We start from the raw sequence: 144,179 nt of genomic DNA on the forward strand, positions 1-144,179 counted from the left end.
CATATTCCAAGGGCAGATGAGCTCATAGATAAACTGGCTTCTGCTAAGTTTTTGAGCACATTTGATTTGACAGCTGGCTATTGGCAAATCAGGTTAGCTGAGGAGTCCAAGGCCAAAACAGCATTTTCAACCCCAGGAGGGCACTACCAATTTTTGGTGATGCCCTTTGGTCTGAAGAATGCACCTGCCACCTTCCAAAGGTTGGTGAATCAAGTCCTTACTGGGTTGGATGACTTTTGTGCAGCATATCTTGATGACATTGCTGTCTTTAGCTCCACCTGGGAGGATCACCTGATCCACCTGAAGAAGGTACTTGAGGCTCTGCAAAAGGCAGGCCTCACTATCAAGGCTACTAAGTGCCAGATAGGGCAGAGTAAGGTTGTGTACTTGGGCCACCTTGTAGGTGGAGGCCAAGTTCAACCACTGGAGAGTAAGATACAATCCATCAAGGACTGGTCTCCTCCAACCACCCAGACTCAGGTCCGAGCTTTCTTGGGCTTGACTGGGTACTACAGGAAGTTTGTTAAGAACTATGGGTCCATTGTGACTCCTCTTAATGATCTGACATCCAAAAAGATGCCCAAAAAGGTTCAGTGGACAGTAAGCTGTCAAAAGGCATTTGATGACCTGAAGAAGGCCATGTGCTCTGCACCTATCCTGAAAAGTCCTGACTACTCCAAAGAGTTTATTGTCCAAACAAATGCTTCTGAGTTGGGTGTGGGAGCTGTGCTGTCACAACTTAATGTAGATGGTCAAGACCAACCCATTGCTTTTATTAGAAGAAGGTTGACCCCCAGAGAGAAGAATTGGTCAGCTATTGAGAGGGAGGCCTTTGCTGTGGTGTGGGCCCTGAAGAAGCTGAGGCCATACTTGTTTGGCACCCACTTCAAGATTCAGACCGACCATAAGCCCCTCTTGTGGCTAAATCAGATGAAGAGTGAAAACCCCAAACTGCTTAGGTGGTCCATTTCCCTACAGGGGATGGACTTTACAGTGGAGCACCGGCCAGGTACAGACCATGGGAATGCAGATGGTCTCTCCAGGTACTTCCACTTAGGACATGAAGACGAGACTGGTCAAGGCTAGTTTAATGTCCCTGCGTTTGGGGGGGGGGGTTGTGTAGGAGAGTAGGGTCTGCTATCCTGTGGTCAACCCAAATTTTTGCTTTTTGCTTCACTGGTTTTTGACACACTGAGGCTGTGGGCCTGCTAATCAGACCCCAGCCTGCTGTTCTCTCTACTAAATTGACACTATGCACTTTAGGTGCATAACCAATTGGAACTAGGTCACCCTGTGAGCCCCTGTACCAGTGTACACTAGGTACCCAGGGCATTGGTGTATCTAAGGCCTACCAGGGGCTGAAGCATGTATTGTGCCACCCCTGGCCTGGCCTAACAATGTGACACAACTGGCTGATCACTCAGCTGGGGTAAGTTGGTGTATCCACCTCTTACTTAGGTGTAGTATACCTATACCTAACCTTAAATGGGACACATGTTAACCTATAAGTCACTCCTATGGCAGGCCTTAACAATCCTAAAGGCAGAGTGCTTGGTTTCATGTGAGATGGTGCTCTGGCATGAGCTGAGCCTGTCTGCAGTAGTCGGAACAACTTCCTTCTACCGTTTCCAGATATCACCATACCATATACTCTTAAGTGCATTATGAACCTCGCGGTTAAATGCTATTTTTGGTTTGGCTTTATCAAAACATGTCGAGTAAGGTGTCATACGAATTGGAATACTAACCCCTCACCAATTCTGGCGACGGGGTTAGCATTCCACCCTTTTAGAGGGACACGACATGTACAGATCCTGAAACCCGGGTAAAATCAGACATAGCCTCAGCTCCACAAAATGGACGCTGCCACCACAGACACAAGTCTGCCCTCCTGCTGCTGGGAGTCCTTCCAGCTTGGGAGACGTGGACAAAGGGTGTCCTGCCAGGGGAGGTGCGAGCACCACCCCAGACAGGATTTTGTGTATTGGTCAGGGAGGGCTTGAATAGAATCAGACATGCCTGAGGCTCACAAGGAGCCTCGGTGCATATGCCAGTTCAAACCGGTCCTGGGGCACACCAGCCCCAGACCTGGGGCGAGCTGGACAAAGGATTGGGGGTGTAACCACCCCCCTTCCTGGTCCCACCCTTAGGGAGGGACCTAGCAGGTAGTCCGGCCCCTAGAATCCGCTTAAAGGTAGAAGCTGTGTCCTAAGACTTCAGACATCCTGGAATCAACTTGAAACTAAGAAGAAGACGGGAACTTCGACGTTCTGCTGCACAGAAGACTGAAGGAAATCTCCCCTATGGTCAGGGAGTGACCATCTTGCTAACGCAAGCACCATCCAGCAAATCGACGTCTGCTTTGCCGCCGCCTCCTGCCGGAGCCCGAGCCCAGAGACCGACAAGAACTGGACCTCCAGACCTCTCACCGCCCGATCCACAGTCCCTGCAAAGAGGGAACCCGTGGAGGCACCGAGACACGTGGAGCCAGCCATCTTGGAAGACACTCGACAAGCTGCAAGCGCAACAACAGAGGCTCCCTCCGAGTTGTGCTTTGGGTCCTGAGAAGCCCAACATCCGAGCAGCATCTGCACCAAAGGTGAGCCCTCCAGCATCTCCACAATCTGTGTGGGGCCCCTTAGCACTTTGCGACTCGACGCGCCTACCCGGTCCCTGGCCCGTTGGCTAGTGGCCATCTTGGCGACCATCTTGAAAAACTACGATGCTGGTCTGGTTGCTCCAGACTGGCCCCTGCTCCCCTCCAAAGGAGCAGCCCCTCTGATCTTGCTGGTCAGAGCTAACAGCTTTCTTTGATTCCTGCCACTCCTGCTTTTGCCAAGGCTTGTTTGCTTCTTCTGAGTCGCCGACACCGCCGATAGCGAGAGCCTGCGTGGGACAGCTCGGGAACCGACTCTTGGACATCGTCGACCTTCAGGGACCACGTGGCTGCAGAGACAAGCTACACCTCTTCACCTGTTTGCACCCGACATCCCCTGGTACCTACCTGGTGCCACGCTGGTCACTGGCTAATGACTGTGAACACTGTCCCCTCTGCTTACAGGTCTTCTACACTTCCGATCCACCCTTGGATCCACCTCATCTCTTCTGGACCGACCGCCTGCAGCATCTTTGTCGTCAGGCTCCATTGAACAGATAGACGAAACCCGACGCACTTCGAGACCTATGCACCCTCTTCCTGTGGGTGAGGTAAAGCTGGCACTCCGGTGCACAAGTGTAGAGTAACATCTCTAATGTCTAGGTTTGAAGTCTTGATTTCGTAGTCCAACCAGAAGACCCTTCTAGCAGTAACTTTTGAACTTTTACGCACCCGTTGAAAACCTATGGGAGCCCGCGTGTAACTTTCCTCACTGCACACACGACCCGTGGACCTCCTGGTCACTAACTAAAGTTAGCTCCTTGTAGGCCCAGCGATTCTAGAGGCCCTAGGCCTTTTCCCTTTCCTGTTCGTGGTACTTATACCACTATTTTAGTATATGGTTTGAGCGGCCACCAGGGCCTATCCATATAAAGTGCAACTTCTGTATATTGTGATACTTTCTTGTTTAACGATTTGTGCTCCTGTGCTCATAAAGAGTCTAGGGGATACTTTGAGTAATAAATATATATATATTTTGAATATATATCTGTGTGGTGTCCTTTCATTGGTATAAAGGGGGGTTACATATGGTAAAACAGCTTGCTTTACATGCCTAAACGAGTTTAGCCTCAAAGACTGCTCAGCCTACGCTACCACTAGGGCAGCTGGTCCGAAAAGGTTGACTTACAACCACACCATAAGGGTTGCTTGGCATGGTACAAGGTGGTCACTTTAATTAGTGAACATCATATACCAGGCCAACTTCTCACAGAGGGGATTCGGAAGCTCCGATCTGCACCAGTTTCTTGGTAGCAGAATGATGGTTAACTATTGTCTTGATCTGGCGAATTTGCGTGTATATAAGCTTGTTGATTATTGATTGATATTGATGTTTGTACTAACACTGTATGTTGAAGTCGTATTGAGTTTTGTGTAGTGTGTACAGCTTCTGGGACGTAGGAAGTCGGTGACAGTCCCGTAGTAGGGCAGAGGGAGTGCTGCTCTCGGAAAAAGGCGGGATTGTTGGCCCTGTATGTAGACAGGGGAAAACGTGTGACAATTGAAGTTGCGCGTCGCATTGTCTGGGTTCGATGAGGTAGCATCGTCGTGTGTTACCATTAGAAAAGTATTTCCTGTGTGAGTGAAGTGTATATGATAGCGAAGGTTATCTCTGAAGTTCTGTTCTTAGGTATCAGGGATCCTTATGGTATTCCGTTAACGCTTATCACTAGAAAGGTAATAGGTATTCTCTGAGCTTGTTAGAAGGACAGAGCAGAGGTAAGCGCTGCTTTGTTAACGTGTGATATAATGCTGTAGTAGGACAGACTGTTCGCTGTTTTCGGGAAAGACAGAATTCTGTGTGAATGTACTACATTTTCTGGTGTGAAAGTGCGTGAATGAGGAGGCATTCTGGTTAATTGTGAAACTCTTAGGAGCATTCCGGAGAAAACAGTTAATTGGTGCTTGTTAGAAGGGTAGAGTAGAGGGATGTGCTACTTTATCAACGGAAGTAACGATTCTGTAGTAGGGCAGAGGTAAGCGCTGCTCTTGGGAAAGGCAGAATTCTCGTGGGAAAGGTCTTTTGCTGTTCTGTGGCTAGCGAAGCAGACAATGGAGATGTTTGTATGTTATAACTAACAGACTCGTAGAAGTTGAACAAAGTCTACCGAGTAGTGTTGTAAAGGAGGGGTAGACGAGAGAGACAGGAGACAGGAGCAGAAGCTGCTGCAGCGACTGCTGACGTCAGGAAGACCGCGCTGTGATTGGACAGTGGGTTAGAACGGTGGAAGCACTGTGATTGGTGTGCTGGTGTACGCCGCGCAAGGATTGGGAGACATACAGGGTGACGTAGATGCTCCAGGATTGGTGCGTTGGTGTGAGTCGCGCTGGGATTCGTGGACTGAGTTAGTGACGTAGACGCTCCAGGATTGGTGCGTTAGTGTGAGTCGCGCTGCAATTGGACAGGAGATCGTACAGTTGTAGAAGGACGAAAGGGTTGAGGAAAATAAGAAAATGTATTACCACGCTGAGGAAAAGAAAAAAAAATCCTTGTTTAGTAAGGTTAAGAACTGGTTTGACAAGGATAAGGATATTGTGACCAGGGAAGGACAGTTACTTCCTCCGATAAGAACCCCGCATCCTTCATGGTTGCGAAATATGGGTATCATACCTGTATTTGGTTAGAAAACTGGGTAAAGTATACCAAAGACGATGGAGTTTTAGCGTTCCCGGAACATGGCTCATTTAATCTGGCCATAATGAGGAACTTGCGGGAGAGGATGATGGGCCTAGAACCTCAGCCTAGGCCAACGCAATTCGAGGCATTGACTGAGTGGGAAGATGAAGTGCATGAGCGAGAAAAGCAGAGGAGTGGAGGGAATTACCGGTATATGTTTGGGCGAAAGTATGATCGCGAAACCCATCATGACCGGATGAGAAGATGGCGAGATGCCAGTATGACAGAGGGATTATATCCTATGAGAACAGCAGAAGAGACAGAAGGGAGAAACTGTACAGAGAAAGAACATAATGTAGAAACAAGGAGGTATGGGGCGAATGAGTCTGATGATGATGTCCTAGAGGACATGCTCTATAAAAGACCACCCCCGTATAGACGAGAACCAGAGGTAGGAACAACAGTGACCCCAATGAGAGACACCCTGCGGATTATTAAGACAGAGGGTACCACCCCTGGGTTGAAAAGTAGTTGTTCTCTGGCAGAAAGAGAAAGAGAGAGAGAAAGAGAGAGAGAGAGAAAGAGAGAGAGAAAAAGAGAGAGAAAGAGAGAGAGAAAGAGAGAGAGAAGGGGAGAATGAAGTTGAGGATGAAAAGACCAGAGAACTAGCAAGGACTACCTTTGAATTGACAGAAAAAATCAGGGAACTGACTAAAAATCTTGAGGCAGTTACGGTGCCTGTGACAATAGGTCCGGTTATGCCGATTTTCGACAAGCAGAGGACGGGCGAAAGTGGTTTGACAGTTCCATATGTGGGCAATAGATTGATTGTTCCTCCAGAGCAGGCAGAAATGAGAGCAGGAGAAACACAGTGGAGAACGGGAGAAAATCAGTGGAGACATACCATATGTGGAGGAGAATTGAGTGTGCAGACTAACTCAAGTTTGAACTCTGGATGTGTGGAAGGGAGCAGAGGATCAATCCTAGAACCACAAAGAGTGTCAGAACCAGGGGGTGCAGAAAAATCTGTGGGAATAACTGCTGAGGATTTGAATGATTGGCTGAAGGCCTTGCAGAGGAAAGAAAAAGAATCCCAGGGAATTGATGTAGCAAGGCTACGTATGGAGATGGAGGAGCTGATTGTAGGAACAATCCCTACAGAAACGCTGAAAAATTATCAGGAAGGGGAGATTCTATTTCTTTGTAAAAGTATCACATGGAGAGCAAAGAACATACATGACAGGTTGAAAGGAATAGCCAGTGAAATGGGGGTTGACATGGATAAGGTAAAAGCTTTACAAAAGCCTTACCGAGTGGATTTCACAGATAAGGACATTGAGAATCTGAACCATGCAGGCCGGGCAGGACAGATTAAGGAGATGATTGCTTTGCTGAGAAAATGGGGAGATGTGGAGAGATGGAAAGACAGATGGTATAGAAAACGAGAGGATGCGGCAGACAGAACTTACTCAACATTCCCCTGAAAGAAAAGGAGAAAGCAGTGACAGCTTACCCCATGAGGGAGATTCCAGGAGGTGGGTACGTACATGTCCCATGTCCCATGGACCAGACAGGATATTTTGTCATTTACTAATGATTTCCCTTGACTAAGGGAGAAGCCCGTTAAGTGGTATAGACAGATCGACAGATTTGTGAAGTTATCAGAAGTGCTGTGGATCGACCTGAATAGTCTGTTTGACATTACTGTACCAGCAGACCCGTGGGCTGAATGTAAAATAGTCATAGACTGGCCCACTAAAGAATATCCAAGAGATCCAAAGACAGGAGCTCCAGACCCGGAGGTTATGAAAAAGTATGAACAGGTTATGGCGTTCTTGAAAAATAAGATACCCCCCAAGGAAACAGACTGGGTTAAAATAGATCGAACACATCAGGAAGTGAAAGAATCAGTCCATGCTTACTATGAAAGGCTAATATTGGCTTTCAAACAGTTCAGTGGAGAGGAACATATGGGTGACAAGGATCTGAGCCATTTTGTATATAGATTTGTGTATGGCTTGCGACCTGAAATCAGTGAAATGATAAGGCAGCATACCGTAGACTGGCAGAGCAAAAAGATTGATGAGATCCTGAGACATGCAAAATACGTCAGTGATGAAATTGAGGCAAAGCAAAGGAAACTGAAGGAAAAGGCAATGTGGGCACAAGTGAAAGTTGCAAAAAGACAGGAAGTTCAGTTGGTTGAACAAGCGAATAACCCAGGAAATAAACCCACGTTTGGTCCAGGAAGAGGGAAAGGAAATATTGAGGAAGCAAAGAAGAAATTCCCTTGCCACAACTGTGGAAAATTAGGGCACTGGAAATCCGAGTGTAAGAATCCACCGTCTACTAATGATGACAATCCATCATTGAATTCACAGGTGCAGAGTGAGGGGTGTGGTCAGCATCAGCAACAGCAGAAGGCTGTTAAGCAGCAGAATCAGGTGCCGAAACCACCCTTGCCACAGAGTAGAGGATCCCAGAAGTACAGTCAAGAGTCGGGGTTCTACGATGAAGAGCAGGTAATCAAGCCAAAACGCGCAAGCGCTGTATCTCAATATTGGCTGAAAAATGAGGGAAGTGATTCCGAGGGAGACTTTTGACGGTGCCGAAGAGAGGAGGAGGAGTGCGTACTTGGCGCAACTCTAGAAATAGACCAGGCAGGACCTTTTGTAGATGGGAAAATAAATGGTGAAAGTGTTACTTTTCTAGTTGACACCGGAGCCACGAGATCAACTGTCAGGTTAGATGATATAAAAAATCTTCCTCTCTCGGATGAAGCCATCCAAGTAGTTGGTGTGTCTAACACACAGATTAAAACTCTTCTTACTGAACCAGTAAGGGTTAAAATTGGAAAATTCTCAGACATGCACCGATTTGTGGTGTGTGACACTAGTCCTGTGAACTTGCTAGGCAGGGACCTGCTGTGCAAGATGAATTGCACTATTTTCTGTACTCCAGATGGAATAACCTTTGAAACACCAGATGAGGATGTCCTATACAGAATGACCATGGATAACAGGGAATGTGAGGCTTTGGGAACATATGCTGTGTTTAATCCAGATGCATTACCCCCAGAATTGAAACAGACAGTGAAAGCAGCAGTTTGGGATTTTACTGGAGAAGATGTGGGCCTGATGAGAAATGTAGATCCAGTAAAAATTACTGTAAAAGAGGGAGTGGTTTACCCAAACATTCCACAATACAGACTGACACCTGAAATAATTGAAGGAATAACACCCATAATTGAGAAAATGATTCAGCAGGAGGTGTTAAGAGAAACATTGAGCAGCCCATGTAATTCACCAATAATGGGACTGAAGAAACCTAATGGAAAGTTCATATTAGTACAGGATTTGAGAAAGATTAACAAGATTGTTGTGTCATGCTGTCCCATTGTGCCAAATCCATCAGTAATTTTGTATCAGATTCCCCATGATGCAGAATGGTATACTGTAATTGATTTGTGTCATGCTTTCTTTTCAATTCCGTTGCATCATGACAGCCAGCCAATATTTTCTTTTAGATTTGGAGAGCGGATTTTGGCATGGTGCCGAATTCCACAAGGGTATACAGAGAGCCCTTCGATATTTATCAATTGCTGAAGAAATCTCTGGAAAGTCTAACAATGCCTGAAAATTCAGTTTTGGTCCAATATATTGATGACCTGCTTGTGGCATCAAAAACACGTGAAGCCTGTGAAGTAGACACCATTGCTTTACTGAATCACTTGGCAGATGGAGGATTAAAAGTATCTCCAGCCAAATTGCAATTCTGCAAGAAAGAAGTCCAGTATCTGGGATATAACATTGAGAGAGGCCTGAGAAAAGTGACCATTGACAGAATTAAAATCATTAGAGGAATGAGAGCCCCAATGACACAAAGAGAAGTGAGAATGTTCCTGGGAATGGTTGGTTACTGTCGTCAGTGGATAAGTAACTTTTCCCTGATTGCCAAGCCATTGATTAAATTGACCAAAAGTGAGGTGAAAGACCCATTGGAATTAAACCCAGAGGAAATGGCAGCATTTAAAGAGTTGAAGAACAGACTATGTGAAGCTCCTGCCTTAGGAATGCCAGATTACGAAAAAGAATTTGAGTTGTACTGTAGTGAGAGAAATGGATGTGCACTTTCAGTGTTAATCCAGAAACATGGACGTCTGAGAAGGCCAATTGCCTACTTCTCATCAACACTTGACCCAGTAGCTGTGGGTTTACCAGGTTGCCTAAAAGCAGTAGCTGCGACCTGTAGAAGTCTGGAACAAAGTGAGGGAATCATAATGGGATATCCTGTACGGGTATTCGTACCTCATGATGTGGCAATCCTTTTAACAAGGAGCCGGACACAGTTCATGTCTCATAGTCGGCTGACTAAATATGAGAAAGTCATTCTTGGTGCAACCAATGTGAGCTTGGAGAGGTGTGTGACTGTGAATCCAGCGACACTGTTGCCTGATGCTGAATGTGTGGGAGTGAGGAATGAAGTTGATCATGACTGTCTGGATGTGCTTGATTATTGTACAAAACCAAGGCCGGACATAAGAGATTTGCCACTGCCTGAGAGTGATCATGTGTTGTTTGTGGATGGATCTTGTTTGAGAACGGATGAAGGAACACTGAGTGCTGCATATGCTGTGTGTACAGTTTCAGGAGTTGTAGAAGCATCACCTTTGAAAGGAGTTAAATCCGCTCAGGTGGCAGAATTGTTGGCATTAACAAAAGCCTGCAAGATTGGGAGAAATGTGAGAGTGACTGTGATGACTGACAGCCAGTATGGCTTCGGGGCTGTCCATGATTTTGGCCAGCTGTGACTACAAAGAGGTTTCCTGACCTCAAGTGGAACTCCCATAAAGAATGCTGAAGTGGTTGGAAAGTTGCTAGAGGCGATACAGCTGCCTAAAGAACTAGCAGTTGTAAAATGTGCTGCTCATGGTCAAGGTGATGATTTTGTCACCGTTGAGAACAAATTTGCCAATGACATAGCACAATACTGTGCAAGGAATAATCATTCCATTAATCGGAGTAAAGAAAGAGAAATGTCTTCTTGTTCCTTAATGTTTACTAATGAGGTGGGAACCTGGGAAGAAGTGAAACAGCTGCAGGATGAGGCAGGAGATGAGGAAATGAAAGATTGGGTGAAAGCTGGTTGTGCACCAAGGGAAAAAGATCATGTGTGGGTCTATAGGGATGGAAGACCAGTCATGCCAAATAGCATGCTATCAACAATGGCAAGGATGTATCATGGCCAAGGACACCTGGGAAGGGATGCTATGATAAGGGCCTTTAAGCAGACCTGGTACAGTCCAAAATTCAGGCTGATAGCAGAGAGTCTCTGTCAGAGATGTCTGATATGTCAGCAATTCAATCCTGGAAGGAAACAGTGGTGAGCCTAGGAACAATAGGCAGGGAGGGAGGACCCTTCACAAGAATGCAGATAGACTTCATTGAAATGCCCCAAGTCAACAGATTGAGGTATGTCCTGGTGGTGGTCTGTTTGTTCTCCAGGTGGGTGGAGGCATATCCAACCAGAAGAAATGATGGGATAACAGTGGCTAAGCTATTGTTAAGAGAATTCATCCCAAGGTATGGGTTCCCAGTGACCATTGAATCAGACAGAGGAGGACATTTTTATAATGAAATCGTGGGTCTGATCTGTGAAGCATTGAGTGTACAGCAGAAGCTACATTGTGCTTACCGACCAGAGGCTTCTGGTGTGGTTGAACAAATGAATGGTACTATCAAAAACAGAATTGGCGGGGAGGAGCCTAGCGCGCATCCAAGATGGCCGCGTAGGCTTACGGCTCTCGAGGGCCTCCGCAACCTCCCACGTCTATCCTGACTTAATCCTGATTTATTTGACGGGCTTTTGCTGATGAACTTGCGCTGAGGTGCCACCCGTTTTCCGAATTCGGATCAGACGCCGGGAACCGGAATGGTCGCGCTCCGAAGTTTGCGGCCTGCTCTTGCCTTGGTCCCGATCTCGAGTTGGTGAGGTGCCCGGGTACGAAGTGAACAACAGCGGCATGCTGGGCTCGACCTGCCACGTACCCCACACTTTCACTTTCGTTTTCAAGCTTCTATTCTGATATCGGCTGAGGGACTTTGGTGCTTCAGAGGGGCGTGGATGGCGGAGTATCTGGCCTGCCTCTCAGACTATACTCGGGCTTCCTGTCTGTGACGGCTGTGTTCAACTGAAGTAGCTACCTGGTCCTTGTTCCTGGTGCTGGCGGGTGCCAACTTTGGTGGACTCCGGACGATGGCGGCGAGACTAGACGGAGACAAGTCGACACCCAAGTCAACCCGGAGGGGAGCCTATACCCAGGTCAATAACATGGATCGTTATGCGCAGACAAAGGGATCCCCTAGTGGCTCGCATAAATCGCCTGAGAGGTCCAAGGAGGTCTCGGGCCCTTCGTCGGAATTGACCTTGCTGGATGTTATGGGCGCCATTGAGGAGATGAAGGCTGCTGTGGGTCAGCAGTTTGATACCCTGGCTCATAAATTGGACGCGGTCCTGATCGATGTGAATTTGGTCAGGGCAGACCTGTCCAAAACTAACGAGCGGGTCGACTCTTTGGCGCAAGCTGCGTCGAGCCTAACTGTGGACGTGGCTGCCCTGCAGACGGAGGTCCGTAGGTTGCGGGTTGCCAGTGACCAGACGGACCGTCGACTTGAAGACTCCGAAAGCAGGGCTAGACGGAACAATGTTCGTATCATCGGAGTGCCGGAAAGATCGGAGGACTCTGCTACCGACCTTTTTGTGGAGGATCTGGTGATCAATCGTCTCGCGCCCAAGGGACTGAGCAAGTTCTTCGCGGTGGAGCGGGCCCACAGGATTCCGGGTGGTGCGCCCAAAGTGGGTGCTCCCCCGCGGCCTATAATCGCCCGACTCTTTAACTTTCGGGATAGGGATGCTATCCTTCAGGCGTCGAGGGTGGCCGGGCCGCTGAAGTTTGAGAACTCTAATGTCAGTTTTTACCCGGACTTCACGCAAGCGGTCCAAAAACAACGGCTGGGATTTTTGGGCGTCAAACGGCGCTTGAGGGACATGGAGCTGAAATATGCGATGTTATTCCCGGCCAGGCTGCGGGTTGAGTTCCGGGGTCGCTCACACTTCTTCGACCGGCCGGAGGCGGTTGGAGACTGGTTGGATGCCCTGCCTCGGGGACAGGATCGGGATGGTCAGATGGCGTAGAGCGTAGAGGGTTTGGTGCAGCAGGACTAGAACTTGGTTCCTGGAGATGGACTGGACTGGTGACGTCTTGTACCTTGGCTCAACTGGACTCTAGTTTGGGACACTATGCCCTTCAAATGCTGGAGGTTGTGGGGAGCTTATTGGGGCCTTTTCCTCCTTTTTGTGGTATATGTTAGGGCGACAGGCACACTGCGAGTTGGGGGGGCTGTTTGGGCTCATGCAGGGGTGCAGGGAGGGGGGAGTTGTGGTTGGGGGATTGTGGGGGAGGGGGGGTGTTGGGGACTGTTCGTTTGATTCGCAAGGCAATGTGAAGTTCTCTGCTGATTTGTCCGGGTTGTGCTCTCCGGGATGTGGGTATCATGCACGGGAGTGGGATGGGGGTAGGGGATTGGGAATCCTTTCGTGGAATGTGAATGGATTGGGGGACAGAATCAAGCGCGGGGTAGTGTTGCAGTTTTTGAAACGGATTTCGCCCGACATTGTTTTCCTGCAGGAGACACATCTGATTGGGAACTCCTTCCATGCCCTAAATAGGAGGGGCTATCGCCTTGCCGCTCACTCTGGTTTCACTTCTGGCTCAAGGGGAGTGGGTATTTTGGTTCGGACCTCTCTCCCATTGGAGGTGGATGAGGTGCTTCACGATGATAGGGGGCGCTATGTGGCATTGGTGGGGAGATGGGAGGGTAGGACTGTTTCGCTCGTTGCTGTTTATGTGCCTCCGGGGTTACAGACGGCTACATTTGCTGATTTGGGACGTCTGGTCCTGGGACTCCCTGGGGGGGTTCTGGTGTTGGGGGGTGACTTTAACGCTGTTGTATCCGGGTTGGAGGACCGTCGCCCCCCCAGGGATCTCCCTAGGGCCCAGGCCTGGTTGGGTGGCTTACTGGACACTTTGGGACTTGTAGATTTCTGGAGGTTGATGCACCCGGGACAGGCGCAATACACCTTTCACTCGGGGGCCCATGGAAGTCTCTCAAGACTTGATTATATGCTTATGCCGGCGGTCCATGCTGGGATGATTGGGGAGGTGCGTCATTTGGCCCGAGGTATTTCTGACCATTCCCCTATATGGTTGCAACTGAAGGTTGTCCCCGGGGCAGAGGGGAGAGTAGCGCCCATTAACCCCTGGTATTTACGTAACTCTAAGATCCACGCGGAACTGGTCAAATCCACCGATCACTACTTCAATGATAATGTGGGGTCGGTGTCGTCGGCTGTCTCCCTATGGGAGGGTTACAAAGTGGTGATCAGGGGGCAGGCCTTGTCACTTATCTCCCATGCTAAGAGGTGCGGGAGAGCAGAGGTGGTTCGCCTGGAAACTGAAATAGCTGAAATGGAGGAGGACTTGGAGCGGGGTGTTACTGATGAGAAATTGCACGTTCTCGGCCTCAAACAATCAGATTATAGAGCGCTAGTCACGGATGCCGCTAAAGAGATGAGTAGAGAGCAGCAAGGACGTTTGTATGATGTGGGGGATAAGGCCGGAAAGTTGATTGCTTGGTTGGATAAGAAGGAGAGAGCGAGCAGGGTGGTACCCGTTGTGGAGAGAATGGATGGAGTGCGTGTGACTGACCCTGTGGAGATTGTTGACTGCTTCGCGGATTATTTCCGCGGGGTATACTCTCCGGTTTCTGTGCGTCCGGAGGAGGATTCTCAGCGGTTGCTTAGAGACATTGCGTTGCCAACCCTATCGGAGGCTGATGCAATATTGATGGAGGCGAAGTTGTCGTCAGATGAGATCGCTTTGGCCACTCGCTCGATCGCGTCTGGTAAGGCTGTGGGTCCTAATGGTCTTCCCATTGAACTATATAAGTTGCGTCCCGATAAGATGGCGCCGTATCTTCGGGACATGTTTTTCGCGGCACGTGCGGCGGGCTTCCTCCCCCCTGACCAACGTCTCGCCACCATAGTTGTGATACATAAAGAGGGGAAGCCACGAGATCGCTGCGCCTCCTATAGGCCCATTTCGCTGTTGAATGCAGAACCCAAAATTCTTGCCAAGGTATTGGCTAATCGGCTGGCCCGGGTCGTGGGCGACTTGATACATCAGGATCAGTCCGGTTTTATACCCCATCGGAATACCGCCCTGAATTTGAGGCGGTTGCACGGCGTGCTTGCTAGAGCGGAGTTCATACGTGAGCCGGCCATCTTGGCATCTTTAGACGCTACTTAGGCGTTTCACACTTTGGAGTGGCCGTATATTTGGGCCGTGTTGGCGAAATTCGGGTTCGGCCCTGAGTTTATCGGTTGGGTAAAATTACTATATGCTGACCCACTGGCTCAGGTTGTGGTGAATGGTAGGGTGTCGGCTCCCCTCGCACTGGGGAGAGGTACGCGGCAGGGTTGTCCATTATCACCCCTTCTCTTTGCACTTTCTTTGGAGCCTCTCGCCGCCTGGTTGCGTTGGGAGCCGTCGCTGCGGGGCATTAGATGGACGCCGGAGTTTGAGGACCGTGTCTCCCTTTACGCGGATGATATCCTTCTGTATCTTACCTCTCCCCGACAGTCACTAATTGTATTGGTGGACGTATTGAATTCCTTTGGTCGCAACTCTGGCCTGGTTATTAATTTGGCCAAGTCATGTGTTTACGTCCTCGCGGGTGAGGCCCCCCTTCTGCCGCGGGATTGCCCTATCCAGATTGCTACACTGGGGTTCAAATATTTGGGAATCTTTATCTCTCTGGATCCCGCGGTCCGCTATGAGCGGAACCTTCTCCCTCCCCTCCAGCGATTGAAGGCCGACGTCGCGAGGTGGCGACGACTTCCGCTCTCGCCGCTCGGACGGGCGGCATTGTTTAAAATGATGTCGCTACCTCGCTTCTTGTACGCTTTGCAAAATACTTTAGACGTCGTGCCAGCCCGTTATTTCCGTGAGGTGGAGGGTCTTCAGCGCCAACTGTTTTGGGACGGGCGGCCGCGGATCGCTCTCGCCAAGTTGACACTCCCTTGGTATGATGGGGGGGTCGCCCTTCCCGATATTAAAAGATACTATTGGGCGTCTCAATTGGCGGCGGTGAACCACGGGATATACGGTCCCGCCTTGAATCCGGCCTTCGAGATGGATAAATTACTACTCCCGGGTGGGGATTATAATAGGGCGCTGTATTTGGTGACCCCGGATGCACGGTTGACAGGACCCACGCAGGTTGCGGTGCGTGTGTGGCATGCGGCGAGTGCTGCGATGGGGTGGAGGGGTCGCTTGACTCGGGCGACGCCGTTTTATGCCTCCGAGCGGCTGGGTTGTTTGTGGAAAACGAAAGGCTTTGAGAAATGGGATATGATTGGTATATGTAAGGTGGGTGACCTTTGGGCGAAGGGGTCTTTTAAAACGTTTGAAATGCTTAAAACTGAATATAAATTAAATGATAGAGAGTACTTCCGGTATGCACAAGTCTACCATGCGCTGTGTTCGGTCTTTCCGGACGTTGCTGCTATCCCCGAATATTCCCCGCTGGAGGATAGAGTGTTAGATGGCTATGTGCCCGACAGCACTATTTCTCTGATCTACAAAAAACGTATTAATGATCGCGCGGACTTGCTAATCCGTCTGCGGGAGGCATGGACGGGCGACGGCTTGGAACTGGACGATGAGGACTGGGTAACGGCGGTGGCCTCCCCGAAAGAGGTGGCGATCCCAGCCCGCTTACGATTCGTACAGCTGAAGATCCTCCACAGAGTGTATGTCACGGGGCCCGGTTTGCTACGTATGGGTTACTCGATGGATGGAATGTGTAAGCGTGGATGTGGCCTGTCGGGTACCTATCTTCATATCCTATGGGAATGTCTGGAGATTGTGCGATTTCGGAACGGTATCCACGCTGTAATGGAGGAGGTCACGCACGTTGCTCTGTTGCCAGAGGCTAGAAGGTGTTTATTGAATGTCTGGGAACCGAATGACTATAATGTGGCACAGGCGCAGTGGGTGACCTTGGGGTACATGGTGGCTAAGCATAACATTGCACAGCTGTGGGGTTCCCCGAGGCCGCCCACGGTCGCGGTATGGAAGGAGAATATGGACTGGTGTATGTTTAGGGAAAAGACGGTGTATGTGGCGAGAGGCAAGCCTGGGAAATGGACTAAGGTTTGGGGTCCATGGAATTTATATCGTGGACATATCTGCACCCCGCCTCTGCCGTTAGAGGTCGATATTGCTTTGTCCCCCTAGCCACACATTCTGCGGGATTGTGTGAGGTGTGTTCCATGCTTTGTCTCCCCGTTGCCCCCCGCTGCCACTTCCTGTCAAGAACTGCTTTAGACACTGTTCGTTGTCCCCTGTCCTGGGTAGCACACGTTGTTATTTCGGACTCTCATTGCCTTGAGTGTGTTTTGTATTTAACAAAAAATGAAACTGTTTTTTTTTTATTGCTCTCGGCCTATAGCCACGGCCTGTTGCATGTGCTCTCGGACTGCCGGGAGCTTTGCCTCTGGTTCATTTGAATGTGTGGCGTTGCACTGCGGGCCTTCGGGCTCTGTAGCGGCCGGCCTTGGTGGTTGTAGGCCCTTGTATGTATTTTATTGTATAATAAAGGTTTCTTTAAAAAAAAAAACAGAATTGGCAAAATGTGCCTAGCCACAGGAATGAAATGGCCCGATGTCTTGCCTCTAGTCCTGATGACCATTAGGTCTACTCCAGACAGAACAACAGGTTTGAGTCCACATGAATTTATCATGGGACGTGCTATGAGACATGCATTTGTACCAGTCAACAAGCTGATGACTATAACTGATGACATGATTTTGGATTACTGTAAAGGCCTGGCTGACGCAGTTCATTCTGTGTTTCACCAGGTTGGAGAAAACGTCACCACACTTGAAAAGAAACCAGCCCATGGTCTGAGCCCAGGGGACTGGGTAAGGATACAAGTCCACAGAAGAAGGAATTGCCTAGTTCCAAGGTGGGGAAGGCCAAGACAAGTCATTCTGGCCACAACGACTGCTGTGAAGTGTGCTGGAGTGAAAAATTGGATACATGCAAGTCACACACTGAGAGTTCCAAATCCAAGAGACGGCACTGGAAAAGAATACTTTGAAGAATCAGATTCCAGCGATGATGCAGACAGTGAAGCAGTAAAGAGAAAAAAAATCCTGAAAGTGGGGAAAGTGAGTCAAGAGAAATTATCATCCCACCAGAAGAGGTTCTGAAAAGAACAGTGCAAACCGCAGAGGCGAGTTCAGATTCTGAGGAAGTACCTGAGGTTTCAACTAACAGTGAACAACACAAAAAGAAAGAAAGAAAAGAAAAGAACATTCCAACAGAAGTGACACCAGAATCAAATGAGGAAATTGAACAAGTTCCACCAGAGATAATTCCTGAAGAAGAAGGGACAGGAAAAGACAGAGAGGGACAGATTGCGGAAAACCCCCGAGGAGGTGTAGGGAACATCAACAACAAGCTAGGTGAAGGGACAAGTAGACAGCAAGAAGATTGCGTGTCGGAGACCTGAGGGGGGACAGAAGTAGGGAAATCTCAAGTGGGGGAAAAAGAGACTGTTGGAGAAAAGGAAGCTGTTGGAGAAAAGAAAACTGTTGATGAACAAGAGGCAACTGAGACAGAATCTGATGAAAGTGACAATGAGATACATGGAGGACGAGTTCTGAGAAAGAGAACTTGGCTTGGAGAAAGAAACGATAAAGAAGGAAGACAAAAGAGAAATGCTAAAGGAGATCTTTGGTCCAATAAGATAAAGAGACTGAGGTATCGACTGACACGAGTTAACTCTTCGAAAGCTGAACAAGTGAACGAAGTGTCAAGTCAAAATCCAACTAAAGAAGAAGAAACAAAGATACCTGAGAGAACTAAAAGAATAAGAAAACCAAACCAGAGGTATAAGTCACCAGAATGGACGTATGTGGCACTGCCTGAACAAGGAGAAGAGGCAGACAGTCAAGGAAGTCCAGAGGAGGCTTTACTGAAAGTGGTTGCTGAAGAAGAAGCTGTGGGAATCCTGAGAGTTATCTTGTCCGACATTGGGGAAGAAACAGATGTTCAGGATATAATACAGTTTGATGATGATGAAGAAACAGTGAAAAGTGATGAAAATCCAAATTGAATAAATCCAAAGAAATCATTTGGAGAAGAAAGGAAAAAGATGTAAAATTAAAACTAGTAGATTGTAATAATCTGTTGGGTACTTGCTGCCCTAAAGTTCAGTAGTGGAGTAGAAGAGGCTGAGTCAAAAGACACGGTCAAATTAGCAAAATGGCTGACACTAACAATAATAAAAGTAGATGTACTTTCCTGAAAAGATGGTGCAAGATGTGCTGCTGCTGTACAGGATTATTAATGCTGCTTTGGAGCGTGCTTGCTCTACTGATCTCTTTTAGAGTAACAATAGACACTTTAGAAGGACATACGGAGAACAGGACTAATATAGGGAAAAGTTCACAAAAGATAGTACCAACTAGAACTAGCAATGTACATATACATAAGGATAGGTCAATTAATGATTTTTCTAGCAATGTATTTTCAAAATTGTTGTATGAATACGTAAAGACAATGGAAGTAAGGGATTGCTACGTTTGCATGCAATTACCTGCCTCTGTTTCGGAAGGAGTGACTTATCATCATCTTCCGGCTACGTATGGAATTTCATGTAGTGTGTTGATTAGTATATTTTATCAATTAGAGAAATTAGATTATAATATGTCAAATGTAGATAAAATTCTTGGTCAATTGCCTATGAATAAAGAACTGAATCCTGCAAAAGAAGCTAACACTTTAGGTGAGATTTTTTTAGAAACTAGAGAATTAACCTTAGAATATGTTTTTAGAAACAATTTAACTTGCAGTTTGAAAGGAGAAGAGAAGAATTTTCTACACATGGTTGAGAGAAGAAGGTTGAACATGCACAAGAAAGCAGAAGGGCATAACATGAGTGAAACAATGTGGGATATTGAGAAAGAAAAAGAATTGAAAAATGGAGCCAGTCCAACTATGGCTATAGATGCACCACAGAAGGGAAAATTATGCATTACCAGGAAGAGATCTCAGTATGATTATTATTTCATAGGGACTAGTGAGTGCCATGATACGTACTTTATTGCAACCGGATGGGGATTTAGAGGAGGAGAAGATCCAGTTTTCCCGGGAGTGTATTATATTTGTGGGAACAAGGCTTATTACCGTTTGCCTGACCATTGGTTTGGCACATGTTATGTTGGCCTGGTCTTTCCAAAGATTTTTCACATGGATAGAGTAGACAATGCTGAACAAACTAATCCATTAACACGCTATAGAAGAGAAACATGGACAGAAATTGTAGGAGATATTTTTGGAGCTTTGATACCAGCAGTGGGAATTTCTTTGAATGCCTTTGGCATTCGGAAGCTGTCAACAGTGGTGGATCGCTTGTCAACAAGCACCGCTGGAGGCTTTCTTTTGGTAAATACTGAAATGGTTGCTTTGCGCGCTATGGCGATGCAAAATCGACTTGCCCTTGACATTCTATTGGCAAAAGAGGGTGGAGTCTGTGGAATGCTGAAAGTTCAACATTGTTGCACTTACATTCCTGGCGAAAGCAAAGATCTAAAAGTTTATATCAAAAATATTACTGATTTGCATGAAGAATTAGTACCACTGGAAGCTGAAAGTATCTGGACTAAAATGGCTATTAAGAATTTTGTAGCTAAAATAGGTAGTACCATTTTTGGTAAGATATTATTTCCATTAAAATGTGTGATCGTTGCATTATTGATTCTTAGGTTAGGATGTATGTGTTGTAGATATAGAAGAAATAAAAAGAAAATTACAAAGGAAAATGTTAAAAAGAGACAAAAGAAACCAGAAAGAGATCAACAAGAAATAGAATTAGAAGAGCTAAGAGAAAGCATATATATAGAAACTAAGAAAGAAGATGAGATGGAAACAAGGGTTTAAAGATAAACAAGAAGACATTTTGAATTCTACAAAAAGGGGAATTAAATTGATTTTTTTTTTTTTTTTTTTTTGTGGTGATAAGATATCACCAAAGGGGGGATTGATGGAGCAGGGTTTTTACTTTAAAACCCAATTACCTGTTTCATTTTCGTATGTTATAATTAAAAGTACTACTGATTAATTAATAACTACTAAAGATGTGTCGAGTCTAGTCTAATCAACTTTATTAACAGAAGAATTACACGTGGGAATGCTGTTGCATGGCTAAAATAATAAGTGAACTAAGTTGGTGAGCAAACTGACAGTAATAGATGTTGCTTATGTGATGATATTATGTTTTGCGCTTATAATTAATACGCATTAATGGCTTTTGATGTCGCAGATGGCTAGATAAATACATACACATAAGGGTATTAGCAGGGGAATAACACTGTATAATCATTTTCGTGCAGTAATTTTGTTTTGTGTTTCATTTTACTTAAGTTGACCAATGTGGCCTACTAAAACATGGCTACCACCTGCAGCCTGCATTCGAGTTGATGGAAAATTTTGCATGGAAGCTTCGCGCTGCCTGTGACCTTGCCTTCTTGACGAACTGAAAAGCCATGACCATGACGACAAATCCAGGATGGATGCCAAAAGCCCCTGAACCTGAAAGTTGTTGCAAAACAAATCACTGACTTTATGAACTTGTAATGATCCCACGAATGGGATACAAATTATCCAAAAAAAAGACATCCGTAGAAGTAACGAATTAGTTATGGACTCTTTATTTCTATTCATTATTTAAGACGATCAATGTGTGTGAAAATTTTCTAATGTAGCCCAGTGTACCAAGACAACATTATCTCCGCCATTCATCCGTTTTGTACGATATGATTGCAACATTTTGGAATGTAATTTTCGTATAAATATTAGTAGACTAGAGAGGTCTAGTGCCACTTCTTCCCGAACTGATGATCAGAGGTCCCGATGCTGACGGAGAGAGGACGGTGACTCTACATGACGGCTAGAAACTTTGATTCTGTTGCTGAGGACTGGTTCTGACTTAGGATCTGACTTTTAGCCAGAATAGGTAAATATAAGAGAAATGAGTTTGTATTTAATTGGCTTTTCATACAATTTTAGATAAACGAATATTCTGTTTGAATCACTGTGTCGGGTGGTTATTTTATTGTCATGTTATTGAATTTATTTGCATGTCTAAAATGTTGTCACCAGATCTATAGAAACTAGTTGATGCCATTGACCTCAAGGTATATGCAGATTGGTTAGATACTGAAAGTGTTTCCCCTTATACATGGTACGGATAGAGTGGTAGGATGAATGTTGGTGTAATGGGCCCCACCAGCGTGTGATGTGTGTGTGCGCGTGTGACTGTGATATCACTCCGTCCGTGGAAGTAGAGGGGATTCGGACGCTCCGATCTGCACCAGTACATCTGTGATACTCCTTCGTGACACTCCCGCGCCTTTCGAGAGCTCCCGCCTAAGGTTACCAGATGACACCATGTCATCCGTGAGGCAGCCTTCCAGCCCTGGACATTCCCTCGACCACGAAAGCCTCCTGGAAGTTGCACTCCCTGTTCAATTGTACTGAACTAGCTAATAAAAGGAAAGCCCGGGCCTGGATCAAGGCGTCTCTGACGACATGGAGTCGCCTGGTGACTTCACCCCACCACATCCTGTGCACATCCTTGGAGACCTACTACATTAACCAGCTACACACCCCACCCCTGAGACCTTTTTCATCACCCCAGATACTTCTTCTGTGACGCCGTCTCAAAGACTCGGTAAGGAGCCCGTCAGATCTCTCTCAATAGACCCACTGCCTAGCACCCCAGATCTTTCCTATCCACCCTGAACGTTTCATTTGATCCTAAGTGCCCAGGAAATCTCATGTGACACGTCCCTTGCCAGAACAATTACAATATCCGTCAGATCTCCCTCGCCAGACCCATCACACAGCCTGTCTGATCTCCCTCGCCAGACCCATCACACAGCCTGTCAGATCTCCCACAACAGACCATCACACAGCCTGTCCAATCTCCCTTCACCAGACCCATCAAACAGCCTGTCAGATCTCCCACAATAGACCCATCACACAGCCTGTCCGATCAGCCTTTACCAGACCCATCACACAGCCGGTCGGATCTCCCTCACCAGACCCATCACACAGCCTGTCAGATTTCCCTCAGTAGACCCATTACTCAGCCTGTCAAATTTCCCTCTCAATGCCCATCACTCAGCCTGTCAGATTTCCCTCTCAATGCCCATTACACAGCCTGTCAGATTTCTCTCAGTAGATCCATTAACCAGCCTGTCAAATCTCCCTCGCCAGATCCACTGCATAGCCCGTAAGATCCTCACTGCACCCGTGCATCTTATTGAAGGCACCCTGACCTCTCCTGCACATCTCCATGTGACCTCCCTTTCAACATTCTTCGCACACCCGAGATCTCCCTTCAATTATGTCCATCAGTAACCTGACGTACAATTTCTGTGGGAGCACACTTCCCAAATCCCAGATATGTCACCAGATCGTGTACGTGTCGTGAGATCTCATCTCACACAATGCACTCTCTACACCACCATACATTTCTCTGGGAAAAAGGGATGGTTAACATGGCTTTTCTGTATTCTTTGTTAATTTATTTCATTGCTATAAACTAATCTTTTAACTTCAACAAGGGCGCAACCCCTTAAAAGAACAATCATTTGCAATGCAATAGGTCGCACATTTGCGTGAGTTTGAGCTATTAGCATTGTAAATGAAAATGCCTTTTATTTATGTGTTGTCATTTACAATGCCAATAGCTTGAAGTCTCGCAAATGCGAGACCTATTGCATTGCAAATGCTTGTTTTATAAGCAGTTTTGCAGCAAAGTATTCTACTGTTTTTGTGTCTTTCTAACATCTAGACATTATTCTCTGTCTTGAAGATGTGGTGGAGTAATACGTGCGTGTTGCAATGATGGTTCAATGAACACCCATTCCAAGGATCTGTGTTTGACCCCTCTTGATCACAGGTTCAAATCCACAAATCCATGTGGGTCCACATAGCCTTTCATTCTTCCCAGGCCAATAAAATAAGTACAACTGAGTAAAGTAACAATTTACACTCATTATCTTTCAACAGAACAAATAGACTCCAGGGGGCAGATTCACAGAACTAATCTAAGATAAAATCCTAAACTTACTACTTTTGGTATTCACAGAAGGCATTTAGTAGTAGTAAAGTTAGGACTCCTAACTTTACTACTACATTAGTTCTGTGAATCGGCAGCTAGGGGTTGAACTTGCACTCTACATAAATGCACGCTTGGTTTATTCTAACAGAATAGAAAAACTCCCAGAAATGTTGAAAAACAATCTTCCGCTTCAAAGAGTGGCACTGTGTTCCTCTACACAGGCAGAACAAACACAAGAAGGAGTACAATCTCAGGAAACACATTGCTGTACCTATAACCAGTCCACTTGGAGGCACCAGAGACCTGAAGCCCCATCACAGGCCTTGCAGCTCTAAACTGACTTTTGACAGATGGCACGACTGGCTCTGAGATCCAGAGAGACCGAACAGCTCTGAACTGCTTGCTGGCAGCAGACATGGCGACCGTCTGACAACCAGCACCCCCTCCAATCAGACTGATCACATTTCCGGAACTGTGGAGTGTGTCAAGTATTACAAACATTGGCAGCCAAACATTCACTCCCAGAAGCCTTTGAAGAAATAAATGAGAAAATTACCCAGAATTGCAGGAATATTGTGTCCTGGTCCTTGGAGAAGCACTGTAAGGTGACTGTGGTAATTTTAGGAGGCCATGTGGTGTGGAACAGAATAGAGTTAGATGAGAGGAGAAGAGTGAGAGAAGAAGAGAAGGGGTTGGCTGGTGTGGAGGATGGGGCAAGTGTTAAAGGTGGAAGGATGGAAGGGGAAAGGTTGAGGAGAGGTGGATGATAGCAGGTGAAGAACCAAGGGAGAAAAGGGGCTGACAGCATGCTTCCTTTAAGGGGCTCAAATGTTTTTAGCAGCCTGCTGTGGTGTTGACAGGAATGGCATACACCAATACTGACCCTACCTTCCACCTCTTTCTTCCACCACTCTGCACTCCTTACGTAACTCGCACTGGCAGGTTCTTGTTCACCCTTGCTTTCTCCATTTGATACTGTTATCCTATCTTTCCCTCGCTCTATCTCCCTTTTTGTGTTTCTTTCTCTGGGTCAAAGTCTGATGATGAAAAATAAGTCTTGGTTCAAACAACTGAGTGACCGTGCCCACCATCTGCATCCACAGGCACAAACTAAGCACTGGTTGCATGTAAGGGAAAGGACTGAGGAAATAATAGGAGGGTAATTGCCAAGGGAGGTGGATAAGGGATGAGGAATGCTATGTAGGTGTAGATGTAGGATGAGGGAACTGAGGAGGAACTACTTAATGTTGTAGCATAGAAGGTGTTGCACTGTGTGATTGACAGGTGGGGGAGATGCCAAGAGGGGGTAAGGAAGGGATGCGTGTTAAGAGGATAGGGGGGATGAAGGAGAGAAAGAGAGAGAGAGAGACATACAAATACCTTGTTATATCAATACTGATAGTGAGAGAAACCAATATTGCTTTAAAATATACATAACACAGAATGCCAATGCAGAGGGACTTTGGTTGATGGCTGTTGCTGCCCTAAACTATTATGTTACTAATTTGTACAATTCTTTAATTGACCCTAAGTTGACCTCAAAGCTCTCTCAACAGGAGGACGGGAAAGAGAGGCTGAAAAGAGGAACTAGGAGATTGGAAAGGAGGAGAAACACTAAAGAAAATGAGAAAGGAGACTTGCAGATGGAGTGGTCTTGCAGGACATCACCACTTAGCATAGGAATCATACTGAAAGACACTTACTGTGCCATCGGGGAGAGCATTTGTAAAACTTCCACAGACTTAATGTGTTCTTCATGCACCCCTGGCTTACATTTTCACAAACGTATTACTATTTTCCATTTTTCTCCCACTAGTATTCATGGTTATGTTGCAAGTTTGGACATCTGGTCTTTGTTGTGGCAGCACCAGAGATACTTATACTTTGGGCTAATATTTTGTGCGTTGTGTTATTGTACAGCCAACATCTTTTCAAATGTGAGCACTGCTTCATTCAGACTATGGGAGTGCCTGGACATATTAAAACCAAGAATATTTAGTAGGAGCTAGAACTTGGGGGTGCCATGCATTAAAAAAGGATTGCAGATTCAACATCCTATGTGCTAATGGTGCCTGGATTCGGGGCACCATGCCCACGACCCCAAGAGAGTTGTCTTTGATAGTAACATCCTATCTTGCAAATATGATATTGTATGCTGCTAAATGCAGTATGGCCAGAACTATTGCTAAACAGTACCGTATTATGCTGAAACCAATTCAACAGGGCCTAGCGTGTTTTAGACTATTCCATTTGTTATTGATTGTCCCAATGAATATAACACGAAATTCTATATCCTGCCAGATCTAATGCTCTACTTCGTATTAAAATGCAACATTTAACACTGTGAAATTACTCTGCCTCAAGAGTAATTTTGATATGAGGTCTGAAGATGGCTTTGCCACCCGTCAAAATCTTAACCCCCACCCCACCAAAGTTTGGGACTGGTTGTGCCCGGCTAGAGAGTAATGAGACTCAGTGCTTAGCAGTGTGTTGGGTGATGAAGCATGAGAGACAGGCACACAGTTTTAGGGTTTGGGGTATGCTGGTCGCTTCGAATAGCTCTGCAGGTTCCTTTATGTTATTCCACGTGATATAATCTCTTTAGTTGTGCCCTGGGTTGTCTAATCTGGTATTTTGTGTATACCTGTGGTCCTGAGCTTACATGTTTGGAGGGAGAGAGACCTGGAGAGATCCGTGGGGATGGGTATATATCTAACCAAGACACAAGATTGCAGGAGTCTCCGGCACAGGTAAGAGCGGTGGGCGGGGCGGTGGGGTGGGAGTCGACAGACGACGGGATAGGTAAAATTAAATAAATAAATAAAACTACTTGGCTTGCGCTCAACGCATCACCAAGTCGGTGATGCGGCGAACGCACTTTTTAATTTTTTTATTTCATTTTACCTATCCCGTTGTCTGTCGACTATCTTCCAACCCCACCGCCCCACCCCACTGTTCTTACCTGTGCTGGCCACGCCTGCAAGATTGCGAAGCTGGGATACAAATAAGAAGCAGGGAAATGAAAGTGACAGGGAATCCCGCCAGTGGTAAACAATGGGCGGACTCTGAGCTCCTATTGGTTCTTGGTGCGCCCTCCAAGGCCCTTCGCAAACCTGTACTGTTCAACCTCAACAATCACCTACTGTTCACCAGTAATATTGAAACCTGCCAACGTTATGTTTTCAATTCTTGAACGATTATCACACTTGTCATGCTTTTTCCTAAAACCTAAAGGCAAAAAATGCTAAGAGTATCACTGCAGGACGTAGCCAAATAAAGAGTTTCCTCATGACCACAACTGCCGGCTCCTGGCTAGCCTCATTGTAGAGTCACTCAACATGAGCATATCTCTGCAGGAGACCTTGAGGGCGAGAGAGGAGAAATCTAAGACAACTAAAGAGATTATATCACGTGGAATAACATAAAGGAACCTGCAGAGCTATTCGAAGCGACCAGCATACCCCAAACCCTAAAACTGTGTGCCTGTCTCTCATGCTTCATCACCCAACACACTGCTAAGCACTGAGTCTCATTACTCTCTAGCCGGGCACAACCAGTCCCAAACTTTGGTGGGGTGGGGGTTAAGATTTTGACGGGTGGCAAAGCCATCTTCAGACCTCATATCAAAATTACTCTTGAGGCAGAGTAATTTCACAGTGTTAAATGTTGCATTTTAATACGAAGTAGAGCATTAGATCTGGCAGGATATAGAATTTCGTGTTATATTCATTGGGACAATCAATAACAAATGGAATAGTCTAAAACACGCTAGGCCCTGTTGAATTGGTTTCAGCATAATACGGTACTGTTTAGCAATAGTTCTGACAAGGAGCATTGTAGCAGGAGCTTTACGGCGCTGCTGCGCAATTTTTAAATATTTTACCTGTATTTCTTTTCTTTAGGTTTTCGGCATCGCGCTGCATCTCCCCCTCACACGCACTATAATTTGGGTCCCTCACCGCCGTTTGGCGGGTTGGTTCCGGGCTCCGGGGTGGCAGACATCTTGGGTTGGGGGCGAGGAGCAGGATTACAGCGCTTACTGCGCATGCGCCAGATGGGAAGCGGGCATTTAAGGCGAGTCCCCGCCTCCCTTCGCCCTGACAAGGAGCATTGTAGCAGGAGCTTTACGGCGCTGCTGCGCAATTTTTAAATATTTTACCTGTATTTCTTTTCTTTAGGTTTTCGGCATCGCGCTGCATCTCCCCCTCACACGCACTATAATTTGGGTCCCTCACCGCCGTTTGGCGGGTTGGTTCCGGGCTCCGGGGTGGCAGACATCTTGGGTTGGGGGCGAGGAGCAGGATTACAGCGCTTACTGCGCATGCGCCAGATGGGAAGCGGGCATTTAACGCTCCTCCCCTAGCGCAGCGGGATCGCGCAGCGGGCGTGTCCTCGCGTGGCCGGAGTCGTGCCAGAGTCCTGCCCGTCCGCGCTAAGGACGCGCTGGACGTCGCGGCACTCTGTGTAAGGACCGCTGTTCCATCTTTGGTTCGGTCATGCTAACGTACACGCGGGATCACCTGTTTGCCATCGGTAAGGTAAGCCGCTGTTGCACCCTTCCACCGGTACACCCACTGCGTGGCCCATATCATTGCCCCTGCAATGAGTGGACTCTCGATTGTCCGCATCCTCTCCCGGGGTTTATTCCCCCGGAGACCCGCCGTGCCACAGGTGCTCCTACCACTCTGAAGATCTTGAATTTAAACGTCAGGTCTGCGTTGAAACACTATCAGCAGATTTGTGACCTCATTGAGGAGGAAGCTCCAGACGTATTTGCCATGACGGAAACATGGCTACAGGACGCTGATACCGCTATTACTAATCTAGCTTGCCCACCCGGCTATTCTATGTACACTCTGAATAGGCTGTCTAGGGGTGGAGGTATCGCGTTAGTGGTAAAATCTATCTACCCGTGCGTCTGGGGTGCCTTAAACATCTCTGGGTGTGAAAGTGCCATGTTCAAGGTCTCTGTCAGCCCCGAGTTTACCCTGTCCGGGATGGTCGTCTATCGCCCACCCGGCAGTGATGTAGCGTTTAGAAGTGCTTTCCCCGACACTGTTGGCCCTCTGGTCGCCGACTGTGCCAACTTTTCCATCTTGGGTGACCTAAACCTACATTTTGACACTCTCTCTGGCCTGACAGTGCGTTCCATCTCTGCTGACCTGGAGGCCTTTCAACTTCCCCAGGTGGTGTCCCAGCCTACTCATCTGGGGGGACATACTTTGGATCCCCTGTTTTCTAATCTGGTGGGGATTCAAATTAAGTCTGTCTCTCCGGTGGAATGGACGGATCACTTCTTGGTGTCCGTCCTTTGCCCGGTCTCGGCCACTCCTTTCATCTCTTCGGCTAGAAGGGTTCTGAAGAGGGCATGGAAAAAGCTTCGGTTAGAGGACTTACATCGTCTTCTATTAGAGGAGCCGCTGGGCCCTTTGACGGATGTGGAAAGGGGGTATGACCTCTTCTGTTCTTGGATAACTAGGGCCTTGGACTCTCTGGTACCTATTGTGTCAACTAAAGTCAATTCCAGAGAGTCGAGTCCCTGGTACGATGACACTCTCTGGGCTCTAAAGGGAGCCTGTAGACGAGCAGAAAGGGCTTGGAGGAAAACCTATGGGGCTGAGCTAAAAGCTGCATATGCCAAGTCCGTCAAGCTCTACCATCGAGCTATCTGCCGAGCCCGTGCGGCTTTTTATGCCATCGAATTCCGGAACAGTCCGAATCCGTCCAAAGCTATCTTTAAGGCCGTAAAAGATCTTACAGCAAAGCGGACTACCTCTACGACCGTAAGCTCCCTTTCCCATTGTGAATCCCTTGCATTTTACTTCTTGGGGAAGGTCCAAGCTATATATAGGACATTCCCTAGCATGGGGTCCACTGAGGAAAGTATAATCGGGGTTCATCACCAGACTACCTTGCTTGTTTTTCCCCCCCTTACCTTGGATGGTTTTGATAAACTTGCGTTGCAAGTCAAATCTGGGTCCCCATCTGATCCAGTAAGGCCTACTCTCTTCCGAGATCAGGCTTTCATGGGGCGTACAGCCGTATGCTCCTTGGTCAACCTTTCCTTGGAAACGGGAACTGTTCCATCTAAGTGGAAACAAGCTGTGGTGTCCCCGATTATTAAAAAGCCCACCCTGGACCCTTCTAAGCCTGAAAGTTATCGCCCCATTTCGTTGTTGCCCTGGCCAGCCAAGATCACGGAGGCCCATGTGAACCTGGCCCTGTCTGAACATTTGACTCGGACCAATGCCCTCGACCCCTCACAAAACGGATTCCGTGCTGGGCACAGTACGGAAACTGCGTTACTTGTGATGGTGGAACATCTCCGGGCAATGTTGGATGCTGGTCAAACGGCGGCGCTTATTTTGTTAGATCTTAGCGCCGCCTTTGATACGGTAGATCACAGCATCCTCCTGCGTCGGCTCGAGGAGACTGGCATTGGCGGTCGGGTGTTGCAATGGTTCCGCTCCTTTTTAGAGGACCGTTCCTTCTGTGTTGCCATCCCTCCCTTCAAGTCCAACTACCAACCACTGGCCATGGGGGTTCCGCAAGGGTCCTCGCTGAGTCCCACGTTGTTCAATCTTTACGTGAGACCGCTGGCGGATGTCGCTAGGCAGTGGGGCCTTACTTTAGTCTCATATGCTGACGACACTCAGCTGGCGGTTACTCTCAGCGGGGATGCGGAGATTGAGGCCCCCAGGTTTCAGTCTGGACTGAAGGCGGTGGCTAGCTGGCTGACAGGCAACTGCCTTCAGCTTAATGCTAGTAAAACAGAGGTGATGGTCGTCGGGAAGGGTGTGGAGCTGTGGGGCGACCACTGGTGGCCTCCAGAGTTGGGACCTACTCCGATCCCGGTATCGGAAGTGAAAAATCTGGGGGTATGGCTGGATGCGGGCCTCTCCTTTGTTGGCCACACTAAAAAAACCGCGGCCTGTTGTTTCGGTCTTCTGAGGGGTTTGAGACCTGTTCTCAAGTTCTTTGATGCCCCGACCAGGCAACTGGTGATCCAGGCTACCATCATCTCTCGCCTGGATTACGCCAGTTCTCTCCTGGCTGGGGCTAATCAGTCTGAACTGACCCGTCTACAACGGGTTCAGAATGCTGCGGCAAGGGCGATCGTGGGCCTGCCCAGATTCTGCTCGGTGACAGGTGTCCTTCGCTCCCTACACTGGCTTCCGGTCAGGAAACGCATCCTCTTCAAGGTACTGTGTCTTGCTTTTAAAATCTTGCGAGGCACAGGTCCGGAGATCTTGTCGAGTTGTCTGTCGTTTTATGTTCCTACCCGCAGCCTTCGCTCTCAGGGTCTGGCCCTTGCGGTGGTTCCCAGATTTAGGCTTAGCCGCATGGGAGGCCGCTCGTTTAGGGTCATGGCTGCGTCAGCATGGAACTCCCTGCCTGTTGAGATCCGCATGTTGGAGGACCTTTTGACCTTTCGGAGGGCTATAAAAACCTTCTTGTTTTAGCCCTCTTTTAGTATTTATTTTTAGCTTGTGGTTATGTTACGTGCTTCCTTGTCTCTGCGCCAGGACGCTCCTTGGCTGGAGTATCTGTGCGCATAATAAATAACCGTAACATAACATAACATAACATAACATAACATATGAAATATCGATTTGCTTCATCATGGCATCTTGGTGTTGTGGAATATTTGTGCAGGTTTGAGACAAGCCTGTTCATGGGCATTGGCTGAACGTCAATAGGATGAATCTTTATGCCAATCTAGGCAAATCGTATATGTTCATCAGTCTGGCAAGGGAAAGTGCATACCAAAAACAAATCCATATCCCTCGACATTAATGTGAAACAGAGATGCTTGGACAATATTTTCCTCATCTGGACCAAAGAGGAGAGAGGCCTGAACAAAGTCTTGAGTTTGTTTAATAACCAAAGTCTACACTTGAAGTTCACTATTACTAGTGTAAGACATCAGCTCTCACGTATAGCTGACCTTGTCTATGTCAAAGAACATGCATGGTTTGGCAGCAAGATGTTTGAAATGAAAGCACACAGGAGCTCCCCTCTGCTCTGGGACAGTTGCAACCCTGAGACTCTGGAGGATAGCCTGGCCTTTGGGCAGTTTCCCAACTTTAGGAGGAATAGTTTAGACAGCATAGTGCTTAACGTTTAGGCAAAATAACTCACCTGCAGACCTTAAGCCATGACGCACCCCCCAAAATCACCCAAGGAGCAAAGAAGTGTGCTGAAAATGCCTCTTGGGGTGCAATCTTGGAGAAAAAATGACCAAGCAATATTCGAATCACCTCTATTGGTTCTTTCACTCCATTGTTAAATAACAGAGAGAACATTGAGCCTTACTTAGAGTTTGGCGGCCAGGATACTCCCTCAAAACAAGACGGATATCCCATCAACCTTATTACAAAATTCTATAGGTTATAATACACTTGTAATACGTCAGACGGGACATTCAGCACATTTGTGACAGAGTATCCCGTCAGCTAAACTCCATATAAGGCTCATTATCTCAAAACACTGGAGTCGTTAAAGATTGGGGATAATAGGCAGGAGAATCCGTCTACACCAGGGGACCTGTCAGCTATGGAAGGGCCCTACTGAGGTGGCCAGTGCAATGCCTGTGCATTTATGTTAATACTTACTTGGAACGCCTAGGAGTATATCTCTTATCTGGCTCCCAAACATTGGAAGGAGCTCCTTGAACATATCCGTGCTTGCCCAAACTTTCCACAATTCAAAAAGTTGCTTAAGACCTGGCTATTCTAATGAATGAATATTGTATTTTTTCTTTACATTTGCCTCCTTCTCGGGCGCCGAGAGATCCCCCTGGGGATGATTTGTGCACCTTATAAATGAGTCAAATAAATAAATAAAAATAAATATATGGTGTGTCATTATAAGCTATTTGCCTTAAACAGCCTTGGGTCTAAGGACCCCATGTATGCAATTGAGGAATACCAATTGCAATAAAGGCATGTGGTATACTTGCTATATGTAAGTACTATCCAAGAGTAAAAGGCATAGGCACTTGCATTCAGACATGAATCCCAAACCTCCCTGATGACTTAACCGTAGACAACAAGGAATGGATTCTATGGAGCGCATTGCATATGGAAGAGAGAGAGAGAAGGCAGGCAAACCTAGAAGCATTACAAATTGCAGGAGTTCATTCGGGCATAACGAGGATGGTAGCAGCATGGTTTAACTCAGGTACTAACTGTTGGTGCCGGCAAAGGTAAACCTATGCAAGGAAAATAACTTCTATGCCATACCATATGCACCTAAACTCTTGAAGTACAAAACATAAATGATGTTACAGATGCCTCCCGGACTCTACAAATTCAGTGACAATGGCAAACCCTAAAATAACTGGGGAGAGATGCCTACAGACACAATGAATACGTAAAATATCGATAAAAAACAAGGAGGAGGAAAATAGAGGACGATATGTGAGGGACCAAGAGGGAAAATAAAACAAACGTCACAGGCAGGGTGTGAACTGGAGAGAAAAGCGGGAACGTTACAGCTACAATGTGGCCGGCACTGCTCCTTCATGCTGACTTTTCTTATATTGATCTGGATTTGGTAGCGCAAACCTTGTATCCATCAGGCCGGTCTTGCACGGTCAGGGCAATATTTGCAATGCCCAAGTCCATAAAACGCTATCCTCAAGCCAGTATGCACAATGGCCCAGTATTGAGTGCTATACACTCATTTATGCAAGGTCCACTCTATTCCTGAAAGTGCTACACATTCTGCAGGTGGGTGTCTTCAATGTCCAAGTACATATAGCACCGAACTCAGGCCAGTATCAAAAACACACCCACCCTACACTCTGAAAATGGTACCCAGGATCCTGAAGGGGGTCACTTTGTGACTCTTCCGAAGCACTATATAAACGCTATAATTCAGTCCTCCTTGCTTAGGAGACATACATTCTGGTAGAACAGCAGTGGAATTGGTTGAATCAGATTCCCCTGTCAGCCTGGTACCCTCAGCAATGGTCAAAGGAACAGTTGCATCACGATTACCACTAGGCCTGGGCGAATTTGTTTACGCTGCATAAATTAGAGTAATTACTGTAATTACACATTGCTTTTGAGATGCAAATTACTGAAATTACATGATGACACAAGCTTGAGTAATTAAGAGTAATTTGGGGCAAAAATCGTACCGCAGGAGCAGTGGAAAAATGAACTAAGAGGCTGTTGGCTACTGCTGTTTGTGTCCTGTAGGATTCAGTGCTATTTTCGTAGTGCAAAATGCTTCCTCAGTCTTTATTTTGGATGCAACTGTGCATTGTGTCGTACAAAAATAGTGCTGAATGCTGGATTATGCTTCTCACACAATTTTGCATAATTGCAAGAAATGTTGCAGCGATTACCAGTAATTACGCAGAAAAGAATTATGCCAGTTAAACCCACCCCTAGTAATAACATTTTAACTCTATCTCACTCAAATCCTGTGGACTAAACAGATCACCATTACTAGCTGATCACTTGCCACTCTTCATCACCAGATCTACCTTCCAACACGCGGCGGTTTGAACCTGAGGATTTGACTGACCTACTCTAACAATTGCTTTATAGCCAATGTATTATAATAAATAATGCTGTAAAAGGCCATTTTTGCCCCATTTGGGAGGAGACACCCTCATAGAAAACGTTGGGCTCGCTTGCTTTGCTCGCTTCCTCAAAGTAATTCTGGACTAGTGCAAACAAACATTCTAGGGCTGTTTTGCATTCCCAGTCCATCCTGATTCTGACTCCTAATCTAGCCCAGAACCTTCCCCTTGCAGTGGAGCTTTCCTTTACCCTAACATTAATCTAACCGTAACATTGGCCCTTACTAGAAGCCTTTCTTTGAGCGGTCCACAGCCCTTATTGCGACTCTGCTCCCCACCTATTACACTAATTTTCATACTTGTATTACTCTAATTTTATTTTTTATTCAAAACATTTTTCAGTCTGAAGTTTTTGTCAGATCCTGTTTCATAAATGTACAAAGGTACATTTACAGTATTCTGGAAAAGTGCAATTTATAGGGTAATTAAAGGACATCTATGGTGCTTGTAGTAAGCAAAACAGAAATGATTTGTATAAGAAACTGAAGGAGAATTACTGAAAGAATAAACAAAATATCAGCTGCAGCATGTGCAGGTAAGAGCAGCGGTGGGGCCGGGTGGGGGAAATTTCGACAGACAACGACAAGGGAAAATTAATTATTTATTTAATTTTCTCTCGTGGTTGTCTGTTGAATCCCCCCCCCCACCAACCCGGCCCCACCACTCTTACTTGTACAGGCCGCGGCTGCAAAATGTTGGATTCTCCGGTGGAATATATAGCTTGTGTTGATTCTAAATAATTTATATTAGAGCATTGAAATGTTGGAAGCTCCATTGAAAAGAATGGAGTAGCTCCGGGCTAATAATGGCTGGTATAAGCCCGGAGCTCCAACATTCCAATGCTTCTTTGTTCACAGCTGTGGCTGTGAACAAAGGCTTCAGGAAACCTGAGGGGATTTCAATCCACTTGATCTCCCTGCCCTCTAGTGGCAGAATGTTCTAATAGCCTTATACCTCTTCGTAGCTGGGCTATACCGGCTACTAAAGACCCTCTCCCTTGTTAAAGTCCCTCGCCTTCGGCTCGGGCCTTTAACGCTGGAGCGAGCCTTTAATAGCCGGTATAGCCCGCTATGGCGGGGTATAAGGCTATATTGTGTAACTCAGAACGGATGTTTATACCCCAAAGTAAATGGCTATATGCAATACTCAATATTTAAACCTACAGAGACTCCTCAGGAAGGTTATTAGTGTATGAATTGTCTGAGCTTTCTTGGATCACTGATACAATGCGTATGGGGATTCCCAAAGCTGTGACACACAACAAGCACTGGACATTCAACCCGTAATTGAATGTATCACAACTAGGGCTCCCGGTTTAAGGTTATTTATTTATTTACCATTTCAATCTCTATTTATTCATACTCTGACGCCTGTCATGCTTTAGCAAATTAAGCAGCCAAATCTACCATAACAATAATCTCAGAGGTAAATATTGGTATTATAATACAAATGGATGTTGACATATGTTGTTATTTAATGAAACCGCATCCTATTTTTTAACTCCCCATGACATCGATTAATGAGCGACAGTATGGAAAGGCACTCAAAAGAAGCCCAATTGTCTGTATTTTTCCTTGTTTTAAAAAATAAATACAGACAGAAAACACATTGATTTCTATCTATATTTATCTGTAAAAATCAGTAAAAAGAGAAAACTGGGAGTCCTAATTACAACGTAAATTAGGCTAAGGAGAAAACATACCTTCTAAAATAGACTGGTTTGAAAAACCACTTTTCACAAACAAAAATCTTGGTTTCACACTTGCAAATGGATAAACTGACACAAACATTTCCATGACAGTAAATAAATATACTCCCGTGGGGTGAGGGGTGACTGCTCCAGGACGAGAATGTTATTGACGTTTGTTGGGGGGTGAGAACTTCACAAACTATTTTGTACCCACCCTGGGAAAGTCAGAGATATGTTCCCGTCAGAGGCAGGAGTAAATCCCTTTACAGGGCAGAAAAAAAGAAAGCTATCCTCCATCCTCCCACCCGAATATTGGTGGGGGTTCAGGGCTTCTCCATGGAAAAACATGTTTTGCACTTGTAGAAAAAAAAGGCTAGCAAGTCCATTTGTACTGCTGATTTTCTCATTACTTGAAGAATGGGGCCAAATATGCTTTCATCAATCGGTAATATTGTGCAAAAAGTAATTCTGGTATTATAGACCCATTCCACTTACCTAAGCAAGGGGACACTCTCTCTCTCTCTCTCTCTCTCTCTCTCTCTCTCTCCCCTCTCCTCTCTCTCTCCCCTCTCTGTCATCTCTCTATCTCTCTCTCTCTCTCCTCTCTCCCCTCTCCCCTCTCTCTCTCTCTCTCTCCTCTCTACCCCTCTCTCTCTCTCTCTCTCTCTCTCTTTCTACTCTCCCCTCTATCTCTTCTCTCTCCTCTCTCCCCTCTCTCTCCTCTCTCTCTCTCTCTCTCGCTCCTCTCTCCCTCTCTCCCCTTTCTATCTCTCTCCCCTCTCTCTCCCCTCTCCACTCTCTCTCCTCTCTCTCTCTCTCTCTCGCTCCTCTCTCCCTCTCTCCCCTTTCTATCTCTCTCCCCTCTCTCTCCCCTCTCCACTCTCTCTCCTCTCTCTCCTCTCTCCCCTCTCCCCTCTCTCTCTTCCCTCTCCTCTCTCCTCCCTCCCCTCTCTCTCCTCTCTCTCTCTCCCTCTCTCTCTCTCTCTCTTTCTTCTCTCCCCTCTCTCTCTCTCTTCTCTCTCCTCCCTCCCCTCCTCCCCTCTCTCTCCTCTCTTTTGATACGCCCACTCCCTGCCAAAGGATTACATACTTGAATGTAACATGCAAAGCAGTTCCTTTTGTTCTGCCTAATTGTTTTTTAATGATAGGGTGTGCATGCGGTACGGCAGCCTTGTACGTGCCATGCTTTGCTTTCATTATGATAATTACTTAATGTAAATAAATTGAGGCACTCATTGACAAAATATTAGTACAGGAACTTAAGTATAGTGCTTCATGCCAGCCAAGTGTAGCAGCATTTGCTGTAAGATGTAAAGTTAAGACAGGTGTTTGCAAGCGCTAAGGTATATACAATTCTAACACACACAGGCACTGGTGAAACAGGACCTCTACAGCGGTCGCAATGCCTATCCTTTGCATTGCGGCGGGTGCTGCTGGCTGCGGCACCCACCGCAATTCAAAAAGGGGACACCTGACATATCCCTGCACTACGTGCAGGCACCATGGGGTGCGTACCACATGGTACAGAGATATGAACCCCCCAAAAACCCACAGCTTAGAGCCACGGGGTAAGAGGGGCCCACTACGGGCCCCCAAATTCCCTTTCCGCCTACTTTTTCATGGCGGGTTACCCGCCATGAAAACGCAAGCGAAAAGAGACATCATGATCCCTACAGTGGTAGGCACCGCCACCGTTGTAGGGATATGATTCCCCTCCAACGCACTGGCGGGTTCAAGGAGCCCGTCGGATGAGTGGCGGTCCATCTTTCCGACCGCCAACGATCTCTGCCCGCCATGGTAATATGGCGGGCTGATAACATGGTCCCGATGGCGGTGAGACTCCCACAACGGGCTGACGGTGGCGGTCCCACTGTCGTCATAATCGGCCCCTTGGTGTTTTAAATACCTCACCCCTCCTTAAATTTCAACAGGTCAAGACTGTTGAAATTAATCAAGGGAAAAGTGTGCTGTATTTACTGTACCATACAGATTTTGATGCATTAAGCATAGATATCCAGATTTAAGTCACCAAAAACTCGGAATAGGTGCTATATATCACACCCGATAAATACCATTCCTGGGGGTTTATTATTTATGAGGTGTGATAAATAACGCCTTGATTCCGATGAATTCGGAACCGGGCCATTGTGTATTATGGTCTTGCCATGCAATTGAATGTTTCTGGACAGGTAATAATCCACAATGTAAAAGAACCAGTGGTCTGTGAAGATCACCAGAATCTCACCATAGCAACAGTAATCCATAGGCTGCAGATTACCTCTCGAGTATTTTCCACATAACATCTAAAATGATTTCTAGGTTTGCGATTGGTTGAAACCTGGAATCCCAACAATACTTGAGAGAGTCAGTAGGTTTATACATTTTTTTACAAGAGCAATGAGGTGTCATAATTGCCATGCAATTTGAAAGCATAGACACTCTTCCTCACCCATATATCTGACAATCGTCAATAGTAAAGTTATGTACAGAGGTAACATAACTTTCTCCGCCACAAGTGCGGTGAAATCTGCAGTAGTAAATTCTACTGAAAGGGTGAGAAGAGGGCATTCCAAAACGTGGTTTGCCTTTGATGTTTGGGAATGTCCACAAACATGTATATTGGTCAGCATTCCCAAACTCCTCACCAAGCCCTGTCCACCCTGTGATTGATTCCAGGATGGAAAAGGGAATAGTTCAGCCCTAGACTTGCCGGGGGTGTAGGGGCAGGACTTTATCTATGTGAATTAATATTTCCCGCAAAGTAAAAAAGTGTACATTTGCACAGGAGGCTCCATTCCTGTGTTCAGGGTCCTCCGCAGGTTTCCAGGAGTACTTCTGAGCATGGCATGTGACCTTTCCTAGAGGCTCTTTCCCTCCCGTATGTGAAAAAGTAATTACTGTCTATATCATGGGACCATTTTATAACAAATACATCATAATTACCCATTTAAAGTGTCGGTTATGCACATGCAGGGATATACCATTACAAAGTGTGGACCCTACTGGGGGACTTAGGTGCTTATAGAAGAACCAACTAGCACACCCAGTAGAGGTACAGTCTTTGGAGTTTATCAACAAGGTTGTGTGCATCCCAAATGATTACGCTGACATGTTTCGACCCTCAATAGCATGGGCCAGATGTACGACACTTTTTAGCGTGCGCAAATGGGTCTTAGACCCGTTTGCGCACACTAAAAAGCATGGGCCCATGTCAAAATACTGTTTTGTGACCGGCTATTAGGAATTGGCGTTCCCTTCCTAATAGAGACCGCAAAGCTATGTACCAATGTTTTGTAATCGCAGCTGCGGTCGCAAAACACTCACAAATTACCACCTATTTCAAGTAGGTGGTAATGCATTTGCAAATGGGAAGCAAATGCATGCAATATTATTTTTTAAGGGCAGGCAGTGGTACGAGGGACCAGGCACAGGGACCACTGCCTGGCCTTAAAAAATGAAACAAAAACGTTTCGTTTTTTCTTTCTTAAATGCTTCCCATTTCCCTTTAAGAAAAACGGGCTGCATTTTTTAAAAAAATCTGCTTTATTTAAAAGCAGTCCCAGACATGGTGGTATGCTGAGCCCAGCAGCCCACCATCCCTGGGCGGGCATGTCATTCCTAATGGGCTCGCAAATTGCGAGAGGCTCATTAATATTCATGAGCCTCGCAATTTGCGACCTCATTGGGATTCGCAAACAGTGTTAAACACACAGTTTTACATGCCAAATAACACCTCACTAATTGCGAGTAGCAAATGTGATGCAATATGCGAGGCGCTATTTGGCAGGTCGTACATCTGGCCCACTGTAATCACAAAGGGTCTTCCTCAGCACTGACTGGGGTTTCCTAAAGTGGCAAAATCATAGTTTCAATTTTGTATGTGAGGGAAGCACCAGGAGAAACACTTATAATAGAGTTGCCTGATTTGCGTCCTACCTTAGAAAACATCTTCTTAAAATACAATTTCTGTATTTCATAGATCCACAGTATACTGAGGCCCGTGTGCCAAATGTTGTTGCCCATCATGGCCCAGATCTGTGCCTTGATGCCGAGCAGTGCCACACCGGCTGTAGTGAGTCCTGCTCTCCATCTCCCTCTGCTCATGTCCTGTCTCACAGCAAAGGAGAACACTGGGAAGAGGGATGAGTGGTCGAAGGTAGCACAGATTTAAATGTGAAAACTACACCTTCTGTGGCACCATCCTGTCATCTCGCTTTCCAGCTTTAAAGCCCCAGGATGAAATACATGGTGCTGGGAGGATCAATTATTGTGGCCCACTCCACCTTTTTGCCATCTTAACTGAGACACCAAGAGGGTGAAGAAGGCCATAGTGGCAGATCCCTCCCCCACCAGGTACAAATACTAGTCGCATCACATTTGTCAGGCATGATCCGACCACGTGCCTGGACTTCACCCACTTCTTCCCACGTAGATCATACTACAACCCCACACCTCTCTACCAAACATACAGGTCAGTCTGTAATCACTCTGGATAGTCAGAGTGCCACAATGTCGCACCAAAGGCAGTTGTGTGCTTTAAGAGTGCCGATGGCATGTTATAACACAGCATTACATACGATAACATGAAGTGACATGTCATGCCGCACCTCTATCCCCTGCAGGATATGCAATACATTTTGTTCGACCCAGTGCAGATCAATTCTGTACATTCAAGCTTATAATGGAGGCCAAAAATGTGAACTGACAATTACACTCATAGAGAACTAGTCCATAAAAGAATAGAGACCGCACTGAAGAAGCCCTGTACTGTATCCCAGTTGCCTTTGTGACCCAAGCTTCCTAAATGACATATTTTCAGCTGAATTCCTTGGTAGTCAAATCACAACAATTAAGGTGATATAAAGCTATTGTAAACCATGGATTACAAGGCCAAGCGGCGATGTGAGCTTGTGTTGATGCGGTCCAGACCTCGGCATTGGGCTCCAGGACATCCATGGCAGCAAGATGACATTTCACCTTGCAAGAATGGGGAAACGATGCCAGCTGGGGGCACTAGCATTCACACTTTCCTTAACTGGCATGAAGGTGTTCTAGGATCAATTTAAGAAAAATACCAACTTGGTATTTAAAGAGCAAACACACAGAGGGATGTGGAAGGGGATTCTCATCCTCACTGAAGAAGATGCAGCCTTTCTTTTCAAAGCCCTTTCAGATGTCACCCAGAGTGCAAATGTTCAACAGTGTGTCAACTCAATACCCATCCAAGGAGTCAACTGTGCCCACAAAGTCACACCTAACCTGTTTATGGCAGACATGGTTAGGACTAGGCAAAGGAGGGTGCCTGCAGTCCTTTGGAGAAGCATTGTAGGGATCCTTCTCTGGTTCTTGTAGACTCTAAGTGGTAAAGAAAGCCTGGAGAATCGAGTTACATCTACACTCCCAGAGGAAGAAGCCATGCGGACTCTAGTCTTTTAATTTAGCCAGGTGAAATACTCCTAAGGAAGTACATGGTCTCTTCTGGCGATGGCTACATGACTGCCAAATACCTAGTCTAACGTAAGATGGCGTATTGTGTGCTACAACCTCTTTTTGGTGTCATAGGTCACAGGGTGCCTTCAATTGTATTAAATGTGATGAGCGTGAATGCCAGTGTCGAAATGATCCATTTTAGGATGAAACTACTACAGATGATCATTTCATTGACACCCCATGAGGATTTAATAATAAAGTGACTTATATTGCACATGGTTACTCTGCCTAGAGTGTCCTAGCACTACGGTTTCACTCCCAAAGACCAGATCAGATGAATCCTCAGGTACTATACAGATCTAAAAAGCCAGGTTTTTAGCTTCTTTCGGAAAGCTGGCCCTGTTTTTTTCTGCCTAAGCGAGAGAGGAAGAGAGTTCACATCTTGGCGGCCAGAAAGCCAAAGCCACCTCCTTCAATGTGCGCTCTTTTAATGCTGGGAATACAGGCCAGCAAGGCCTCGTCAGATCTCAATTCTCTTCTTGGGGTATAAGATGTAACTAAAGGATGCAGATACCTACGGCCTTTGCCATTGAGGATTCTATGACTGGAGCACATGGCTTTGAAGGATACCCTTTATTTCAAGGGAAGCCAGTGCAACTTTGCAAGAGGGGGGCTGTAGGGAAGCGTCAGGGCAGGTTTTGCAGCAGCCGTGCTGCGCCTTCTGCACACGTTGAAGTCTCATAAGTTGTGGCTGAGCGACCCCCAGATATAGAACATTACAGTAATCCAGTCTGGACATGATCAGAGACCGGACCACTGGTTTCCTGGCTGCCTCTGGCAGAAAATAAAGGTTTGTTTTCAAGGTTTTAAGGATCCTGAAAGCATAGTCCCGCTAGGCTAGTGGTTTGCCTGTCAAATGGTAATGTTGAGTCGAACCAGATACCTAGATTTTTAACTTTAGATTTGGGCACAGGTAGAGGGCCATGGGAATCAGGCCACCAGGCTGATGACCAAATCGTCGGTTGCTTGCCAATGATGAGGACTTCAGTCTTCCCAGCAATTAGCTTGCGACAGCCGAGGCTCATCCACTCAGCCACCTCCATCAGGTAGGATTTAAGCAGAACAGCAGGATTGGCTGCGTCCTGAGAAAGAATGATTATCATCTGCGTATCATCGGTGTGTTCATGGTTTTTTTTGACTCTGGCAGACACCTACCAGTGCATACCAAAACATACCACATTTTGAATCACCCACTGCAATTTAGTGTGCAAGAAGATCAATGCAACGACATCCTTGTGCAGTTTGGTTTGAAGACTGCAGTCTAGATATCCACGGTGGTGATACTGCCCATCGTCACCCTGTTTCACCAGAGGGGCATGTCGATAAACATAGCTTGAAGGCTACCTACTCTGCCCACCACCAGCTTTCAACAGGAATGATGAGGTCAGGATAGACTACAGCACCTTTAGTCGTTCATGGTTCTTGATCAACTTGATCAAGTCGCTCTCGTCTGCAGCCAGCAGCCTGATATTCATTGGTTCTTCTTTTCCAGTAAAGTGCGATAAGGTAACTTGCCTCACACCCTTTGGTTGAACGCCCCAGCTCCCCCCCTGAAGGACCACCATTAAAGCTGGAAAACTGTTGTGCTATTGACCAGTTCTCGGCAATAGACAGTCAGACTTTTTAGATCTTCTGTCCAAAGGTAAATCGGGGTCACCTGCCGGTAGCTGCCCGCCCCATATCTTAAAAGAAGTCTTTACCACCTTCCCCAGACCCGGACTGGCCTTTTTAAACAACTCACTTTCTCAGGGCTGTGTACCGAGAGCTTTTAAAGAAGTGATTGTCGTCCCCCTCATAAAAAAGTCAGGGTTGTATCCTAAGACTTTGACCAACTAATTGCCTATTTCCCTGCTCCCCTACTTGGCCAAGGTACTAGAATCTCATGTGGCCAAATGCCTTTGCGCCTTTATTGAGCAGTCTGACTACCTCGACCCCAATCAAGCAGGGTTTCGCCCAGCCCACTCAACTGAGGCTGTGATGCCGACTGTGCTGGACACACTTCGGAAGGAAGCCGACAAGGGAGCAGCCTCTGGCTGGATTAAGTAATTCCTAGAAGATCGCACCCAGTCAGTCCGCTTATCTAATTTCTCTGCACCTAAAATGAAAACAACATGTTGAGTACCTCAGGGATCCTCATTATCCCTCACTTGGTCAATCTATACCTTCTTCTGGTACTTCGGTCCCTGAAAGACAGGAAGGTGTGCACATACAACTACGCAGATGGCCTGCAATTAATGTTCAATATCAATAACACACCTAACTCGGTGTCCGAATTTCAAGCCACTAAGCTGCACATAAGTGACTGGATGAACAGCACTCACTTAAAACTTAACCCAGACAAGACCGAACTCATATTGATAAGGGGCGCTCTGAACCCTTGGAACTCACATTTTTGGCCATGCGAGCTGGGCTCTGCCCCCACTCCTTCCCCCTCAGCCAAGAGTCTTGGGGTTATTATCAATAGCAACCTCACCATGTAATCCCAGATCGGATCAGTAATGTCCACCTGTTTCTTGTAGCTAAGAAAGATAAGCAAGATCAGTAGACTACTCACTCTGGAAGCACTGGTCCAGGTTGTCGTAGCCTTAGTCATATCACATATAGACTATGCCAATTCTTTGTATTTTGGCATTCCTCTATATCTTACTAAAAGACTGCAACTGGTGCAGAACCAGGCAGCCAGGCTGATCTTTCAGCAACCCAGATGGGAACATGTCTCTTCCCCCTAATGGAAAAACTACATTGGCTTCCTATCCCACAAAGATACACATTTAAAGTTGGCTGCCTTATCTTTAAGTCCTTGCATGGCGCAAAACCAAAATTAATCTCCAGCCTTGTTCAAAAGTATACACCTTCCTGAAGCCTGCGCTCAGCACATAAGAAGCTCTTGGCCATTCCTCCCTACAAACGGAAATGACTAGGTGGATGCCGGTTTGCAGTACTGGCTCCTAGATTCTGGAACACCCTTTTGCTGGATATCAGAACCTGCACGGATTTCCCAAGATTCAGAAGGCTTCTTAAGAACTGGCTATTTATCCAAGCATACCTCTAAAACCTAAGCAAACGACCAAACATATAGGGCTCTGGCAAAATCCTAGGGACAGCGCCAAGAAACCAATCGGTGTGCTTGCACGCTCTAAGAAATTTTTAACATAAGCCACATGGCATCAGCGGTGCTTGTGGTGTCATGAGTCAAGTTACATCTGTCCTGTTGCTCTTTATCTAGAAAGGCATTCGGCTGCAGTTTTATAACCATTTGAGTCTGACCGAAGTTGGGGAGGCTCTGCTCTGGTCTTTTGTGTGATTCCTACTATTTTACAGTTTTTGCAGTATAGCATCTCCTTGGTTTTGGCATGGTCAATATTTAATGCTTAATAAATGGTCTTTGATCTGGGTTTATAAACATCGCAATGGGGTAACTGATTGCGGAGATCCTAGCAGTCAGACTTCTACGGAGTTTGTCTTTGGCTCCTTCCCCCAGAGGGCAGCTGTCTCCAGGTTAGAATCTTCTCCTGGTACTGAAAGCCCTAGAGGGTCATCCCTTGAAGCCAGATCTAGCCATATCACATCCTCATCCATGAAAAACGTATTTTAGTGTCTTTCATCTAAACCCATTGGCTGCAGTGGGAGCTCTGCTGCGTAAGGGTCCATTGCTGGTGATAAAGACCGAGGCATTGGTGTTGCCTAACGTCTCAAGTTATGACATTTAATAACTCCCTGGAGGTTGTCCGGGTGGCTTTGAGGGCAGGAGACCCAGGACAGGAATCAGGCGTTCCTTCAGTACGTTGATGCGAAGCACAGTCTTTATCTGGAAGGAACGAGAAAGTTTGTGAAGTCCAATATCCTTTGGGGTGTCTGATCTAGGAAGGAAGGCCTCCACAGCAGCACTATGGAGATGGGTGGGCTCCACTGTTGATCTATAAGCTGATGTCCCTCCACGCATTGGGGTGTGGGGATGTCCTCCACAGGCCACTGCACACTTCTCTAAACGGGTGGTGTAGAAAATAGTTTTTTTTAAATACTTCCTGCCCTTTTTTTCCGCTAAACAATTCTGGTATTTTTACTATGACATTGAGGAACCACTAGTTTCTCAGTGTTTCTACTTCCTGTGTGGTGTATAATTTGAATTCTATCAGTTTTTCACCTCCAGGCGCTGATTCTCTTGAAAGGACCTCACGGCGATCCGTAGTCCTGAGGAGAAGAGGGGTGACATCACCTTTCCATGAGAAGCAGACTGAAGATAGCAGTGCGATGTGCATGGCCACGGCTGGCTCAATCAAGCCATCAACGATCTAGTAAAGCTATTCTACTAGAATATGGAGATGTCTGTTTTCAGCCTGTTCTCCATTGAAGCCCGAGTTCAGAGGTCATCCCATCAGCTTCAGTGAGACCAGCCTTGTGTTTATTTTTTCCAATGGAGTGAATCAAGGTATATGAGCTAAGCAAGGGCAGCCCAGTTTTTGAACGCTGCTAATGTAAATCTTTTGAATGCTTTGAACTACCACCCAGCAGAGTTTCCACCATAAATCAGAGACTTTCGTAAATTGTGGGTAGGGAGAATTAGTTTAAGGACGGCCCCCGCACCCAAACCTCACACCTCTGCTAGGGGCTACATGTGATACTGTTTCAAGAGAAGCATCGGATTGAGACCGGCGTTCTCACCTGCCTGACCCCAGCAAAGCTGGAGCAAAGGCCCCTTGAGGCGGCGGTGAAGAAGTGATGCTATTTGTGTGTGTCAAGTGCAGTTAGTGTGTGCAAGCTGCTAGTACAGAGGCGTGCTGTTCGCCTTATCATCGGCAGTTATCAGAGAACACTGCTATATATATCAGACTTACTAACGTGTTTCCTCCAATGTCTGTTTTGCATCTAGCGTTATATAAGTGCTAATTTTGCATTTAAAAGCAGTTTGCATTACATGAACAACAAGAATGTCTGTTTGCCCAAGCTGTTGTGCACAGCAGTAAGGTCATGTTCTCTGAAATAATACAATATATTTACTTTGGCAACGCCTGTCTAGCTCACCGTGCCAAATAAGTTAACTATAGTTTGCAAATCCAGCAGAGGGCGATGTTTGCTCATTACGCACAAGCTCTTCATGTGTGACTAGCGATCCATTTGTGAGGTGCGAAAGCACACCGCGCGCCTATGGATAGCACGTTCTCATCGCGTGACTACCAGTCCCACGGTGAGCCCAGCATGAGCGACAGGTTCTTATCGTGCCCGTGGAAATGTCAGGCTTCTGTGAAAGAGGCCGGAATGTCGTGTCTTAAAAGGCGCCTGTTGGAAACAGCCCACTCCCACTCCGCAGGGTGGTGGTGGACCTTCCCGACACAACGGGGTAGCTTGGCTCGAGTGGTCAGGAAACAGGCGCAGTGCTAAGCATACAACATACCCATACAATAACCATGCGTGCATCCGTTCCAAAAACGACTCTACACCGTAAAAATTATGAAAATATGCTTTCTTTATCTTTCTTCTCTTAGTTGCTGATTGGGAAAATAAATAACAATCACAGTATATACATTTTAAATAGAGCAGGTCAAATAAATATTTGCTGTTTGCTGAAATAAATAGGGGTGATCATAAATAACAGGGCATAAATACAAGTGCAATATATACAGACAATTAAATACTTTGAGGTAATAAATACTGTACCAATAAATACTGTCCCAATAAATACTGTACACCAACAAGTCCTGTGGACCTATAAATACAGTGCAGCATTAAATAGATAAGAACTTAATAAATACAGTTTCCTCAATAAATAATTGGAAGTATACAGTAACACTCATGAATCAGATGACACTCCAATACTTAAGGGCTGATTTGGCCCAGGTACAGCTTGTAGGGTGTGGAAGGCTTGAGGGGGGCTACTCCCTGGCTGAGGCAAAGGCTGAGGCCTAAACTGAGGTAGATCAAAGGGGGGAATTCCAATGCCCTGGCTTTCCTCTCCACACAACCTCTCTAGGTTAGTCCCAGTTCACCCCAGGCACAGTCAGGTGGGTTTCAGCACCTCCCTAGCCCCTCAGAGTAGTCTCTCAGGTCTCCACAGGGCCTTAGGCGCCCTCTACTCCACTTACTGCCCTTTTTCTGCTGTTCCGACGCCGCTGGAGTCGTGGTGACGCCGTGAGGCGGTTCCGGATCGGTCTCGGCGGCCTCGGCACAGTGTCAGTTCTTTGACGACGCCGGTAGGCGGTTCCGGTCCGATGTCGGTGGCCTCGGTTCGACCTCTACCTTCGATTCGACGGCGTCGGGCAGTCTCCTCACGATGTCGACTTCGGGCGGCTCCGGTCCGATGGCGCACTCGGCTCCGATGACGTCGGCCGGCCTGGCCTCGCTGTCGACTTCCGGCGACTCCGGGGTGCGATCCTCACCCCCGACCTCCGGTGTTCCTCCTTACAGGTTCCGGGCGACTCCGGAGTGCGATCCTCACTCCCGACCTCCGGTGCTCCTCTACCTCGGTCTCCGACGACTCCGGAGGGCGGACTTCACCCTTCCGATGACGCCGCTCACTCGACCTCGGTTTCACCTCCTTCTCGACCCTTGGTATTCCTCTCGACCTCCGCCGGCGCCCTCTTACGACCTCAGGCGGCTCCGGGTACGACGTCTGCTACCTCAGTCAGCGCCGCTTCTCCACCTCGGGCTCCAGGTCTTCGGCTACTCGACGCCAGGCTCCAGGGAAACCAGTTCTCAGGTCAGAATCTTGCTGCTTTCTTGGTTCTAAGGCCTGTTCCTGCTGTCCAGGTCCTTAGGATGGTTTTCTTCTGTCTTCTTCCCACACAGGGCTATAGGCTGGGATCCATCAGTAGGGACAAGTATCAAGGGTGGGTTTATGGACCCCACTCCAGGCACAAGTTTCCACCCCTGCTGCTTCACTCCTTCCTCCTTCACTGCTGTGCTCCTCTCTCTTCACCAGTCAGGTGCCAACTGCCAGCTCCAACTGCCAACTGCCTCTCTTATCCTCCCAACATTCTAAACCGTTTCCAACTGTCACACAGTTCTGGAATCTCCTGGAAGGTTCTGGAAGGTGCTGGTAGGTTCCAGTGGATGCTGGTGATGTCACAGGAGGCCACCATTTTGTGCTTCAGGCCCTCAGACAGAAGTTTCAGGGGTAGCTAAAATGGCTCCCTGAATCTGTAGCAACACGAAAAAGTCTGGTGGTTCCCAATAAGGAAAAATTCAAACAGGGTTTGAGGCAAAAGTGGGACAAAATAAATAATGATGAGGAGGGACCACCCAAAGGGCTGACAGGTCTAACACGCGTCCCCCCCAGCTGAAAGTGGGGAGAGCTACCCAACCCCTTGGGAGTTCTCATCACTAAGGCGGAAATACCTTGAGAGACCGTCTGCATTGGCGTGGTCCACTCCAGGCCGATGTTCCACCTGAAAGTCCATCCCCTGTAGGGAAATAGACCACCTCAACAACTTGGGATTCTCCCCCTTCATTTGCATCAGCCAACGAAGGGGTCTGTGGTCGGTCTGAACTAGGAAGTGCGAGCCAAACAGGTATGGCCGCAACTTCTTCAGAGCCCATACCACTGCAAAGGCTTCACGCTCTATTGCACTCCACTTCTGTTCCCTGGGAAGTAGTCTCCTGGATAGGAAGACCACGGGTTGATCCAGACCCTCTTCGTTGAGTTGCGATAACACTGCCCCAATGCCATGTTCTGATGCATCTGTCTGGACAATGAACTTCTTGGAAAAGTCTGGGGCCCTTAAGACCGGGGCCTCGCACATGGCTTTCTTCAATTTCTCAAAGGCTTGCTGACAAGCCTCCGTCCAGACTACCCGTCGAGGTTGTTTCTTGGACGTGAGCTCCGTGAGAGGGGCTACGATGGTACCGTACCCCTTCACGAAGCGGCGATAGTATCCCGTGAGGCCCAAAAATGCTCGGACCTCAGTCTGTGTCTTGGGGGGTTCCCAGGCCATGATGGCCTCGATCTTCGCCTGGAGGGGTTGCACCGTTCCCCTACCCACCAAGTGTCCAAGGTACACTACCGACCCCTGCCCGATCTGGCACTTGCTGGCCTTGATCGTCAATCCAGCTTGTCTCAGGGCCTGGAGAACGGCTTGCAGGTGATGCAAGTGATCCTCCCAGCTGTTACTGAAGACGGCTATGTCATCCAGATAAGCAGCAGAGAAACTCTCCATTCCGGTGAGGATCTGGTTTACCAGGCGCTGAAACGTGGCAGGTGCGTTCTTGAGCCCAAAGGGCATCACACAGAACTGGTAGTGGCCATTGGGCGTGGAGAAGGCTGACCTTTCCCTTGCTCCATCAGTCAAAGAGATCTGCCAGTACCCAGAAGTAAGGTCAAAGGTACTTAGATATTGGGCAGCTCCCAGCCGGTCAATCAATTCATCCGCCCTAGGGATCGGATGAGCATCAGTCTTTGTCACTGAATTCAGTCCCCGGTAGTCCACACAGAACCTCAGTTCTGGTTGGGCACCCGGTGGTGCAGCTTTTGGTACTAACACCACCGGACTGGACCAGGGGCTGCTAGAAGGTTCAACCACTCCTAGCTCCAGCATCTTAGTGACTTCACTATGAATGCTGGCCTTCACCTTGTCTGACATCCGGTAGATCTTGGACTTCACAGGTGGGCTGTCTCCTGTGTCCACGTCATGGTCGCACAGGTGAGTCCTACCCGGGACAAGGGAGAACAACGAGGAGTACTGCCCCAGGACCTGGCGACAGTCCTCCTGCTGTTCAGGAGTTAGAGATGGGGAGAGAATCACTCCCTCCACCGACCCATCCTTTTCTTGAGACGCAAACAGATCAGGGAGAGGCTCGCTTTCCACGTCCTCTCCTCCGTCAGTCACCATCATCAAGATGACTTCGGGCCTCTCGTGGTGGGGTTTGAGGCGGTTGGCATGCAGCACCCGCAGGGGCTGACGAGGGGTCTTCAGGTCCACCAAGTAGGTAGCCTTACCCTTCTTCTCCAACACCTCAAAGGGTCCTGACCAGCGATCCTGGAGGGCACTAAGCTCTCCCGGTTCGATCACCCACACCTTCTGGCCAGGCTCCAACTCCACCGGGTGAGCGTTGTGGTCATACCACGCCTTCATTACTGCTTGGCTGGCTTCCAAGTTGTCAGAAGCTTGCTTCCACAACTTAGCCATTTGGCTCCGGAAGGCCAGCATGTAGCTCACCACATCCTGGGGGAGCTTTCTGGGAGTTCTTTCCCATCCGTCTCTCACCAGGTTAAGAGGTCCACGTACAGGGTGCCCATACAGAAGCTCGAAGGGGCTGAAGCCCACTCCCTTCTGTGGCACTTCCCTGTAAGAAAAAAGTAAACAGGGTAGGAGGACGTCCCATTTCCTCCGCAGGCTTTCAGGCAGACTTCTGATCATGCCCTTCAAGGTTTTGTTAAACCTCTCCACCAGACCATTGGTCTGGGGGTGGTAAGGAGTTGTGAACCGGTAGGTCACTCCACACTCCTTCCACATTGCCCGCATATATGCCGACATGAAGTTGGTCCCCCTGTCGGACACAACTTCCTTGGGAAAACCCACTCGGGTAAAGATTCCCATCAGGGCCCTAGCCAGAACAGGTGCTGTTATGGTCCTCAGAGGTATTGCCTCTGGGTACCGTGTGGCATGATCCACCAGAACCAGGATAAACCTGTGACCAGCTAATGTTGGCGGATCTAACGGACCCACAATGTCGATGCCCACCCTTTCAAAGGGGGTGCTAACGACAGGAAGTGGTTCCAGGGGAGCTTTCAGCTTCACCCCTGTTTTCCCACTGGCTTGGCAAGACACACATGTCCGGCAGTAGGTATCGGACGACACTTTCATCTGAGGCCAATAAAAGTGTGGGACAAGACGGGCGAAGGTCTTGTCTTGCCCCAGGTGTCCTGCCAATGGTATCTCGTGAGCCAACTCTAAAAGGAAGGCTCGATAACGTTGAGGGACTACCAAGGCTCGTGACGATCCATGTAGGGGTGCCTTGGGTTCACTGTAGAGGAGGCCATCCTCCCAGTAAACACTGTAGTTCCCTTCAACGTTCCCTGCTGCCTGGGCTTCGGCCTGTCGCCTCAGCCCCTCAAGGGTAGGGCACTCCCTCTGGCCCTGGCAGAATTCCTCCCTGGACGGGCCTCCCTCCACGTGCCACTCGGCCGGGATGGGTAGGTCCTCCAGGTTGGTAACGTCCCCCTCCGCAGACTCCTGGTCCACCACCTCCGGTGGCCTATCCGTCCTACGGGGTGGAGACGCCGAGGCAGGCTCCTCCTGTCCTCGGTTCTTCCCTTGACTGGCAGCTGGCTGGGCCTTTGTTCCAGGCTCCAGCCGGAATGAACTCCCTCTTCGGGTAGTCACGGACCTTGTGCTAACACAGGCCCAGTCAGGTGTACCCAGCATCTCGGTATGAGTCCGGTATTCCACCTCCTTCCAAGCGTTGTGCTCCATGTCATTGCCCAGCAGACAATCGACTGGCACGGCAGGGCTTACGGCAACTCGAAGTGAACCTGCAACCCCCCCCCATTCAAAGGGAACCTCAGCCACGGGATAGTGGCCGGTTCTGCCGTCAGCCATCGCGGCTGGGTGGAGTACATCGGGAATGACTTGCTCTGGAGACACCAGTTGGCTACGTACCATAGTCATACTGGCTCCTGTGTCTCTCAGAGCCTCCCCTCTTTGGCCATTGATGGTGATCCACTGCCCATACTTTGCAGTATTTGCGGGCACCTGGATCTTAGGAACCATCTCCCGTTCTCCCAGGGACACTAAAGTGACACCCGCCCACTCCCTTCCCTTAGTTAAGGGCATCTCCTCCCCGAGCACTACACTAGCTACTCCGGGGGGCTTTCCTCCAGTGGGAGGGGGTGAGCGTTTCTGACACTTCGGATCTCCTTTATAGTGTCCAACGCCACCGCACTCGTAGCAATGGACAACCCTTGGCTGCTGACTCTGGCCAGGATTAGGGTTTCTGGGAGGGTTAGCCTTAGAGGTGAATCCTGTTCCCTTCCCTTGGAAGTTATTTTGGGGGCCTTTGGAGAACTCCTTTTTCTTTTCCCCTCCTTCTTTCTTCTGGGGGGCGCCCTGTCCGGTCTTTTGAGCATCCCCTCCAGTCCCCCTTGTGGACACCCGGGTACTAGCCCAAATGTCCGCCTCCTCAGCAAGCTTCCGGGGACTGGTCAGCTTGCTATCCACCAGGTGTTGCCGCAGTTCAGGGAAACATTTCTCGAGTAGGTGTTCCTTCAACACTAGGTCAAACAGCTCCTCGTAGTTCCTTACTTCACTGCCCTGAATCCAACCTTCCAGTGCCTTCTTTGCATAGTCCAGGAAGTCCACCCAATTCTGTGTGCCCAGTTTGTGACTACCCCTGAACTTCTGTCTGTACTTTTCCGGAGTAAGTCCAAACTTCCTGATGAGCGCCAGTTTCATGGTGGGGTAGTGGGTTTGCTCATCCTCTTCGAGGGCCAATAAAGCATCCCTACCAGCTGGAGGCATGTACTTATACAGTCCCCCTCCCCAATACTTCGCTGGAACCCCATGGGCCCTCAATGAGACCTCATAGGCTGCTAGCCACTTGGCGATGTCGTCACCTGCCCCATAGCTCGCTACAATGTCCTTTGGCAGGTAAGGTTTGGGTTCCCTGGTGGACTCTTGGTTTTGGCTGCCACCATTGGGAACAGGTTGTGCCCCGATTCGCAAAATCTGAAGATCTATTTCTTTCAGGCGCAATTCATGGGCCATCCTCTGCTCCTCCTTTTCCTTCTCCAGCTTTGCTAAGTCCCATGTGAGCTGTCTTTTCTCCCTCCGGTCTGCTAACTCCACTTCAGACAAGCCCCCGCTAGAGGCACGGCTGCCCCCCCTAGAAAGTGTCCTGGGCCCTGCGGACAGGTTCCCCACCTCAGGTTGGTACATCTCAGCCCCCTCGGGGTCAGGCTCTCCATCCCTGTCTTCTTCCTCAGCCTTGCTTTCCCTGCGTGCCTCCCCCCAAGCCCTTAAGCTGGTTTGAAGTGCACCCTTCTTTGCTCCTGGGGGACAGTACACCCCCTCTCGCTGGCAAAACTCCCTGAGTTGGGCCACAGTGTACGTGTCTAGATTTTCAAGAACAAACTCCATCTTGCCCACTCAGGTTAGAGGACAGGTTTTGTGCAGTAACAATGCAGGGGGGTACCTTTAGTAATACCTCCTCCCACCACCAGAGTAAATTTGGAAAAAACAAAAACCCACAATTAGGAAGGCCGCTGTGAGAAAACTCCCGGTGTAGGCCTATGGACTACCCACAGTTATTGTTGAGTATATGTAGGCACAGCTCTATCCCACCACTGAACACCAATTTATGTTGGAAACAGCCCACTCCCACTCCGCAGGGTGGTGGTGGACCTTCCCGACACAACGGGGTAGCTTGGCTCGAGTGGTCAGGAAACAGGCGCAGTGCTAAGCATACAACATACCCATACAATAACCATGCGTGCATCCGTTCCAAAAACGACTCTACACCGTAAAAATTATGGAAATATGCTTTCTTTATCTTTCTTCTCTTAGTTGCTGATTGGGAAAATAAATAACAATCACAGTATATACATTTTAAATAGAGCAGGTCAAATAAATATTTGCTGTTTGCTGAAATAAATAGGGGTGATCATAAATAACAGGGCATAAATACAAGTGCAATATATACAGACAATTAAATACTTTGAGGTAATAAATACTGTACCAATAAATACTGTCCCAATAAATACTGTACACCAACAAGTCCTGTGGACCTATAAATACAGTGCAGCATTAAATAGATAAGAACTTAATAAATACAGTTTCCTCAATAAATAATTGGAAGTATACAGTAACACTCATGAATCAGATGACACTCCAATACTTAAGGGCTGATTTGGCCCAGGTACAGCTTGTAGGGTGTGGAAGGCTTGAGGGGGGCTACTCCCTGGCTGAGGCAAAGGCTGAGGCCTAAACTGAGGTAGATCAAAGGGGGGAATTCCAATGCCCTGGCTTTCCTCTCCACACAACCTCTCTAGGTTAGTCCCAGTTCACCCCAGGCACAGTCAGGTGGGTTTCAGCACCTCCCTAGCCCCTCAGAGTAGTCTCTCAGGTCTCCACAGGGCCTTAGGCGCCCTCTACTCCACTTACTGCCCTTTTTCTGCTGTTCCGACGCCGCTGGAGTCGTGGTGACGCCGTGAGGCGGTTCCGGATCGGTCTCGGCGGCCTCGGCACAGTGTCAGTTCTTTGACGACGCCGGTAGGCGGTTCCGGTCCGATGTCGGTGGCCTCGGTTCGACCTCTACCTTCGATTCGACGGCGTCGGGCAGTCTCCTCACGATGTCGACTTCGGGCGGCTCCGGTCCGATGGCGCACTCGGCTCCGATGACGTCGGCCGGCCTGGCCTCGCTGTCGACTTCCGGCGACTCCGGGGTGCGATCCTCACCCCCGACCTCCGGTGTTCCTCCTTACAGGTTCCGGGCGACTCCGGAGTGCGATCCTCACTCCCGACCTCCGGTGCTCCTCTACCTCGGTCTCCGACGACTCCGGAGGGCGGACTTCACCCTTCCGATGACGCCGCTCACTCGACCTCGGTTTCACCTCCTTCTCGACCCTTGGTATTCCTCTCGACCTCCGCCGGCGCCCTCTTACGACCTCAGGCGGCTCCGGGTACGACGTCTGCTACCTCAGTCAGCGCCGCTTCTCCACCTCGGGCTCCAGGTCTTCGGCTACTCGACGCCAGGCTCCAGGGAAACCAGTTCTCAGGTCAGAATCTTGCTGCTTTCTTGGTTCTAAGGCCTGTTCCTGCTGTCCAGGTCCTTAGGATGGTTTTCTTCTGTCTTCTTCCCACACAGGGCTATAGGCTGGGATCCATCAGTAGGGACAAGTATCAAGGGTGGGTTTATGGACCCCACTCCAGGCACAAGTTTCCACCCCTGCTGCTTCACTCCTTCCTCCTTCACTGCTGTGCTCCTCTCTCTTCACCAGTCAGGTGCCAACTGCCAGCTCCAACTGCCAACTGCCTCTCTTATCCTCCCAACATTCTAAACCGTTTCCAACTGTCACACAGTTCTGGAATCTCCTGGAAGGTTCTGGAAGGTGCTGGTAGGTTCCAGTGGATGCTGGTGATGTCACAGGAGGCCACCATTTTGTGCTTCAGGCCCTCAGACAGAAGTTTCAGGGGTAGCTAAAATGGCTCCCTGAATCTGTAGCAACACGAAAAAGTCTGGTGGTTCCCAATAAGGAAAAATTCAAACAGGGTTTGAGGCAAAAGTGGGACAAAATAAATAATGATGAGGAGGGACCACCCAAAGGGCTGACAGGTCTAACAGCGCCAGATAATGTTAAAGGGCTGAGGTTTCCTTTGATATGCACTGACTAAATGAGACATAATCAGTTCCTCAGTCTCTGCTAACCACCAGCAGCGGAGCAACGATGCCCAGCGGCGTAGCAAGGGCGCCATGGGTCACAAGTGTTGTAGCGCTGCCGGTGGTATTGCGGGCCTAGCTGCGCACGCAATAAAATACGCCACGCTGCTGGTCTGGGTCTCGGCGCGAACTGCCTTGTCAGGCCGCGCCCCTTTATTTTTATACAAGCGCGTACGCCACGTTCGTGGCGTACGCATCGCGTATCAGTCCCCGGCGCTCTAGCGTCTAACGCTAGAGCGCTAACTGCAACATCCCTCCCCAACTTGGATAACAAAAATAACTAGAGTCCATGACAGTCACTCACTTGCTTGGCAGGCAAAGTCTCTGAGGCGGCTGCTTGGCGGGGGGTTCTCTCTCAGACCATACCTTGCGGTGGCACGAGTGCCGGAGCTGGCTGGGTGGCTGTTCACCGCTTCGCCTCCCTCAGGGGAAGGATGGCTCTGCTCTGGGGCGATACTGGCTCCGCTGGGTGTTGGTCCAGGTCCCAGCTCGGGGGTTGAGATCTCTTCCTCCACCTCCTTCAGCCCCCCCGGGTCGCGCTCAGTGGCCTCAGGAATGCGTTTGAACCACGAGATGTTCCTGGTGGTCGACTCCGCCCCTCTTTCGGCTGTGATCATGGTACCCCGTCGCTGTGCAACTGTCTAACGTCCTGGTTCATACCGGGGTTTGAACTTTCCTCCCGGCCTTCGATCCTTTACGAGGACGCTGTCCCCTGGCCTGATGTCACGGTCCCGACTGCCTCTGGCCCGGCTCCCCTGCCGGTTTCGGTGTGCCCGTCGTTGAAGGGCCTGCTCCGCTTCGAACGGTGGGGGCGTCCACCCAGGGGCCGTGGGTAGCCCATCGCGGCGCGTACCTTTAAGCATGAGAGTCCACGGGGCTTGCTTGGTGGAGCAGTGGGGCGTGCTCCTGTACTCCCCCAGGAATCGCTGAATCTCCCTTTCGGGGTCTAGATGCTCCACGCCGGCTATCCGTATCACTTTATTCAAAGTCCGCATGAAACGCTCTACCTCTCCGTTGGCCTGCGGCCATTGAGGGGTGATTCGCCGATGCTTTATCCCCTGGTGCTAGAGGAACTCCCTGAACTCGTGACCGTGGAAGGGTGGTCCGTTGTCGCTTTTTAGCTCAGAAGGGCGCCCAAACATGGTGAATATTTTTTCCAGTGCTGGTCCCACAAACGTGAACGCTGTGGATGGTAGGACTTCCACCACGGGATATTTAGAGAAGTTGTCGATGATGACTAGCGACGCTTTCCCGTTTGGGAGGCTTCCAAAATCTATGCTGACTTTGTCCCACGGATGTCTTCCCGGTTCTTCTGTCACAATGGGGGCTGGAGGCTCAGGGCCACTCGTCACCTGGCACGCGAAGCAACTCCTTACTACGCTTTCCACCATGCCATCCAGCCCCGGGAACCATATTTTCGCCCTCATTCGGGCCTTCATTTTCTCTGTCCCTTGATGGCCGTTGTGAGCAATGAGCGTGGCTTGATGGCGCAGTGCGGCCGGCATGACGATCTTGGACCCCCGCAAGATGACTCCATCTCGGGTCACACTTAGTTCATTCCGCACTCGCCAGATCTGCTGCAAGTCCTTCTTCTCCTCTTCTGTCCACGAGTTGGCGGACTGTAGGAAATCAGCCCATGACCCTTTCTGGAGAGCTCCTCGTGTCCTTGCCATCACGGCATCGTGCTCCCCAGCTTGTAGGATCTCCCGGATCGTTAGTACTCGAGGGCAGGTCAGGGCGGCCAGAAGGTCGATGTGTGCTTCGGTCTCATCCTCTTCTTCCTTCCCCATCGGGGACGTCTCCTCACTCTCCGGGTGTCTCGGCAGAAAGTCCGCCGGGTTCTTTGCACCTGGCCGATAGATCACATCCATCTGGTATTGTTGTAGCCCGATGGCCCACCTTTCGATCCTCGGAGGGGGGTGGGGCGCTGTCCCTTTGAACAGGGGCACCAATGGTTGGTGGTCTGTCACCACCGTGAAGGGGTGCCCGCAGACGTACAGGTGGAAGTGTCGGCAGCCCCACCGGATGGCCAGTGCTTCACGCTCAATTTGAGAGTACCTCTGCTCAGTTGCTGTAAGTGCCTTGCTGGCGTAGGCCAGGGTTGCCCATCTCCCCGGTTCTTGTTCTTGTGTGAGAACTGCGCCCAGCCCCACCGGGCTGGCGTCGACGAGCAGCTCAGTCTTCCTGGTCGGATCGAAATAGACCAGTGTGGCCTGATCCAGAAGCGTGGTCTTGATGGCGTGGAATGCTTCCTCTTCCTCCTGCCCCCAGTGCCACAGGGTGTCATTCTTTGTGAGGCATCTGAGAGGCTCAGCCGTGGTAGCCAAATTCGGGATGAACCGCCCGCAGTACGTGGCCATCCCGAGGAAGCTACGGACTTCGGACGCGGATGTCGGTGCTGGGGCGTTCCTGATAGCCTGGGACTTAAGGCGTCTGTACCTTCGCAGCCCCAGGTGTGTGCTGAAGGTAGTTATGTATCTGCTCTCTTCAGCCAAAGTTAGTTGGTGGTACCCCGCATTGAGGTCCAGTTTGGAGAACCACCGGGCCCCATTGAGGTCTGCGATTATGTCATCCATCGTGGGCGTGATGTGTCTCTCCCTTTTGATGGCCTTGTTGGGCAGCCTCATATCGATACACACTCGGATCTTGCCTGGTTGGCGGGGCTTCTCTGCTATCACCATGGGGGATACCCATGGAGTGGGTCCTGTTATTGTCTCGATGACGCCTTGCTCTTCCAGTTTCCTCAACTCCTCCTCCACTAGTGGGCGTAAGTGGAAGGGAATCCTCCTGTGTTTTAGCGCTGTAGGTGTGACAGAGCGGTCAATGTGGAGCTTGACCAGCGGTGGTCGGATGTTCCCCAGGCCAGTAAACAGCTCCGGAAACTGGTCCAGCAGGGTGGCCGTTTGGGATTCTTGTACCTTCCGGAGGAATGCTATCAGCCCCAGGTCTTCGGCTGCATGCCCACTTAGGAGGGTGTCTGCTTCCTGATTGATCACGTGTATATCAATCGTTATCTCTGTATCATCTGTCCTCACTGGCACCGTCATCTTTCCTGCAAGGGGCAGCGGCACGTCGCTTCCGTAGGCATAAATTTGGGCCTTCGATCGTCTGAGCTCGGTCTTGGGCCGGAGGCGATTGTATTGTTGCACCCCCATCACGGTGACTGACGCCCCAGTGTCGATCACGGCGTTTATTCGGGATCCGGCGACTAGAACGTCGCACCTCGGCTGCGGTCTTCTCGAGCTCTTGAGGGCTCTGGTGAATGAGACCAGGTACGTCTCCCCCTCGTCATCATCGGACTCAGAGACCTCATCTCGCAGGGCTTGTGCTTGCTTGCGGCCTGCGTTGGTGTGGGAAGACAACGATAGCTGGGACAGCTGTCTCACCATGTTCTTCGCTGGCCTCTTCCCCCTTCAGTCCCGTTGCGTGGAGCGTTTGCGGCAAACAGACGCAAAATGGTTCATTACACCGCAGTTGTCACACGCTTTCCCTTTTGCGGGGCACGTCCTGCCCGGGTGTTCGTCATACCCGCAGTATCCACACAAGGCCGCAGGCTTCTTGGCCGCGGGTTGGCGGGGCGCTTCACGCGTCTGTACCGCGTCGGCCCGCTCCGTCTTGACCATCACTCCTGACCCGGCTCCTCGTGTGAGCGCCATCTCCTCCGCTCGGGCGTCGGACAGATCGTGGGACCGTGCTAGCACCAGGATGTCCGCCATCGGGATGTTCGGTTGGCGAAGGATGAGGGTCCGTAGCTTTTTGCTTCGTATGCCGCAGATTATCGGTGCTCTGATCTCCTCCTTGGCTCTATCACCGACGAGGTGAGTGTCTGCCAACACCCTCAGTCGAGCGTGGAATGCATCCACTGACTCCCCTTCCCTTTGCCTCGCCTGGCGTAGCTTAAAGTGTTCAAAGTCCGGGTTCAGTTGGGGGTCGAAATGTGCATTGAGGGCCGCCACGGCCGCATCGTAATCGTCCGCGTTTCATGTGAGCCTTACATTCATTTACTTATTTTTGTGATTTTATGTAGCACGGACATGGCCCATAGGCATCAGCGCGCTTTTACAATAAAGCAGAACAAATCAATAACAAATAAAAAATGTACATGTATTTCAAAGGTGGAAAGACTACCAGGTTAGCCTCCCTGTAAGGTAGAGCGCTTCACGCATGTTGACTGTAAAACATAGCAGTGACAGGCAGGTGGTGCAGTAGCACGAGCTGGACAACAACTGTTCATGCTGGTTGAGGTTAGTCGCAAAAACAAAAGATGATGGACAGAATGCAGAACAATGTCATACATTCACCCCAGTACAGAGATCTGGGCCTAAATCCATCGTTTTTTTGCTCACCATGCCATTCCAGTTTGAACCCAGCCATATGCAAATCCGTCTTGACCCTGTGCCTCATGGGAACAGTCCAGCCCAACTGCCAAGCCAGGTCCTCCCTGGACTGGAAACAAGCATCCTAGGACTGGTTTCGGGGTTTCGCCCCTCTTCAGCCAGGATAGCTTGATTCCAGGGGCATGGAGAGCATGTCACCCACGTCTGGGCTTACCCTTCCCACTCGGGGTGACAAATGCAAAAACAACAGTTGATGGACAGAATGCAGAACAATGTCATACATTCACCCCAGTACAGAGATCTGGGCCTAAATCCATCGTTTTTTTGCTCACCATTCCAGTTTGGACCCAGCCATATGCAAATCAGTCTTGACCCTGTGCCTCATGGGAACAGTCCAGCCCGAACTGCCAAGCCAGGTCCTCCCTGGACTGGAACCAAGCATCCTAGGACCGGTTTCGGGGTTTCACCCCTCTTCTGCCAGGATAGCTTGATTCCAGTGGCTTGGAGAGCACGGGACTCACATCTGAGCCTACCCGTCCCACTCGGGGTGACAAATGCAAAAACAACAGTTGATGGACAGAATGCAGAACAATGTCATACGTTGAGGTTAGTCTGCACTTGAGAGAGTGAGGGGTGGGGCGGATTAGGCCAGGTGTCGTTCAAAGAGAAGAGCTTCCAGGTATTTTTTTAAAGGTGACATGACGTGGTCAGGCATTGGCTCGACGGAGAGTTCCATAATCTCATGGTGTTTCCGTAGAAGGATTGGCTTATGTATCGCTCACAAAATCTATCCTTAATAGGGGTGCAGTGTCCCTCCTCAGACTTGTGGGAACGGTGTCACTGCATCTGCTGCACCATTGATAGCCACGTCTCTGAAGCTGATGATTTTTACTTCCTTTGAACAAAACCAGACTCACCAGGATCAAACTGGCCTATAGAGCAATCAGGCAGTACCCGATGGGCTGGTCTGACAGGTCAGTGTGTGCGCCGTCTTGTTTTTGGGCCGTTTGTGGGCATGGTTTATGGTCCGCTGAGCGGGTTTTTTAGTGTTGATTTCCCTGATAGTAGAACAAATATTGCCAGCAGCAAGCTCGAATCCAGGCAGTCTCCCATACCTTGCAAAACACATACTGTGTCTTTACAAGTTCAAAACTGCCCCAATTTGCAGACAGGGGCCACGTTTTAACTTTTCCAATTCACTAATGGGAGCCACCTTCCTTTTGGGCCTATTTTCTGTCCCAGAGCGACCATGAGACTCACCGAGTTGAATTGAACAACCTTTCTGCTCAGAAGCACTATCCTCATGTGGATGATTCCTGAGGGCTCAGCACCAAATGCACCCTGAGGACGGCAGCTGTTTGTGTTCCATCAAGCAGGCACCAGCACAGTGCCACAGGATGTTTCATCATGGGACCCAGTGCCTAGGAATCAGCAAGGCTAGCCTGTGACACTGCTTCCAGCCTTAAAGTGAGCGCCTTGAAACACACAACCTACAGTGCCATCTGTGTGGGTAAGAGCTTCAGCACCCCACACATGGCTGATAAAGGCTGCATAAATGCTGCAGTATAGCATAATACAGGGCACACATATGCTTGCCTCTTTGGTCAGTATTACCGCATAAGAGCAGGCATTGCTGTGTTTACAAGGCTGGTTACCAGTGCATGTCTAGTAAGATGCTGAGCTAGACACATAAAGGACCAGAGTCTAACTTACAAACAGAAACATAATATATCTGCCAAATCAGAGGAAAATTAAAAATCAGATTATCGAAATAGCTATAAACAGTTCCTTATTTATATTCATCGTATGGCTTGGACTGAGTCATTATATGATAAAGGGTGGAGTGTCTGTCAGAAATGGGTGATCCTTTGAATTCACCAAACCTGCCAACTCACATGGAGCCGTCTGTGTCACACAACACCGTCTCTCTTCACGCGGTGACCTGGCGAAGAGCCTCTATCACACAGTGAACGGCAATCTGAGCTGGAAACCTCCCCCCAGAGTGGGCTCCCAGCTCTTGAGTGGACACTCTGCACAGCTGACATCCTTCACAGATTTTCCAACCTCGCCAGGCCACTGCTGACTGCTTTGAAAAGCTTTTGTTTGTGTTTTTTGGGGATCATAGTAGCAGCCCGTAGGCAGTGCTCATCAGAAAGTCCTGCCCCTCGAATACCCGCTTATGGCTGGTCAGCTGGCCCTTCTCCAGACTCTACCCTATCCAAGGCCTCGCTACCTCTCTGATATGGTGGAAACATGTTCAGAGTTGGCAGGTCTTATTGCGGTGTGTGCAATGAGGAACCTTTTCTTCCTTGTAGTCTGCACCTGGGGTGGCTCTTCTGTAGGAAAGTACTTAGGGGAATTTAGCTCTCTTAGAGGTGAGAGCTTGGTGGTCTTCTCCCCTGGGGATCTTGCCATCAGACAGAGTGGTGTGGCAGGAGTTCAGAATATGTTCTGCATGAATGTGCAAGCAGTGTGAATGATGGATCAGAAACTGGTCTACTTGCATGTCTGAAGATTATGCCTTTCTCTTTCAAACTGAGACAGGTTCCTCTTCCTCCAATTTCCCTTTATAAGCTCTTGGTGGTGGAGCAGCTCTCACCTCCAGGCTAAAGTACTTCAACCACATCAAAACAAACTTCCCCAACTTTCTGGACCAATGCCTGCACAGTATAAAATGAGGTGAACTGGCTTATAACTGGCTTAGGAAGGAATTACCATATAGAGTCATTTAGGGTTTGGCAGAGGAGGCCCACTGCAAATTAGCAGGTTAGCCGCTGCCAAATACAGGGCTCCCCAGCCTCATTTGGAGGTGCGGGATACCAGTGTTTCCAATGGTAGCGCCTCCGCTGATCCAGCCATTGAAAACCTTTGACCGATGGCATATGAGCCATGGAGCTGCTGTTTTAAACTTAACCGGAAGCGGTTCACGTTGAATCAGACGACCGCAGAGACTTTCAAATACTGCAAGCGTACTCGTTTACAGGAAAGGATAAGTTTAAAACGGGTCACAGAGGAGCGTTTCACACCGGACATAACGGCAGTCGGGTGACGCGCAAATATATATACAGGTTTTGATACAGGAAGATTGGCTTAACCCCTAATTAGGAAGGACTTATGTTGATTTGACCAGCAGGGTCGGAAGTAGAACTGGCGGAGAGGAAAAGAGTATAGGAGACGGTGAAGAGCCTGACAGCCCTGAAGAAGTCATGGGGTCTTACCCTATCGACGAAACACGTGTTGGCTAGGCATTGTGTAATTAAAGACAAAGAAAAGAACACAACGGATTACTCTTTCTTATACATTGGAAATAAATGTTACTCTTATTTTAAATATGAGCGTGTGCAGAGGATAGCCATTGCTATGTAACAGGGGGTGTCGCCATGGGAGGTTACAAAATGAGACAAGGCGGTACGAAGGAGGGACTACTAAGCCTATTGACCAATGAACAGCTACAGTTTATAGTGGACAGTGACACAAGCCAATAAAAAATATGGGCTGAGAGCGGGCTTGATCTAAAAAGAGGGCAGCATCCTTTATACTTGTACTAAATGTACATGAATACTTCCCAAATGTTTCCATTGTACTCTCATTTTAAATGGTTCGGAGGCAATTCACAAAGTCATGTAAGAGTATGTGAAAGAGTACTACAGGATCGCACTCTGCGTACTGCAAAACGCCTCCGTGAATGAGCCTTACCAAGCAACAGAAAATGGAGCTTCACTTAGTTGTATCAACCAAGGGTTTCCATCACTCTAATAGATCATTCTATAACCTGTCCTGACAAAGTGCCTTCTGTGCAGGGGTGTGTAAAATGTCCATAATTTATTTTTGCGTGATAACGCAAAATGTTTGCAAAGTTGTGTGACATAATGTGTCATTATGCGAAAATCAAATCTGTAATTAAGTGCTATATTTTAGCATGAAGTGTGTCTTTATGTCAATTTTTGATGTAAGAATGTATTTGCGCAAAAAAATGAAAAACACAAAAACACTGTGAACATCACCAACTTGGGTTCTGTTGTTCCCATGTATTCAGGAATGGCGCGTTAGTAGTGAGGCTGATAGGTCCAGGAGTGTAAGGATAGCAGCGAGGCACTGGTGGTGAGCTGATGTGATGAAGTTAACAACATGCGTAAGCGCGGTTTCCATTTAATGCAATGGATGGAATCCGGATTGGCAGGCATTAAGCACATTACTTGCTGAAAGATTTTGTATAAGGTGATTGAAGACTAGGCCGAACAGAACTATAGAAAACGGGGGAAGGAATATCAGGAGGTAGTTCGAGGTCAAGGAAGGTTTGGCAGGTATTTTTTATTCAGAAAGAGTAGGAGCAAAGCTGATTTAAACTATGTAGACTGGGTACCACACGTGAGGGAGTGGTTGAATGGAGTTGTTAAAATAAAGAGAGCTTTGTTGGAAAGGGCAAGTGGTTTCATAATATAAGGTCTCAAAGGATCAATGAAAAAGATTAGGAAGGAGAAGTAGATTTTACAGTTGTGATAAGTTCTGTAGGTCTAGCGTTGAGTTGCAACAGGTGGGATGAGTGGGAGAGGAGTTGGCCTAAGGGCTAGGGTGGTCAACCTTCAATCTGGGGAACCGGTTTGAGTCTCAGCAAGGATGCGCAACATCCTGTGATTCTGGGCAAATCACGTAATCTCCCCGTGCCTAACAAAAATGAATGTGTACTCATGTAATGCAACCGGTGCTATGTAAAGCGCTCTGATACTCGATACCTTTGGGTCAAGTTCGCGCTATATAATACTCCGAAAAATAAAAATAAAGTGTGCTTGAGGGGGTATTGGTGTTTGCGAGGGGGCGTTGTGGTTCAGTAGTTAGAGCAACGAGGGTAGTTATAGAAGTGGTGATTTTGTTGGAGAAGTAGGATGCAAACCATTGGCTGTTGGGGTGGGTGTGCAATCCTGCTGTATGGGGAGAGAGTAGATTGTTGATTGTTCGTGCAAAGCTTGCTGGGTGAGAGCTGGGAGAGGTAATGCAGTTTTGAAAGTATTTGATTTTCTACACAAGATGTAGCGTTTTCTTCTATCATGGGATGGTTTCATTTCTGCAGTGTGAAGGCTATTTAGCGGCAGGTGGTTCATTTATTTCAAAAGTTCATTTGAGCTTATGTCAATGCAGTCTGATCCTTAAAAACACTATTACACGTGTTCGTAGGTTAATACTGTATCTGTGGACATTAACTTGTTAAACAAAAGAAAGCAGCCATTTGTTTGTGTTTTGTGATTGTGAAAGGGTATGGTGCTTGGAAAAGAATGTGTCCAAACCAATATAGTCTAGAAATTGACATGGACTGCCATGTCATCATATTTATATTTTTATTGTTCGTTTTATGAAGCACTGTGTGTCACCTCTCAGCTAATATACATTTATATGAAGAACAGTAAACAAAGGTACTTGGAGTTCTATCAGCGGGGGGTCACCGATGTTTTCCGGTTACGACCCTTGATGGGTGAGGCGATCCTTCTGAAAGCCACTTTAAGTAGTGTAGTGTTTCGATCTCTTGAATGAACGATGGATCAGGTAGGTGTGTGGTGATCTGAGTATTCTGCTTAGTGTGTTAGTGTGTAATGAGGGGTTAGTTTCTACAAATATCCGGATACCTTGTCCAAGTCGCCTATCTATAATTTCCAATATCGACTACAAAATTATTGACGTGCACAAATATCGACGTTACAATATAGACTGCCCGAAATTGTTGAGGTAAGTATATAGAGGGAAGTGTCCATGTGCGGATCTATCTCCACGTCGACTTACCTTGACGATATAGAGCGAGTTGATAATGGGAGTCGATGTTGTTGCAGATCACTATTGAAATATCTGAACACAACATAGAACTTGTTGTTGGACCTTGAATTTCACCCTGGTTTCTACTTAGAGCCAATGAGTCAACTTCAAGACAGGCTTAATGTGTTTGCGTTTGTAGAAATGTTGGCACAGTCTGCCTGCATGGTTTGGTAGCTTTGCAATAAACGTCTTGGGAACAACTGTGCAGCTGTTTTTGCAGTCCTGTCAGCTCCTCCCGGTGACTAGATGGTAGAAGTGGAGGGATTTTGCTGAGAATGGAGAGTTGGAGATTCATGTGTTTTCTTTGAGGTGAGGCTCTTGTTTTTCTGGGTGGTTAATGGGGGTTTCCCATATCAAAGGGCCAGTTGAAAGGTAGCATGAGAAAATAAGGCCTGGGCTTAGTTTACGGCGTACTGCGTAGAAGTGACAAAAAAACTCTGCGGATTTCCGCAAGTGGCAGAGTGCGATGCAAACTGCTGTTCGCACTGATCTTTCTACCATTCGGGTAGAAATTCTACCCGAGCAGCGGCTCGCACTCGTCAACTTACCGTTGGCGAGTGCAAGTGGGGGTAAAACTTCACTGCACTAAGCGGAGTGCAGTTTTCTGCACTGTGCGAGCCCTGCGGAGTGCAGAAAACCCCGCGCATGGAGCAGAGTTCACCACCCAGGCCTAATGAGAATCTCAGTTATGTTCTGTTTATGCACAGGATGCTCCCTTTCATAAAGTATTATTATTAGGAGGTCAATTTGGAGGGACTATCCGCCTAGTTGCCTAGCTGGAAGTGGCTTGCAACATCCTCCACATACATTTGCAGGCTAACTTGGTGTTGGTTGAATAGCTGGACCAAGGGATGCATGCAAATATTACACAACAAGCCAGATCTGGGCAGGGCGCCATAAGGGCACTGGGAGCATGGAAGATTCAAGATTTAAATGACTCAATCGTATCTTTTTAGCTGCACTTAGACAGAAAGGACTCAATCCAACACAAAGCAGCTCTAGATTTACCAGCACACCTTATGGCCTTTATACCTGTATTCCCAGTGTGACAGTGTTGTAGTTCATCAAGTATGTCCATGTCTTTATACAATACTATGTAGTATTCTATATACTAGATTTTGCCTCTACTTCTGTGCGTGTTTTTGTGATATGATAACTCCTCTATGTCTGTCACAAATGTGATGGCCGCTACTGGTAGTTGGTCAACACATAGAGATGCGAGCAATTGCCTGTACCAGCGTTTTGAATGCCTGCGCTGAAGGTACACATATTTCAAATCCTCAATAAGTTACAAAACGGCATTTAAAGATTGTTTATGTGTAGGAAGAGGGATCTTCTTGCACATAAACAATCTTCCCCTCAACACAGGCACCCTTGCACTATGGTGATGGCTAAAGTTAGCGCCAGCGCAGGGGGAAACGGAGGGCTGCACCATATTCTAGTAAATATTGTGCAACCCTGCATTGCTGAAGTGACGAAGCGTGTCGTTAGCTTAACGACACGCTTCGCCACTTTATTGTAAATATGCCCCACAGAGTCCAATTCACAACGGTATTTTCTGCCAATTGCATATGTTTATGGCACAAAATACCTCTATTTGTGCCTGACAATAATTCACCAAAGCATTCCTGGCAGGCTTGAATAGTTTTACCACTGCAGATTTCTCCACCACAATTGTGAAGAAATGTACAGTAGTAAATATAGTAGGGTTTGGGTGGGTGGGTGGTGTATTTCTTTGATTTCCTAATGTTTTTCTTACTTTTTGGGTTTATTTTAATTTCCTTGGGCTTGGTGTACATAGAGGCTTTGGTGGATAGTGTCTATAAGCAAAATGTTGCTTTTATTTTCGAGTTTCAGGTTTTATTTTGGGGCTTTGGGCTATAATAAGGGTTCGGGTGGGTAGTTTTCGACTACATTTCCTTAGGGTGTTCACTATAAATATTGGGGATTTACATATTTGGGAATGTTGTGGGGGATAATAGTGGCCGGGTGATGAATTTTGTAAAAATATTTTTGAGGGGTTTGTCTTCAATGAAATGGCGTGGGTTACATTGTGGATTTGGTTGAGTAATGTTTATTAAGAAACCTACTTTATTTTACTTCATGCTTAGGATTTCAGATTTATCTATTAGGTTTGCGAATGAAGTACAGATTAGCGTTGCTTGAGTTTTTCATTTTTATTTCTTGGCATAATCACTTTCTTAAATTCATTATTTTGATTCTTCATGTAACAAAAAGCAAACTAGATAAGTGGTTCCCAATCTTTTCACTCCTTGGAACCCTCACCGAGTCCCTACTGGGAGGCGGGGACCCCAAGCAAAAACTATACAAACAAGTATACACCAAACATTTACTTGAATTACAAAAGATTTTATTATTTTATATTGAAAAAATATGCAAAAATTGAAAAATGTTAATGGGAAGGTTAGTGCTGCATCCAAGTGACTAACTTTTCAATGTTTCGTTTTATTTCATGGTACCAGGCTCCTGCTCCTGCCAGGACCAGGCTGGGAACCCAAAGCAGACCTGGTAGATGTTGTCAGACCAGCCCCCCCTATGGTGCATAAAGAGTTCAGCGAGCGAGCCTGACCACTACATAGGGGGGTTCTCCCACCAAGAAAATTTGGGAAATAAGGGCTCATTCTACAGCACATTTGTCATTATATATTCAATTGTATTGGCTTTTGAAGCATAGTAAATGATGACCTTACAGTACACCAGGATATGACACTCTTTGTTGGGGTTCTTTAATGATTCTCTCACTATCACCCTTCAACAGTGCCACTCATCTCTCCATACATAGCCAGTCACATGTATTTAATTTGTTTCATAGCACCCGTCATACCAGTGTAGGGTGTCGGAGCACTTTACATCTCACACATACAGAGACAATGAATCATACGTGTGTAAATCAGTGTATAGAAAATGTTACGTAAGGCAAAGGGGACTACAAGGTGTATGATTCTCATGTCATCAATACTAGTAGGCATTTTTTAAGAGTGCTTGGTCTGGAGAAACTCAAACTCAGGATTCACAACATAACACAGTGGTTAGCATTAACTTTAATAAAATAATGTATCTCTACCCAAACAGACTTTTTTTTAGCAGAATCAGGATAATGAAAGACTGGGGGAAAACATAGCTTTCTAACTTGTACCATGCAGTTTGCAAGCAGCTCTTTGATGGCAGTTCATAACTCACTATGCTAGATTACGATTGTAATTTATGAACTGTACAGTAAGAAAAGAACCTCTATGACAAAAGCAGTAACTCACTGAGCTCTGCACATAAAATACTGTTCTTTGAAAAGCATGGTACACATTCTTTGCAGCAGGCATATTAACCATCTGTGCTACTTTAGATGAGCCGAAGCTGCCACTAGACAAAACGCCCATCTCTCTCCAGCAGGTACATTAATCATTGGAGGGATCGTGACACTTTTAATGCTGCCCAAACCTGCTGGTTATACAAGGGACTTTGCAGTTTTTTATAAACTGATGCCTACGGACCCCCTGGGAATGTGTCATGGACCCCTGGGGGTCCACGGAGCACAGTTTGGGAACCACTGCTCTAGCCCTTTCCAATTGGTGTCTTAGTAATATGGTGTGAAACATCATACAGTCATGTGTGCAACAGTCTGGGGGAGTATTCACTACGGTTTGGGAACTTCTTAATACTTTACACTTGTTCCTTTGATAAAGCCTGACTGCTTAGAGCGACTTCCAATCTTCCAAAGAAAGAATTGACTCTTAGATCGTATGCAAAGCATGGGGAACACTTCTCTTCTTTGTGTAACAATTCAGGTTGTGACCCTGTATGTGGAGATCCCTGCAAGATTTTCGATTTCTTATAGGATGGGTTCAAACAGGGCTTAGCTCCTGCTACCTTAACAGCCCAATGGGCTGCAGTCAATTCTTGTACAGGGACTACTGGGGATCTCTCTCACATTATTTGTACCGTTGGTGAAAAATAATCTGAAAACTTTCAGATTTAAAAAAAACGAGAGTAGCTAACAGTATCCCTTCATGGGATCTTTCTGTAGTCTTACAAAGAGAGCCTTTGGAACCATAAGATCCGAACCTGAATACTTCTTTCTCACACTACAGGTTGGAGTTTGCTTCGGGCACAAATGTTAATTTTGGAGCTTCTGTACTACAGTCAACAATGAAGTAATTGTTTTATAGCTTTATATTGTTTGAACAGCATAACATTGTGTTTGTCTCCTTTTTGGTACATCCTCATACATGAGCACTTTGACGAGAAAGACTGCACGTAGGGGCAATGAACCGATTACTTACCTGTTCTCTTCATTACCCTTACGGGAGTCCTCCTCATCATAGTAGGTTCCCTCCTGTCCTCGCAATTCCTGGACACAATTTTGAGGCTTGGATACTTAACAGGAAGTGGTATGAGTGGGAGGTATCAAAGTAACACAAGAAGGAAGTGAAGCGGTAATGCTCAAAAGAGCATAAGGGGTGGATATGTCCACCTCAAGTTATAATGTCAAAAAACAAAGGGATTCACCCTTATGGGAAAGTATAGAAGTGTTCCCCCAGACTGCGTGTGTCTCCTACCATGATGGAAAGCCCACAGCTTTGTTTAAATACCCCTCACCCACCAAAAGCACCCTTGGTGGCATGCTTCATCATCGGGTTCCTTAACAGGAAGTGGTATGAGTGGGAGGTAGCCTTATACACCAATCAGTTTTGGTGTAATAAACAAGCTTGGTAGTAATCTTTGTGAGAGGGCGGTAATTTCCTCATCATACTTCAGCACTATGACAGGACTATGCTAGCGGTAATGAAGATTGCCGGGAAGTAATGGGTTAATTTCCACTTGTTTCAAGTTTTATTTATCTATTACTTGATTTAAATAGTGAATTTCAGAATTATGTTGACGTACTTCAATTTGGTTGTTAGAGGCCGTCATTTTGCCAGATTTTGTTGATTTTTGTAAAATATGTGTCAACTTCTCAGAAATGTTTTGTTTGAGTGAGGAATGTGTTCCATCTACACATTTTGACTGTTAACTACTTTTTGGGTAGGTCTGTTTGATTTACATTGCTTGGGGAACTAATACAATTATTTTTTAGGTAATGTTATTTGAAGTGTGTTGGTGTTGTATGTATAGTTCGTTTACTGTTTATTTGCATTTTGTACATCTTAGTCTTATGTTTGTGAGCTTTATCGCTTTTTTGTTGTTTTTTGACAATATGTTTTTGATCATTTGGTCGATGATATTTTCATTTTCAATATTTTTAATGTTTTCATTACTTTATACAAATTACGATATTTTAGTAATCGATAAGTCTGTATACTATATTGTTGCTGGCCAATACTTATGTTGTCAATATTGTGATTGAGTACATATTCACCAAACTGGGATCCCACACAGTATGATGCCACCTGTCCACAAATTGCTTCAGTGCCTCGCCAGGGGTAGTAACCTCAATATAATTATGAATACAAAACACTGAAAGGCTGGTGCAGCAGCTGCACATGGAAAACACACTAAATCAAAATATTTGATTTAGTCTAGCAGACACGTAGGTTGGTGGTCGGCTTCAACTCAGAGGCCCTTCGCCTCATATAGCTCGGCTTCCTACAGAACCTTGATGTTCGAGGCCATTTGAGCAGGGAAACCAAACCCGGCCCTGGCAAACTGCTCTGCCAGCCCCCCTGTGGGGCGGGGTAGTGCAGCCTAGCAGTTTGCTATGGCCGGCTTCGCCCGATTTTGTTACAGGATCCGAGATTGCCAGTCACAAAAACGGCCCCCAGGGGCCCAAAACCGGCCCAAACCCTTGCGGCCCACTGGGGAAACGCCCGGTGCCCTCTACGGCCAGTCCGGCACTGCATTTGGGGACCACCAGGGATCCTTTGGTAACCACCAGAGAGATAAACGAGGATCAATTTGTTCATGGCGACGGAGAGTGCCTGAAAGGTGTCATATCAGCGCTACATAAAACAGGATAAGGAGCTCATCATAGAATACATTTAGGAGTCCATCTATATTGACCTGTTATCGTATTAGTCGGCAATACCACACCCGGTAAATACCAATACCATTAAGTGTGGTATTTACTAGGTGTGACATTACCTCCCCATTTTGAGTTCTGTATCTTTGAATTGGAAATAATGTGGTAATACTGCGCTTTTCTAAGTTTAGAGCTGCTAAACTTGGAAAGTGTGGTCTTTACCTTGCATATATCCTGTCAGGTTTTACTGAACAAATTTGGGTGTAGAAAATGTGTGTTGATCCCAATATGGGCATAATCTCATTTTTAGGGTTCACCTGCAGGGAGCTTGCGCTGTGCTTGCAAAATCTCTTGTAAGAAAAAAAATGATCTTAAAAGGGGCTTAGAGCCCGCACAATACTTACCTTAACTTACTCCCACGTCACTCTTTTTTCCTATCTTCCTTATGTTTAACGTCTCCTCCTACCCTTTTACTTCCTCCAGGGCTTCAGTGTCTTAGTCCAAGCCGTGAAGCTTGGACCAAGTACTGCTTCCTGTGACCAGAGTCCTTTCACTGGCCGCAGGTACTCTTTCTTTAATGGTCTACATGCACTCTTAGAGAGTGCATGTGTCTGGAGTCCTTTCCCTGCTTCCGCAGATCTCTCCTTCATCCTCGCCTGCTCCCGTGATTTCACTCAATCCCCTCCTCCCATTCTATTCGGCTCACAGGTATTGGAGTGCTTTTAATCGAGCAGCAGTTACATTACACAAAGAGGCATTTTATTTTGTTTTTTAAGGCACTGGGGAGATTGTGTGATTTGCCCAGGATCACAGGATGTTGAGCCAGTGTCGAGACTCGAACCCATTACTCCAAGCCCGCAGCTCTTTCCATTATGCCACATCATTATAGTCACAGAATTTACTTTATAGTCACAGCGTGCTAGTGCATGTGTCCGCAGTGCTCTCCATGCATCTGTAGCGCTCGCCTTCAGCCCTGCCCACTCCCATGGTTTCACCCAAAGGAGTTACTGTGTCCACCGGCACGTCTCCCAATGTAGGTTCCACAGGTGAGGAAGGGTAACACTCTTGTTGTTGATCAGAACTCATTGATAAATCAGACGTTATGGAAACAGAAAAGGACTCTAACAATTCAGTCCAATCCTGGCAGAGCACTAAATGTCTTCCTTTACTCAGTTTCTGCTTCACAGGTACGTATAACACCCACATAAGAGAAATGTGAGCCGTTGCTGAAAATTTTGTGAGTGACGTACATTATTGAAATATAAAGCATGAATATAATTTTATATTTACCTTCAAACGTTGTATGTGCACTACGCCATTTGATTGTGATTCTTGTTTTTTTGTTTAGCTGAATTAACATTTTAAAGAATTGATCTTTCAAAATGCAAGTCATGTTAACCACAGAGTCTGAATATTTAATTATGAATATTGCAGCCGGTTGGTGACTGTTTTAACATAGTGAGCCACTGGCTGCAAGCTGCAGTTTTCTACTTGTTCTTTTGTTCTCTAGTCCCGTCCGACATCAGTTGGTGACATCGCTTGGTTTCACTCAAACCCCTCCTCCTGCTCAACTCAACCCAAAGGTATTGGAGCGCTTTATATGAGCACCAGCTGTATTACACAAAGACTCATTCGTTTGCTTGTTTTTTCCCGTTTTTTAAGGCACTGGGAAGATTAAGCAATTTGCCCAGGATCACAGGATGTTGAGCCGACGACAAGACTCGAATCTGGATCCCCAAGTCCGAAGCTCTTTCTGTTAAGCTACATCTTGATAGTCACTGCTCTAGCACTGTGCTTGCTTTATAGTCACAATGTGCCAGTGCAAATCTTGGCAGTCCTCTCCTTCACCCCGCCTGCTTCCATGGTTTCACCCAAATACCCACTGCCTCTCTACTCGACCCGTGGGTATTGGAGCACTTTATATGAGCGCCAGTTATTTTACCCAAAGACACATTTGGTTGCTTTTATTTTCATTTTTTTAAGTCACTAGGGCGATTATTTGATTTGCACAGAATCACAAGATGTTGAACCCAAGCCCAAACTCTAACTTTGCTCCCTGCTGCACTATTCTGCCCATGGCCAGCTAAGTGCACAAGACTCCCGCCCGGCCAAACCGTCATGCGCACTCAGCATGTTCTCCACCTGGCTGCATTGCACAACCTGGGTGGAGAACATGGACAGGCTCCCAGTCCTTGTCTGAGCGCCGAACCACGGCAGTCAGACCAATCATGACACTGCTGTCATGCTGGTGACAGCAGCGTCGTGATTGGCTATGGGAAGTCAGCGAGCCTGTGTGCTTGCGTGCATCATGGACAGAAGGACAGAGGAGAGGCGGTAGTTGGCGGTCAGAAGGTAAGTTGTCTTTTTTCCTACCCCTCCCCTTCCCCCTGCCACCGTTCCCTAGAAGCCGACATTGCTGCGCACTTTCCGCAAGAGTCGGCTGAACTGTCAGAAGCAGGGCACACAGTGGCAGCCTGGCCGGCACACCCAGACCACAGCAGGAAATACCCATCTTGCCCCAATCTGTGCACCCGGGCCCTGCTGAAAATTGGCAGGAGAATAGACAGTGACATTTCATTCACCTGAGTAATGGCCTGAGTCAGAGGGGCAACTAGAAACAAATTTGGGGGGGGGGGCCCTAAGAAAAAAGACCTGTGAAGTACTCGGATGCGGCTGAGTATGTGCCCGGGAAGCTGTCCCAGCTCGTGCTGACACACACGACGGGGGAGGGGGAGGGGAGGGGGGGGATGAGATGGAGTGGGGGGCTGAAGCCCTGTGAGCCCAGTGGGCGTGGCGTGCCTGGCCTGAGTCAAGTTGTTCTCCCTCTACAGCAAGAAGCCACATATGACAGGAGAAGAAGCAAAGACAGCCAGGCTACCGAGATTCCGAAGTCAGACGTGCACTGAAGTAACGAACCCAGACAGACCGATTGTTTATTCAAGTTTAAGATCAGTCTGTCTGAGTCACAGCAGCGCATGCGCCTCCAGTGGTCCCGTGCCAAACTCAACCCTGCTAGTCTCATGGCAAATTATGCACTTCACGTTTTTTTATTCGTGCCCTGTGTCCCACCTTAAGTGAGCCCTGTGTGTGTCTGACACGCATGGCAGGAAGGAAACAATCATTTTGTTCTTTTGTATGTCAGATTCTATATGACACTGCTGTTAAAGTTCCCTTGCTGCTGCTTGTTTTAGCATGCGCTGATTTCTCCATTTATTTTAGGCTCCCCCCCCCCCCCCCCTTCGGATTCTGTCCACTGTCTGACCTCCCCAGGCTCAAGCGGACTGGGGATGGTCTGTCGTTGGGTGAGGTCCCTGCTTCCAAAATGCTATTTTCGTCCAGGTGCGTATCAGTGCCACAATTTCCTTACACGCACACTTGTAAAGATGCAGTCACCTGCACTCTGGCCTCTGATAAGATTTGCTGAAGGCTGTCTGACCACAGGGCTACACAAACAGCCTTATGCAGTACAACAAGGAGGACCACATCTGCACAGGATGCCTGAAAGTGGGGAATGAGAGAAACAAGGAAAGAGATAGAGCGGGATGCAAAGGTGCGAGGTGAAATGAAACACAGACAAAAAGGACAGAGAGGTGCCTGAAAGGAAAGTGAGACAGGACGGACAAGGATGAGAGGTGAGATAAGAGAGACACAACACAAGAAGGGAGAAGGAGAACGTGTCACTCGTAGTCATTGAATGTCACTCATAAGTACAATCAAACCTTGGCAGCTATGGCTTGGAAGCCGGTATAGGCTTTAATTTATGGAATCACTTGAAGCGTCCTGATGACACGTTTATTATAATGGATAAACTGTGAGAAATGTGCTTTTAAAAGACAATTATATAAAAAAAATTCCACTACGAACAGTCTGGGTATTACTAAAATCTATATTTTTGAAGCACTGTTTTGCACATTTTGTAGCAGCCTATCTTATCCTGTGTGTAATGCAAGTTTGAAGTCACTATTCACTGCACAAGCTAGGATTTAATCCTTTGGCTCTCTGGTGCAATGCATGAACTAACAGATGTTTCAAAATGTACGATAGTGCATTTCTCACTGATTAACTTGCATTGAATATTCATTTAAGCTCTGCATTGATTTATATACATTTACCTGAAGGTAAAAGACCCCCAAAAAAGTTCGCGAATATTTTGGGTTTCTTGCCCGCCTTTGACCGCGCCCGCACACCTATTCACCCCGCCAGAATTGCCCGCAGCATCACAGTGCCCATGCTTCATCACAGTGCCCATGCTTCATCACAGTGCCCATCATGCTTCATCACAGTGCCCATGCTTCATCGCAGTGCCCATCATGCTTCATCACAGTGCCCATGCTTCATCACAGTGCCCATCATGCTTCATCACAGTGCCCATGCTTCATCACAGTGCCCATCATGCTTCATCACAGTGCCCATCATGCTTCATCACAGTGCCCATGCTTCATCACAGTGCCCATGCTTCATCACAGTGCCCATCATGCTTCATCACAGTGCCCATGCTTCATCACAGTGCCCATCATGCTTCATCACAGTGCCCATGCTTCATCACAGTGCCCATGCTTCATCACAGTGCCCATCATGCTTCATCACAGTGCCCATGCTTCATTACAGTGCCCATCATGCTTCATCACAGTGCCCATCATGCTTCATCACAGTGCCCATGCTTCATCACAGTGCCCATCATGCTTCATCACAGTGCCCATGCTTCATCACAGTGCCCATGCTTTTGTTAATCCACTTTGACCACTGGATATAATACCGTGGGGGGGACACGGGGGACAAGGGTGGGGGGGACGAGGGGACAATGGAACTTCCCCTCTCCCTTCTGTTATCGCAGGGCCATTAGCACGCGAAAGCGCTACCTAATGGCCCTGCACTTGACCTGCCTGGAGTCAGAGGCCACCCGCCCTCTGCCTTTTGTTATGCTGCAGGAAGGCTCAGCCGTTCTGGGAAGGGGAGAGAACAGAGAAAAAATAAACGCTGTCTCTTTTCCTTCATGGCAAGGACCGTGTCCACTACTCCTGATCTGCCTATGGCGGCTGCCCTCCTCTCTTTATTCCTCCATCTCTTTCTGTCTCTGTCTCGCTCCTGCTTACGTGCTGATTTCAAGAGGCAGCTCTTAAGGTACTCTCTCTTGCCTCTCCTTTTCTTTATTTGTTCCCCTGTGAAATTGATCCAAAAAAGGCTCAACACTTTGGCTGTAAATGTCCTCATTTTCTGACCCTTTTCTATTGAAAAGAAAAACCTCGGAATGGAGAGAAAAAATAGTTAAATACCTAAATAAAGCAATACAGAGTGGACAGCAGACAGGCCACACACATTAGCGCCACTTTACAGAATTTGCCAGTGAAAGCGCTACTTTCTTTTTATCTTCTTTCTTTGAACAACATTGTTTTCCCAGGGTGGGTAAGTGCGCCATTCCTAAAGGGACTGCAATACCTGGTTGATGGGTAGAGTGGAAACGTTTAATATGATCGTTTTCAACTTTTTAATTATTTTAGCTTATAAAATGCGGCTCTGTGTTTGGGGATGTGGTCTTTTTTAAACCAAACTGCATACATTTTGAAAGGATATAAGCAATGGACATTGAAAGGGGTCCCTTCCTGGTCCTGTAGCCATGTCTTGAACTTTTCAGGCAAAATCACTTACTGATTTCTGAATAATGAGTTTAAAACCGTTAAGGTAACCATGTTTTTTTCTGATTACAGTTCACACGCTTTGCTTATTCTTGCATTCCCTATGAGTGTTTGCTTTTTCCAGGGTGTTATTCATTTTTTTTCAGGCAGCATTTTGCTGTTGTCTAGTGCATAATTTGAATTTAGTCGCAGCACAATTGAGTTGTGCTGAAGGCAGTGCGAGTTTCTCTCAGTGGGGCAGTATGGTGTTCAGTGGGGGAGAGAATGTGGCACTCTGGCCAGAGCTGCTGAATTTGGAACTGGAGAACCATATTCAGACCTTCATGACCAGTTCACCATACCACACTCCTGACAGAGCTTATTCCGATGCTACACCTTAGAAGGCCCGATAGACCTTAGAAGCCCAGGTGTCTTAGCACCCGCAGGTGGACCTGTCCACCACAATCCATACTGCAGTTCACTTCCAGTCTTACGGGCAGGCATATGAAGAAGCACATCCTAGATCGACAGTGACTCTGTCACTGAGGTCACAAGACCCTTGAGGGTAATGTAGGATTTGCATGCACACCAAACTTAGGGGGTGATTATAATGGCAGTGGGACCGCCACGTCACCCCGTCGGTGGCGGTCCCACCACCATTGGTGACTGCATCACAGCCCGCCATATTACAATGGCGGGTGGTTAACTGGCAGTCAGAAAGACCAACCACCACGCACCCGACGGGCTTCTTGAGCCCACCGGTGTGGTGGAGGGGCTCGTGGTTCCTACAATGCTGGTGGTGCCTACCATGCACCGCAGCAGGGATTACGATGTCCCTTACCCGCCAGCTTATCAATGGCGGTTCACCTGCCATGGAAATGATGGCGAAAGGGACAGTGGGGGCCCGTAGCAGGCCCCTTTACCCCTGGCAGTCGCATTGTAATGCCTATCGTGGGGCCTCCACCTTGAAGGCCAGAGGTCCCATTCCCCGATTCGATGGCGGTGGTACTGAAGTCCGCCTGCCATCGTAGTCAGCCCCTAAGTTTGCATTTTCAGCGGGAAATAAATTGATGTTTGGAATTCAATTGACTTTAATTGGCCTCTTATCTGTGAGATTTCCCTGTTGAATGTGCCTTTACATTATACATTTTCGGTTGTATGAATTGATAACATACTACACTCTCCTACAGGTATTAACTTGAGTGTCATTAGGAGTGTCTGGGACCAATTGTTTTCTTAGGAATTGTTTTCTTTACTAACCTTTGCAAAGGGCCCTAAACTTCACAGCAACACAAGTCACATTTCTTTTAGTAATTTAGCATCCGTTTGAGCTACAAAATTGTTTTGGAGGAAATCGTTAGATTATGCAGCAGATGATGTATTATGTGGCAAATATGATACAGCCATAGTTAAGTGGAAAACATTTTTCCACTTAATTTTGCCCCAACATTGTAGTTGATCAATATGTAAGTTCCTCAAACCCAAAAGTCGAGTTTGGGCACAATTTGCATTTTAAAAGCAGCCCTATAACACAGGTGTTAGACCCGGCCCTCGTAACATAGTCAGACCTGACCCCTGCACCTCACACCAGCCCCGAGCCCCTGGCCTGGCCGATCCTTCCCACCAGAACACACACACCCGACCCGGACTTCCCCCGTCCGTAGGCCTTCCTCCTTCGGCCACCCCGGGCCCGCGTGCCCACTTCATGCACCAAGATGGCCGCCCGGCCCCAGCGCGACCCTAGCCTACAGGCGCCACTCCGGCTGGAGGACATCGCGCTCCCCTTGGGATGAGAAAGGGAGGAGCAGTTTCCATCACACCTCTGCGCTTCCCTGGGAAGGTGGGTTTCGATCGACCCGCCGGCCTCCCCGAGGGCTGGCTCCACGCCTGCTGGGTGTCTGGGGCTCCTCCCGACCCGGCCCTGAAAGGATCAAAGGACAATGGCAGGAAACCCCCAACAAGCGACCCCCAGGTGACAAGACCCCTGCCTGCACAGACTCCGGACATCAAAGAGGAGTCTCCCTATAACAAGGGGTGCTCTGGGACTGTCCGGCAGATTCGCCTTGGAACACCTGAGCCCTGCTGAGTGACTCGCGGCTCCCTGAAGATCGTAAGACCTCCGAACTTGTGCTTGAGCCCTGCTGAGTGACTCGCGGCTCCCTGAAGATCGTAAGACCTCCGAACTTGTGCTTGAGCTTGCTGAGTATCTCGCAGCGCCCACAGACTCCCTTGGTCCCGCCGGACCCTACGACAACAAGCGTATCCCCCCAGCTCGAGGATTGTGAGCTGTGCGCCGGATACGCTCCTGCATTTGATCCATTCCCCCAAAGACTGTCCCGCTACCTCCTAACCCCCCTCCAAGACTTTGTGAGCCCGCGCTCTACTTGTATATATTGCCTTGCTGATCATAAAGATCTTACCACTCCGATCTGATAAAGATTTGCTCTTAAGAACTCTCGGTGTGGTGTCTCTTTGTCGTGTGGTGCCGAGTGTACGATCCTAGATACGAGATTCCTCCCCTGAGGAGTCTCCCGCCAGTGCCCGGCTACGATACCTCGAGGGTTGGTCTCAGGACAGTCAGGGCCCCCTCCGGGCCCCTCTGAGGTCGCCTTCTAACAACAGGGCTACTTTTAAACTGACCTCTGGCTTCAGCAGTGCACACATGCAAGCGCAGAAAGGGCTGCTGGCCTCTAAACGGCCATGCCTTATTATATTTTAGGGACTTAAAAGTAGTTCTAATCCCCCTGCCCTATTATGTACTAGGGCCTTATAGGAAAGGTCATGCCAATCATAGGGGTACCCTAACCCATAGTGCACCCTAGTGTATGTAGGTGTTTTCACTGTATTTTAAGTGCCTCTTTCAGAATAGCACTGGCTGTTTAGGCAGAGGCCAGGGTCAGTCAGTCAGGTACCACAGTACCAGTCAGCAAAAAGTTGGGGAGTGCCCAGGGCGGCTTTGCAACACTAGAGAAACACAAACTCAGAATGTAAAACATAACACCATGGTTGGGGGGTTCTCTTCAATAATCAGAATTGATTTCTATCCTAATGAACCCATTTTCCAACATTAGGATAGGGAAAGACTGGGGAAAAGTCATAACGTTCTAATCTATACATTGAAGTTTTTATGCAGCTCTTTGATGACGGTTAATAGCTCACTGTTCAATGTTAGGATTTTAACTTATAAACTTCAAATACCAAAAGAATATCTCAGACAAAAGCAGTAACTCACTGACCTTTTGAATTAAAACTTTCACTAGACAAGCCTTCAATCTCTCTCAAAAAAGAACATTAATCACCAAAGTTATCTTCACATTTTTATTGTTGCCTGAAAATTGCTGGAGACCAGGAATGCAGCAGCAGGTACTTTTCAAACCATAATGCACTTGCAAACACGACGCTCCCACCCTAAGTCAGCGGCCTTTGTTTGCTTTGTGCATTAAGATGCAAGATTCATATATATGTTTTTTTTAAACATTTGGTCTCATTATTATATGAATGTAAATAACAATAAAGCATACATGCAAACTGTGACTACATGTCTGCTTTTCTCAATATTTCACTTCGAAAGTATGCAATTGTATTTGTTTAACAGGCGGTGATTTGTATAGGGTCACTGGAAAGTGCACAAGGTTGTCCCTGTCTCCCCCCCCCCCCCCCCCCGAATTTTAGTGTCTCCTACGCCCTGCTGCCGCCTCTTTTTCTTTGCTGCGCAGGTCCGCCCAGGCATTCTACCACGAGCCGGTCTCTTTAAATACACAGGGGCAGATTTATGAGCCCCTTGCGCCACTTTTGCGTCACTTTTAACATGGGAAAAGTGACGCAAAAGTGGCGCAAGGGGCTCATAAATCTGCCCCACAGTTTGTCGAATCCGGAGTGATCATGAAGGCTGGGGGTGGGGCAGCGTCGGAAGAGGAAACACTCGAAGACTCTTTTCTCTCATCGCCTAGGGGCAGCCCGACAACTACGCATGCTTTTTGTGAGCTCCGGCAGCAGCGCTGTCCCTCTCAGCCTCACACTGCCGTAAATGTCAAAATACCTGATTCAGGCGGGACACTTCCGGTTTTTTAAGCAAAATATTGCTTTATTTTGGCTGTCTCTAGCCTGAAATTGCCTCTGCGTCAATAGATAATGGGGGAAATAATTCTCATTATATGTTTTAATCTCCCTCTCTTCTCTTATAAAACTTTGCCATGCATGCACTGTGCGCCGAAAGAATGTTTGTGTGCCAGCACCAATTACCTCAGAGAGCCTCAGCAGAGGCAAAAGCCCCCCCCCCCCCCACACACATTGGAGGTGCCAGACTATGGGGTTTATTTACAAGCACTTTGAGCCAGCGGTGCGTCACTTTTAATACTGGAGAACGGGATGTACCGTCGGTGAAAGGGGCTTGTAAATAAGCCCCTGTGTATCCCTGTGGTCATTTCATGAACTCACGCAGAACTAAAGGTCACCAGAGCCGCCTGTTGAATCTACATCTGGAGTATTCCTGCCTCATTTGTCTAGCCAAAGTAAGGCCAAAGGATATTTCCAAGTGGCAGTAATCTGGAACATTCGGTCACAGAGGTGAAAGGCTCTTTATAAAAATTCTAGTACCCCGAGCCTTTCAGCTGCAGAGACATAAGTGTCTCTATACAAGTATCAGAGCACTGAGCCTGTCAGTTGCATAGGTGAAAGACTCTATATACAAGTATCAGTGCCATGAGCCTGTCAGCTGCAGCGGTGAAAGGCTCTTTATCCAAGTGCCAGTCCCATGAGCCTATCACCTGAAGAGGCGTAAGGGTCTTTATCTAAGTACCAGTCCCATGAGGCTTTCACCCGCAGAGGCGTAAGGGTCTCTATACAAGTATCAGTGCCATGAACTTGTCATCTGCAGAGGTGAAAGACTCTATATACAAGTATCAGTGCCATGAGCCTGTCAGTTGCAGAGGTGAAAGGCTCTTCATCCAAGTACCAGTCCCATGAGTCTTTCACCAGCAGAGGTGTAAGGGTCTCTATACAAGTATCAGTGCCATGAGCTTGTCGTCTGCAAAGGTGAAAGGCTCTTTATCCAAGTACCAGTCTCATGAGCCTTTCAGTTGCAGAGGCGTAAGGGTCTTTATCTAAGTACCAGTCCTGTAAGCCTTTCAGCAGCAGAGGCATAAGGGTCTTTATACAAGTATCAGTCCCATGACCCATTTACCTGGAGAGGCATAAGGGTATTTATATAAGTATCAGTGCCATGAGCCTGCCAGTTGCAGAGGTGAAAGGCTATTTATCCAAGTACCAGTCCCATGAGCCTTTCACCTGGAGAGGCATAAGGGTCTTTATACAAGTATCAGTGCCATGAGCCTGTCATTGCAGAGGTGAAAGGCTCTTTATCCAAGTACCAGTCCCATGTGCCTATCACCTGCAGAGGCATAAGGGTCTTTACACAAGTCTCAGTGCCATGAGCCTGCCAGCTGCAGCGGTGAAAGGCTCTTTGTCCAGGTACCAGTCCCATGAGCCTTTCAGCTGCAGAGATTGAAGGCTTTTTATACAAGTCCCGGTCCACTCTGTGCCTTTCAGCTGCAGAGGTGAAAGGCGATTTGTAGCAGTGCCAGTCCCCTTAGTCAAACAGGGCCTTTATCAAACCTCCAGGGCCCCAAGGATGAATGAAACAGCATCCCAGTGCCAGCTCATGTGGAGGCAAATTCCACAACTGACTATTCAGGACTTTTAATTAACACTACAGAGACACAAATGCAATATTCTTACTGTGTTTAATATATTAAAGATTTTTAGTTGACATGAGTCGGCCTAGTCATGTTTTCAAGTGCACTTCAAAATGTGTATGACGTTCAGTGTCAGACATTTACTTGTTTTCTCTTTCTCTGGCTGTGCACCCAGAAGCCCAATGCGACCTTCAATCAATATTAACTGTACAAGATTCAGTGGGCTCTAAAATCTTACTTGCACTGTAACATTTTAACATGTATTATTTTCTGTTATATTGTTCATGTGGAAAGGATTGAATTCCAACTCTATACAATTGGAACCCATTTCCTTTGACCGAACAGAGGTGATGTTTACATTATTAAATGTGCTTTTGTTTTCTGTTGTGGGCCATAATACACGATTATTCAATAAATGTTGAGCAAGAGTCATTTTATCACGTGACGTGCTTTCTGTTTTATTATTGGGTAGCTTAATGTAACTTGGTTGTCCAACCACAGTAAAGATATGGTTTCTCCGTCTAAAATGATGAAAACTCTTTGTTTTGGAGACAAGCAAGGTTCCTTTTGGGTGCCCTTAATGTGCAGACTCAATTTTAGGCTGTTTAATGATCTATACTTAGAAAATGTTGATATTCTTTCTCACTTAAACTGGGTTGAGATTTCCCTTTGCCCCTTTGGAAGCAGCCTTCACGTGAAGTCTTTCATTCGTGGTTTGTACTTTGAACCTTGTCTCAGGTGGCTTTTCCAGTATCATTTCTCTAGGTTTACATGAATTGTGTTTAGGGCTCTTGTCTTTGAAGGCTCACACATAGCCATGATCCATCAATTGGCCTTTTGATGTAAAAAGTGCTGGCACTCCCTTGAGCTGGTCAGGCTCTTTGGTAAAGGGGGCTGTGTTCCAGTGACTCGTGAGCCTATGAAATGCGGTCAGACCCCATCCTTCTACATTGAGCTAGGCACAGAAGAGAAAGTCTCTGTGTCACAGAACTAGTCTCCTGAGACATTCTGCCTCAGACGCCTCTAGACTTGGGTAGTAAAATCTGCTGCAGCACCAAGAGAAACACCTGCCCTGGTGTGCCCTGCTACAGGGTCAAAAGTGCTACATTAGTCTTAGTATCCCTGTACCAATCATTCATCAATCACCATGCCCCAGAGGGGACCTGTGTTGTAGTTATGTGCCAGCTCTCCTCTAGCCCAAATTGATGGACACCGAGTCTCTCAGTTTACATCCTGTAGGCGAACTGACCGCAGTAAATCTCCAAGCCGCAGTGTCTGCCCACAACTCTCCATCACCTTTGGCTGTGACACCTTTTCAATAGAGGGCATCTACGCAAAATAATTTAAGATCAAACTCATTTGCTTTATCCTACTGATGTTTCGATCTTACGCTGAACTGTGATTTACTGAGGCAATGATGGCTCAATAAAAGATTTTTACTGTGTGTAGGGACTCAAACTATGCATTTGGAATGATGCATGAATATGAGCTCCTTTGAAGGTTAAAAGGATCAATGTACTGTCAAGGATGAGATAGCAAAGATACTGCCAGGGACAGAATTGAAAAGGCCGGATGCCCTACCATTAGCTTTGTGGTACCCGAGAGGCCATACCTGCCCAGGAAACACAGCTAACCCTGTATGAAATCGCGATGGGGCAATCCATGATGCTGCTATCAAACCGGCATGTCTCTGCTAAGCTAGACCTTCAACTGAATGATAATGCAGTTTTGAAATATTGTAGAAAGCTTATAGATTGTCTCTACAGTTTGCATTCTCAAGTCTAAGCTACCCTAGGTGAGTGTCAGACCAAAGCCTGCACTCCTTTCAACGCGGTGACTGGGTGTACGTACTTGACCACCAGAGGAAGTCTGCCCTTCAGCCACGGTGGCGAGGCCTATACCAATCACCATCAACACACCGCTAAATTCTAAGGTATGGCGACGTGGACTTACGAGGCCTATACCAATCACCATCAACACACGGCTAAATCCTGAGGGTGGCGATGTGGACTTACGCCACTCGGTGCAAATGAGCTGCAGTGGCTAGAAAGGACAGCCCTTGGTCGTCTGCTCCTAGACCAGCATCCAGCACCGATCCTCAACTGAGGCTTCCCCTGCAACTGCACAGACTTCAACCAGTGGGTCGTGTCGCATGTCCACCTTCTTCGTGGTACCCCAAAGCGTTGATTTGAGAAAACTGATGAACTCGGTTCCGTGCTTGTTTGTAATATTTTATATTGTCTTACAGAGGTAAAGTTGGTGCACCTTCTGCCAATCACGATTGCTTTGCTGTGAGTGGGCCGTCCTGCTGATCAAGCCTTGTGTCAAAATGTCTGCCAAAGGCAAAAGCTACTTTTCAGTTTAGACAGCTAAGATATAGTATTGAATTCTTGCTGAAATTAAAATATTTTACAACCAACAGGAATTCTATAGAGCATTGATAATCTGCCTCTTTCCATACACACAACTGTCATGAAACAGGCCTTTACTATTTAAAAAAATGGATAGGTTTCCCGCAAACATGACTGAATTTATACTCACACTTTTCTTAATACCTCCTCCTTTTGCACATCTTCCAGTTTGCCACACCATGTGCAAGCATATCTATGAACCTCCCACTTGTCACTCAACACTTCTTGTTTAGGCCTAACAACAGACAGTGATCTACCAACAATGAAATCTGAAAGGGTGCCCAGGACCCCAGTGTAGCCACATCAGGGAGATCAGGCATTATATAAATTGTACAATATAGGATACATAGGTGTGACCTTGTGCTTATACTCTATCATGGGCTTGGAACTACCTACTGACCCCTGGGTGTGAGTATAACCAAGGGGCACTAAGGCCAACAAGCTGGGGCACGAATAAGAAGCAGGCAAATGAGAGTGACAAGGAAAGCCAACCAATGGTAAGCAGTGGGCGGGCTCCAAACTCCTCTGTGTTCATGGTAAGCCACGACAGGCCTCGCAGCAGACAGTGCATGCGCTGTCTACTAGGCTCGACCTAATAATGAATGTCTGCTCCTATGTGGACTCCCATATCCCATTCGACATAGGGCTCGCAGATACATCTTGATAGAGGTGACTTTTTGCAAACTGCCAGGTAAATAGTAGCAGCTGCAAAAACACACTTTAATTACAGTTTTTTTAATGGGGTCCGTGGGAAGACACCATTACTGTATACGGTGCCCTCTTCAACAATTGCGTTGGGAAATCCCCAAAATGTAGGTTTATACCCTTCCATTCGATTCCATTAATGTGCGTTTATTGCCACATTGTACTGGTTGGAAACCAATAGCAACCTGTATATCCACAAGCAGTTAGGTGCACAATATATGTCACTAACTTGTAGTGTTAATTTACTCTCAAATCACTGTAGTGAAACCAGTGCTTAATTAGTGCCGGTGCTTGTAGGTAGTGGGAACTGACACTCATTGTTTGGGACAGGGACTTGTTTTTCATCGTCAGATTGACCAAGAGCAAGAGAGTGAAAGACAGAAAATAAAGTCAGAAGAAGGATTATAGAGAAAAACACTGAAAAAAAGTGAGCAAGCAATAAGAAAAAGAACCCACATGAGATAAAGTAATAGGAACTTTAGGGTGCGGGGAGAGGCATACGGTGGAGTCAAGGATAGGTAGTCTGAAAATTCAGCAACCCCAGCATTCAACTACACTGAGGGCGGGGTTATAGGGGAAAAAAACATTTGGCCCTTGCGCAAGCTTATGTCCTTTTTCCATTTTTACAAATTTAGCACTGTCAGTTGACCATGGGCTCTTAAAAACCTGGTATTCGATGGCCTTCGCTCTGTGCTTCGCTGCCTTCCGATTTCAACATCTGCATACGCATATAACTTTTCCTTTTGCAACACTTTTAAGTTCTCAGTCACGAGCTTTGGAATTTGGAGAACAGCACGTGGTGAGATCTCAGCAGGGAAATTAATATGCAGCGCGAGAAGCCCGTGCACGTGCTGACGAGCGTCACTGCTGATCTGTGCTGGCGCCTCGTGCTGAGGCAGTCGCACCTTGCTGGTCCCTCTGAGCCAGTTCTCTCTTTCCAGCCCCCCTCCCGCCTCTTCTCACACGTCTTAGGCTAAAACGATTGTATGGGCCCCAGAGCTCTTCAAGGAGTAACTGAGAGAGATCGGAGGGACGCGGGTGCAGACAGAGAAGAGCAGACAGAATAATAGCAGGAACTTTTTATGTGGCTCTTGATACCTGGCGTCACCCTTTCCTAAGCACTGTAAGGTAACAGAAGTCACCATTATAGAGTCCAATAGTAGTACTAAGCTTACCTACTTCAGAGGGGTGGAAGCCTGAGTCTGCTTGTCAGATTTTGATTTAATATTGTGCAGATCAGAGCTGATAGCAACGGTGAGCGTTCAACCCACTGAGCAATAGTGCAAGTGTGAAGCACAAGATAAGTTAGAGGGAGAAGGTGCGGGGGAACAAGAAACAAAGTGCACACTGATAGCCTCATCATCCTACGACAGGCCAAACCTTTTGCTAGGTGTGGAACAGAGGTCCCATCTGAGGCCTAAGCAAAAAGGTGAGTTTCCAAGACTTTCCTGAAGTGAATTAGGGTGTTTGGGTGCGGGTGAGTAGTGAAGAGTCTGCACACACGAGTCATACTCATCCTCAACCTTCCACACAGAACCCACATCACACCACACCTCAGGGATCTCCACTGGCTCCTGATACACAAACGCACTCATTCCAAACTCCTCACACACACATTTAAGAAGGGCTTTAAGTGGGCCGGGTCCTGCTGGTGCTCAGCACCGGCAGTTCTAAAAACCAGGTGCTGAGACGGGTCCCGATTGGCTCCCCATTTTTGCCCACACCTTCTGGGCAGAAACCTCAGTTTTGTGTGACTCCAGTGTTCGCTGGAATGTCTGCTGTGATGCAGTTGTTTGAAGAAATTAAGCTCCTTGCTGCCAGAAAGCGTGACTCCTATACCAGTGCAGCAAGCACACTGTGCACAGCAGCAAGGCACTTTCTAATATAAGGCAGAGTACATTGTTACCGTGTTCACTTCAAATTACATTAACTTTCATTGTCCTTTACAAGGGAATGTTGCCACCCTTCATGTGCTTGTATACATATGCATTCAAGGCAACAATGATCCTTACATTCAGTTGTTGCACAGAAGGACAAATGGCCCTGGGACGCCAAGGTCACATTATGCTGTTTGCTTTTTTTCGGCAGTTTTTATAGTGCTAACTTTGCCCAAGGGCACTCGAGCGCTTTACATGAAAAACCATATGTTTTTACATGAGAACTGTTCTGCTGGAAGAAATGCTTTGAGTGTGTCATCGAAGTATTGGAACATGTATTTTGTTAAACGCCAACGTTGTTAAAAATAAGTTGTTAGAAAAGACTAAAGTTATGAGAGAAAGGCAACGGTTTTACTTGTTTATCCTGTTTTAAACACAGGAAAAAGGCAAAACAAAAGCAGGCCTATTTAATCCAATTTTTTGCAAATCCACCCTTTGATAACCAGCCCCCCCCTCCTATTTCAAAAGGACCACGCATGTTCACCCTTAGATATATAGCCAATGGAAATACATACCATTGACAGCTGATAGACATGGCTTGTTGTATATGTAATGTTACTTGTTGTATTATATGTCTGGATGCAATGACAGAAGAACCAAGATACCAGTGGGGCGGCACACTATGCAAAAACACATATTTTTAGGGGGCGCTAGACGGCGCACAAGCAGTATGGCCGCACTGCTGTGAGGTTCCTGCTGCCTGGACATGTAATCCTGCATTTATCCTGCTAACACTGCTGCTCCTCCGACGAAAATTGCACTCGGATGCCGCTAGCAATGTCCTGTCGCCTCGGCGAAAGTTTGAAGATCGTGTGACCTACTGCCGTGAAGTTAGCTGCGATACGGGGCGGAGCAGACGCTGCGCTGAGGAGAAGTGGAGCGTGCTGCCCGGCGTGTGATCTGCGCCCGACCGGGGCGCGCCACGAGGCAAGTGGGCCCGGACGTGGACCCGCTGCTACGGCGCCCTGCTCTCTTGACGGCTCTGCTGCGGGACGCGGAGGTCACTGTGAAGACGCGGGACGCTGCCCGCTGTTCCCCCCCCCGCTGGGAGTGGCTTTACCGGATGCAGAGGATAGGTGCAACCTTGGATTCACGGTGAGCGGCGCTGACTGCGGTGGGAACCTGCCGGCCACAATGGTGCGTGGGGACGAAGCGGGCAGCTGTCGGCAAGAGGTGTGTGCCTTGGAGGCCTGGTGATTCGTGTCCCTCCCTCCCCCACCCCCCCGTGCCTAGGGAGGCGGACTGTTTACATCGGCGCACAGGCAGAAGGGCAGCGGTGTGTGCGGTGATGGTCTCTGAATGCTGTACCTCTGGGGGACCCGATGTCATGGTGTGCCCTTATTATACGATTATGTCTGTGACCTGATAGACCGGCGCGACGTGAGTGACTTGTGAAGTGGAGGCTGCGTTTGGACGGAGGAGACCCGGTGCGCCCTCCCGCTGTGGGGCGTTGAGGTGATAGTGCGTAAACCAGCTCGCAGTGAGATGGAGGACAGCAGAGTGGTGCCTTGGTAGCGCATGCTGGATTCTGGGACTCCCCCGTTTTCTGGAAGTAGCGCTCCAGTGTCTGGGCGCATGTCCTGGTTGCGAGCCCCGGGGATGCTGGCCCCATTTCCTCGGCTGCTGTGGTTGATGTGTACCGCCGGTCCCACTGCCTCCTGTCTGGTGGAACTCAGGAGATACTACAAGATTTCTATCGATACCAATGAACAACGGCGGCTCGTGTTCCGCCGGTAGCGAAAGTGGTAGATGCCTCCCTCCCTGCTTACAGTCTCTGCCTGAGGGTGCCTGTTTGGGACTTCCTGTACACTAATTACTGCTGCTACGATCACGCTGTGGTGCACCTTGGACTTCTGACCCCGACCGCGCCTGATAGGACCGCGGAATTCGCCCTTCGCTCGCTGCTGCGGGCCCGTCCACGTAGCCCACCATGGGTAAACAAGACAGTCGGCAGCCTAAACTGACGTTTGAAGCCCCACCGGCTAAGAAAGGTGCACGGAGCGCACAGGATACGGGGAGCTCTCATGGCTCACCTGCAGACGGCGCGAGCTCCCGCTCCCCACCACCGGACTTACAGCAGCTGATGCAGGAAATGAGGCAGGGCTTTGCTACCATAGTTGATAAAGTAGATCGGCTATCGTCAAGAGTGGACGCCTTTGCGCAAAAACTGGATATCCATGAGGAACGTATCACTGAGGCAGAGAGGCGGATATCTGATCACGACGACACCACTGCCTCACACGCCACGCAGCTCTCGAGGATGGATAATGTCTTAAGAGTTATTGCCGCAAAGAACGAGGAGTTGGAAGCTCGCAGCCGCCGTAACAACATTTGTGTGGTGGGTGTGCCGGAGTCCACTAATACAGGACGCATGGAAGAATACGTGGAGAAGATACTCCTTGCCTCCGTTGGGTTTGAAACATTTTCTAAGCAATTTATCGTCGAGAGGGCACACCGCTCTCTTGGGCCGCGGCCCAAACCCGGAGCTCCACCGAGACCCATCATTACACGGCTCCAAAACTACCGTGATCGGGATACTGCGTTGCGTGCTGCGCGCACGAATCAAACACTCTCATGTGATGGTGTTAGCTTTACCATCTATCCGGACTTCACGCCTATCGTTCAAGAACAACGGCGTAAATTTCTCGAAGTTAAAAAGAAACTGCGTGCCCTGCAAATTGATTATGCACTGCTGTACCCGGCAACGCTTAGAGTCACCCACCAAGCGAAGCAACACTTCTTTACGAATCCGCAACAAGTGGAAGATTTTTTGAAGACTCTAAAGAATGCGCGAGCTGTGCGAAATGATGGCGACGCTGAAGATCATGAGGACGAACACTAGTTGCAGGGTCTCAGCTGTCTATTGATTGACTTCCGAAATAGGGGGCTGCTGATCTATTAGCGTCATGGAGGCCCACCTGATGGACACGCAACTGCGACGGCGCTGTGACTGTACGAGAATACCATGGTCGGACATAGGACAGTGGTTGGTAATGTACTCCAGGCACCACCCCCCCCCCCTTCCCTTGACTATGAGGAGGGGTAGGATGTAGGGAGTGGATACGGGCACCCTCTTGATGAACCCCATGGGGTGTACCCCAATGAACATATTGACTAGGTTGCTCTTGTTGAGCTGTTTGATGGGAGATTTGGGAGGGGGGTGGGGAGGGGATTCTGGCAAGTTGGTGATGCTTCAGTGGGTTGGGGGTGGGGTAGGGGTTTTCACGGCGACTCAGATCTCTTCCAATACCTACACCGTCTCTGGGGCCGCTGCACCCAGGCAGGCGGATACACATTGTCTTGAATATTTACTGCGGACCCTGTTTGTTAGTACGTACTGCAGGTGCAAGCTTTATGCTTGGGAATCGTTATTGGGTGGGTAAGCAGGACCACTTTTTCTGCATTATATGGGATTGATCTTTTTTCATTGCCAGGTGGACCTGTTGTTGAGACGGTTATAGGTAGCACTTTGGGGTTATTTTGGATGAGGGGTGGGTGGATGGGATTGTTTGAAAATGTTATTTCAATGTTGGGCGCGGCAACTATCAAAGTGATGTTATTTTCGGATCTTGCAGGAGTTTATAATAGAGAAGTGCGGGGGGAAGCCCCTCATGTTGCATGTGGTACACACAATCATTCGCATAAGGTCTGGCAGTGATACTTACATTGAGGTAGGACACGAGGTGCGTTGTTATGGTGCGATACAGGTAAAACAGCGATCACGCATGAACACACAAATGAGCGAGTTGGGGAATCCTTTGCTGGTGTACTATACTCCTTCTCACTGTCAACATGGCTAAGATAGATACTGATTTAAATATATTAACTTGGAACGTCAGGGGCCTGGGAGACCCGAGGAAAAGGAGACAGATCCTCTCTTATTTGGATCGCCATGCAATCCACATAGCCTTTCTCCAGGAGACCCATTTTAGAGCACAGGCTACTCACACTTTTGCTTGTAGATGGGCGAAATACGCATTTTTTTCCTATTACTCATCATACTCTAGGGGAGCGGCAATACTGGTAAAAAAAGGAACGCCCTTTATTATGGCGGGCACGAAAAGCGATGCCCAGGGGAGATATTGCTTGATGTGGGGTAGGCTGGGGCATGTGGCAGTTACCCTGGTCTGCTGCTACGGCCCCAACATAGATGATCCGCAATTCTTTGCAGACCTCAATGCGACTATCATAGGCGTGGGCCCGCAGCACCTCATTTGGGGAGGGGATTTCAACACTTCACTCGATCCACCTAGGGACAGGTCTCACCCGGCCACGCATCATTATACCAAAGCTCGTGCAATGCTGTCAGAGATACTAGCTGAGCGCAAGTTGATTGACACATGGAGATGCCTCCATGCTGAGAAGCGGGAAGGCACACACTTCACGGCGCAAGCACGATCATGGGCCCGGCTTGACTATGTCTTCAAATCTCCTAATTTTTATACGGCGCTTGATCAAGCGCACCATCTTCCAAGAACGTTCTCTGATCATTCGCCAGTATGCGCCACACTACGGGCTGCGGACCTTGGCCCCCCATTGACTGCCTGGCGCCTACAACCAACGATGCTACTCGATACTGTGTTTCAGGAGGAATTGCGGGAAGACTGTTTGGATTTTTTTAAGCGCAACAAAGATTCTGTGAATGATGTCGAAACTATATGGGATGCGTTTAAAGTGACCCTAAGAGGTATGCATCGCTAAGGGGTCCGGTGTACTGAAGAGTATACTAGCGCGCCTGCGAACACTGGAAGGTGATCTTAAAGCGCTTGAGACGTCATTGGCTGACGGCCCTGAAGACGCTACGCTAGCACGTATCCGTGAAAAACTGACGGAATATACAGGCGAAGCCACTAGGGAGGCGAAATTTAGAGGCAAACACTGGATTGCCCGCCGCTATGGCGAAGGCGAGCGGCCAGGGAAAGCCCTGGCGGCGACGATAAGGTTGACGCGGCCTCCTACCACTATATTGGAAATTGAAGGCGAGGAGGGTGAAGTATACAGAGACACCACGCACATCCTTAACGCGTTTGTTGAGCACTATCACCAATTGTATACATCAACTAGGACTGGGGATCTACACTTGCAGGACTACCTGGAGGATGTGTCCCTCGGATGGCTCAGTGATGCGCAGAGAGCGTTTCTTAGCTCCCCTTTTGAATTGGACGAGGTGCGTGAGGCTATTATGCGCATGCGATCGGGCAAGGCTACAGGCCTAGATGGGATACCAATAGAATTCTATAAAACTTACATTGACTTTATGGCACCGGTCTTGCGGGAGGTGTACGAGGATGCCCTTGAGGTGGGCCATTTGCCCCCTTCTATGCGCATGGCCCTCATTACGTCACTCCTTAAACCCGGTAAAACTGCAGCTAAGTGTGACTCCTATCGACCCCTCTCATTGCTCAATTGCGATGTGAAAATACTTGCGAAACTAATTGCTACTCGTATTAACTTGCTCCTCCCTAACCTGATACTACCTGACCAGGCAGGATTTGTGCCGGGTAGGGCGACATCCCATAACCTGCGCACTTTCTTCTCGATCCTAAATTCAGTACATAAAGACCTGCCAATGGCTGCCATCTTCCTGGATGCCTCGAAGGCTTTTGATTCGTTAGAGTGGGATTATGTATTCCAGGTACTGGAACGGATGGGGTTTCCACACATTTTTATCTCATGGATTAGATTATTATATACCTCTCCTAGAGCCAAGGTGCTAATAAATGGCAGACTTTCCTCGGCATTCCCCATCTCCAGAGGCACTCGACAGGGCTGCCCCCTATTGCCCCTGCTGTTCGCCATAGCCATGGAGCCACTTGCAGCGAAGTTGAGGCAACATCATAAGGATAAGGCATTGCTTTCAGAGGCAGATATTAATATCTATGTACGCGGACGATATTACGTTGTATCTACGGGACCCCAGCGATAACCTCAATCCGATTCTTAGGGAATTCATCCGATTTGGCAGGGTCTCTGGGGTTCAGATTAACTGGAGCAAGTCGCGGGTTTTCCCTCTTACGGCATCTACCGAACGGTTTGTGTTGGAATACCCTCTCGCTTGGAGTGAGGGAGACTTTAAGTATTTAGGTATACACATAGAAAAAGACAAAGATGAGTTAATGCGGGCCAACTATGGAACGACGATGGCACGTATTGGCGACTGCATTACTAGATGGATCACACTTCCCCTTTCTATGGCGGGAAGGGCATCCCTGATTAAAATGGTAGTATTGCCTCAATTGTTGTATCTTTTCTTGAATATCCCCTTTTATCCGGGCGGTTTCTTCTTCCGGCATCTACGCTCAGAGCTAATTAGACTAGTTTGGGGTGGGATGTCACCCCGGCTCAGGTGGGAGGTCCTCACTAGGCCGTATAGTCAAGGCGGGTTTGGCGTCCCTGATTTTGAGCTGTACTTTCAAGCGGCGCAGGCACATTACGCCTATTTCTGGATACGGCAACCACGATATATGCCCCAGCTAGCTGCCGAACACTGGCTGGCACACCCGATCCCCATAGAAGGCGCCCTTTATATCCCAGTACAAGGGAAAGATACAACGCCCACGACAGTGACGAGTACGGTGACTGCATGGAACCGAATAACAGCCAAATTAGGGATTACCATGTTGTACGCGCCGCTCTTACCCCTTGTTTACCATCCAAGCATGCCCCTGTTACAGGAGGTGGGGTTTCGGAAATTAGTTAATACTCTAAACGTCATGACATGGGGAGACCTGTACCGTGATGGCAAGTTCCGTTCTATGGAACATTTATATGAAGGCATCCAACCTTTTCCCCTTGACGTTTTTTTGTACCTCAGGCTCCGGCAGGGGATTAAGGCACTAACGCCTGACTTTCCGAACGAACCACCGGATGTGGCACCGTTACAACGTATCCTCCTGGACGAGGCCCCTGCCAGGTTAGTCTCTAAAATGTATAGGACGATTCACTCGCTCATAGTCGCCCCGCCTCTGGCGGCTCGGGAGAAATGGGACCTAGAACTGCAGGTCCCCTTGACAGACAAACAGTGGGAGTTCTGCCTACAGAAGACGGAACGTATTTCCTCTAGTATTAGATTTAGAATAATACACTATAAATACATTCACAGATTATATTACACTCCGGCTCGGCTTTATAAATACCGACTCCGGGAAGATGACAGGTGTGACAGGTGTCATGCCCCTGGGGCGGATTTTCTTCACCTGGCATGGGCATGTGAGGCGGTGCACCGCTATTGGTGCCAGATATTTACAGCACTTTCTAAAATGATTAATACGGAGATCGTACCCTTCCCTATCCTTGCCCTCTTAGGATACGTGGAGCCCATACAAGCTACGCACCGCAAATTCATTGCGCTTGCCTTCTTGCTTGCTAAAAGACGAGTTGCATGTAAGTGGGGCAGGGGTAGGGCCCCCAAATTTAAGGATTGGATGCGAGATCTTACTTATTGTCAGGAACAAGTCAGTACGTATTCTGAACTATTACCACTAGCATCACGACCAGCTGATATCTGGGCTCCACTAAGCTGCTACTTGTTAGGGGAAGAGGCTGCCGTAGAGGACAGGACGCCCACATAGTGATATGCTGGAGAACCGCTCATGGAATACTGGAAGTTAGTTGAGGGAGGGTAATGCCCTTAGGATATGGCTATGTAGACACTACATACTGGGGGACTCCACCCCTGTGATCACTCTTTTTTTTCCAGACAACTGGTGTTGGGACGTGTAGGGCCTGGTGAGGGGCTCCTCAAGGGGGAGAGTAGTCATCAGTAAACCTTGTAGGAATCATGGGATAAATGTACAATGCCTGCTCCGAAGGACAGGTTCGCACTGTCAATACCTGTTGCGTTTGCTCCTGCCTCCATTGTGTTGTTTATGGATGAACTGTGTACCCATTGCTGCACCTTTGCTTAGTATGTTCGCTCAAAAGTTTTAAAAATAAAGTTTAAAAAAACAAAAAAAAACACATAATTTTAGCTTAAGCGTTTTAAGCCACACCATTACTTACATCGGCCACGCCCAATTGAGAGACCTGCAAGTTTGTTCATCCCACTTAAAGTTTGCATTTAAGGTACTTTAAAACTTAGGCCCGACCTATCTGAACAGTGGCATCTCCTCCCACCAACCACCCAGACACCTCCACTACGCAGGACTCCTACTCACACATATTCCACGCATACACAGAACCAGATCACGAGGACAGGCGTTCTCTTACATCGCTCATAAAGCATGGAATGACCTCCCATTGCACATCAGGGCCTCTGTCTCTCTTCTCGAATTGCACAAGAAGCTGAAGACCTGGCTTTACAATTAACAAACCTAAATAGTCAAAGCTAGACACACATGCCTGCTCAGCGCCAGCATACCCTCTCGGATGAGAGTGCGCTTTACAAATACACATAACATAAGAGACAGGGGCACGCTTTGCTGTGGGTGCAGGTTTAGGGGGATATGGATAAAGAGAAGCAGAGGAAAGTGGTACGAAAAGCAGCAACACCATATGGTGTCTAAAAAATTAAAAAATAAACAAGCATTTACAAATGCAATTGGTTGGTTTTGTCTTACCCAACCCTTTCTCCAAAACCCAGTCATTGGCAAAATATATCTGACCTGAGTTTTGAAGAATAAGGGGCTGACCTTGTGCACTAGTGTGCATGTTACATATGCTCACTTGCACTAGTTTCTGAGACTGCTTTACCTTTAGTATTGTTAATATTATTTGCATTTGTTCCTTGGCACCACCGTACATTGGCTGCTGAAAGTATGCCAGGAATTGTCACTACTAAGCCAGGTTTTTTCATACAAAAAGGAGCTCTAGAGGGCCGAATCAGATCAGGCTGCCCTCCACTCAAAGTCATAAACAACAACAATAGAACCCGATCTGCTTGGGTGAAACTAAAATAGTTTTTGAGCATGGATAGTGGCAGTATATTTTCATCCTACAAAACAACCCTTCATTTTTTAGGTGTTGTCCCAACTCAAATTCGCCGTATATCTTATGATTTAAAAAGACCAAACTTCAGAGTAAACAGTCACTGAGTTCCGGCACACTTCCCTACAGATAAACAGGTATGTACACCACAATAATTGTGCACCAACATGTAGAAAAAATGTGAGCGAAACAAGGTAGCAACTCACGTGCGCACCACCAAGGGGGGCTTACTGTTTAAACATCACCAGCCATGCCCACGTTTATCATCATAGGTTGCTACCTTGTAAAAACAAAAAATTAGTGTCCAGAAAAACAGTGAAAAACGGTGAACCTGTGTAAAGTAATCACACAAATCACACCCGTGTGAATTAAAATTGAATTAAGCCACATAGTCACCAAAGAGCTACTTTTATTATACACTCGTGAGCTTATTCAAAAATAAAAACATACTGCATGTTTGCAGACCATGTAATGATGGGCCGACATGTTTCATTGCCTGTTAATTGTAGTGGCAATTTCTTCAGGGCGCACGGGGATTATGTCCACCCTTTCTGGACCCGTATTGCGAACACACTGTGACCGGTAGTAGCCAAGGCCCTTCGTACCAGCTATCCACCACGTCAACTAGGGACTCTAAAACCTTCAGAACCCTGTTTCATAAAAGGACACGTACGTTGCCCATATGCCCGTTTGGACCGACAGCAAGCCTTGTCTCGTTCCTCTGCCATCATTACATGGTCTGCAAACATGCAGTAGGTTTTTATTTTTGAATAAGTCCACGAGTGTATAATAAAAGTGGCTCTTTGGTGACTGTGTGGCTTAATCCAATTTTAATTCACACGGGTGTGATGTGTGTGATTACTTTACACAGGTTCACCGTTTTTCACTGTTTTTCTGGACACTCATTTTTTGTTTTTATAAGGTAGCAACCTATGATGAGAAACGTGGGCATGACTGTTGATGTTTAACCAGTAAGCCCCCTTTGGTGGTGCGCACGTGAGGTGCTACCTTGTTTCACTCACATGTTTTCTACATATTGGTGCACAATTAGTGTGGTATACATACCTGTTTATCTGTAGGGTAGTGTGCCGGAACTCAGTGACTGTTTACTCTGAAGTTTGGTCTTTTTAAATCATAAGATATACGGCGAATTTGAGTTGGGATAACACCTAAAAAATGATGGGTTATTTTGTAGGATGAAAATATACTCCCACTATCCATGCTGAAAAACTATTTTAGTTTTGCCCAAGCAGATCGGGATCTATTGTTGTTGTTTACTACTAAGCCAGGACCAGAATTATGGTAGTATGGTTGCCATAATGCCATGCCTGCCATAAAAGTTTAGAATATATCATGAATTACAATTATAATGCAGGGGTAGGTATTACAGCACATGTGGGAGGCATTAATACCTTCAATATGTAAATAATTACTACCATTGTGCATTGGTCTCATCACAATTGTGAGTACTACCACAATACTGCTAGAACCATTAAAATGTAATTGATATTCACAATATACTCGAAATCATTGCGCTACGTTTAATATTTAAGACAGGCTGATCATCTTGCGGGTAACGACGGGCTAGTGGGAATGTGCATTGTGAACGCTGCTACGTATTTATATACGCTGAACCACCACTATGTATATTGTACTGTTTTGTATGGAAGCATATGTTTCATGGTTAATAAAAAGAATGAAAAAATATATATTAAGACAGGTTTGGGCATTAGATTGCGTTGGCTGGCTATAGTATTTCAAGAATTACCTCCACACTGCTTAGACCACCATCATGTCTTGGGTAAGCACCACTGTGCCCTGGAGGCACACAACATTCCAAGAATGGCCATCATTTTGTCTGGGCCAGAGATAGGCACCATCAATCTATTGATTCCCACAATATCCCAGGAATTACCACCTTTATTCGATGGACAGCATTTTACGAAGCAGTGGGCAACATGCCATGCATGCCCACAAGTTGCCAAGAATTTAAGTTAAGTTACATGAAGACACACCACCAATATACAAGGGCAGCATTTGGGCTCTGGATAACCCCATGTTTCCAATAATTGCTAATAGCTCTCACCATTGTGCAAGGGACAGTATTTTATCAAGGGAAGGCGACCAGCATTATAACATGGCTGACCACATATTGTTATCAATTAGCACCATTGTGCAAAAGTCGGTATTCTTCGAGACTGGAAGTCGGACATGGACTGGTGTATGCAAGCTGAAAGAGCAGTCTTTGAAGGAAGAGGGTGCCAACAAAAACGGACCAAGATCTGGGGGGCATGGAATAAAGGTGGAGGAATGATATGTGTGCTGTTCACGGACCATCCTGTACTAAAGTAGTAACGTTACGGAAATATATCTGTCTCTGCTAGAATAACTGTGCACTTTTTCTGTTCTTACCTGTCTCAAGGAATTACATACTTGAAACTGTATACATGCATGATATAAAGTTAATGTCCTATGTCTCTTTCGCTGTTTATGATTTAATAATAAAAAGATTTATGAAAAAAAAAGTCAGTATTCTACTAGAGGTAGTCAGTGGGCACAATCACTCCTCATAAAGCACACATAGATACAGACAAGCTCATGCACCTACACTCACAAACAATTGCACACTCAGAATTGCACAAGAGCACACACATAAAAACACTCACACTTAGCTATGGCTGTCTATCTGCCTTCCCAGCTCCAAGACATGCTGCTGCTTCCCGATAAGAGCACCGAGGAGGACTGATGGGCAGATGGCAGTGCCTCTGGCGTCCTGGAGAAGGGGTGGTTATTAGTGCCTGGGAAGGAAGGGGGCAAGTCGAGTGGGAGCGCCTTGGGGTGAGTGAGCAAGTAGGAGTGTTTCTGTGGGTAGTTGAGAAAGCGGCTTGCTTGGTTCTCTTCGTTTTCGAAAAGTCAAAGGTATTTGCTATCAATGACACCTTTCAGGTCCAAAGTAACTCATGTGGAATTTGGAGTCCCCCGGGCTCTCCATTGTCCCCGATCTTGTTAACCATCTACATTCAGCCTTTGATTCTCCTTAGGAATTCCATTGGCCTCGACTGTATGCAATACATTGAGGGCAGTCAGCATTTGTTTTGCTTTGATTCTCCTACTGAAGAAATTTAGCAATTTCGCAAGCTGTGCCTTGCATCTATCCAATCCAGTAGAAACATCTGAAAATTGAACGTGGACAAAACAGAAATTTTAACATGTGAAGCGGACTTTCTATAGAACAACAGTTTCTAGCCTGTAAGCAGGGGGTCACCACCTAACCTGGTCAATGTGGCAGGAAAACAAAGCATTAAAATTAACAAAGACCTGTTCCTTGGAGACACAAATCAACTCTGTATAGTATGTATGCTCGTACCAAATAAAGTTCCTCAGGAAAAGTTTTAAAGTCATCCCGTCCTAATTGCGGGATATGGTAGTTGCATCATGCATCCTTTCCAGGATCAACTGTCAATGCCTGCTTTCTGGGCTTACCTGAAAAAATGTGTTCAGGCTTCAATTGATTCAGAATCAGCTGTGCATTATTGTACTTCTGCCTCAACAAGCCCTAGCATGAATTCTCATGATAGAATCTTGTGATTCAATAATACCAAGTGGAGGTATCTTTTGAAAAAGGAGAACTCTAATTTGGATGGTGGATGGAATCATCTGTGGCTGCGGAGTTTAACAAGCAAATGTGTCTCTACTTCATATTGCCGCTTGTCATATGCTGGCCAATGCACACCTTTTTAGGTTGAAGTCCACAAGACAGCGCAGCTGTCTGGTTTGTTAAAGACATCTTGGGGACATTCAAAGAGCTGACCGTGAAATGTATTCCGTCCATTGCTGACTGTTGGCTCTGTGGTTTGTAACTCACATTTTTTGACTTTCTATTTGCTGACTTTGTTTGTTTTAGGGTGTCCAGCTTGAGTTTGTCCCTTCCATTGCTCAAACCTTGTTTACTGTATTCTTCCAGGGATTCACTTTCTGTAAACAGGTCTTTAAATCGTAGTTCTTATCTTGTCACATTTGCTGTGTATTGAAAGACAGAGGTCAAATGCCAAGCTGTCCTCCAAGGGAGCTTGGTGTTTACTTTTCTTTCTCTAACTTCAAAGTGAGGGAATGTATGTGACAATCTTGCTAAGTACCCATGAAAGATGAGAGGGTGTAGGATGTTTTTTTCTATCGTACAGCAAAAAAAAAAGAACGGTGCTGCTGTTTCAGAATATATCAGAATTAGTACAAATGAAGCACATTTTAAAAAAAAAATCTGATGTATGGTGGAAACAAATATTTGAATACTATCAAAACACATCAAATCACTAGGTGGTGACATTTGAACACATTATCGTTTGTGTGCAGTATTTCGGTGCAAATGTAATGGTTATTTCAATTGAAAAAGATTTGTCTGTAATAGCAGTGCGCTAGCACACCATGCATACACTCTCCACTACGCCACTCCACTCCACTATGTGCCCTTCCACCCTAAGCCCCGCCACTCCATTCTACCACACACCACTCTATGACATGCCACTCCACTCTGTGCCCCTGCACTCTAAGACACTCTAGGAAACGCCACGCAAATCCACGCCTCTCAAATCTATGCCACAACACGCCACTTCACTCCACTCTACGACTCACCATGTACCCAACTCCACTGTACCCCACTCCAATGTACCCCATTCCACTCCAATGTACCCCAATCTACCCCACTACACTTCACTGCAGTCTACCACAATTTACTCAACTCCACCCAATCTACCCCACTCCACCCAATCTACTCCCTCCACTCCAATCTATTCCCTCCACTCCACTCCAATCTACCCCCTCAACTTCAATCTACCCCACTCCACTCTAGTCTACCTACCTCCACTCTACCCCACCACACTCTACCCCATGTCAATCTACCCCAAATCAATATAACCCTCTCTACCCCAATCTACCCTTCTCCACTACAATCTACCCCATTCCACTCTACCCCAATTTACCCCACTTCCCTCCAATCTACCCCACTCCACTACAATCTACTCCACTCCAATCTACCCCACTTTGTCCCAATCTACCATGCTCCACTCAAGCCTACCCTACTCTACCCCAGTCTACCCCACTCCAATCTAACCCAATCCACCCCACTCCAATCAACCACAATCCTACCCACTCTACTCCAATCTACCACACTCCAATTGAACACAATCTACCCCAACTCCAATCTACCACAAGCTACCCCACTCTACTCCAGTCTGCCACACTCCAATCCACCCAATCTGTCCCACTCCAGTCTACCCCACTCCACTATACCACACTTCACCCACCTCACTCCAATCTACCGCACTCCTCACCTCTACCTCACTCCATTCCAATCTAACCCACTCCACACCATCCACCCCACTCTACCCCAATCTACCCTACTCCAATTTACACCTCCCCAATGTACCCCGCTCCAACCTACCCATATCTACTCCACTCTCATCTACCCCACTCTATCCCACAGCAATCTACCCTACTCTACCCCACAGCAATCTACCCCACTCCAATCCACCCCACTCCACTCCACTCCACTCCAATTTACCCCACTCCACTTCAATCTACTCCTCTCCAATCATTCCGCTTCAATCTAACCCACTCCAATCTACTCCACTCCATTCCTATCTACTCTACTGTAATCCACCCAATCTATCCAACCCCACCCCACTCCACTCCATTGCCCCACGCTCCACTCTACCCCAATGTACCCCACTCCAATCTGCCTACTCCAACCACCCAATCTACCCCACTGCTTTCTACCCCAATCTACCACACTCCATTCCACGTTACCCCACTCTACTTTACTCTAAACTACCACACACTACTCAAATCTATTCCACTCCTGACTAATCTAATCCACGCCACCGTAATCCACCCTGCCTCACTCCACCCCAAACTACCCGACTCCAATCTACCCCATCCAATCTGCACCACTCCAATCTACCCCACCCGAAAATATCCCAATGTACCCCCACTCCATTCCATTCTACCCTACTATAATCCTCCCAATCTACCCCACTCCACTCCGATCTCCATGACTCCACTCTAATCTACCCCACTACGCGTGAATAGCGCGCTTCATAAACCCCTGATTCATTGATTGATAGTCAGGTTCTTCCTCAATATATCCCACTCCACTCTACCCCAATTTACACTGATCTACCCTTCTCCTATCTACTGCACTCCAATCTACTCCACTCTAGTCTACCCAAATGTACTCCACTCCAGTCTATCCAACTCCACCCCACTCTACCAGACTCCACCCCAGCCTACCCCAATTCAATCTACCCCCCTCCAGTCTACCACACTAATCTACTCAAGCCACCCTCCAATCTACCCCACTTCAATCTTCTTCACTCTAATATACCACAATCTAACCCAATCTATTCTACCCCACTCTACCCCCACTCCAATCTGCCCAACCCCACCATTTTTAGCCATGCTGAACAGCAGTCACACTGGTGTACAACATGGCTAAAACACCTTGCCAAAGCCAATAACTCTCTCACATTTGAGACCTATCAGCTTTGCCAATGGTTCTTAACCCTGGAGGTTAGCACTGTGAAGAATAGGAAGTCAGTAACCTAAGATTTACTGCGATCACCTCAACATTTGGGCAAGACTAAGACTTACAACATTAATTGTTAAATCTTTCTGTTAGAACATAACAAGAACTACCTACCCTAGTGATTTTATAGCAACTTCACATATTTTGGCTTGGAAAACGTGTGTGAAGCTGCACAATTGGTTTAACTGTTTAGTCAGCTCTCAACTAAGTGGACATTTAGGAGCGTGGATAGTTCACACTTTCAAGTACTTTCATTCGAGGGGGTGTTAGGATCTGGAGAATGAAGTGTACCTGTCTCCCAAATTACCTGGTGGTGTCTAATGCCTCCACCAAGAAGGATACCTTGTGCTCCAACGCCAATTACATACCTCCCACAGCCTCAACTTTGTGCCCTCATCGCGAGCGACATCTCTCAATCTCAGAGTGATTGCGCCTCCAACATAGCGCAATTCAGTTGCATCATCACACACTTCACATTCGGGAGTTTATTTAGAAGAGGCTTGCGTCGTCAGAGCGAGACTTTTTCTGATGCTCCAGCTGCGCAAACCCCTCAACCATATCTATGAGGCCATGCAAAGCCACTTTGGGTGGCTTTGAATGGCCTCATAGATATGGAGTAAGACAATACAGCGCAAATCACTACGTTTCCTTACTCTGCACCAGGGAGACGGTCCATGGGCGTTGTGGTGGGTTTTCCCATGCAACACCCATGGATTTTGATGCTGCCTCAGATTTATTTAATCATGTAAACCTGGGGAAGAGCCAAAACCTAACAAGTAGAAATATTTATATTTCTCAATGCTTTTTCGTCTTTCTCACGTGTGCTGTACTCTGCAGCACACACGGAAAGAGGAAAACTCCGCTCTGGATTGTTTTTGTGCAGGAAGGTGCCCCTTCCTACACAATGTGACATACAAATGTGTTCAGGGAGGCGTCCCTTGCTGCACAAAAACAATCCTGCATGAAATGCAGACACCCTAGCATCATGGTGCAGTAGTGACGGCTTTGGCTCTAGGTAGCCAATTGTGCACCAGCGCAGAGGGAAAGGACAGGAATGCATCGTATTGCATAAATAAAGTGCATTCCTGTGCTCACAGTGGCATAGGGGAGCGCCTGACGAAGACTTGCGGCTCTGCCCCACGCCAATGCTCCATAAATAAGCCCCACAGTGTGAGTGACTTTTGTCTTGACATTATAGATGCTCACGTTTGTCAGGTAGTGAAGATAGTAACACTAGGCCGTTCACCAAATATCTCTTCAATAGAGGAAAATGGTACAAATAAAGACTTCTCACCTAACATTTGTTAAACAAGCATTAAAAATGCAATAGGTCGGGGGCGTGGCCTGCAGCCGACCAAGATGGCCGCAACCTAGTGAAGCTCCAAGGGTGACACCGGTTCCCCGTACAATCCGACTACAAATCCGGTCATTATTGATACCTCAAAACTCACTTCTTCACAGCCTGAGGTGGGGGGCACTGATCGAGCGGCTCCTCGAGAAAAACAGACGGAAGAATCGCTGGCGGGCGAATGCTGCAGAGTGGGGCCTGGACGCATGTAAGCCGCCGGGGACTGGAGTGAGCTGCCGGCCGTTGGAGGCGGATGTGGACGGTGGGCCTGCGTGGGGGGCGGGGGGCGTGCTGGTGAGAGGCAGTGGCGCGATAAGGGGCGCATCGAATGGATTGCGTCTGTCTCTCTCTGCTCCCCCCCCGCTCACGGAGCGGGTCCGGTGCTGCATCGGCTTGCGGAGAACGGTATGACGCACGGAGGTGAAGTGTGCTTGAGAAGAGGCGTGATTGGCGGCAGTGGCGGCGAGCGATCCCTCGGCTGACTTTAAGGAACAGGGAAGCACAGCCTGAGGCTATAAAGCTATAGAGGGGCATTGGATAGTGACCCCCACCATACGACCCTGAACCCCTGCTGATAACAGAGAGGATGGATGTGGCGCTTTCACTGGGGGCGCACGCAGAGGGAGGAACGACCCATGCCGGGGAGCGCGGCTGAGCAGATCCGGAGCGGGGAAGGGCCTGAGCACGGAGAGGCGCCTGTGTATCCTGCATGAGAGGTGTGCGTATGGGCTGCTCCTCCGGGTGTGGACTTATTAAAGTTGGCGGCATGCAGGGTCTCTGATGTGCTGACTGGGGAGAAACGCACAGCAGCATCATAATAACGGCCCAAACAGAGGTGAGGAGCTCAACTACTTACCGAATTTTATTTCTGAACTGCAGTTAATCCGCCAAAGGCATCCGCAGAGTGGCCGTGGTGTCGGCTCCGAGGCGTTGCTGGGTGGTCACAAGGGACGCTTGGAGGGTCCGGGGCCCCACCTAGGTTAGCCAGCCAGCGCAGCGGGAAACCCGACAGGCCGCGCGTGGAGTGCATTCCCGTGGCAGGCGGCGGTGACTACCGGCTGATGGAGGACGTCATTAAGCCGAAAATGGGGGGCAGGGGCCCTCGGGCGCACCCGCAGGGCAAGCTGGACAAGTATGCCTACAGTAAGGACCTTGCAGTCCCGCTTGAAAGTAAAGAAGTGACTGCAAAAAGCTCTGAGTCAGAAGGAGCGACGAAGGTGACCCTGGAGGACATTATGGCAGCTCTCGACAAAGTGCAGTCGATGGTAGGGTCTATCTCCACGGACGTCTCCTTCCTACGGGCAGATTTTAGGGAAATGACGGCCAGGGTAACGGAGGTTGAACAGGTGACGAAATCTTTGTCGAAGGACACCACAGCACTGCTTCAAAGGGTGGATCAGTTGGAAGCGGAGAATAAACTTATGATGGAGAAACTGGATGATCAGGAGGGGCGCTCACGCCGTAACAACGTCCGAATTATAGGTATCCCCGAAAATGAAGGGAATTCAGCTATGGATCTTTACGTCGAGGATCTCATAAAACACAGGCTCCAGCCCAGGGGGCTTTCGACTTTCTTTTCTGTGGAGAGGGCACACAGAGTCACAGGGGGCAAACCCTGGCCGGGTGCTCCCCCCAGACCAGTCCTAGCACGCATCTTCAATTTTCGAGACAGGGATGCTATCCTACAAACGGCGAGGGTGGCCCCTCAACTGCGGATCCAAAATTCGGTGGTGTCCTTCTTCCCAGACTACACGGCAGCGGTAACCAAGCGTCATAGGAGCTTTCTCGACATAAAGAAAGAACTTAGACGTAGGGAACTCGTCTATTCAATGATATTCCCGGCAAGGCTGCGGGTCGTGGCGGATGGAAAAACCTGGTTTTTTGAAACTCCGGAGGAGGCCCATGAGTGGCTCGAGGGGTGGCGACGTGTGGAAGGACCCGGAAGACCGGAGGGGCGGTAGCAGCGACGAAGGGAAGGCGGCGAAGTGGGGGATCACGGGGGAGGGCGGGAGGGGGGCGGTTCATTGCAGACTACGACCGAAGACTAAAGCAATGTCCTATGGATTATCTGGGTCGCATCTCAGTAAAGAGACGCTTTCTGGCTTTCCCAAAATGGAGAGGGTAGCGGCTGCAAGAGCCCAGGTGTGAGCAACAAGATACTCCCACTAGAATGTGGTAGGTGAAGATCCGAGAGGACAGAATGAAGGATGGGCTGTGACACGATCCTGTTGGCAATTGAATTTTTGAGGAGGGGATGAGAGGCGGTGCTCCACGGACTTCTTCTCCCCCGCACGCAAGTACTGTTTGTGGGAGTAAAGCACTCTGCTGAGTTGGGGTGGCGGATAGTTGGGGGTCCGTCTGGCAGGGACGCAGGGAGGGGGAGGGAGAGGGGAATGGTTTTTTTTTATTTTTGGTTTGGTGTGGTTAGGTTAGTTGTTTTTAGGACACTCGACTTCTGATGGCCATGACATTACAAATGCAGTGGTTCTGGTTTCTGCTGCACCAAATGTTGGATAGGTTAAATACCCTGCAAGAGGGACCACTAAATTCTTACGCATGTGCGCGTTTATCTAGAGGCTACACCACCTATGTGTATTACAGGCGAAGATCGGTCAGGAGGGGCGGGGAGGGGGGAGAGTTGGGAGGAGGGGTGGGGGGGAAGCAAGAAGTGGGTTGTTTCTTTTTTTGGTTCAGGTTTGTTCAAGGGCAGGCATGGTACACTTTCAATATGTGATTAGGAGAGGTGGGTGGACGCACGACATACATGATTCTGAGAGAGGACAGGAAGTGCGGAAGGAACAGGGATGATGCAGACACGAAATGAATCCAATTCACAGGGACCATTAATGTCGCCGGTCACCCCCTTAACACTGCTCACGTGGAATGTGCATGGGCTGGGGGATAAAATAAAGAGAGGTCTCGTTTTACAGTATCTAAAGAGATGTGCACCGGCAGTTGCTCTGTTGCAGGAAACGCATTTGGTGGGTTCGGCCTGTAAGGCTATGGATCGTTGGGGATACAAAATGGTGGCGCACTCGGCGTTCTCCTCCGGTTCCAGGGGGGTGGGGATTTTAGTACGTAAACAATTCCCGCTGGTCGTGCAACATACACGAAGGGACGACCAGGGTAGATTTGCGGCAATATCCTGTCAGTGGGAAGGGAAAAAGAATAATATCGTATCTGTATATATCCCCCCGGCCCTTCACTCCGTAGCTCTCCCCGCGCTTAGTGCATTTTTACTCGATCTTCCAGAGGGAGTGATACTGATGGGGGGGGACTTCAATGCTGTTATTGATGGCACGAAAGATAGGTATCCCCCCAGACAGGGCACGACAGGTACGCCACGCTTGGAAGGGTTTGTCGAGGCACTCGGGCTTACAGACGTGTGGAGATACAGGCATCCGGAGACGAAACAATTTACCTTTCAGTCGGGGGTACATAATAGTTTGTCTCGCATTGATTATTTTTTTGCAGCCGCAGAGGCTCTTGCGAATGTGGTGGATGTTGAAATTCGCCCGAGGGGCATTTCGGATCAGTCCCCCATACTGTTTAAATATACGCGTCATCAAAAAACGCGGAGACGTGTCTGCCCTGTATATCCGGGATATTTACAAATCCCTAAGATATCAGAGGAAGTAATCACAGCAACGCGGCTTTATTTTCAGGAGAATGCTTCATCAATCCAGTCCCCGGGTACTCTCTGGGAAGCATATAAGACGGTGATTCGGGGGCAAATAATTTCCTCGGTTGCTGGGCACAACAGGGCGGCGCAAGCCGAATTAGATACCATCGAATCAGACCTACGCGCTGCTACAGAGCAGCACATACAGAACCCGTCACTAGAGACATCGCAGATGCTGCATGCCAAACAATGTGAATTTAAGGAACACCAGATAGCGACGGCCAAGGCACGAATCCAAGCCACGCGACACACAGTATACGAACTGTGTGACAAGGCTAATAAACTGCTAGCCTGGCTCGACAAAAAGGAACGAGCACAGAGATCGATAGCATGGCTACGAACGCCAGATGGCTCATTGGTAGATGCACCGGAGGAAATAGTGAACACGTTAGCCGGGCATTTTAAGCAGATATACGAATCACAGGCGACTATAGGCACAACAGAGGCACAGGCTACATCGAGAACATTAAGTTACCTAGATTATCCCCGGAGGAGGCCCTCCTCCTGGAGGCTGACCTCACGGTTGAGGAGGTACAATTGGTCATAGGTTCCCTACAATCGGTAAAGGCAGCGGGCCCCAATGGTATGCCCATTGAACTGTATAAAAAGACAGCAGGCTTGACGGCCCCCTTTCTTTTGAAGATGTATCTTGGCAGCTTGGCAGAGGGGGAGCTTCCCCGAGATCAACGAATGGCCACCATTGTGGCAATCCCAAAGCCTGGAAAGCCTCCTGAGGAGTGCTCATCTTACCGCCCGATTTCGTTGATTAACGCGGAGGCCAAGATATTAGCCAAGCTACTGGCGACACGGTTGACCCCCCACCTGGCAACCTTAATTCACCCCGATCAGTCTGGATTTATGCCAAATAGGAGCAGAGCTCTGAACTTGCGGCGGTTGCAGGGAGTAATGGCGCGCATGTCCCACATTCAAGAACCGGCAGTTATCCTCTCTCTTGATGCGCGAATGGCGTTTGACATGGTAGAGTGGCCGTATCTGTTTGCAGTCCTCAGGCATGTGGGCTTTGGCCCCAAATTTTGTGCGTGGGTAAGGCTGCTCTACACGAACCCAATAGCACATGTGGCTGTCAATGAACACATATCCGAAGACTTCCCGCTGGAGAGGGGAACGCGCCAGGGATGTCCGCCTGTCTCCGCTGCTCTTCGCACTAGTGCTGGAGCCGCTGGCGGCATGGATCAGATGGGAACCGATGATTCGTGGGCTTAGATGGGCACCACACTGGGAGTACCGCATCTCCCTCTATGCGGATGATGTGCTGCTATACCTGGCATCTCCCGAGCGTTCCATTCGGGTGCTCCTGAATATTTGTGAAATATTCGGAAGAGTGTCGGGGTACACCATTAACTGGTCAAAATCGGTCCTCTTTGTGTTGCATGGCCCGACGCCGTTGCTTCCGGGGGGTTGCCCGTTGCAGGTCGCAGAGATGACCTTCAAATATTTAGGCATTCATATCATACCTACACCTGAGGAATTCATGCAGCAAAATCTTGGGCCTCCCCTGGACCGGTTTCAGCGCGACGCATTGGTGTGGCGTGGTCTGCCGTTAACGATGCTGGGAAGAGCGGCACTCTTTAAAATGATGGTACTCCCACGGTTTTTGTATGTCCTGGAGAACGCCCCGTTTCGAGTACCGCTAAGATATTTTAAAGCAATCGCGTCGGAGGTTTCAGGTCTGATCTGGGGAAATAAACCGGCGCGCATTGGACAAGAAAAGTTGGTCAGAGGTTGGTATGACGGGGGTATAGCCCTCCCTAATATACAGTTATATTACTGGGCGGCCCAATTGAAAGTAATTAATAGCTGGCTGCCCGCTCCTCATACTGATGCAGCGTTCCAGGCGGATAGGCAGGGCCTAGGAGAAGGTGGAGTTATGGCGGTGCTGTATAATAGAGCAAAAACCAAACGACTGATTGGACCAACAGCGCACACGGTTCATATATGGTACGAGGCGCATACCAGGCTGGGCTGGAGAGGGGTTATTACGCAAATGACGCCGCTCTGGGCATCTCAGCGTCTCGGACGACTGAAGAATAGTAAAGGCTTTGCTAAATGGGATGCGATAGGCATATCCACGGTGGGAGATCTGTGGAACAAGGGCGCGGCAATACCATTCGAACACTTACAGGCCAAGTATGAACTTGCTGCATCGGAATTGTATAGATATCTGCAGGTGAGGCATGCGTTACAGGCGACTATCCCGGCGGGTACCATCTTGGCCAAGGCCACCCCCTTGGAGGATAGATTATTAACGGAATATATGCATAAACGGGCCACCTCATTTACCTATCGTAAGCTGGTGAATAATCTACCGGACCCTATCTTGGCACTTAAACTGAAATGGGTCGTGGATTTGGGAGAGTTGGATGATGGAGAGTGGCAGGAGGCGCTGTCGTCCCCTCGGGAGGTGGCAATATCGGCACGCCTGAGACGGATTCAATTGAAAGTACTTCATCGTACATATTACACTAGAGTGACCCTCTTTAAAATAGGGATGGCTACACACCAATTTTGTCTGAGGGGTTGTGGGGAAGAGGGTACCTTCTATCACACGATATGGGAATGTCCTAAGATTAGGGCATATTGAATCAAGATAATGAGGACTATGTCGCAAACGGTGGGGGAATCGGTGCTTCCAGAACCGAAACAATGCTTATTAAACATATGGGAGCCGACTGATCTAACTCATCCAGCGCAGGACTGGGTAACATTGGGAACCGTGATTGCTAAAAGAAATATTGCCAGGAGGTGGGGATCGAACGGGGTACCGGCACTGCGAGATTGGCGTATGGATATGGATGAAGCGATGGTAGCAGAAAGGGCAGTGTATGTGCATAGGGGGTGCCCCCAAAAATGGGCAAGAGTCTGGGGAGATTGGAACAAATTCAGAGGATACATATGTGACCCACCAGGATTAGACACTGCACAAAGGTCAGATTAGAGATGTTGGAGGGACAGTGATGGGGATGGTGGACGGAAATGTTGTCTGAAACTTACTGAAGTTCGGTCCACATATTGCTTCTATACAGGTAAACATGTATTGGTGATGTCCAGAAATAATTTTGTGTAGATCATGCGAATTGTTGATGCCCTATGTTATTAATAAAAATAATTTTAAAAAAAATGCAATAGGTCTCGCTTTTCATTAAGTTAAAGCCATTTGCTTTGCTATTCAAAACCATTAGCAAAGCAAATAGCTTAATCAAAGGCGAGACCTATTGCATTTGAAATGCAATAGGTCTCGCATTTACGCGAGTTTGAGCTATTGACATAGCAAATAATAATGCCTTTTATTGGGGGGCGGAGCTTGGCTCTTGAAGAACATGTCCGCCTGAGCCCGGAGCTCCTCCGCACCGACACTTAATCCGGCATTTATCCTGTCACCCTTCAACACACACCTACTTCTGGACGGCTAATTCTGGGTCCGAAAGCCTCGGCGCCCGGGATCTGAAGCCTGGGGCCCCCGAAACCCCCCCGTTCCTGGGCAGCGGAGCAGAGAGGCGAGCGGAGGGCTAGGCCCCACATCCCCGAGGTGTGCTGGACAGGGGGCGTGGCTGCGTCGCCCTGCGTGCGGCTGGGCTCCACTAAGACGTGCCGGTCTCTGGAGCGGACGCAACGAGACTCGCCCGGCCCTCGGCTGCCTAGCATCGAAGCGCTTCGGGTCCGGTGGAGATCGGGACGTCCCCTCGGGGCGGACCAGGGACCGGACCCGTCCGACAGCGGTGAGGAAGAGTGGGCCTCCGCGTCCAACCGCCTGTGCCCCGGCCAGACTTGATATCCTGAAGGGGCAGCCTGGGGCCCACAACTCGGAGGTCAGTGTGCGCATTGACGGCGGAGTCCCCTGAACGGCTCCGGCGTTGCATGGGTGGATTCGCCGCGGCCCCTGCGGCCTGCTGAGGAGAGAGGACGCGCCTGACCGGGTCGTGCTGGGCCCCCGGGCGACACTCCCTTCGCACCACCTGCTGAGGCCTGAGACACTGACCTACTGGACGTCGCCCTGGGGCCTGGTGCTGCCTCCCCCTGACTCCTGTGCTGCCAGGTTGGGGGGGCGCCCGCGTGGGGATCCGGCCTGAACAGTATCCCCCCTGGGACTGCGGGCCCTTGGACGCCGCGGGCGGCGGCGGTCGCACCTCACCGGTACATTGACCATCCGGTGACCTGTTGGTGAACGGCTTCACGGCCCTGGTGCTTTGGGGGCCCGGTGCTGCTTCCCGGCTCTGGTGCTTCCTGGCGTCGGGTCTGGCGGTGCATCTTGGTGACCACCCTACACGCGGGACACGTCCGGGCACACCCTCGGTGCCTGCCTGGGGCCATGGGAGGGAAAGGCCACCGTGGTGGGGCGCAGGCCAAACTGGACAAATTTGCATTCCTACCGGATCGGAAGCAGTCCCCCCCCTCCGACAAACCTGTGGAGTTTACCCTGGCGGACGTCATGGCCACATTGACGCAGATGCAGGCTTCCATTGGTACGATCTCCACGGATGTGGCGCTACTCCGAGCAGATGTCGCCAAAATCAACTCAAGACTTAAAGAGGTCGAGGCCACCGCGACGACCCTCACGCAGGACTCAGCGGACCACCACAAGCGCATACAGACCCTGCAACTGACGCAAAAGCAATTGCTGGCCAAACTGGAGGACCAGGAAGGACGGTCCCGACGCAACAACGTGCGGGTCGTTGGTGTGCCGGAGAGTGAACGCGGCCCGGCATTAGACCTCTTCGTGGAAAAACTGATTACTGACCAACTCCAGCCTCGTGGGCTCTCCAAGTTCTTCTCGGTGGAACGGGCCCACCGGGTGCCGGGCGGGAGGCCTCGGCCGGGGGCCCCCCCGCGCCCGATTCTGGCCCGCATTTTCAACTTCCGTGACCGCGATGCAATCCTCCAGGCGGCGCGTACGGCCCCCCCACTGCGGGTGGGAAACAGTACGGTCACCCTATATCCGGACTATACAGCAACGGTGGTGCGACAGCGGAGAGACTTTATGGCGGTCAAGGCGGACCTCCGCTCTCGAGAACTTAAATACTCGATGTTATTTCCTGCAAAGCTCCGAGTGGAGGCGGAGGGGCGCACTTGGTTCTTTACATCGCCAGCGGAGGCCTCGGAGTGGCTGGAAGGATGGCGTCCTGCTAAATCGAGGGGCAGGGGGGACCATACCCCTTGCGGCCTCTCAGCCTCTTCCGGGGACTTGGGTGTCGAGGAGTCGGGGGCAGGAGATGGAACGCCGTGAAACATGAAGGTATGGAGACGATCGGACTTGCTGTCACCCGGCGATCTGCGGCCTTGATGCTCCAGACGGCCCAAGGGGGCCTTAACTTTGCAGGAGGCTACGAACTCGGGGCCCCCGGCTAGTATCGGACATTTGACTGCTTGAAGGGACAAGCCTCTGGTGTGGGGACCGGCAGCTGAACAGTGAGCGGTTTTCCCCCCACACGCACGTAACCAGTTTATGGGAACTAAGCACTCTGCTGAGTTGGGGTGGCGGGTAGTTTTAAATCCGCATGGCAGGGAGGCAGGGAGGGGGGAGGAGGGCAGGGGATTTTGCTGTTATGTTGAATTGTGTTTTAGTTCAGGTTCACCTACCACTCACGGGCACTTCGGGCTGACTAGGCGAGCACAGGGGCACAGGGGTGGCATACTACAGTGGACTATCTCTATATCCCACCCTGTAGATGGCATCACATAGCTCTCCCCACGTAACCATTGACACAATGCCCGACGTCCCTACTCAGCAGCGACGTCCTTCCTTTGCGGTCCTATCCTGGAACGTCAATGGTTTAGGGGACAAGATTAAACGTGGGCTGGTGCTACAATACCTCAAGCGTAGGGGGCCCGCGGTGGCACTCTTACAAGAAACGCACCTGGTGGGTTCTGCCACCAAGGCCCTGGATAGGCTTGGATTCAAGATGGCGACACACTCGGAGTTCACGACAGGTTCCAGAGGGGTAGGCATACTGATTAACAAACGTTTCCCCCTAATCCTTCTAGACTCCCGTAGGGACGAATATGGCCGCTTTGCAGCACTCACCTGCCAATGGGAGGGGAAGGTGTACAACCTAGTGACCGTCTACATCCCCCCTACACTGCACCAGGTCTCCTTTAGGGCACTGGGTGAATTCCTGCTGGCACTCCCGCATGGGGAACTTATCATAGGTGGGGACTTCAACGCAACCATGGATCATACACTTGATAGGTCGTCACACAGGGCACACGGAGGGGACACCTCCATTCTTACAGAATTCGCCGCCGCGCTAGGCCTGGTAGACACTTGGAGAGAATATAGGCCCAATGAGAGACAATACACCTTTCTTTCTGGCGCACACCGCACCCTCTCGCGCATAGACTACATCTTCACTTCGCCTGCCGGGTTCACTGGGGTGGCCGAGGTGTCGCACCTCCCCAGGGGCATCTCGGATCACTCGCCTGTGGTTGTAACGTTTGCGACCAACGACCCGTGTAAACGCACCATGTTTCCGCTCCATCCCGGGTACCTCAAAATCCCCAAAATCAATAAGGCCCTCAAAACCGCGACCAAGCACTATTTCGCCGAAAATGCTGACTCCGTCAGAAGCTCGGCAACCCTCTGGGAAGCCTTCAAAACTGTCCTCCGTGGGCAGGCCATCTCCGTCATCTCTGATCACAAGAACACCCAGCGGCAGGCGGTGCTAGAGCTGGAGCGTTCGGTAACCGAGGCTGAAACGTCCCATACACAACAAGGGGATGAGGATTCGGCGCATACACTCCGCATGGCGCAGCAGGAGTATAGGTCCCATCTATGGGAGGCAGCGCGTGCTCGGCAGGTGGCAACCCAACACACAGTCTATGAACTTGGGGACAAGGCGGGAAAACTGCTTGCATGGCTTGAGAGGGGGGACCGAGCGTCGCGATGGGTGGCTCGGATCCGGCTCAACGAGGGGGAATTTACTTCAGACCCTCAGCGCATAGCGGAGGCGTTCGCGGCCCACTACCAATCCGTTTATACGCCTGAAGCCACCTCTACCGTGGCAGAAAATGAGTTATTCCTTCGGGACATCGCGATGCCGCGATTGACTTCCTCTGAAACAGAGGCCCTCGAGGCGGACCTGACAGACGACGAGATAACGCTGGCAATCTTGTCCCTTCGCACAGGGAAGGCGCTGGGGCCCAACGGGCTCCCGATCGAGTTCTATAAGCACAACTCCTCCCTAGTAGTCCCGCACCTGCGAGCCATGTTTAGGGATTGTCTATCTAGGGGGACCCTCCCCCTGGATCAGAGGATGGCTACAATAGTGGCGATCCCGAAACCCAACCAACCGGCGCACGAGTGCTCCTCTTATCGCCCGATTTCGCTGCTCAACGCCGAGGCTAAGATCCTGGCAAAGTTACTGGCAACACGACTGCAGCCCTACCTCTCCACCCTAATCCACCCTGACCAGTCAGGCTTTATGCCGCACCGGAACACCGCTCTAAACTTACGGCGTCTGCATAGCATTCTTGCTTGCCGCTCCACGATAGAGGAGGATGCGGCCATACTCTCGTTAGATGCTCGGATGGCGTTTGACAGGGTGGAGTGGCCTTTCCTGTTCGCCGTTCTCCGCCACATGGGGCTTGGCCCCAAGATCTGCGCGTGGATTCAGCTTCTCTACACCCAGCCGCTTGCGCAGGTGGTGGTAAACGGCCGTGTCTCTGACCCCTTCCCTCTGGGGCGGGGGACAAGGCAGGGGTGCCCCCTTTCCCCTCTCCTCTTTGCCATGGCTCTCGAGCCCTTGGCGGCATGGGTGCGCCAGGATCCGGTGATCCGTGGCCTCAAATGGAGGCCAGACTGGGAGGATCGGATCTCCCTTTATGCAGACGATGTACTACTCTATCTGGCCTCGCCTGCGCGCTCTATCGTCTGTCTCCTCGACATATGTGAGTCATACGGGCGACGGTCGGGCTACGAAATCAACTGGGAGAAATCCATCTTATATATGCTCCGAGGCCCCCCGCCTCGGCCCCCGAGGGGATGCAATATTCTTGTGGCCCGGGAAGGATTCAAATATCTAGGGATATATGTTACTACAGAACGGGATAAATTTGTGGCCGAAAACCTAATGAAGCCCCTCCAACGGCTTCGTACTGATGTCAAGCACTGGCGAGCCCTGCCCCTGACCTTGCTTGGAAGGGCCTCGCTCTTTAAGATGCTCGCTCTCCCTAGATTCCTCTACGCGCTACAGAATACCCCCTTCCCGGTGGCGCCCTCTTATTTCACGGCTGTGAATGCGGAGATCACCCGTCTCCTTTGGGAGGACAGGACACCTCGAATTGCGCTCCATAAGCTCACCAATGGCTGGTACGACGGGGGAATAGCCCTCCCAGATATTAAAACCTACTACTGGGCCTCGCACCTCATGATCATAAATCAGTGGCTCCATGTACCAAGCGACGACCCTGCCTACCGTATGGATAGGCAACTGCTTGCTCCGGGGGGGGTGCTAGGAGCCCTCTATAACCCTAGAAGAGGTCGTGTCCAGGCAGGGCCCGCAGCGCACACCCTACAGATATGGTTTGCGGCACAGCGTGCGATGGGTTGGGCGGGTAGGATCACCCAGGCAACGCCACTATGGGACGCTAAACTGCTTGGGCTGCTGCGTACCACCAAGGGATTCCATCAGTGGGATCTAATTGGCATTTCGAGGGTAGGGGACCTTTGGCGACGGGGAGAGGTGATCACCTTTTCCCAACTCCAGGCAGAATACAATTTGGCCAACACCGAGCATTTCCGCTATCTGCAAATTCACCATGCACTTCAGACGGCGATTCCACTCGGGACTCGACTCCCTGAGTCATCGCCCTTGGAGGACCGGCTCCTCACTGAACATCTGATTCAAAAAGCGACGTCCCTAACATACCGGAAAATAATCAATAATCGCCCTGACCCCTTTTTGGTCCTTAAGGGGAAATGGGAGGCAGAACTTGGAGACTTTGACGATACTGACTGGCAGGCCGCGCTATCATCCCCCAGGGAGGTGGGCATATCGTCCAAATTAAGGCTAGTCCAGCTCAAAATTCTGCACCGCACATACTATACCCGTACACTTCTATTCAAATTACAGCGGACGGAATCCCCACTATGCCTCAGGAACTGTGGTCACGAGGGAACCTTCCTCCACACCCTATGGGACTGCCCCGTCATAGCGCTTTACTGGAAAGGGGTGTTCCGTACTCTCTCCCAAGTGACCAAAATCCCCACCCTGCCTGAACCTCGGCTATGCCTTCTTAACGTATGGGAGCAGACCGACCACGTAAGAGTGGCCCAGCTCTGGGTGACATTGGGGCTCATGCTCGCAAAACGTAACATAGCCCAGAGATGGGGTTCCGGACAGGCACCGACCCTGGCACACTGGATCCGAGACATGGACCTTGTAATGGTGACGGAAAAAGCGGTATATGTACACAGAGGGTGCCCAAAGAAATGGTCCCAGGTGTGGGGTGGCTGGAATGTTTATAGGGGAAACATTTGCGAGCCCCCACCCGATGCTCCAGAATCTGACCTCAGCGATCATGACTAGCTGCCCTGTCTCGCACATTGAGTTGGGATGGAGACTAATGTGTTTGGCCCTTTGCTTGCCTATTTATATTTGTACTGCTAGTGCTGACTTGCCAAGATGTATTCAAATCTGCTTTGTCCTAAGCCTTACACCGAAAGAGTGGTTTTTATTTTCTGTTTTGTTGAATAAAACCAATAAAAAGATTTCAAAAAAATAATGCCTTTTATTTGTGTTGGTGGTGTAAATGCGAGACCTATTGCATTGCAAATGCTTGTTCTCATGAGTGCCGGTCCCTTCTTTCTCCCTTTGTGGCGGTTTTTCTGTCTTTCTCTGCCCCCTTCTTCCCCGTTTGTGAGTTTTTGCCTATCTCACTCTCGGTCAATATCTTATGAGGAAAAATGAAAGCCAATGGGCCCCACCAGCAACCTGAGCGTATTAAGCACTGTAGCTGGGACCAAATGCTGCCTACAAGTATGCTCCAGCCAAAACTCAATTGCATTTGTAGGGATCCCTTATTTTTTTTGATTAATCCTGATAGTCACTGCTTCCCCAGAGTCAGTTCATTTTCGCAGTGGTCACAATGTCTCTGCCACTATATGCTTCTCTATTTTTCTCTGCCCTTCTGGTTTCCTTCTCTCTCTCTCGTTCACCCTGTCATTTCTTTGGCACGTTCACTCCCTCAGACAGAGTCTGCTGTTTCGGTAATTTCTGATAACTCCTTCCACTTTCTCTCTCACTCTTTTTGTTACTTTTTAACTTAATTTGTTTAAGCCCACCTCCTCTGCCACACTTTTTTTGCAGTCACTGTTTACCTGTGATTGTCTTGTTTGTCACAATATCCCTGTCGTCCTGCCTTTTCTTCCCTGCCCTCTGTCTCCGAGTCCATCCTCAGCTCTCTGGTCAGGTAGAGATCATGTCTGCCTTGCCTCATGGGAGGGCCCGCTTTAAAAGCCGTCAGTACATTCTGCAGATATTCGGATTTCCTCTTTCTCAAGCAATACAACCCTGCATGAGAACACCTAGAGTAAACAATTGGAAAAGCCTCTAGTAACAGAGACAAACCAGATCTCACATTTCACACTAAACACATCTCCTTCCTGCTGGTATGTCGGTGAGTCAATGCTCACTGTACACATCTGCAGGCGGCAAGTGTGAGTCCTAGCAAAGCCAACGTATCTTTCTGAGGTTCATACACTGAGTACCCTTGAATTGGGTAATTGTTTTTGCAGAGCTCAAAAATGGTAGAAAAGTGGTATGCAACACTACATAAAAAGCATATTATTTGCATGGTTAGGTTTAAAAATGCTGAAAATGTGAATTAGTATAACACTACATCCACATTGGTAAGGCATTTTTGTGAAACAGAGAACTATTCTGTGGCTCAGGGTCTAGGGATGTGCGGAGAGTTCACTTACAAAGTTCTTTGCCAAGGATACATTCCTGTTTTGTCTTTTGAAGTCTGGTATGCGTGGTTTTGCCTAAGAAAATACCGAACAAGTGCGAGAATTATAAGGCAAAAAGTCACTGCTGACATGCAGCAACTTGAGATCTGTTCAATATTTTAGATTCATGACATAGGAGCACAGTTAACAAGCATTGGCATAGCCAATAGGTCTCACTTTTGGGACCTTATAAGTATCTAGTTATGCAACTGTTGCATGGCTAAACACGTATAAGGTCCCAAAGGCGAGACCTATTGGCTATGCCAATGCTTGTTTTTTGTTGGGTTGCTTAACTTTGCTATTTTACATGGTTTAGTTGCTTCCTTTCTTATTCTGTGTAGCTCTGGAGACTCGTAAGCTTGCTTGACTGCTGTTTAGTGTAAGTCTTTAAAGCACCGTGAAAGGGCAGCAGTTTGGGGGTCAGACAGGATGCCAGTAGGCATGGCAATAGACTTGTGGAACTTTGACGTCAGATGAAGTGCATGTAAAGGAGGTGAGAGAAGGGTGGGCGACAACGTAACATAGCAGGTTGTTGGTGGAGTGGGAGCATTTGGTGCAGAATTGGTCTGAAGATAGACCGCCGATCATAACAGGCTATCTGAAAATAACCCGAGGCCTGAAGCAATATGGCTCTGCGGCCTCAGCAAATGCAGATTAACATTTGTCTAGCCGCTTTGATCGATCACGATCAAGCGCGCCCCGTGCACATGAACTCAAGCGCATTGGCTCACGGAGAACATCTAAGCGGCGAAAGTGAAAGTGATCGCGATCAAGCACGGTGCACGCCCGCGCACATGCACTCAAGCTCTAGGCCGGCCATGGTAGCATTTTTTTAAGCCCTCACTAAAAGTCTCGCCAGATCAGCGCATGCGTCAGGCGAGACAGTGTGGCAGCCACATGGCATGCACCACTTTTGATAATTGTAAAAAGCACCCCAAACACTCGGAATGTGTAAAAGTTTACTGCAGTTGTGAAGTTGTTCAGTGTCATCCATGAAGCTAGTTGTACAAGAAGTTAATATAAAAGTGCACTCCCGCAAACTATAGACGTTTGTTTAGTAAACTAAAAAAGATCTAGCACAGTATGAAAAATGAGGCAACTTTGAAGAAAAAAACAAAAATGGTTTCACTTTGTCATCAGTTATATTTCTATACAGCAAATCAAGGCTGGAGCCCTCGTGTGTAGCAGGGTTGGCTCTTTCAAATACAGATGTTAATAGGACACTGTGGGAGGCCACTGCTGAGGTGAATAGGCCGGGGAAAGAAAGTGCAACGAATTGAGCGTGGACCATCTCAACGGTTCCCTGTGCCCCCTCAGGTTTAGATAGAGCCATCTCCATCGAACTAATAGAGCCATAGAGCCTTTCATGTCAGCACTGCAGGCTGTGGTTCAGCTGGCAGAGCTTAATCTGTGCTGGTATTTGATGGTGCTTAACTCCTAGCACCAGCAGTTATCTGTAACAGTCCACCACATGGTGGCGCTGTGTGACTAATTGTTAGCACAGTGCATCAATAAACATTTAAAAACACAATTCTATCTTGTCCAGTCCATTCTTACAGCTTTGAGTGACCTTGATGTCTACATTCATGGGAGTGTAATGCATTCTATGGAGCGTTTATAGTGACATTGGACAGTGATGGCAGATCTAGTTGGCAGTGCAAGCAGCAGCAGCCTTCTAAACAACACCGTAGCCAATGGCACTTTTTTTTCTTTTTTTTTTTACAAATTATTACTGCTTCGAGGACTATGAAATTCGCCTGCATGACGTGCACTGACGCCTCTGTTGCTGGAAAACATCTGCCCCCCCAGACATTCATCTTGCTCCACACCTTGCTGGGTTTCTGGGTGCCACAAGGCCTGTTTGAACATAAAACAGTAAGCAGGGTGTGGAATACCAAAACCCGACACTGGTGAAGTAAAGAGTCCAGTTCAAATTCCCTTCCACCACAAAGCAATCCTACTTAGCCAGTGGCGTAGCGGGGGGTGGGGGGGGGGGGGGCAGTGGGGGCGGTCTGCCCCAGGCAGCACTATTTTGGGGGAGGACAAAGGCATTCAGAAAAGGCTCGGCTTGCTTTCGTGGACGTTCGGGGACGGGCAGAGAAGGAATAGGACTCGGGCAATGTCCTCTTCTTTTTTGTGCTGGCAGCCGCCCCCCCCCCCTCTCTTCCTATTATTCTCCCTCTTTCTGTCTTGCTCCTCACTTACTGAAAACTGTAACTTGAAGAAAGGGTTCACAACCTCTTTCCTTTTTTCATTTAGTTGCTTCCCTGTGAAATGGATCCAAAAAAGAAAAACACTCTTGCGGGAAATGCCCTTTTTCTGACATTTTTCTATTCCAAAGTGCAGCGGGATGGAGAGAAATAGAAGGTTTTAAATATGAAAAATAAATACATAACTAAATAAAGCAAGACAGAGTGGTTGCAAAGTGGCCAGATTGGTTTTATTCACATCCAAACACATCAGCCTCACTTTACAGACTTTGCCGTGAAGCGCTACTTTTGTTTCCTCGTCTTTCTTTGAACAGCATTGTTGTCCCCAGGTGGGGAAGTGCACCATTCCTGGGGGTACTGCAATACCTGGTTGATGGGTGGATTGGAAAACAAAATGTGTACCATGGCTCTGTGTTTATGGATGTGGTCTTTTTAAACCATACTGCTTACGTTTATTAAGGATATAAGCAATGGACATTGAAACGGTTCCCTTCAGGGCCCTGTAGTCATGTCCTTAACTTTTCAGGTAAAACCACTCGCTGATTTCTGAATAGTGAGTGAGAGATCGTTAAGGTAACAATGTTGTTTCTGCTTACATTTGACATGCTTTACTTAATCTTGCACTCCCTATGAGTGTTTGCTTTTTTTTTTTTTTTTTAGGCAGCATATTACTCTTATCAAGTGCATAATTTGAATTGAGCCACATCCAAGTGTTTATAGCGGGCGTAATTAGGTTGTAGCTGAAGGCAGTGCGAGTTTCTCTCAGTGGGGCAGTATGGTGTTCGGGGGGGGGAGAGGATGTGACACTATGGCCAGAGCTGTCGAATTTGGAACTGGGGAACTGGGTTCAGCCTTCATGACCAGTCCACCAGACCACTCTACTGAGGGAGCATATTCCCATGCTAGACCTTACAAGGCCCCACTTGACCTTAGAAGGCTTGATGTCTTAGCACAAGCAGGTGTACCCTAGTGGTGTCAATTGTGAGTTAACCTTGAAGGCCTGTCCACCACAATCCATACTGAAGTTCATCTCCAGTCTTGCGGGCAGGCCTATGAAGCAGCACACCCTAGAGCAACAGTGATCCAGTCACTGTGACTCTGTTACTGAGGTCACATGAACCTTGAGCAGGTTAGGGCTGTGCAAACGGTGTGACCGCACTGGGTACCTATTTTGGGTGGGTGCGTAGTGTTTGCAAGTATATTATGGTTTGAAAAAAAATTGCTGCCACCTTCCTTGCCTTCAGCAATTTTCATAAACAATAAAAATGTCATGATAACTTCGGTGATTAATGTTCTTCCTAGAGAGAGATCCGAGTTTTGCCTAGTGGAAGGGTTGACTCCTGGAAAGGTAGCACAGAGGGTTAATATGCCTGCTGCAAAGAACATGTACCATGCAGATCACAAAGTGCACTGCTTTAATGGGGGGACCATGATGAATTGTCATTTAATGTCAGCTGTAGATGATGGATCCCTGAACAGTGTCATGTATGTGCATGTTTGCATTGTGCTGAGGGGATTACCAGGTAATTGTTCACGCAGCTCTCTGATGGATGTCACATGCGGTTTTTCTGAGTCCCCAGATAGATCATGCAGTCTGTGTGTTCTCTTTTGTACTGCCAGTCACTGGTGTATTCAACTGTGTAGCCTTGGACCGTGTCATGTATGTGCATGTAACTTGCATGATCGAGGTAACTATTAGCGGCGATACTACGCAGGCGCACAACACCCATTGGACTGAAAGGGCTTCAGCCCCCCCCCCCCCCCCCCCGTCGTGTGTGGCAGCCCGGGATGGGACAGCTTCCCGGGCACCCACACAGCCGCACCCGAGCACTTCACAGGTCTTTAAAAGAGGCCTTGCTGTTGTTTCACCCCTTCTAAGAGCCCCTGCAGCTCCACTCTGCCTATTGCTTAAAGTTTCAGCCCCCCCCCCCCCGAAATTTTTTCTTAGCCCCCCCCCCGAAATTTGGCTCTAGTTGCGCCTCTGATACTACGTGTCTCTCGGTCCTCTTTCAAGTGCTGGCCGTCCTTTTTCCCCAGCAACCCCTCCCCCCCCAAGGGCGGCAATCTGAGGGATAGCCCCGGGAGCCACAAGCTCTAGCTACGCCTCTGTACTTAGCCCTCCACTACAAATCGAATAGAGAAGGGTAGAAGGATCAGAAACACTTAACTCGGTTCTAATTTAAATTTATTGAGAAAGAAAGAAAACAGAAACTCTGTACATAGTGACAAACTTGTTCCTAGAGACAACATTGGCTGGGTAGTTATATAGAAGCAAAGTTTTGATAGCATTGAGGATGTAGTGAGGACAATGAACAGGACAATGGATACATAAATATAACACATATTTTGCACATACTACCATTAAGTTTAAGGGGCTTCATTAACCGGGGGAAGGGTGAGTCATGAAGGGGGCAGGAGGGAGAGGAAGGGTGCAAAGTGGAGTAATTCACACTTCTGAAGCTCAGGGTCACATTGAGAGGGTGAGGTTTGAACATAGGTTTAAATGCTGATATGGAGTCTGCATACTTTAGCTAGATGGAAGCGCACCACTGAATAGCTGCTAAAAGGGGATAAAGTAATAGACAAATTTAACGCAAAAGGTTTTGAGGATAGTGAGTGGGTCAATGTTGGCAGAGGGCACAGGTCAGGAAAGTGTGTGGGTGCAAGATTCAAAAAGCTTTGGCTTCATAAATCGACATGGATACTAAGGTGTTGGCACTGCTCCAAGCCAGTGCCTCTGAAAAACCAGTAGGCCCTTCTAGTCCACAGCTACTTGGCCAGAGGTGTGAAGCTGAACAGAATAGGAGAACTTTGGTAAACTTTTTCATGTGCAAACTTTTTTTACTTATCGAAGAAAATACTTTGGATAGTCTTAGTTGTTGTCACGTATCCTGTACCTCTTCTGAAACATATCTTAGATAAGCAAGTACCAGTGACGGCCCATGTAGGGCGTTTTACCAGGGCGGTGACGTGGCGCAGAGGAGGGGCAGGGTGGGGAGTTGCAAAATGCGGCAAAGGGCCGATTTCAGGTAAGTTACGAAAAAAATTAATAAAACGAATTTCGTTGCGCACGCTGCATCGCCAAATGAGATGCAGCACGCGTAACGAAATTCGTTTTATTGCGCCACATCACCGCCCCGGTAGAACGCCCTACACGGGCCGTCATTGGCAAGTACCACTGAAATGCCATCGAAGTCCAACCTACTTTTGTCTCCAGTGCAGGCAGAGGGCAGGAATACATGAAATGTTGATTTTCCTAATTGGTATTGTCTGCAAATAGAGATATTTCTCCCCATTATGTGCATTTGGTGCATTCCCAGGTTTACCAGTCCTGGTAAATCTGTGAATGCGTCAAAAACCATGGGAGTTGTGTGGAAACACCCACACAACACCCAGGGCAACACAGCAAATTGTGCTGCTTTGCATTGTTTCATATTAACAAAGCTAAATGCAAAGTGGCTATGCATGGTTTCATAAATCTTATTTAAGGTTTGTGTCGCACTTGTACCACCTTGCGTGGTGCAAACTCAATGCAAACCTGCTTTTAAATAGGCCCCATGATTTCCCAGACCCCTTGTGATTGTTGTGACATAATATTCGCCTCCATGTGTTCCATGGAATCAATACTTTCTCCTTGTTACTTCTTCTTTTTATTTGTGCTGCATTTTGCAGCACACATAGAAATAGGAATAGCCTCCCAGGATTGTTTTTGTGCAGGTAGGTGCCCCTTTCTTCACAAAAACATTCCTGCATGCAACACAGGCACCCTTGCACGATGGTGCAAGGGTGCCTGCGTTGGAGCTATGCTGCCAAAACGGCGCCAGAGCAGGGACAAGGACAGAAATGCCCTGTATTGCCGTAAATGCAGTGTGTTCCTGCCCTTTCCCTGTCACGCAGCGCAGCAAGGTGGATTGGTAACTCGGCACCCTAGTTTTTTAGGTCTCGCCTGACCCAGCGCATGCGCTGGTCTGGCGAGACTTATTGCGAGGGCTCCAAAAAGTGCTACCAGGCCAGCCTAGAGCTACAGTGTATGTGTGCGGGCGCGCGCGCCGCGCTTTACCACGATTACTTTCACTTTCGCTGCCGCACAGCTGCTATGATGTTTGATCGCGATCACTTTCGCGGCCGCTTGGCATAGCCAATAGGTCTCGCTTTTGGGACCTTATAAGTATTTAGTTATGCGACTGTTGCATGGCTAAACACTTATAAGGTCCCAAAGGCGAGACCTATTGGCTATGCCAATGCTTGTGTTGATTGCTGTGTAACAAAGTGAGAAAAGGCAAAGCATAACACACGAGTGTCCAGTCTTGCCATAAAACTGTATCCCTTCTATTTCAATTTTTATAAATTGCACAGATTCTGGTTGAATTTTGTACCATCCTCACTTGTAAACTGGTGCAAATGTCGTTTATTCACATGGTAGGGAAATGCTTGTTTACAGACATCGAGCATGATAAATGTTGATGCAAAATGGCACCGCTGCAACCTCAGCTGATCCGGGCCAGATTCTGATGGTGATCTTCAGCACCGCAGGGACTCACGCGCCCTAGAATATAAACATATTACACAGTATAATGAGGCAAACACGCTGAGCACATGTTGAAAGTAATACTTGGGAGAGGTGGGAGGACTTTCTCTCTGAATATGCTGAATACACATGTTATTGTTTGCCATTCTCTTTGAGGATGGTCATGCTTGTGGGCTTTTGGCAGCACTGGGTTTTTGTACCTTTTCATTAAAAGGAGCCCTGAAGCAACGAAAGAAAAACAAGCGCGGTCCCGAAAGTGAAAGGAAGACCGCGCTGCAAGCATTGGGATCTCTTGTCTTTATGGGGCCATGTGTTTAAACACATGGCCCCATAATGATAAGAAAACGTTTGTGACGGGAGGAAAGCAGGCGAGCCCGTCCAAGTGGGCCGTCTGAAAAAGCCAAAGGGAGGCAACATGGAAAGCTCTTTTCCAATGGCTGGCCACCGTTTAGCATAAACGGTGATGCCAGCCAATGGAAAAGAGGGGCGAGGCTTAAAGCCCTTTACCGAAACTCCTCAAAATCATTAAATCTCGCCGAACGAGCTGCGCATGTGCGCAGCTATGCTAGCCGAGACCTAAAAAGCATAGCAGATCTAGTACTCATCTTATCTATCGAGGTACACAAATATCCAAGTGGCATCTGATCAAATAAAAGAGGGGATATACTAGACTCATCATCCTGAGCTATACTTTGTTGACGTGCACTGACAGTACAACTAGTAGACAGGGAATTAAAAACGTCATCCTCCAGCTCCTGGTTGCAGCATTGAGGTGTTACATCGTACACAGGGGGACTCTGTAGTGGGTTACTCGAGTGCTCAATCAGACACTGGAGGAAATATGTCATTTCTTGAGTGTCAAGTTGGACACTGGTGTAAAACAAAAGTGTTTTTTAGGAACACGACCACGTTTGATCATGGCATTTTATATTAAAGTGTTTTTCTTTCACAGGTATTGCCCTATTGTGCAATCTACACTTTCAAAACCCAAAGAGGCACTATTTTCTTAAAGTCTCTGGGTGCGCCAGTTGTCTGGTGAACAAAGAGTTAAAATGAATTTGGACACTGCATGTGTCTGTGGAACATGTTGATTCCTGAAAGAAAATAGTGACTTTTAAGGCACTGCCGTGGCACCGAAGGTCAAGAGGTTTGTGATCATCTCCTAGAGTTAATGAGTGAAGAGGCCATAGGCAACATTGAATACAAGATTTGCACTATCTTCCTCAGTGAGGCGGTATACTTGAAAGGTAACACTTTGAGAAGAAGGTACAAAATGAGGAAGAAACGTTGGAGTATTATGTTACCTGTATATGTTAGCAGCCACGTGTACGTTTGGCAGGACATTAGAAGAGTGATTGTGCGATCAGTTTATGTTGAAAGCAACACAGACAAGCACAAGAGGTGTTGTGGCAGAAAGATGACCCTAGACTGGATGAGCAGCTGGTAACAGCTAAAAACGCTGAACGTTCCAAAGCCTGTGCTGAGGCCATAAAGAAAGGAAATAGTCATAGACTCAGTGCTTTAAATGGGACGGTACTCACCGGTACCGAGTACCGGCACTTCTACATTTTCCCTTAGAGTGCATTTCTCCTTAGCCAAGGAAAGTACTTGTACTAAAGACCTCACATTCGGGCAGGATTAGTAGCGCTGCGAGGACTAGGCTGTCAGAGTGCCACATTAACAGTCTAGCCCCGCTTGTTGACACAATGCAAATGTACTGTGCTTGACAGCACGGGGTTCAATCAGGCCCTGCCTGTCAATCACAGTGTATGTACAATGGATGGCATCTCGCATGCCATTTTATGTGCACGGTGGAAAACCAAGCCACGGTAAATCAGCCAGCATACAATGCGAATCTGGACAGGAGTCGTAAGCGCTATAAAAAAGAATGTATGTAGTGCTGTATGTGTGTGTCTGTCTGCCTGGCTGTGCGTGTTGTTCACACCAGTGCCCGCTCTTGCTAAAATTCTGGCCTTGAAACTGTGTACCAAATATTTTAGTTGGACTTCAATTGTGTAAAAATAGTTAAATGTTATATTAACTTGTATAGGCTTACCTTGCTACTGTAATAAGGAAAGAATCGTATTGTTTCAGTTTGCTGGTTTCAGAAGTGATGGGGGGCATGCGATTTTTTAAGGCGTTGAAGTGTCTCGTGTTTTACTATAATCAACAAAGTTCTGTAAGATTATTAGTCTTGCTAGTCCAAATGGGTTGTGAATATTGGCTTTGTTTAAACACTGTGGCGAGGCCTCACTCACCAAGATAAGACATTGAAAGACATAGCTGACGCCTCTCCCTGCTTATTCGCGAGATGGGGGCCCAAGATCACACAATGCTAGCTAATGACCTCATAGTGGGGGCACAAGAAGCAAAGATATAGCGCTTCCTCCAGTCATACAGCATCAAGCCAGGAGCACACATTTCTGGCCAAATATCACCAGGTGCAGGCCTATTACTCAGCACATGCCCAAGACCACACAACACTGTTCCAATGTTGCACCGGGATGAGGTTCTATTGTTAAACAGCACTGACCTGAGACCAAACAGCGTTGGGCCAAAGTCAGTCAGTTCTGTAGCAATATTATAGAGCTTCCGGTTACGGGTAGCTTTAAAACCCGGCTAGATTGTACTGCGGACCGTGTGATTTCTTTAAACGCGATTTACTGCGTAAATATTTCAGAGTCTAACACCAACAAACTGGACGACACCTTGCAAGAGTGAGTGACTTAAAAACTGGTCGGAAGAAGAGGAGCGACATGTGATGCACGTGCATTGGAACTCAATTCTTCCTGCTTTAATACTTCAGTTGAAACATTAAACATGTAGGGGGTGTACTTTTGAATAAGGGGGTGACACCAAAAAGAATTACAGATTAATTGAGAGGCCCAAGAGCACACAGGCAAGAAGTGCTCGACCTGCAGCGCAGTGCGGTGGCTCTGCTTCCGCTCCCTGTTGATGATCCTTCACGTGAACTCCAACATTGTCACTTCCACCCTGGCTGCAGTTGGTCCTTTATTGTATCGCTCTGCTCGGTACTGGCGCCAGCGCTGTCACACTGTGCGCAGGCACCCAAGAGTTTTGTGGTTCATAAAAACGTGTGGATTCTCTAACCAGCACCGTTCCATTGGACTTTCTGCCAGCCTGGTTGCAAAAATGGGACGGTTCTTTGCTGTTGATGTGCAGAACCACCTATAATTTGATTGGCTTTGGTCAAAGAATATATATTTTTATGCAGCATTTCCAGGACATTATTGCGTTATGAATCTGGTGGTTGCATTAAAAAACGAAACGTATAGTGATCCAAGAAAAAGTACAAAGCCTGCCTGGTTTACGTTGCATAGTTTTACCCATCTAGCTCACGGATTGGCCGGTCGCTCCAGAATGAAAAGGGAGTAGGAAATCAGCCCCAAGTCTGCCAGGGCTAGGGCCGTCTTGCTAAAATGACCAACTTTAGGGCTTATTGAAAGTTCGGGATACCTGTACACAAAACACGTTTCACACGCGCCCAGCTCAGCATTCGAGGGTTGGGTTCTTACCCCTCATGGTCTCATCTGTGCATGTTGTCTGGCTCTGGGGCGATTAGTATGCATGCATAGTGTGACAGTGATATGGATGTGAAGTGAGTAGAGGTGCATATGAGTATGGGGGCTTTGAGATATCCTTTTGTTGGTTTCAATTGATATATGTCATATCATGTTTTGTATAATTATGTTTCTCTATAATAAGTATATCTGTAAAATTCGTTACATGTCTGTATGGTTCTGTTTAGAACAATATACTTAGAAAAAAAGATGAAAAACTAATTTGCTTAAAAAAAATGATGAAAAAGAAATAAAATATGAAAGTAAGAAATGTCAACACTGTGTAAAATAGGAGTGTTTTTTTCTGTGCCTCACTTATGAGCTTATAAAAGCCTTGTGGAAAGAAATATAGGCCTAGAGGGATATTGTTCATTGATAATTCTTGTTTTTTCCCTGGCCTTCTAATCAACGTTTCGTAGGGGGTTGCCTTACTTCTACTGAAGTAAGGTTGACCAGAAAGAGTGCGGCCAGTCATTTTAACTAATAAGGAAAGCAGAATTGTTTTGTTGCAACAATGAACTTTGCATAAGCTCCTGAAGAAAATAAGCGCAGAAAACCACCACACTGAATGGGGTGTGTGGAGGGGCACCATTTGTTTGCGAAAATATTTTTGATCCTTCTTTGATCCCAACAATATAGAAAAGTTTGATCTTCAAGGCCTGTGTTATAGTTTGTACAAGGCATACGTTCTATTTGAAATCGGGAATGTGATACTGTGAGGTTGTAATGTCTGAGCATTCTGTTGGAGGACAGTTTTGTGAAGAGAGTACCATGCCAAGTATATTTGCAGAAACTCTCTCTTCAGTGCTTCCACCACAGGTACCACAGTCACCTCTGAGTCAGCCACAATCCAACTGCCCAGCGGTTGCCCAGCACACCCAATATAAGGTATGATGCTCCCAGAACTCTCCTACCGAGGTTAAAGGGACAGCAGTAAGTTACAACATATCCTCTCCCTCACCTATGCAGTAATTAACGAACTGCATTAAAGGCAAAAGGAACAAGGATGAAAAGGTGCATTATAACATTTCTATATCTCAGAGGGCAAAGGGGAATGACTCAATATGTCCTAAACAGATAAGCAACTCAAGGAACAAAATGCATTGTTCTAAAATGTAATCTGAGATAAACAGGTGGCTTCCTGAGTCTGAGAGTGTCCCGCGAACATCCTGTGCTACCTTGCGAAGAACTCACACCCTCGCTACCAACCTCATTACTATCACCAGGCTCATGACTTCCTTCTTCACTGGGTTTGTCCAAGATGCAGTTGCGTTTGCATTTTGATGACCATGACATGCTCCACACCTCTCCCCCTCTCAATACCACCACATTCTTCTTGATCTCTATTATTTGTTTGGGATCCATGAACTTCGTCTCACCTTTAAGGAACCAAACAGGTTACTTCACATACACCCAGGGCTTTAAGTGGGCCGGGTCTCACCGTTACTGAGCACCGGCAGTTTTCTAAAGGGGGCCTTAAAACGGGTCTCTGTCAGGCTCTGTTTTGTGCCCTGGCACAGGCGGTCTGTTTTTTCTGGACTGCAGTGAGTCGTGACAGCACGTGCACATGGATGTGCACGTGCTCACACTGCTCACTTCTCACTAGTGGAGAAGCTACGGAATGACATCATGCCGGGTGAGCGTTGTAGGGGAAGGGAAATCCTTTAAAGAGAGTCATTTTCTCTCTGGATTTCTCTTCTCTTTTTGAAACTCAGGAGTAACAACATTGTCGTAGTGTCACCAGGGCTTAAAGTGGAAGCTTTTTCAATATTATATACAAGCCACAGTTGCTGCTTATTTATCGTAAGCAAGTAACAACCATTGACAAAGCCAACAGTCCTGACTTGTGTAGGTATGATGTTACTTGTTGTATCATATGTCTGGATGCAATGACAGAAACAGCAAAATACAAGTCGGGTGGCACACAGATTTTTAGTTTATGTGTTTTTAAGCCGGCCCATATTTACATTGGACACGCCCCTTTGAGAGACCCCCCTTTTTTCATCCCACTTAAAGCCTTGCATACACCATCTCACCAACGAACCACTTATTCTGCTTGATCCCATGCTTTTTATCAAAAGGTTTCTTGTACTTCTCCTGATATTTCTTGAGCCTACGTAAAAACGGACTTGCCATGCCCATGGTACCACTTAGCCAAACTGGGCTGAATTTCGATCTCGTAATTCTCCTTTCGAGTCTCTGAAAGAGAGACATCCCTGTCACACTGTTATGTGTATTGCGATGTGCCCATAATTTTTCAGGTAGGATTCCCTTGAAAAATAACCTACTCTCTACGGCTGTTTGCACACATGCCCTCAATAGATGTTAATGCTTTCTACCAGACCATTAGCTTGAGGTGCATAAAGCACCGTGCGATGGTGTTTGATTGACAAATCCTCCAGAAATTCTTTCATTTCTCGTGAAATGAGCAGGACCCTGTTGTCCATTACAATGGTTTTAGGAATTCCTTCGCAAGCAAAGACATCCCTCAAGAATTCCAGTACATTCCTCATCACAATAGAGCTAATTCAACATGTGAATACCCATTTAGAAGTGTAATCTACCAATACCAGTACAAATCTTTCATTCGGTGATAACACTGCAAAAGGGCCCACAATATCCAGTGCCAGTTTGCATCATGCTTCCTCAGGGAGTTTGTTGGGGTGCCACTTTGGATATGGACGACTCTGCGAGTACATGCCGGGGTGCTTTCTCTGGGGTCACTTCTTCCAGCGCTGTGGTATGATGACTCTCTTTACTCAGAACTGATGAGTAGATGTCCGCTGCTTGTATCACTTTGTCTTTAAGCATCTTTTTGTGCTATCTGACACCCAGTTGATCCCTGCCTCGCAGTGCTTCTGTTTGCAATGTTATCTTGCACTTTTCTTCTGTGTCAAAACCTGGTTGCATCCGCCTCTAGCATTATCACTCCATACGAATGTATGGTTTTGAGTTGCATAGTACCGCAATACCTTTCAATGATGCTTTCATTATCTTCAAATGCTTTACACGGAACTGGGGCCGTGCTTTGACCCCACATACGGCAAACGTCGATTCCACACTTTGACAGAGGCACACGTGACACACACAAGCAGGTTGCTGGACCACGGCACACTCTCTGGGAAAGCACTGTTGATCTGCGGGTTACTTATCCCTGTCTCGTCACCAGATGTAACATCCCCCCCAGGCCAGGTACTCACTCATTTCTACACCACACATGGAGCTCAGTATAACACATCTTTATTCTTCTGCATGTAACCGCAAACTCAACATTCTAAACCTGTATTCAATTCACTACACTCGAATGCTTACGTCACAGTTCTATGGGGTCCATCAGGAGCCACAAAGGTTCCGTCATTACATGCTTACATGGCACTACAGGCCCTATGTTGAGAAAATGCCTTTCTTTGTAAAGGATGTAAAGTGTATTTTCAACACAAGGACTGCTGATTATTTCTTCCTGAACACTGCCATTTGGTGGAAGGTAGACGTAAGGGGTCGGACTGCAGTTTCTGATTTTATAGGTGAGGAAGTTTCTAGGCAGGGCCTTCCCTTTTTTCCTGTCTCTGATTACTGTTTCAGGAGGCCTGCTGGATAGGAAACTGTCCAGGAGGAGAAGCCAGTTGTGTTCCCTGCATGAGCAGTACCTAAAAGTTGTTACCTGTGGTTGGAAGTGAAGCTGGAGCCAACCTGTGTCGTGAGGGGTCTCCCAGTCTTCCATCAAAGCTCCTGCAGGAAACTGTGTACAAAGATTAAGCCAAGAAGTCATCCCGTGCTGTTAGGCACTCTTGCAGCCCCCAGCAGCTGCTGTTGCTGACGACCCACCAGAGAATCCTGAGTAGGAGCTGACATCCCTGCTGAAGCGGGAACCGATCCTGAGCTGGAGGCCACAACTGCCCTAAGGAGCTCTTCCCTCATGTGAACTCCACTTGGAGTACGCAGCAGCCTGAAGGGACATAGTGCTTGTGTGAACCTAGCCTGGATGCATGACTGCATCACAAGCACCCGCCAGGTCTCAGCCTGGAGACTGCATCTGCTTGAAGTTATGGCTCATGAAGAAGCCCTGCCACGCATCTCCCTCGCCATGGCTCAAGTCCTAAGAAGAACCACTGCCGCAGTCCGGTGTCAGTGGAAGTACCACTGAGAGCACCGAAACAAGAAGCACCCACCAGTGCCAGCTGATGATGAGAGCGCGAGCAGGTAACTGGTCCTCACACGGCAAACTCTGGAAGATTTGCAGAGTATGTTCTGTAGCAGGAACTATGATTCCTGCCTAGAGTTCCATGTAATTTGCGAATGTACTCTTGACCTGAATTTCAAACTGTTCAGAACAAAAGCAGATCTATCAAACTGCAAATGTGACTGGTCTGTGCCTATGACTAGCTTCGAAGCGCAATAGACGTACCAACTCCTAGAACAGAGAAACGCCTCCATAGCAGGTGAGTTGTTTCACTATGATCATAGTTGTCTTTCCCGCATCTGAGCCCCACTGAATGGTGTTGATACTACATATTTCTGTAGTAACACATTCTTTTTTTACAAAACAATTACTGAGTTGGACAACATAATTATTCTGTCTGTTGTGTGACTGTTGAGTTTTGAGTTCTTGTCCCATACACTAGCTCTCTGAGAAGGCTTGAACTGCTCGCATTCACTACCGTTAGAGTTAAGTGTGGAAAGGGTTTTACTTTGCCCACTTTGCAGAGCCACAGTAGGATGGACACCAGAGGCAAACGACCCCAACCACCATGTTATGGACCCATTCACGAGCATCTGCCCTGCAGCCCTCCTAGTAGGATCGAACAAGAATGATGCAAAATATTGCATAATAATAATATTGATGTATAGGGAAAATGTGTGCCCCACTAAAGATGGTCAGTTGGTGTAACTGGCTGGACTTAGTAACCGTGTAACTGATGTGGCTTTGCCCTCTCATGTATCTGATCTCAGGGAGCCAAGCCCACTTATAGCTATCTAGAAAACATATGTTTCTCACAGAAGGATATATACTGCTAAGGGTTCCTTTACATTCAGAAAGCAAATCATTTGATGGAATATTCTGAGCTCAATGTACTGTTACTTTATATGTTGGTATGCGTGGCTTTGGTACTTATTAACCTTACCCGTGCCTGTTATCAGGAGCACGTCTTCATCAGTGGTGGCTCCTCCGCTAAGGCGGAGAAGCGTCGCCCCACTGCTCTTTGAGCAGTACAAAAAATAAAAATAAAATGATGATAGCAAGACGTCATTATAATTTTATTTTTCTATGCGAGACTCAGAACCAGGTCAGGGCGGGCGGGTCTGAGCTCTCCAGAGAAGAGTGAGGAGTGGTTTGCACTCCCTAAGTGTGAATGACTGTTTGGTCGGCCCTCTTAGGCCAGCCAAACAATCATGCGCACTTAGTATATTCAACACAGCCCGGTGGAGAACATGCCCAGCCTCCCAGGCAGTGCGTGAGCGGCTAAACAAGCCACTCAGACCAATCACGACGACGCTCATGCAGTGTCGTGATTGGCTGGGAGAGTCCGGGAGCTTGGGTGCTTCCGGTGTTGAGAGAAGAGGATGGAGGAGAGGTGTGAGGCGGTGAAGGTAAATTTATTTGACTTATTTTTTCATCTCCCGCCCCATCACTCCCGTTTTGAGGCAGCCGCCACTGGTCTTCATTCGAGTAGCACCCCATAAACATTTTCTCCAGCACCGGAAATGATCCCCAGAACCCCCTCTGTATCCGACAACAGGATGGGAGAATAGGTTTGACCGTCTGCTGGTTCAAGCAGTCATCTCCGTCGATAGGATTGCACAAGCAGCATCCGGGGCTTGGGAGGAAGCAGGGAAAGATGCACGCCACTGCCTTTCAATTAGACGAGATTGAGGCCATTTGCTCTGAGGGTCGTGGTCTTGTCTCACTGTGAGAAGTGAAATGTACTTGTCATTGTCAGAAAGATAAGACAAATGTGCAGGAGCTCGGCAGTGTCAAGTGCAGTATCCTTATGAGGCAGTCACATAGTGCTGTGTTCTTCTCAGACACGCCTCGTGCAGTCCAGCTCAGCTTCCCCTGACTTTCTGGTCTTCAGTTCCCTGTCTGTAGTCTTGAATGTCAAGAGCGATGAGTTGGATTGTGTCATATCTGCCCTTTCCCTCTCGTTATATGTCATCCTCCCACAGGCCTCCAAAAGTGCCTCATTAGTCTCTTACTGGGCTGTGAGAAGAGTGCTTCTCGGCGCTTTAAGAGTCCATTTCCTCCCATTCCTGTTGCCTGCAGCATCATAGAAGCAAATTGCTTTCAATCATCACTACTTGGGTACTTACATTGTTCCTAACATTCCAATATCAGAAATAATATTTTTTTATAAATCCGAAGAATGCCACTTTTGTATGATATTTAATATCGGCCAGCTAAGTTTTAAACTTTGCCATCAAAGTTTTGCACAGTTGCCTACTAACAGGGAACATACGTTTTGCAAAAATCTAACAAAGAGGAACTACCTTTTTAAAGCATATCCAGATTTGTAGCATCTTTATTGTCTTTGTATCCAATCATTTTGATTCTCCAGTTAGGATACTGTAGAACATTTCCTACAGGATCCTATACATTGGGGTCATAGGGTGAAAAAGGATGGCTTCACGAAGGGTGGAGTCTTGTAGTCAGCATGCATTTATTTTGTAAAAGCTGTACCCCCAACGGAATCGGCAATAAGGAGAAATGTGATAACAAGGTCTGTTCGCCCTTACTTAATTTATCAAAAACTGTATATATAGACACACACGGACATATACACACATGCACATATATACATATATAATATTAAGCTGGAAATGCTAGCACCAGTGTAGGTTTACTTAGGTCAGGCTTTCTATAGGAAAGTCATTTATGTTTGTTTTGTAACTTGGTGCCCTTTGATGAATCTGTATGAAAATTATTTAAAAAAAAACTCATCCACTTTGGCTCGTTTATGAAAAGTTTGGATCCATCAATTGGGGGGGGGGGGAGGAAAAGGGGGGTACCAAACACATGATTTTCCATGTTAATTCCCTTATTACAGTTTTCTCTACAGATATACAGCTGCACGGAATCACACCATGGCAAAAAGTTAGAACATGCTTTTTGAGATTTGGTGGACATCTGTTTAGATGCTTTTGATTAATTATCTTTTAAAAAGGAGCTCAGGCTGGGCATGAATGGATAAAAGATTACAAAAGATTAGAGCTATCTGGACAATTGGTACTGCAGTATTCATGTGGTACCAAACAAATTCAAAGATAGACCCTTCTCAGTGAGCTTTTTGAGCTGGTCATTTCAGTACTGCAGGATCAGTACTGCAGTACTGAAATCATCCTATTGGCTGGCTGCTACATGGAGGAACACGTGTGCCCCCCATTACAGCACTAGGGGACTTGGTACCCATGTCCTGAAAAATATATAAAAAGCCACACAAGGGGAGTGTGTGAACAAAGGACAAGGAAACTCTGTAAATCAGAAGGGACGAAGGGTAGCAGTATGTTATTAGAGACAACAGTCACTATCAAGAAAAATATGCAATCATAACCACAAAACTGCAATCAGAGTTGGGTATATTACTGTCCAAATGGAAGGTATTGTATTTATTTACACATTCAATAAACATGAAAAAAGCATATTGTATCATGAAGTGAGCAAAAAGAGACGGGGTTCTGGAAATTAACAGATTACCTGACCTCAGGCATATAACTGCAAGGTGACTTTTTGGTGATACATAAATTACAGTAGTCACAGTAAAAAGACCATCTTATGCTCCACATTATTCTTGAGTAAGAGTTTGGAGTCAAGATGTGGTTGTCGTCAATGTTTCAATCCCCAACGGCGGTTATGCGATCATCATCAGGACAAGAGAGTCAAAATGCCTGAGAGGTTGCCTTAGTAAGGCAGGGGAGTAGGGAAGGAAAGAAGGAGGAGGGTGGAAAAACAAGGGGTGGAAAAAAGAAAAAGGGTTAGAGGTAGAAGGATGGGTCTTCCAATGTCTCAGAATCATCAATCATATAAACAGTGATTGAAAGTTCTAGGTGGTGGTTCGTGGCATACTTAAAAACCAAGTCTGGCTGTCCCCTTGTAAGCCGCAGTGAACTCAAGCTGAACTTATGTGCAGGGTGGTGTGAAGTCATGCTTGACGTAGGAAGTAGGATGCAATTATGACGCATATTTAGGTAGAAGTAATACGAAGGGTAGGACAGCCACTCTATGCCTAGTTATGATGCAGTGTGCTGAGGAGATGACAAACTTACTGTGAGTCCAGGATGAGGACCACACGGTAGGGGTTGTGCAAGGAACGGTGTCCAGCCCATGCCAGCACGGGAACTCGGTACGCGGAGGCTCAGAAGAATTACTGAAAGACATATTCAATTAGTGAGGACCCGCATCAATGGGATGCAAGCCCCGAAACCGGTCCTAGGATGCTTGTTTCCAGTCCAAGGAGGACCTGACTTGGCAGTTCGGGCTTGAATGTTCCCATGAGGCACAGGGTCAAGACTGATTTGCATATGGCTGGGTTCAAACTGGAACGGCATGGTGAGCAAAAAAACGATGGATTTAGGCCCAGATCTCTGTACTGGGGTGAATGTATGACATTGTTCTGCATTCTGTCCATCAATTGTTGTTTTTGCGTTTGACACCCGGAGTGGGAAGTGTATGCCCAGACGTGGGTCCCTTGCTCTCCATGCCACTGGAATCAAGTTATCCTGGCTGAAGAGGGGTGAAACCCCGAAACCGGTCCTAGGATGCTTGTTTCCAGTCCAGGGAGGACCTGGCTTGGCAGTTCGGGCTGGACTGTTCCCATGAGGCACAGGGTCAAGACTGATTTGCATATGGCTGGGTTCAAACTGGAACGGCATGGTGAGCAAAAAAACGATGGATTTAGGCCCAGATCTCTGTACTGGGGTGAATGTATGACATTGTTCTGCATTCTGTCCATCAACTGTTGTTTTTAGGTCTCGGCTAGCGTAGGCTGTGCAAATGCGCAGTCTCGCTGGCGAGATTTAACGTTTTTAGGTATTTTGTGTAAAGGGCTTTTCCATTGGCTGGCATCACCGTTTATGCTAAACGGTGGCCAGCCATTGGAAAAGAGCAGTAATTACTTTTTGCTCGGCTTTTTGAGCCGTCCCATTTGGACGGGCTCGTCTGACTTCCGTTGGTCGTGAAAGCTTTCTTATCTTTATGGGGCCATGTGTTTCAAACACATGGCCCCATAAACACAAGAGATCGCTTATGACAGAAGGAAAGCAGGCCGCATGTTTATTTTTGCATCGCACTTTAAAGTGAAAGCGCGATGCAAAAATAAACAGTGGCTGACTGGCGAGCGCTTTTTTTTGTCTACGTTCTTTCCTTGTTCTGCCGTGGCTGCCTGTTTTTTTATAAAGGGTTTCATGTCGAAGCGATAGAGCGCATACATGCGTCCGCAGCACTGTCATGAAAGCACTTTGATTTATAATGTATGGCTTGCGTTGACTCAGCGGGGGGTGCAGCCAAGTTTGCCAGGGGTCCCGTTAGAAGTCGCTGTGAGCGTGAGACAGGCCATCTCATTGAAGCCTACAGAGACCAGCTCTCAGACTGGCCACGGCGCACAGCCAGGTGGATTACACACTGATATGATGTTACTGTGGGTGGGGCCTGGTTACTTGAGCTGGTGGAACAAGGGTGGGCCAGAAGTGGATGTGATGGAACAGTGGTGGTGGACTGCACCAACGTGGGTCAAAGGGGGGCGGGGGGTGGGCACGGCGTCATGAGGGTGACACGAGGGTGGCTATGATGCTTCGAAGCTGGTGCGTGTGGAAGGGGGTCAGTAGCTGCAACTGGTGGTCCGGAGGGTGGGTATGACGACACTCCGGCGGAGATGATGCCATGTTGATATAAGGCCGGAATGGTCACATCTGGATGGTGGAAACAACTGCTCCGTGGCTCCCAGACTCCACACTGGCACCCTTGAGAGTATCCTCCACGCTGTAGCATGTCTCATCCACTGCCTGAAAATATGTGATCACATCAGCCAAACCGGAATGAACTCTGCTTACTCCCTTCAGCGGTTCACACATGCAGAAAACAAGCATTTGCAATGCAATAGGTCTCGCATTTGCAAAATTTTAAGCTATTGGCATTGTCATTTATTTATGTTTTCAAAACCAACACATACATAAAAGGTTTGTGATTTACAATGCCAGTAGCTCAAAGTCTCGCAAAGGCGAGACCTATTGCATTGCAAGTGCTTTTTGCAGTTGAGTGCAGTGGCCTGCACATGTCCAAAAGCAGAGCGCAGCCAGGGGGTGTGTGCCTGTGGATGGAAGGGGACTATAGGCCAGCCCCTGCAGCCAAACCCTCCATTGCACAAGGCCAAAAACTGTATTCAGCAGGGTGGTTGTTTGCAGATGGGGGGTTTGTGGCAGGACCTTGCCAGAGGCAAACTCACCACTACCCATTGCTGAAAGCTGTGCATTTTGGAGTGTTGGCCTCAAGGTTAAATGTCCTTTACAAGGCAAAGCCTTTATCACACAGCCTTTAATATGCAGATAAGAACCAGACAGGTAAGTATTTGTACCTTACCATGCATGCCTTTACCACGCAGGTATCTCTTTAAATATAAGATAATTATTATATTATTTTAAAAAGGGTTGAGGTGCTGGTAATAATAAAGGCAGGTATGGGTCATTTTAGGGTTTAGGGGTGGGTAGTGGGATCAGCGACATAAAACTGTTGAAATATTGATTCACAAAAATATCAGAATATCAAATTGTGTTTACAGAAATATTGCCATCCTATACTTAGGGTCTTATTCCGAGTTTGGTGGTCTGTGAACCGCCGTAACCGTGGTGGTGGTCTAACCACAGCGAGGTCGGTGGTTCGACAGCCGTATTATGAGATGGGCAGATTTTGTTTCCAAAGAATGCGGCTGAACTGCCAACACTGCCAGCACACCTCAGATTGCCGAGTTCGCGGTTGGGAAAAGGCAGCTACCATAGGGTGGTACTGATGAGTTCCACTGCCGCCCGTATTACGAGTTGGCTCTTCGTTGAGCCAACCGTGTCGGTCTGACCATCAGCTTCAAGTCGGCGGTAATGATGGATTTGCGGTACATACTCGCCCCTTTCCTGTTTCCAGGCAGAGTCCGACATGGATCCCTTTCTTTAGGTCTCCCCTTCACAACAGCATCTTCACCCCAAAGAATAAGACCCCGTTTGCGGCGATCTACAGGTGAATCCTTTTTGTACGATATACCCATTGCTGAACTGGCCACAAATGGGCCGGACTCCGCCAATGGGTAGATGGTATTTTTCCACATGTATCATGCATATGTGTACATTCGACACATGTGCAGTAGAAATGTACACACAGGCATCAATACATATTGAAAACCATCGCACACCGCCGCAAGACCGCCACAGCCACATCACGAGCCCTGCAGTCAACTGGTAATACGCTGTGGGCTACTGGGGAATGCAGTTTTTGGACGGTCTGACCGCCAAACTTGTAATCAGGCTTTTAGTTAAAAAAAAACCAAATATCAATGGCCAAAATATCGCTCTTAAAAATATCTATTTCTGCTAATATCAAAATGACAAATATCATAAACAAAAATATTGTTACCAATAAATAGACATTTAAAAAGTAAAAAATATCAAAAAACAACATTGGCTACACCAATAATGCATTAAATAAACTCAAATATTACAACATAGTACAACAACTCTATTTTTCTTTAAACAGCAAATCAAAATTGTTTAACTTCATTATTTAAATTATATAACACTGAAATAAAATGTAAACACATAAAAACATGTAAATACATTTCAAAACATCAGATAATTAACAAATAAAAAAACACTTTTTACAATTTATATAGCATAACAAATAAACATTAATAAAATTAAGTATAAAAAAATACATCCAAAATACAAGAAGAAAAAGATATATATTTCACATTGAAACAGAAACACTAATTAGCATCCACCATAGAAGGTAATAGCTGTTAAATAAAATATCAAAATAACCGAACACTAACAAATAAAAACAACTGCAAAGCAAACTAACCAATAAAAATAAGAAATTATTAAAAAATAGAATAGAAAGTAGCAGAAAATGTCAACACCTAGCACACCAAAAACAATAATACTGCAAGACAAAATTTAGGTACTTTAGAAAAAGTAGAACACCATATACAACCTAGAGACCCACCAATGCAATTCAACAATCGCACATCTAAAAAAAGGCACATAAAAAGTAAGTAAAATCAAACCATTTCTAAATATGAGCAAAACTAAAAGCCCTCAATCCTTACAAATGACCCACAAATGAACGTTTAAAATGTAACTAATAAAACGTAGAACACCTTCAACGGAGAACTGCAAAAAAGAAGTGCAATTATTATCATTAACACTTAGGTAAGAATAAATTGTAAAACAATTGTCTTAATATTTTATGTACATTTGCAAAACTAAATAAAAATTATTAAAATGTATTTAACTGTATTATTAAACTATTTTCAGGCAGAATGACAGCAAAAGCAAGATATATCCCCTCACAGAAAGGCAAACAATTATTCTCGCATATGGGCTACACTCATTGCCAAGAAAGCGCAAGCACCGAGAATGTTAATTGGAAATGTACAACATGCTACTATAATGCATATTATGGGAGGGCTACTATAAGTAATTATGTTGTTATTAACATGTGAGAAAACAACCACTCTCCCCAAATGTCACCGAAATCAAAGTAAGGCATGTACTTCAAGATTTAAAAGAGACAGCACTAGCTTCCAAGAGCCTACGGCTAAAATTCTGAAATATATACTTCCTAAAGTACCTGAACACATCATAGGACAGCTACCACCTGTACTCCTGTTAAGATGCTTAATAACACAAACTTAGAAAGCCATCAGTGATACTCCTGCTGCGCCGCCCCTAAAAGATATGAAGCCATCCAAATTCCTGAACACGTAACCAGCACACATAATGATGAACCCATCCTACATAACAACCTAAATACTGACAAATGCATTATGTTATTTGCTACAGCAGATACTTTATTAAGACTAAGCCAATGTCAAACATGGATGATGGACGGAACATTCAAAATGTTCACGAAACCATTCTCTCAGATGTACACCCTACATGGTGAATATCAAAACACTAATATATCCCTCCTATATGCCTTACTACCTCAAAAGAAAAGTAGCACTTATTACAAACTACTAAACCAAATTAAAATTGAAATGAACACCTACTCCCTACACAAAATTATTATCGAATTTGAACAAGCCATCATACAAACATTACTTACACTGTACCGACACACAGCCATTTAAGGCTGTTAATACCAGTTTCATCAAAGCATTTGGAGACATCTCAAACAACCTGCACTAAGGCCCTGATTACGCCTTTGGCAGTTGGACTGCTCGCCGCAGGGTCAGTGGTCGGGAAAACACTGCGAAGCTGGAGGCATCCCAACTGCCACATTTGGAGTTTTCCGCGGTGTGCCGACAGCAGTCTTGGGGCTGCAGCATGCTTCGGCTCACAGAGCCTGAAGTCAATGCCACCGCACTGCACTGTTGTGCATGGCACACAGTACGCACACGACAGTGCAGGCATAGAGGGGTACAACATGTGGCCCCAACCACAATGCTCCATGGGCTAAAATTCCTGGGGACCCTGTTTGGGGCCCCCTATCTGACTTTCTGCCAACCTCTACATGGAGGGGTCCCACCATGAAAAGGTCAGCGGAAAGGCAGGTCTTAATCAGCATGGCCGTGCCGGCATTGGCACTGCCTCCATGGCCCGCCACTTTCTCTACTGCTGCCGCCGGGGGATCCAAGATTCTGCCGGTGGCAGCGGTCTTGTGATGGCACCATGCTCGCACTCAGGCAATCAGACTGGAGAGGACTCCACCGACGGTACGGCGATCTTGGGACTGTTGTACTAATAATCAGCCCCTTAGAATATTCAACAAAGAGAGAGTTTGCCTATGAAATAAAAAAAATATTTACTAGTCTGTCCCTGTAACAGAAGTAGTTAAACACTTCAATTTACTTATATAAAGCCAATTTTACCAACTAAACAAACACAAACTATGTCCCCAAATGGACTACTTTGAAGACACTTGGGTTGGAAGACTGCACTGCTCCGGACAAAGACACCAACTCAAATTCCAAATGACATGGTGGAATATCTAAAACAACACCATGCCTCGATAAGCCA

Source organism: Triturus cristatus, chromosome 3_1 (genome assembly GCF_964204655.1).
Source record: "Triturus cristatus chromosome 3_1, aTriCri1.1, whole genome shotgun sequence".
Taxonomy (NCBI): Eukaryota; Metazoa; Chordata; class Amphibia; order Caudata; family Salamandridae; genus Triturus; species Triturus cristatus.